We start from the raw sequence: 118794 nt of genomic DNA on the forward strand, positions 1-118794 counted from the left end.
TAAAAATATATAGTAGTAAAATATATAGTAATAAAATATAGTTAAAAAATAGAAATATATTAAAAATATTAATATTAATACTATGTTTTATAAAAATAAAATAAAATACTTCTTTGTACTTTCTATAACTATAAATGAAGCAAAAAAAAATTAAATAATATATATATATATAGGAAAAAATAAAAATTATATTTTAACAAAAAAAATCTTTAAAAACTAAGAATTGATACTTAGAGAAGATCAACTATGAACCAAGGTCAAAATTAGAACTTGAGGCACAAAACCGCACACTTATAGTTATTCAAAAATGCAATTGTAAGTATTGGCAAAAGGCACATTCAAACATTTATCTAACCTTATTACCTTGAATATTATTAAATGGCTGCAATTACATCAAACAGAGTTTCAATGTCACTTTGATCTAAATAATATCACTAATGAACTCATGAACATAGATAATAGAATTGAAAACTTTCAAAAAAATATTAAAAATTTAGAAATTAATTCTTATTAAGAATACTATAAGTAATGCAATTGATGGAAAAGACAATAAAAGCATATATAATTCACATTTAAATTCAAAAAATTTGGTTCTCCAAGGCTAAATTCAATATTTAAATTCAACAAATATAAATATTAGACAGCTCTAACAACTCTAATTGCTTCTTAAATGAGGTAGAAGTAGTAAAATACTTATGCATGTATATTGCATGAAGTTCCTTAAGTAAATCTATGCAAATAATATATTTTGAAGTAGCACCAATAAAAATGTGATATAAAAATATCAATTTTTCTATACTGATTATGTTTTTTTTTATCTTTTTTATAACATACCATATATTTTAAAGGATTTTATTTCTATTCTACTTGATTCATAAATTTTTGGTAGATTATTATATATATATATATATATATATATATATATATATATATATAATATCTAAATTTATTTATATAAAAAGATTATACATTAAGATATTTTTATTCTAAATTTATTACCTTTTAAGGTAGCTTAGACTTCTTTACTAAGCCTCCACTATATGTATTTTTAAAATTTTATTTTATGGTCTTTTTATTTCTTTCTATTTTTTTATTGTCCCTATATTATAGTATTTGGTCTTTACATAATATGTTGAAATTAAAATAAAAGATACTATTAATGCCAAGTAATTTAACATTTTACAAAGAACTAATATCTAAATTATTACCTTGATGGTTTTCTTGCATGAGTTATATGGCATGTGCATTCAATTGTCTAATTATTGCATATTTTTTTCTTCTCTTCTTAATTTAAAATAAAATTTTATTATATAAAAATAATTTTTTATTACTATAAATATTATTATTATTATTTTAAAATCAATACCACTTTGTTATAAGTATAGCCTTGTAAGCAATAATTTATTGCTCATGTCCAACTTTCTAGCCTAAGTAAATATATTTAATAATGATTTACATCATTTGGACCTATTGATTCTTTCTTTAGTTTATTTTAATTCTTTGATACTTGCCTAAAATAAAATTATATTTATTTGTCTGCTTTCATTTAAATTGACTATCTTTATTTCAAATTCTTTCTTATTGCTATTATTCATTATCTTTATATTTGTGATTATAATGGTATTATGCATAATATATAACTTTTATAGATCAAAATTTAATAAATTATATAAGATTATAAATCAAGCAAGATTAACTACAAAAGTTGATAAGTAATGGAAGGAATTTATTTATTTGTTGAAATATCTATGATGTGTATTATTGTAGTAAGTGTTGCAACCATATCTCTTCATGCAATCAATTGCAATGTTCCATTCATTGACTTTATATAAAGTATGCACTATATGGATAATAACTTATCAAGATTGCCATTGATTCTTTGTTGCATGGTCTTTTTATCTACAGAAAAGCAACATTGTGTATAACTTTGTCAATTTAAAAAAATATTTATGAATCTTACAAATACTCCTAGAAATGCAACATATATAAATGAGATTTTAAAACTCTACAATGTAATTATAGATTATAAAAAATGCTATTATTTTTAGAACTTGTTGTTTCAACATGGTCTCTTATATTGTATAATTTACCACTTCATCAATTTTTTCTTCATGTACTTATAATTAGCCATATTCATGCTCCTACTTTGACAATAAGATGTAGAAGTAGTTAGATGTAAGAGATCTAGTAACTTTAACATGACTAATTTGAGAGTGTAGATGTTGAAAAATGTAAGAGCAACATCTATAATAAGATAACATTTTGAAGAACATAGTAACAATAAACTACAAATCTTAAATGCACAAAGAAATAATTTTTATTTTTATTGGATTTACACTCTTTTATTTGTTGCAAAAAGAATCATCACTTAACTTATAAAAATGTATACTAAATTCTTTGCTTAATTTATAAAAATTCATATCTTTTATTAATTATGTAAAAAAAAGATTTAAGTTTATGATCTAAATATAACCTAAATTTTAGAAAATATTATCAATTAAGCAAGGAATATTAGTTAAAAAATATAAATTTTTTAATATTCTATTTTATTATTACAATATTTCTATTATTATATTAGATTTCTAATATAATTGGTACATGTTTGGCTTTGTATCTTAAAATTTATATACACATTTTATTTATATTTGGTACATTTTTTTTACTTTTTTTGTTGTTATTTTTATCATTGATTATTTAATATTTATATATTTTATATAAAAGATCAATTTTTTTAATATAATTCATTTGCAATGTTTTTATTACTACTTCTTTTAATGTTATCCTTGGTGGTTGCCAAGTCCATTAATTGCATCTTTATTTGTGTGTATCAAGCATTATATGAAATTATATTATCAACTATGGAAAATAAGAATTTAATTCTTAAGCCAAATTAATTTACAATTTTATTGATAATTTTTGTTTATCTTTTATTATATGTCATTTAGGATTGTTAATTAATTTAGCTAGTCTAATATATGTGCAAAAAAGGTTTTAGAAGAATAATTAGTATATATTGAATTTCAACTATATATTAACAAATCATTTGACTACTTTGGCTTGTTGGCTAATTATATTTGTGTGAAATAACTTGTAATATTAGATCAAATCTTAGATGATTGTTATTATTGATGATGTTGTATTTGATATCTATTTTATCCTAGAGTATTCATAAATCATTTGGCACTATCCTATAGAAATAGATATGATATGAATATTAATGTCTTTAAATAATTAATAAATTATTTTTTATTATTTTTTGCCTTATTTTTTATTGCCTCTAGATGTATTGCCTCTATATCTTCAAATATATTAATATTTTATGCCATCTACTACTAGTTTTGTTGTATAAGAAGGTATATCAACTATGTCCTCAATTTTGTTTTTTTAGATCAAATGTATATTCTTTGTTTCTAAACTATTAGTCTATTATATCTTCTTATATATTGTTTACAATTCTTTGTTATGCATCTAATTTGTAATCTATGAAGCATTGTATATCAACTTATTTTTTATTTTTTTTAGCTTCTATCATTTTTTATTTTTTTATTTATAATTAAAATTTGGTAGTACAAAACAAATTCTATTAGTTTTAACTTATGAATTATTTTTCTTCTCTTGTGTTATAAGAGGTGTTTGTTTGATTTAGAATGATGTTAGACAATTCTTAATTCCTTGTTTGTTGTCCATGAAAATTTTATAATTTATTAATAACTTACCATAGTCTTTAAATATTAACTTTTTTTATTTAAGTTACTAATATTTTTACATGTATTTCTAGTTTCTATCATATTTCAAGATTTAATAAAATAGGAAATTTCAAATATGTGGTTTTGTAATGATTTGGTCCATCTTTCAAAATTTAGCATATGCTACTACTGAGAAGATATTCTATTGAGTATATACTACTACTTTAAAGATTATTTTTCCAAAAACATTTAAATATACTCTTGAAAGTGCAAATAAGGATACTGATTTCTTCTAATGTATTTTAAAGTTAAACCTTAAATAGCTTTAGAATCAAAGTAAAATTCTAAATTATAAATTGTAAAAGTTATTACTTGTATTTCATAGATTGACAATAATAATATATTTCTTAATACATCTTTTGATGATGCTCAAAAGTAAAAGAAAGTCTTGCTTAAGTGCCTTGAAAGTGTAATTTGATAGATTCTTGGTTATAGCATGCACCATTGCATTCTCTACCTCAATTGATTTTGACATTGTCCAAACAAAGAAGTCCAAATAACTATAGACATATCCTTCCTATCACTTTTTACAAAGCATCCTCTTTATCAAGTGTTGTTTTTTGTTCTACTTATAGTCTTTTATTGCCAAAATCAACTCATATTTTTGTCTTTTATTAAGTCTCTTGTAAAATTCCAACATTTTTAATCTTTCTTGATCTTATCCAGCATACCTTTTATCTTGCACTACTATTCCGTTACATATCATGTTTGCAAAAAAGTCTAAGTTGTTCTAATTTAAAGTCTATATTTTTTTTTTGTATCAACTTTGCCTATATTTATTTTACATATATTATTTTTTGTTATGTTCACATTAAAAATTACATGCTGATAGTTCATACTTTCTTCTGTTTTTTGTATTTGCACTAATTTAAAGATCTACTCATTATTTTGACAACATGGCATTAGTTGCAACTCTACAAATCCACACTCCAACAAAATTCAATGCTTACTTTTAAGTCCATTAAGTAATCTGATTATAATAAATTTAAAAATATATGTATAATTAAATTATTAATTGATTATTTTTATTTGAATAATAAACTAATATTTAAGCAAGAAAAAAAAATCTAAAAATTTTAAAATTATTTATAATCAATTATAATAATAAAAATCTCTACTATTACAATTAATATTTTTTTGAATTGTATAAAAATTATTATATATATATAATAAAATAGATAAATAAGTATTTAAAAAATCAAAAAATACTAGTATTTAGACATTAAGATATAATAAGAATATATTAAGAATATAAATACTAAAGACAAAAAGGATTTTTTTGTGCTCTTAATAATATTTATAAGTTTAACAACTAAATTTAAAACCAAGTTTTTATTATATAATAAATATCTTGTATAATCTTATATTTTTATTTACTATAATTTAATTTAATTTTTAGATTAATATTTTGGGGAAAAAAATCAACACAAATTGCATTAAAATAACATGAAATAAAATTTATTATTGAATAATAAAATATCAGTAAATATAGCTTAAATTAAATTTTAAATTTATATTAATTTTATATTTAGATACCTATTAATGTATCACTTCATGAAAAAGAATTTTATTGAATGAATATAAAATGAGTATACAATAGTCAAAAGATATAAATATATATATATATATATATATATATGCGTTTCTGAAATAAATACAACAATCATGCCAAAGTACCTCATTTATCTTTTTTATAAGAATAAGTGCCAATGTGACATCTATAATAATTTTCAATGTGTGCATTTATAATTAAAATTATTTTTTAATTTATTTAATTTAAACAGATCTATTTAGATATCATTGTAAAAAAGTACTATATCCTAGTTGGTTCGTATAAATTTGAATTAAATGTATATTAAGTAAATTTTGGCAACCATTATATTAAAATAGTTTATAAAAATATTAGTTTAATAAAATAATATTTATAAAAATATTTATTTATTAAATTTACTTTAAAATATTAGTAGATCTATCAATCTTTGCTTATTTTATAGTTTTAAAAAATAATTTATTTTATAAAAAATTTATGTAAAAAATATATATATATATTTTAATAAGTCTTTAAAAACTTGATTTATCATAAATTGGTATAAACATAAAATATGTTATGTACCAAAAAAATGTTATAATTCATGTAAATTTAAAGAAACATTAAATAGATCCAAATTTTTACTAAATTTATCCATCCATTCTAACCATTATGAAAACAATAATCTTTTTTTGATTTATTTTTCTATTATTAGATTTTTAACAAATAAAAACCAGCCACATTCATTGTGAGTACCATGTTCTTCATCAAAGATGAATCTATTTAGTAAAAACATAGATCTATTAAATTTATCTTATTTTTTGATTAATACTAGTTTTTTAAGTAAAAAGATCAAGCTTTGATGTTAATAAAAAAAAATTATGAAGAAAAAAAAATTATACATAAGAATTTTATTTATTTTATTTTTTGTACATATATAAGATTATTTTAAATAAAATAAAATAAAAATATAAGTTAATTTTATTATAATATAAAATATATTTTAAATATCTATATATATATATATATATATATATAAGAATGCTAAATAAACTCTATCAACCATTAATTTGATCCAATAATTATAACCAATATTATATCTCTTGTTTTCTATTATGATCCCTCCCTTCTCCATCTCAACTCTTCCAAATTGCAAACAAAGGCTAAGATTGGAGGCCCATCCATATAAGTATGTGTGTTTTCTTTTCTTTCATTTTTTTGAAGTAAGTTGAATTCTTCTTTCTATTAAAGATAAGAACTTGAAGAATGTAAATAAACAAGAGAGACATTTTTTTAAAGAAAAATTACAAAAAAAAAAGTAAGTAAACATGTATATTCAAGAAGAAACTAAAATGTCTATTGCCAAAAGATAAAAAATATAGAGACTCTTGAAACTTGACTAGAAGCAAGAAAGGAATTGATAAGAATAAAAAAGGCCTCAATCATGCTTCTATATATATTATCTAACTAAGAGCGACATGACAATGTTTTATAGGACCTCTAATACATGTCTAACTTAGTAGACAAGCTTCTTATATGTGCACCACATGTCAAAATTGTACTACAAGTCACTAATATGTGTAACAAGTTGTCAAATTTTTGGCCAAGTTTTTAATCTACCAATTACCTATGAATACATATAAAGACAAAGCCATGTTTATAGTGCTTTTAGGAAGCTTATCTACAAGATATTATTAAATTTATCTACTTTTATCTATTTCTATCTACTCATATTATTTAGGTAATTATTAAAATAAATATGGATGTCCATGACACCTCTTTCTTTTTATGCCATCATCAATATTAGTCCTTAAATTTTAGTAGATCTAAATGTTCTTTCTAAATTATTAATGCATGCAAAATTATGAAGGTAAAAAAGTGTGCATGGGCAAAAGAATGAATTACAAAAATGTAAAATATCCACCTCCAAGCTTAGTATAATTCATCATCAGTCATAGCCATTAGACCAAAAAAAAGCTATACATGCTAATCAGGTCATAAAGTCTTCTAGGCTCTACTATATAATCTATAGTAATATGATTCACATGAAACTTTGTTAAATGAATATACTATTGATCTTTTCACCTCAAATTTTATTAAATGTATATCACTTAAATATTTTCAAAATTAAGAAAAGCCTAAAAAAGAAAATAATTATTTTAAATTGGTAGAAACAATGATAGTAGTGGATCAAATTTCGAAAGTTGGTACAATCAAGATTGTTTAGTTTTAAGTGCCTAAAGTACCATTGTTGAAAAGAATGGTAGACCCAGATTAAAAAAACCAAAAGTTTTACTTCCAACTCACTTAAAAGCTAATAAAGCTATTTGTGCAAAACATATTGTGGTAATCTATCTTCTTCATCTAAAGAGACTGCAAGTAACTAAAAGTAGGATGTTAATTATTTTAGGTAATATTAAGATCCCAATGGAAATTCCTACCAACCACATTGCCATACAAACATATGGAACATGGATTGAAAATAGTCATGGATACAAGAAAGTCAGGATAGAAGACTGGAATAGAAAACAGGCAACAAAGATGAGAAGGTTGAGATGGAAGACATGGACTAAGAACAAGCACAAGAAATAAGGAACATGGACTAAGAATAAAAACAAAGGATGGAATATACAATGCCAATTTTGATAAGTAGATTAAAAATTATATCATATATTTGTTGTAATCAATTCTTTTTTTTTTTTCTTTCTTTTTTTTATCATTCTAAAGATATGCATATCAAATTAATATTTGATAGAATTGATTATATATATATATATATATACATATATATATACATATATATATATATAATAAATAATTTATATTAATTAAATAAATAATATTTTTGTATAATACTTAAGCTTAATTGAGAATTTTTTAATAATATACTCAATAAATCAAATGTATTGTTAAATTATATTTGATTTGATATTTTGCCAAATAAAGATATTATCATTTAATAACATAATTATATGGTAAAAATAAAAATATGAATGTTATTATAAAAGAGTCTAATATAAGATAAAGTAGCAAAACAAGAATAAATGATAGGAAGGTAGTAAAAAATGTAGTCATAATATTGTCTCTTATAGAAATGACTTCTATTTACTTGTAGATGCATAAATGCCTCAAATCAAGATAAATGAGATAAGTAAATAATATAGACATCTTTAATAGAAAGTTAAAAGTAGATTTAAACAAAAATTACCTCAAATTACTAAAAATTGATATCCAAAGAGGACCAATTGTGAACATAGATCAAAATCAGATCCTGAGGCACAAAACCATGTGTCTACAATGACTCCAAGATTCTTTTGTCAATTAGAAAGTATTATTAGAGAAAAAACTTAATAAAAGATTCTTAAGAGTTTGTTTCATGTCATTTAGAGGGATATTGAGGTTTTGAGGGCTTTTTGAAGTTAGAAATGTACTTAGTGGATTTAGATTTTTAGAAATAAAAACAAGTTTACAAATTTTAGGATTCGGTAAGTTTTGTAGCTTATTGATGGGTGAAAATTTGTTAAGATGTCATTGTGCTAGTTGTGAATACATGTAAGAAGTTTTATATCAATTGAATAGTTAAATTGAAAGTAATCAAAGTTTTTGCGGGTTATGGTCTTCAATAATTGAAATTTAGGATTACTGAGGGATTTTACAATTTGGCAATACCTGCAAGTTCAATTGAAGGAAAAAAAATTGAGCATAATTCAGACTTAAATATTTTTACACAAATTAATTTTTTAAAAAAATAAATAATTCAGAAAAGAGAAATCTTTGTTGAAAAATCAATATTTAAAAAAGAAGGCAATCAACAACTTAAAGGTTTTGGAAGCTTTTCTTGTAATTGGTAAATTTGATTCTTCTCAAATTTTGTGTGCTTGATAATTTCTTGCTGATTGAAGTTGGAATCAAATTTTAGTTAGGATCAATAATTTGAACAATACTTATTGAGGTTTCAAACACCTATAGTAATCAATTAAGATTTATTTAGGACTTTTTTGAAATTTGATTAGGTTTTATTTAGGATTAGGATTTTATTAGGATTTCAATTAGGGTTTCAATTAGAATTTAATTAAATTTTGATTAAGATTCATTAAATTTTTAATTAAGATTTAATTAGGATTTGACTAGGATTTAATTAAAATTTATTTAAGATTTTTATTTTTAATATTTTTTAGGAGTCTTTGTTATTTTTTTAAATATATTTTTAGTATTTTTAAAGATTATTATTATTTCTTTAAGGTTTTCTTTTTTATATTTATTTAGGATTTTTTTATTAACTTTATTTGAAATTAATTTAAGAATTTTTTATATTTCTTTTGTTATTTCTTTCAAATTCACTTTGGATTAGTTAAAGTTTTATTAGGATTATTAAGGATTATTTAAATCATATTTAAGACTCTATTATATATATTTATCTATACATATATATATATATATATATATATATTGAGATGTTTAAGATATATATATATATATATATATATATATATATTTACATATATTGATACTAAAACTTAAGTATATTTTTATTATAAATTAATCATTATTATTTAAACATAAATATTAATTTATTATAAATTACTTATAATTTGTAAGAACATTCAACAAGTTTTTTCAATGATCCAAGTTTAACTTAAGAATTAAGTTTTTCATTTATAATAATGATATTAAAGCTTCTTTTAGAAAATTTTCAAAATTGACCCAATTATTTACAAAATCAATCCACCCATCCTGACCATCATCAAAAAATTCTCCAATGTCGGATCTATATTGGTTGAAAACCAATGAAAAAATGGTTGGATCCTCAACTAATGATGATGGATAGATCAATTTAGTAAATGCTTGGATAAAATTTTAAATGCTTTGATAAAATATCTTATTTCAATATATATATATATATATATATATATATATATATTGAACTATGTATGTCATATTTATATTTTAAGATTTTTTTTAACAATAATTTTAAATTATATTATTTTTAAGGTTTATGATATATTTGCTATTTGAAAGAAATGTCTTTTAGTTAATTCCATAGAATGTGTTTTCTCTTTTATTGCCCCTTGTGTTATTCCAAGTTTTATTTTCTTTCATATTTCTGGAATTTATATGCAATTTTTTTTCTTATATTTGTAATTTTAAATTAATTCCAATTTTATACCCTTTATTTTTAATTAGCTCTAATTTTATTCTTTTTTATCACTTTTGTATCTAATATTAATTTTCTACTTTATTCAACCTTGTATTTTTTATTTCTTATTCTTTATTCCCCTCTTTTATGGCAAGGACTAATCTAATAGTAAATTATTAGTAATTTTTAATTTTTATCCAACTAAAAATTTGGGCTTCTAAATTAGAAGATGAGGATCTCGAAAAAATCAAACTTATTTCTATTTAAAAAACCCATGGCTTTTAGAACTCCCATCAAAAGAAAGACTTAAGTTGGATTTTGAAAAAAAATCAAACTTCCCACATCATTGCTTTATCCAACCTACCAATCTTGTGTCTGTTGAAAAAGAGATTGAACACTTATTCTAGTCTCTATAATTTTTCTAAAGCCAATTAAAATTTATGACATTTATTAAAGAAAAAAATATTTAATATGTTTTCATATTAAATAAATGCAACATTTATCTGTACTACCAGATTGAGAGTATTTTTGCCCAACTACTCTTTTCTTTTTGTTATACTTGATAAAAACATAATCATTATCTACTAGATTATTGTGTTTCTAAAACACCTAGTTTGCATTGTGCTTGTTTTTATATGAAAAAGTAATGAGATTACTACCATTTCTTTTTAAGGGATTCCAATGCTCCCACCTCCTTTACATAAATCAATTCTGATTGTTGATATTATTTCAAATTAAAACCTATTAAACAGCTCACCAACCAAGACCACAAATGACACCAAAGTTACAGCCCTATTCTTCTTTACTATATTTATCATTTATAAAAACACTTGTGTTTTGCAATTTTGTTAAAATTAGTTCTCAAAAAATAAAAATTATAATAATCAAACAATGAATGGTCAATTTGACGGAACATGAAAAGAGCTGCACAAGCTATATTTTTAGTTGAAAGACCTGAAATTGTTTCTAGACTTCTATGCAACAATTCACAACTTTGGATTATTAATGTTCAATTTTATATTTTCACATCCTCCATATAAAAAGTACCTTGCAAGTGAAAGCGTATTTTACCAACACTTTTATTGATTTATTCTGGTGTTTATCAGCTTGAACTACCTCATAGGTCTAAATGGTCCACGTATTAAACCAATACATGAAACCCTACGAATGAGTAACATTGATTCAAATTACAGTTCGCTTGACATCTTTCCATCCTGAAACCCTTCTCCGATTAAATCATCACTTTGTTGATAAAAATAAAATGAAATGGAATATAATGTTACACGCAACTGAGGCAAGTAGATGGATTGGTGGGTGCCCTGAAGAAGTTGAGAGTACCACACACATCTTAGCAAATGAATACCCTACGTTCTGGTGGCGAAATGTCGAGGTTGAGATAGTTGATATCCGCAACATGATCTCCAAATTCGTCTAAAAAAACACACGAGTTGGTTAGCACAAGAGAGCAAAATGATATGAGTTATTTCTTTCGAACGAGACATTACTTGAGTTGTGAACACTAGCACAATACAAAGTATCTAGCGTTGTGTTCACTTTAGAGAATGTTCTTAATGCTGAGATGAGGAAACAAAAAGCTAAAAATAATTAGACGCCTCAAAATCTCTAACACAACATGTCTTTTCCTAGTCAACAACCTATATTCCCAATGTTGGATTGAAAGTCTAGGAAACGAGATATTTTTCCTTCACTAAGACAAATTTCTACGATGTCTAAATTTCAGATTCATAACCTAATGGCGAAGAGTGGGTACCAGTCCAGCTGCACAACAGAATGTCAGCACTGCTTACCCTCTGATATTGTTCGTACGTAGTCAAGATATTCAGGAACTAGCTCTCGATACACAACACCACCTTCTCTTGCGTCCAGGATCAGGAGTGCACCTGATTCACCAATCACAATATGATTTAGAAGAAGCGGTGATTGTCGAAAAGCAAGCTGGACCATACTACAAACGAATTTGGATATTCACGTCGTTATCCAGAGGTATATACGTCAGATTCGTTGTTTAGAAACCGTACTACAACCTTCAGATCGCCCTGAAAAATCATGATTTTGGCGTACAATGCTCAAACTGTTTTTTTTACACCTACAGGATTACGCGGCGATTGAAGATTTAACAAGGATTTGAGAACGAAACCTCTGGTGATGATTTGAGCTTTATCAGAAATTACCTGAGGCGAGCCAGTCATCAGCAATTCCTTGCTTTGTGCACCTTACTAGTGGAGCTAACCACAAAATGTTTCGCAGGTCCATACTTTTGTCATACGGTATCGAAGAACCTGCCACAACCAGATCACTCTTAGCTAGTTAAAAACATTTCGACGACAATGCTTTTGTAGTAAGAGGAAAAAGAGCAGAACACCGTCTGTAAAACCAAATCATTCGTCTACAAAAACAACTGGCTTACCCTTCTGGCAGAATCCCAGATTAAGAGGAAATGTCTTTTCGTCATATGCAGGGTACTCCCGTGAATGAAACCTATGCAAGTAAGAGTTCTCACAACATCGACAGAGGCGTAAGCTTCTGTGGCAATGACCATTCTTGCAAAGACCTACTTTCAGAAGATCAGATGCAGGCCAGTAGTAGTGTCTGAATGGCACCTCCAAGGCAGGAGTGGTAGATACATAGTGGAGGAAAGGACTCTTCATCTGATCAGAACTTACAAAATGCCAAGCCGACTTGTGTCGTACGAAGTGAACATATGGCCATGGAAAAGGTCAAAGCGGCTGAGTGACACGTTTAACCCAACAAAAGGCGATAGCATGCTGATGGCGTGATACAGAAAGACAATGTACGAATTGATCACCTGCATCACAACCGACAGAAAAGCAATAATTTCAATGTGTTTTGAAAAGCTACTCAATATTAAATGCTGGTAGGGAAACACTACAAAGAGCTGAAGTTGCAAAGTTTATAATGATATGACCTACGTCGTCGTCAAATCTGTTCCCGTAGTCGTACTTCGTTAGAGAGCAACGCTCCGCAGTGGAGTTTTCCACGTCAGGGACCTGTTGCAAAAAACATCACCCCCTTCAAACTTCATACGATAACAGATATAATTATATCTTCATACCTACATTCGAATACATTTTGGATAACACAGAAAAAAGTTACGCCCCTGAGTCAGAGTCCAACTAAAACACAATGCAGGTTTTGAAAAGTGAGTGAGCCAACCGAGTGTCTGATCGGAGAGAGCTCGGTTAAGACCGCGGACGGATCACCTCCAAATTCTACTGCTCTCTTAGCCAATTGAAGGATTTCAGGAGGGGGCCACTGAGCAAGCCTCTCCATTTTCTCACGCGCATCGCCATCGATATCGCCTCCATTCACCAACATTGCATTCACCTCAAACAAGTCATCCACAGAGCTGAACTGCGGCATTGCAAACTGGCTCTCTTGTAGCCTTCTTCGTCGCCGCCGAGTGGACGGCACCGCATAGGACTCGTCATCGAGAACGCACCCAGACGAGGGCGAAATCTCATGGTAGGGCACCAACGGTCGAACACAGGACCGCAGCTCACCTGCTCGGGCAGCAGTCAAATTGCCGGCTCGAACGGGGCCCGAGAACAAAGCCATCAACTGCTCCGCGCACGTAGCAGCGGCACCGCTGCTGCAGAGGCTCTTCCCATTGAATTGTGGGTCCCTAGCCGAAACAGAAATGAAGGAAGCATAATGGAATCCCAACACAGCAATCATGGGCACAATCAGCAATCTGAGCACAAGGGAAAACGGCGATCGACCTCTCCACACACCCATCCCCCCTGTCAATCGATTTCTAACCCTACCCGCAACATCTCCCTGCTCCCTTCAAATCCTTCAACTGCAGCGTCACTCGCCCCCTCCCCCCGTCTCTCCCGCTGCATTCATCCCCACGTTTGCTTCATGGGCACGTGAAATTCGTGCCCGCGATCTCACTTCTGCGCAATTTTCTTCTCTCGCTCTCACTCTCTCCGATTGCTTTCGGATTCACAGGCCACACGAGGATTAGATTCTTCCCTCCCATCGACGTGTTTTGTTCCGTCTCAGCCGCGACTTTGCTTGTCCGCTGCTGCCTCACACGGTGGAAGGGCCGACCACAGTCGGAGACGATGCCGAGACCTGTATCCGCCTTGGGAGCCTGTGCCCGCGGTGCTATTGTGTTCGATGTTGCTTGACAAGGAGAGTTGGGCATTGGTGGACAACTCACGTTGTTGTTGTTTTCATGTTATTGTGAGAATATGATTCTATGCTTCTTGTTTTTTTATGCGGTAATATTTATTTTTTTATAATTAAAATGTGATTATAAGTCTTTTTTTATTTTTATATGGTGAGTGTTTAGGTTTATTTTTAGACTGTTAAATAGATGCATGCTTTTACTAAATCAACCCATCCTTGATGAAGAATATGGTAATCATGATGAATATGGTTGGTTTTTTATTGGTTGCAAATCCAATAATATAGAAATGAATATAGATTTATTATTATTATTATTATTATTTCCCTTCATGATAGCTATGATGGGTTGATTGATGTAGTAAAAACTTGGGTTTATTTAATATTTTATGCAATATATATATATATATATATACATAACTTTTTTCAAGTTCATTAGTTATGTGGATATGGTGTTTGTGAAAGAGAAATGTCAATTTGTAATAAGACGAATTAACAATAGAAGAAATATGTGGGAATAATGTTCATTCAACTATTGGATGGCTTGAATCTTTAAAGGATAATGAATAAGATGGTGGTCTTTTTTTTCACAAGTTAGTTTTGATCACAAGAGTGAGTGGCATGAAAAATCAAAATAAAAAAAGATAGAAAGAAAGAAAAATAGATAGAATATAATAATAGAACAATATACATGATTGATCAAAAAGATTTAAAAATTTCTTGAAATTTTAAAGCACGTGAAACTAAAAATAAACCACATGTAATGAAAAAAATAAATGGAAATTTTCCAAATTAAATTATATTAACCACTAGCACATTTAAATTATGCTTTTTTTTTTTTTTTTATGGAATTCCAGAATTTGATAAATCATAAATAAACTTATTTCATCCTTTTAATTTTTAACTTTCCTAATTGATGATTTCGGGTAAAATTTTGAAAATAACTTTACACAAAAAAAGATTGTTATTATAAAACAACATTATTATATGAATACATTCTTTTATTCATTACAAAACTATAAGAAAAAAAAAATATATATATATATATATATATATATACATAATCAATTTAATTTTATAGCATTCTTATAATGTAATTTTATAGTATATATAAGAATGCTATAATAAATTTAATTTTATAGCATTCTTATAATGTAATTTTATAGTATATATAAGAATGCTATAATATACATAATCAATTTATAATATTTATTCTAATAAAAAATCATTTATGATTAATGGATTTACATGGAATTCAAAAAATATATACACTAATCACATTATGACATAAAATAAATTTAGTAAGATTTTAAGTAATCAAATTGAATAACTTAACATATTTACATTAAAATATATAATAATATTATTATTACTATTATTGACGTCATGAATATAATAGAATTTTAATTTCCATCTTCAGCATTTCATTTTAAATGATATTTTTATTTTTTTAATTATTTGTCTTAATATCATTTCAACAAATTCAATAAGTACATGTATTACAATTTATATATTGTCTGATATTTTGTAACCATGACAAATTTAGATTTCATTTTATTCTATTTTTTAACTTTCTATCTTTAAATTACAAAATAATAAATAACACTAAAGATTTTAACTATCAATGATGTTTAGATTGCCAACTCTAATCTAGTTTTAAAAAGTAAACAGAATGTGCCAGATGTGTTTTATATAACAAAAACACAAGTTTATGTGTTAATGTAAGAAAAAGAATACAAAAAAAATATATTAAATTAAATAAACCAGACAAACATGTGTGTGTGTATATATATATATATATATATATATATGTGAAAATGTATGTATGTATTTATGTAATAAGGTTGCTTGTAAATCCTGTTTTCTTATTTTGATTAATGTCATATTATTCTGTATAAAACTATAAAAAAATAACCACTTAAAACTGTAAATCAATACAATATATATAATGAAATAAATACATTATGATAACATAATTTTAAAACTAATTATGAAGTATTTTTAAATAATATATGATATTATATATATTTGTACATATAATCAATTCAAAATGACATTCTCAAAAATACTTGTTCATACAGGCGCACCCTTATAGTCTGAACGCATAATAATTTTATCATAATACAAACAAGCTAGTGAAAATTACAAGCATACAATTTACATTATTTTTTTTCACTCGAATTTAAAATTTCAAACTTTCTAAATTCCTTCTATATATGTTTTAAAATTTAGGTAAGTAAAGAACAATGCAGTGACCTTGAACGTAAATAAGTATAATTCATGCAAGCAACATAAAACCATGGAATACATGTTTTTCAACATTAACAAGAATTTAACAAATAACAATAGAAATAGTTAGCATACAATGAACCGGAACGATCAGTTTTAATAGGAGGTATGTCAAAGCTTCTGGTTATTGTCTGATATAATATTAAGTACAAAAGCCTGGGTTTGAATCACAATATCAACAGAGAATTGTGGTACAATGCAGGCAAATGGTCATGATCGTTTAACAATAATTGCAATAACAGAGCTCTTCCAAGAACAATATTTGCACTGTACATTTTATGAACATTGGAGTCTCTAAATCTTTGGTACATACCAATGTCAAGGCGAGCATGCTTTAATCTTCATCAAGCAGGCTGTTTTAAATACCAACGTATCTTTCAATAAAGTTGGTAATCTTGCGTGATCATCCAATTGCTGGAGGATTGCTAAACGGAAGAGATTACGAATGTGTGAAAGCATATATATATCTGTACCGAACCTCATCCTTAGGGGGCTGGCAGTACTTCGGGATGGTGCTTAACAAGTAGGAAAGAAATGCTCCCACCACAATGTCAGCACACGACGACATGGTCATCTTTAACACATGAAAACACGCATGAACCGTAGCATGCAGCATGAAACATAAAAGCGGCGCACATCACAATTATCTCACGCCACCTTAAGATAGATAACTCCTCCAGGTTATCCAACTTCTCAGCATGATCAGGCATGACAAGACTTTAAACTTCCAACTCGTGCCTTCTCCACTCGTGCCAGGTGAAACATGGAATCCAACGTCTTCTACGCTTCATGCGAAATATTCAAACAACGTCTAGCGTTCTCAACGGGCACTTTACATGTCTCTAAATTCCTCTTCTCTGTCTCTGTCGGTCGGGATTCTATCACATAGACACTTAACCACTCTTTACATCACACTCGTTTAACTGTAAACCGCGGACAAGTATCACTCTCGGCCCACTGCAAGTGCCTCTACTCCGAGTCATGCCAGCTACCACGGATAATCTCGAAATGACACACCTTGTGACAATTAGCACATTGCATCCATACACCACATTCAAGTTCCAGTACCAACAGCAGACCAATAACATCAATTGCTCCGTTTCAGTCCTTCACAGATGACAAGCACCATTGTCCACCTTCGTCCGCAACGAAATCACGTAAGGCAATCGCCATCCATTCCCACTACCTTCGTCTACAAACCACTCCTCACGTATACGAGCTCGTAAAAGTCCAATAATACAAGATTCGAATACACAAGACCACGGCTGCCAGCCAACTCACCTACATAATTTCAGGAAACCGGAGCCTAACCATCTCGGAATCGGACAGCGAGTGGTCCCATGAGAGTACCATGAAATGAAAGGGACGATGCAGCTTGCCGGCTTCAATCACAGCGAGACGGTATACCCTGAAACTCCTCACTCTACTACTACACACAGAAATGGACCTTTTCTAAAGCAAATTTCCACGAAAAATTTCGGGATCCAAATTTGGCAATGAAAGAGCACTCGTCACACGATACCTACAGCTGATTGCGCACGGCGCGTGCAACACGAAGCACTCGCTAAAACACTTCAACACCAACGCATCGCAGAAGAGAGAACAATTGTCCATGTCTCCTTTGTTTCTCCTCACAACGAAGGAGGAGGAGGATGATCAATACTTGTCAGTAACCAGGGTTTATACCAGGGTATAACAGCGATACTTCACCAGAGTATCAACCAGGTTACCCGCCGCAAGTTTGTCCTGAATACAGGGTGACAGCCTGTGTGGTGCCATGTTCGAGCATCTCTTGGAAGATAAGCCCCTTCCGACCGAAATTTGGATGACAGACATCGAACGAATGATGATCTGTCTGAATGGAGCTTCTCTTGTTTTCATCCACTCTTGATGAATAATCTACACGGGACGGATGACTTGAGTGGCTCATCTTCTAAAGAATACGTCGTAGGTGCTAAAAATACACACGTAGCCTTCAGTTTTGACGCGGAATATGTCGTCTCCTCGTCTTGTCCATTTGCTACTTGGGCCATTTTCATCACCAACCATCCATTCCAATGTGGTGGTGGAATAGAAGAGTTCCCATGGCCGCGAGAACATGGGCACGAGTGTCCGTGGAAAGCAGCACGGAGCGGTGGAATTTAAGTGAAGCACCAGGGACGAGAGCCGGAATCCAAGGCGGCTGTCGAAACCGAGGAAGCTTCCGTCTACTTGGTCCGCACATGGACAGGACTGTTCTGCGCAGAATGTCGGAGAGACGACTCTAGCAATTCCACTTCCTCGCTTCCTTTTTTGGCTCCTAGTGGCCCAAACCTTGGACCCAGCCACGGCCCCAACTTTTCTGCTCATCGCACGCCGGAATTCAAGCCAAGGGGATGTTAATTTAATCTTCACCTGTTCTTAGCCCCCCTTCCCCACCAATTTATAAAGAGGGCCCACATCCTTTTTTTTTTCTATGTGTGGCAAAGCCTTGTTTCTTTCCAGTGACGGTGCGTTGCATCTAACTCATCCAGGTTCTTTCCAGATATAGCAAGCTACCCTCACCAAGAGACACTTTTCTTTTTCATACTTTAAAATCATTATTAAAAACGTCTATTATTAAAAAAAAACTACAACCGTTATATATTGAACAAAATGACCTCTCATCAGAGTGCATATGATTTTGAATATTCTCTGCATTAGCTTAATTCAATTTTGTATATTCTTGTTCCTGTTTAGACTACTACACAACGTGAAAGTAGTGGCGAGTCTAATGTTTTGTACTCTTTTGAGCTTTGAATGCGGGTATCGTGTCTTGGACCGTGATTGTCAACCTTTAGATCGAGATAACCGATTTTGATTACTATTCGATTAGTTTAGTGGAGTTGTGAATGATGAACCACTTTTATGCGAATTTGGATCAAAATACGAGAAGAACATGGATTATACAACTTTGAAATAACCCACTTGAATTCATAAACATGTGAAGTGAAAACACGCATGCACACACCGATGATTCTACAAGTGGGAAACTATTTTGATAATTTCTAATGTTGTTTAGAAAAACCATGATTTATTTTTTTGTGTACAAGAATTTCTATTGAATATATAACTATGCAAAATTCTAAAAGTTTTGAAACTAATGTACCAACTATATATCGATGTGTAGTAACACTCCAGATCTTTGCAAAGATACTATCTCGGTACTAATATTTAAATTGTATGAATCCCGTCTCTTTGTGGTTTCGTCAAAAAGGGTTAAAATATGTAAATGAAAAACTACACTAAATTGTGTAACTCGAATTTATTATACAAGTAGTAATTACGCGGAGACATTAAGTTACTTCACCAAAAATCATTATACATTTGAAGAATTAAAAATATTGTGAAAGTGAGGCGCACTGCTTCCTGAGGATGACGGCACCGAGAGCCTGTCAGGAGCGACATCATACATCCATCCGACAATGATTATTCATCCATCCGTTTGCAGGGAACGGGTGATCACTATGAAACAGGTGCCACGTGTGCATATGCTTGCATGCCCAAATGCTTTTAAAAATATCGTCATGATGTTTCCATATTTTCACTGACTATTTTTAAAAGTGCAAACCAAAGCAATTTGATCATAACTACGACTCGGCACATTAGTTGTTGTTTATATTTTTTTATTTTTATTATAAAAAGTAATATGTATCCTTTGCAATTCTTAACAAGGATTTCATGTTATACCCATGTATGGGACACACTAATGCATTGTGAGCTTCCATATTGCACACAAAGTGTGGAATAATTCCACAATTTTTTTTATTTTGTCTATTGCTGGTTTGTTTTGTTTTGTTTGTTTGTTTGTTTTTTCAACATTGAACTATGTTTCATTTCTAATAAGATGATTTAGGTTTAAAGGAGAACAAAGATGAAAAGTAATCATATATTGTTTCATACTTGTAAGGGGAAACAAGCAAACAATGATCATGGCATGAAACATGGCTAGCTGTTTCAAATATTTGTATGAATCTTATCAAAAAATTTATATATACTGTTTAATCACCGTTATTGAACAATAAAACCTGAGTCCTGTGTGCTTGTTTTATAGTCCTTTTTCGGATGATAAACTGCAGGAGTAGTGGAAGCCATGAATTATAATCAATCCCACTACCAAAACACATGCAAAAAATTTATGTTTGAATAAAATCAACTTGGTGTTACGGCTTACAAAAGTTTTGGACAAAGTTTATAGTCTCTTACACAAGAACTTAAGTCTTACCCCGTTCGCAGGGGAAAGAAAAATTATACATTCTCAGGAATCTCATCCCTTCACAAATTTTTGCAAAATTTCAACTACCAACAACTACCGACACCCCTCATCCAAACGTCAGTTATTCTAATTAGATGTTGATTGACAACATTTTATTATTATTGTTAATGTTATTGAGCACATAGTTATTGTCATTCATGTTTTTAATTACCAGCAAAAGTGACTCGGAAAACTGTTCTACACATGCAACCTGATGTTTATGAAGATGCATGAATGTACACTGATGTCTACCATTTAATGCCATGCTTTGAGATTGCAATTCAAGCAAATGGTTGTGTCATTGTTGTTGGATCAATCAATGAGTAATTCAAAACAATTGGTTGTTGACATTGTGGTATGCACACTTTCATATCATTCTTTTAACTTTATATAGTATGATTGTGATATTTTCATCCTCTTTTCTCTACAACATGCTCCAAGAAAATAAAACTGCAACCACTTCTGTATACAACACTCCATATTGGTTCCAACATAGCATGCAAGCATCATCTTACCAATATTGACTTTTAACTTGTTTTTAGCTTCAATTATTTTAATGTTTTAGGGACATCATAGCAAGAAAAAAGAAGAATTGAAGAAGAGTCGTTAACATGAAAAATACACTGAAACATATTAATGAAAGAAAGAAAAAGAGAGTACATGAAGGACGTAGGTTTTGGCCGAAACCCAAATTCTGAAACCCAAACAGGCTATAAACAAGAGAGGACGTTGTAGAGAGCGCCGCAGTTCGCAGACCTCAACACGAAATTTGCAAAAACTAAAGAGAAGTCGCATTGAAACGATCATGATCGAGGCACCGAAAACAACACCGACCATGCAACGGGCAGCGGCTTCGGAACGTCATAGCATGCTTGACGAGAAGCGGTTGTCTGCGGAAGCAGCGTCCAGAAACGCATCGCGGAGATGGAATGGTCAAACCATGGGCAGGGGCACGAGACGCGAGGTGGGGAAAGGCAGGGATGAGGTTGGGTTGAATCCTAATGACGGAGCGACACATGCCTTCCGGACAAAGCCTGAATGGAAGATGCGTCGATGGCACACAGCTGAAAGCTAAGGGAAAAAAAAACAGAAAAAAAAAAAAGAAAAAAAGAAAAAAGAAAAAAAAAAAAAAGGAAGGATGTGGATGTTGTTGTTGTGGTTGGTGTCGTTGATGTTGTTGTTTCCTTGCTTTACCTTGTGGAAAACTTCCGGCAAATGGTTAGTAGGAGCGGGACAGTGCAAACTAGAGATGGGCGACCAGGCTGAGGCGAGAAGTTTCTCGATGACTTAAAAAAGGATAGTGAGCTCGCAAAAATCACGTCAGGCCAGAAAACGACAATAGAAATGGAGACTTTTTCCTGGGTGGAACGACCCTCACTTGAGGCCCATGTTTCCCTCACGCGCCTCCACCAATGCCATGGCTGCTGCCACGGATGTTTCTCCGCTTGGTCACATAACGCACAGCAGATGATGGACAGGATTCTCGTGCTTTTCTTCTTGTAGGAATCTCGCGCACTGGAACAACCCTAAACTTGGTCCACTTGCACCAAGTTTTTTTTTTTTCCCCCTTGGTTACACAGCACAGTTGACTGGATCTGATTTTGCTCACTGGTGCTCAGTTTTGAAAGTCGTCGATTTCTTCGGGGCACCCACGTGTCCATATGGATGTCATGCCCCGTTCGCTGTATCAATCCTGGATCCCACAATTCCCTGCCATAGAACAATCTTCGGAGCGCATGAAGCGATTATTATTCATCCATCTCGGCAACCGCACGATACAGAAATAATAGTCTAATCGAGGCACGGCTCGCAGGCTGTGGACGGACAAGTCCACTGGTTTCCGGGTTGGTAATTTGGATGGGCGTGGCGTGTGAAGTCATTTAAATTGCACTCGCCTGCTGACAAGACAATCGACATCGTTAATGAGCTGACTCGCACTGTGCAAGATCTTATCGGCAGAGACTGGAGCAGCTGATGTATCAAGTTTTGTACAAGGTGTACATGCATGGCACATGCAGGCAATTGAATTTTGGGGTAGTACTAGTGTCCGGGGAGAACCGGCCTCTCAACTTACAGGCCAGCCGATCGGAATGCCCAAGCGCTGTATTTAAAATCAAATCTCTTGTAGGAAAGGAAAAAAGAAGCAAGAAATAGAAATAGAAATAATAAAGTAGAAGAAGATGAAGAAAAGTATAATCGACGTCGGGGAAGAGAAGCCAGAGACAACATTCAGGATAGAACAGCAAGCTACTAGTTGAATATGAAAGCTTGGGGATCTCAGCCGGTGCTTCTCGAAATGCTCCCAGGAAGCAGTGTGCAGAGCAAGGACCTGCTTCTGGTGAGTCTGCAAATTGAAGTTTGAAAAAATCGACAGCAATGGAGGACTGGATTCGCCAGGGTTAGCCAGCGATAAATGGTGTCTAAGTGGAAAGGAGGATAGGAAGCGTGGCTTTTGGGTGTCCTGCGTGACCTTTCCTTATTATTTCCACACATGTCGAGGTTGTGAGGCTAATATAATGCTTGCCAAGTCACAGCGGTCCAAACAGGATAACTGATCGCCCGCACAGTGCGCAGCCTCATGGTCTTGCCCCTTCCACAGGACCACCACCACCGATGAAAATCATTATGTCCTCCGATTATGCAGTGGGTGTGGACTTGTGGTTTCTGCATCGACCGCGACTGGCGTTGCCTCCCTGAATTCCTGCGAGGCGACTGTCATGTCATGTCCCCGAAAAGATGGTCCGAATCCTGCACTTATCGCTGTCTTGCACAATATGGATATGCCACACTCATCTCTACCAATTCCGAAATGAAGTCCTAGATCCTTGAATCTGCAAAATTCAGGCAGCACACGCCCAGAGGGCCAGGGCATCGCTCGCTAGGATCTACAGATGGAGAGATGTAAGAGAGGCTTTGAGGATACGTGAGAGAGCTCAACGTGGCAGGAGTTGAGGGCCAGGCGGGCAAGTGGTCGGAGGTGGGGACCAGGCCGGCGTGAAAAGCGACGACGAGAGAGGAAGGGCGATGGACTTGGAGGTGGTCAAGGCTGAGGGCGGGGTGTTGTGGGGGCGATGGCGAGGGCGAAGATGGCGGGCTGTGTGTGAAAGTTCCTATTTCCTGCACACTCGTGACACTGTTGCTCCTGCCCTGGCCTGGCATCGCTTGCCTTGAGATTGATTCCTGTTATTTTAATGGGGTAGGGAGGAAGGGGCGGTCCTGTCTGTCTGTGTCGGAACCTGTGTGAGGAAGGTGAAGAGAGAAAGAGAGAGTGGCCGTGTTTTTAAGAAGGTAAAGATACACACACCTACTTTAGTAATGACGATGACGATAGTGGCGATAATGATGATCATGCAGGTGTTTCCGCTCTCTTCTTCCTCCTCGCTATGTGTAAATTTTTCCACATGCTGGGAGTGACTGCTATGGGTCAGCTTCCTCTGCCTGCTTTTTTCATGGCGATGATGACGACGACGATGCCTGTCCGAATGAAATTTCATTAGGGCTCGCGTCTCCTCTCTCCTGCGTTGTCTTGGCCCCTCACAGCTTGCTTGCTCAGCGGGAAGAGACGGGATGGGAAGGGGAAGGGAAGGGAAGTTATAGATAGGTACGTCGTCAGTCTGGGTATCCCCGTCATCGGACTGTCCGGCAGTGCTCAGGCATGTCAGAGTGCAGACTTCAGTTCTTGCTGCGTCGTTGTGGTAATTGTTGCTGCTCCTCGGTGAAGTACAAATGCATGATGGAGGGCGGCTTATCCCACACCTGTTCTCCCCTAGACTTCCCTGGGGAATAGGGAGTCCGTTTGTTTTGCGCAAACAGAGAGGAAGACGAGAAGATGATGAGCTGATGCGATCGGTCGTTTTCTAAGTAATCGATCAAGCGCTTCCCGTAGTGTGATATACAGGACAATTTCTCTGTGTGCTGTGGTTGTGAGAGTTGAAGTTATTAGGGTTTTATCGCAGTCTTACAGGGGATCGATCTCCCAGTGTTGGATTTTCCCGTTCGCCATTTCCCGCTTTATCGCCATTCCCGCTTCATCGCGAATTTGTTGAATTGGTGATTACTTGCTTGCGACGAGCTTGAAGCCGAGCTTCGACTTATGAGCTCAAACGCTGCGATAATGGCGGAAATTTGACATTGATATCCTCTTTGGAATTTTTTATTACAAATGCATCCTTAGAGTATCTGATCGTTTCTTATTCTCTTAATTCCTGACTCTTTATCTCTAAAAAGGGTCGTGGTCTGCCATTTGCCCTCTTCGTTCAGGACAAAAGGCTTGTTTCATAGTTTGGATCGTCCGAAGACCTGTCTGCAGCAATTTTGGCTCTGGTTTCTGTCCTTAAATTTTCCAAGTAGTATCTGTTACGCCACGTGGTTATGTTCGTTCTAGAATTAAATTCTTACCCAAACTGTAGATCCTGGTGGTAGGAAGCTGAAGTTGTATTTGGTTGTGTTCTCGCAACTCGTCTTCTTTTTTGTTTTGGTTGTAGAATTACCATGTAGAGAATATTAGGAGCAATAACTAGTTTGCGTTTAATCCACAAGTTCTATTGATTTGGGAAAGAAAGAAACCTCCTAATCTCTGAAAGGGACGCATCATTTTCAACTCGTTAGTAGGCATCATGACTTGTCTAATTGTTCTTGCAGTCTGCTTTCTGAGAAGCAAGTTGCCGTAGATAGGAACCTTGCAGATGTGACTTAGAAAACGGCTGGTAACTAAGTGCTGCTAGTTTTACCATTATCTTCTCTAAAGAGCAGCTAATCCAAGGCCCGAAGCTTCTATTAGTTGTGATGTTTTGATGGCACGAAGATTCCTCACTTAAATTCTGTTTTGCATGAATTTGCAGGTTGTCAGGACTGAGTATGCCGTTCGTGAAGAGGTTATTATCCGTGCCTTAGTGTACTTTGCGTTGCACTGTGTTCATTCATGAAGTTTCTGCCACGTGAACTTGAACGTATCGCAAGAGTGTTATTCTTGAATGTTTTCTGCTAAGATTTGTGTTCATCAATTACGGCTTGTGTATGCAGAATCGCCAAGCAGGAGTTCATCAGTGTCAGGATCCCTTCTGTATGAGGAGGTACTTTGCATGCGATCATTGTGCATTAGATTGTCTACATTGATTGACCATTACATGTGTCTTACCATCGAATGACTTATGGCCTGATGCTGTGATGATAAGGTTTGGTGTTTTGACGCGCATTAATTGGGTGAATTGGTACGTGTTTGTAGTTTTGTATGCTCGATTCAGAAGTTGTCACCATTTCGCGCATTTTGATGTGAGAATCCTACTTGTAAACTGCTCGGGTTTTCGCTCTCATGCCAGACATTGAGAGACAGGAGTGGTTTGTGATGCGAAGCTGGGAGGGTGACAGAAAGGACATCAGTGGATCTATGCTCTTATTAGTCCTAGTATGGATTAGTATTCATTGATTATAGAGGCTGCGCGGGAGAAAATGGAGAGACTAAGAAGATGAATTCTTCGTAGTTGTGACGAGATGGAAGGTTATTCAATTTATATTAGGGTACAATGGAAGGAATGCACTTAATTTTTGAAAGTTTTTCGCACGCCAGGATGGAACTCTTGATAATTGCGTATTATCTACGTATTGTTGAGTTTTCAATTTTCCCATACTGTCTGTCTGGATTTGCTTCTCATGATACAGGAGTTGTCTGTGAATCTCATTGGATATTTCCGGATGGTTATTAACCGGGTCCAGTTGATCGTCCAAGCTCCCTTGGCATTTGTGAGGGGTTCTACTAGTTGTGTGAACTCAGCACACGTAAATTTATAGATTTCCTCTCAAGGCTCAAAGTACCAGACTTTTTATGCTAGGACAATCTTTGGATATGTGCCAGCGTATCTTGTGATCGTGGTTCTTAAGGGTCGAGTGCTTAGCTCCTCATCCTCATGCTTAGGTCTGGAAATATGTAAAAGGGGACGTAATGACAACACGAAGCTTATAAAAACTCAAAGCTATATGATCATAGGGCTTTCACGATGAGCGAGATATTTTCTCTCAAGCCTGTGAAGCATTTTGAACGTCTTTATTCTAGGAAGACGAGTTTGATGTTTATTGGTATTGAGTTTCGCTCTTTCAGAAGTATTTTCAGAAGTTAGCAACGATTTCCTATGTTAGGTTCTGTTATTGGTTTTTTGCGTATGATTCGTGTCCTTCTGGTTGTAACCAAGCTGTACAAAAAAACGTGCAATTGATATCATTTGGTGGCGATTAGACATTTTGGTGTCATTGACAAGTTCCAATGTACACTTCTCTTTAAGGTTTTTATTTAATTCCTAAGTATTGATATTTTATTTATTTATTTGTTGTGGTCAGGTATCGATCTGGAGCCCGTTGCAAACTCAATGGTGTATTTTATAGGGCAAAAGTCTGATCTATATGGAATGCATCCTCTCAGAGTTGCAAATCATGGACTGCATGTCACTCTGGGCTATTCTCGATCACCTAGCTTTGCTGGAGTTCAAATTGGTGAATACGAGTATTATGAGTGATCTCGAGTTTATGGTCCCCTTCTTTCATGATCAAGGGTAATTTATATCAAGGGTGTATATGAGAGATACGCACTTATTGAGTGGACCTTTTCTCATACTGCATTTACACCCCTGTCAGTTGCAGCATCCTGGTTTGGAATGCCGGGTCCAGTCCCTCTATTATCCATGAGTGTAAAATCGGAGAGTCTCGATGACATTGGAGGTCACGAGAAAAAATCTGTAACTGGGTCGGAAGTGGGTGGCCTCGATGCTCAGCTGTGGCATGCCTGTGCTGGGGGTATGGTTCAACTGCCTCATGTGGGTGCTAAGGTTGTCTATTTTCCCCAAGGCCATGGCGAACAAGCTGCTTCAACTCCCGAGTTCCCCCGCACTTTGGTTCCAAATGGAAGTGTTCCCTGCCGAGTTGTGTCAGTTAACTTTCTGGCTGATACAGAAACAGACGAGGTATTTGCTCGTATTTGCCTGCAGCCTGAGATTGGCTCCTCCGCTCAGGATTTAACAGATGATTCTCTTGCGTCTCCGCCTCTAGAGAAACCAGCTTCATTTGCCAAAACGCTCACTCAAAGTGATGCAAACAACGGTGGAGGCTTTTCAATACCTCGTTATTGTGCTGAAACTATTTTCCCACCTCTCGATTACTGTATCGATCCTCCTGTTCAAACTGTTCTTGCAAAAGATGTCCATGGAGAGGTGTGGAAATTTCGTCACATTTACAGGTATGGAATTCTAAGCTTTTGGTAGTGTGTGTCTGGTCTATTCTGATGGATTTTTATAGCATTCTGTCATGGTGAATATCATATTTTCGCTGCTCCAAAGTGGCAAATCCTAATCTTGTAAGATGGAGTATTAGCTAGCATTTGTTGTTGAAATTAGAAGATAAGCATACGATCTCTTGAACTTATGTCAGCGCATACAATACAATTTTGCAGGGGGACTCCACGTCGACATTTGTTAACCACAGGATGGAGCACATTTGTCAATCAAAAGAAGTTAGTTGCGGGTGATGCTATTGTATTTCTTCGCATCGCATCTGGCGAACTTTGTGTCGGCGTGCGCCGTTCAATGAGGGGTGTCAGCAACGGAGAATCCTCATCTTGGCACTCCTCAATCAGTAATGCTTCAACGATTCGGCCATCTCGATGGGAGGTGAAGGGCACAGAAAGTTTCTCGGACTTTTTAGGTGGCGTTGGTGATAATGGGTACGCACTGAATAGCTCAATTCGGTCTGAAAACCAGGGCTCTCCAACAACGAGTAGCTTTGCACGGGACCGTGCTCGTGTTACTGCGAAGTCCGTTCTAGAAGCTGCTGCACTCGCCGTCTCCGGTGAACGTTTTGAGGTTGTGTATTATCCTCGTGCTAGCACAGCTGAGTTCTGTGTCAAAGCTGGGCTTGTTAAACGTGCGCTAGAGCAATCGTGGTACGCTGGAATGCGCTTCAAAATGGCATTTGAAACTGAAGACTCCTCGAGGATAAGCTGGTTTATGGGAACTATTGCTGCTGTTCAAGCAGCAGATCCAGTACTTTGGCCTAGTTCTCCATGGCGGGTTCTGCAGGTTAGCTTTTTGTTTGTCTAATCAAAGCAATCAATGTGCTAATGAACGTGCTGCCTGCATTGTCTGCAATGACTATGTACTGCGTAGTCAGTGGAAATAGGTGGTTGATTATGAGATTTTGGTTGTGCAGGTCACTTGGGATGAGCCGGACCTATTGCAGGGAGTGAATCGTGTAAGCCCATGGCAGTTAGAGCTTGTGGCGACACTTCCTATGCAGCTGCCCCCTGTCTCTCTTCCCAAAAAGAAACTGCGCACTGTCCAGCCTCAAGAGCTTCCACTTCAGCCCCCTGGACTGCTAAGCCTGCCGTTGGCAGGGACTAGCAACTTTGGTGGGCACTTGGCCACCCCCTGGGGCAGCTCTGTTCTTTTGGATGACGCCTCTGTTGGCATGCAGGGGGCCAGGCATGATCAATTCAACGGGCTTCCAACTGTGGATTTCCGAAATAGTAACTACAAACGTCCTCGGGAGTTTTCTAGGGACAATCAGTACCAGATTCAAGATCATCAAGTCTTCCATCCTAGACCTGTATTAAATGAGCCCCCTGCGACAAATACTGGCAACTACTTCTCTCTTTTACCTAGTCTCCAGCGACGGCCAGATATCTCTCCTAGTATTCAGCCCTTAGCCTTCATGTCTGCTTCTGGAAGCTCACAGCTGGAGACTTCTTCAACTAAGACAGCGGCCACCTCTTTTTTCCTATTTGGCCAATTCATTGACCCTTCTTGCACCTCCAAACCTCAGCAGCGTTCCACAGTTATTAATAACGCTTCCGTTGCTGGGGATGGTAAGCATCCTGGCACTAATAACTCATCCTCGGATAACAAATCAGAGGACAAGGACAATTGTAGGGATGTTCAACCCATTCTGAATGGGATTGCTGTAAGATCTGGATTTCGAGCAGATATAGCCGCGAAGAAGTTTCAACAGAGCGACTCTGCACATCCCACGGAAGCATCACGTGGAAGCCAAGTTAGCAGCTTACCGTGGTGGCAAACACAGGACGCTCACAAGGATCAGGTTTGTATCAACAAATCTCTAGTTCGTTTTGGCATGGAGTTCACAATGTGCTCTTCAAGCTTCGTTGTATGCTAAACTCTACTGCAATACTGCTACGGCGTGCCTTTTCTTTTTTCGAAGTATGATATGATGACCTAATGGTCTTTTTGAATACGACAGGAATTCCATGGAGACAGTCAGACGCCTCATACTCCTGCATCTGGTAGCCAATGAGGCTAAAGCTTGATCATAGCTCATAACCCTCTCACAGGACGTAATGGGGGTGACAACATGCTAACAGAATTGCACGGTAAAGGAAAACTGTACTAGGCATGTTATATGGGAATTCGGATCGCTTCTTGCAATTAAACACGCTAGCGCCGTTTGGTGCCAATGTTATTCTGGCATTTGTTTTGTTTCCTTTGGAAACAAATTGCTATATTTCAAAGTCCTTTGGAGGAATTTTACTTGAAAATTTCGGATGTGAGAGAAATTATTGCCACCTTCTCTGAGTATATCCTTTCTTTGCATCCCTTTCACTGCAGTTGTGATCAGATTTCTCTTACTTCAAATATTCTACGTCTCTTTATGCTCTTTATTCTCATTATTACATTTAAATCAACCTATCAAGTAAACACATTAAGTGGTTCAACACTTTTGGACATATGCTTTTATTGCCCAACTGCAGATTTACTCGTACACTCAGTGACACATTCGGTATCATTGATGCCTAATGTGAAATGTGACAAGCTGGATATAATTTATTGAATTTCATCTTGTTTCAATGGTATTAAAAGATTTGTACATCCTCATTTTACGTCATTGATGTTTCGTAAGTTCTGTGGACGTACACAACACTATTTTTTTTAAGATGATTCAATGCAATGTTTATCGGCCATTTCAATTCACAGTACAAATCCAACACTCCATTTCTGCCATTACTTCCAACATCTGAAGTCACGAATGTTTATGAAGAGATTCTACTTCGACTTGAGGTGTTGATCCACTGAACTGTCAATACTTGTTGACGTTATCATGTTTCTGGCGGTTGAAACTTCAACACTAAAGGGGAAATTTCCTTGTAAGTTGACAAGGCGGCTAACACCGGTGCGGCATTGAAATTGCTTATATACACAGTGTTATTTTGAAAAGTGGTGTTTAGATCAGAGGTCTTTCCATCGACATGATGCAACTTCAGGTGTGACTTCAACAGCATCGTTCTCCAGTTGTCCATGTATGCTCTAACCGCAGCTTGTCATGTGGAAAGACTTGCAAAAGGTTCTAACCCCTAAATATTTAGTGACAATTCCCAATTTATTGATATTCTCATGTGCTGTGCCTTTGACGAGAACTGTGTTTTTCAATCCTTTTTCGCGGTGATGTCTCGTTTGTAGTCGAAGGATTTGATAGTTTTACTGTTCCTTCTAGTTGCTTGTCACGATGGTGATGCAAAACTTCGTTTTGTCGATGATGATGGTGGTGGTGGTGGCGGTGATGGTGTTCTTTCTGATGATGGTTTTCTCTGAGGAGATGCTCCAGAGCTCGATTGACAGCACTGGATCCTTCCAGGAAGGGGAGGTTTGCGGCGCTGTGAGTGTGTTTGTAACGATGATGATTCCTTGGAGGGTTCTGACTCGTGCTTAAGCCATGGTCGAGCAAGCGTTTGGACTGCGGCGAGAAGCTATTGGCCTGCGATGTCGCCTCTGTTTTGTCTTTCTGCTGTTGAACGCTGCAAGTGGCCGGGCAACACGCAGTCGGATCCTCCAGCACTGCTTCCATTCTGCTCTGCTTGTTGATCCGCTCCTGGCGAGAAATGATATTTTGTAACTCCTTCATGCGCTTGATGCGTTGCTGAATCTGATCCCTGAGCTTCGTATTGGACAATTGCTCTTGCCCTTCTGCTCGCATTACCTTCAAGACTGTTTCCCTTTCCACCACTTCGTTTGCGAGAACATCTAACCACCTCTTCGCCTTCTGCACCCCTCCTCGCACTTTCTTTCTGATGAGCTGCTCTTCTTCAGTGCCCGCCTCGTCATCCCTTCGTCGATTTGGCTCCGGTGTCCCGACGCCTCGGTTGCTCCACTCCATTATCCTTTGCAACCTGGATTTCTCGCTCTCACCGGCGATGCCCATCGGCAAACTACTCCCAAAAGCCGCAAACTCAACGGCGCGAAGCGATTGGCTCCGCGCCAACAATCACTCCAAGAGATCAATCTTCTCCATGGATCCTTCTACGCTTAACCGTCGACTATTCTTTTTGATAGAGTTTACTTCCAGCGAATATGTTCAGAATCCATGGCAGTGAGAACAGCGTCGTGTTGTGTGGTTCTTCCATGAGGCGGAATGCGACGCAGCGTCGACTCGATTCTGGCGTAGCAGACAACAGTCCCATTCATATCTCGCATCAATTTTACAAACGCTGTAAATTGCAAGAATAGAAGTGAAGTGGGATAAACCATATCATCAGGCTTATGCTAATTATGCCAAAGCATTTAAAAATTAAAATTATAGACATATAACATATACTTTCTATGAACTGCAAGAACCCATAAACAGTAATTTAGAGTTAAAGATGATACCTATCCAAGGCTGCAGAACAGGTGGCGCTCACGGGTTGGAGACGACATACATCCTTTCACACCGGAAATTAGGGTTTGAGATTTTGTTGACTCGCTGTCGCACAGCCTCTATCCGCAAATGATGAGCACCGAACTGCATTCTATCTTGAGACTCGCTGTCAAGGAATTGTTGTATGGTTACGAAAAACCTCGCAGTGGGTCGGGAGAGAGAGCATGAGATTCTCAGCCCAGCCAAGCTTCCTTGTCATCTTTCTGGATCCTCTCGCTTTTCTCTTCTCATCTCTAACTTGAAACTATTTGTCGTAGCATTTCGGAAATTAGCACCGGAGCAGCATGATGTCGTCATTATAGCAGGATTTGAACGAGTGTCGTGATTTCAAGCCATCATGCGCGAGTGCACCCTGCATTGTGTAGTTTTGCAGAATTTGTGACGGTTGAGGTTTATGGGAGGAGGCTGTGTTAGAGGTCTCGGTCTCGGTTACGGTTTCTGAGCGTCACAGTCGATGATTGCCGAATTTGGAACCTGGCATTGGTACTTTGTGACTCCTGACTGTGGGCGCGAATTATTCTGCGACCAATTTTTCGAGGAACCTGCTCCTTGAAGCGATTCATTCAGGATACCCGGTGCATTGGAAGGATTTGCGACTACTGGGGGTGTTTTTTCAGGTGGTTGAAGGCATTCGGAGGGTTTCTCGAAGTAGTTACTACACAGTAGCTGATGTTAGCCCTCAGAGGTTGATTTTGAATAAGGTGAATTCAATTTGGTTGGAAGATTGATAGCCATGGCTGGTTTGCCGGTGGCTTCTTCACTGGTTGCTCCCCACATAGACTGCAGTAGCACTGCCTCCCTATCATCTAAAGATGTGAAGTGCACCGGACTGGCCTGGGCTGCAATGGAGCCCTGTGCTGGGTCCCTGCTGCCAGTTCGCTCATCAGCAGCTTCTCCTGGTATACGGACTCCAGTAGGTTTGGGCAGGACAGCGGGCCTGAATGATATAATTTTTAGGAGGTCTAACTACGGGAGGAATGAGGAGAAGAGCGGACGAGTTACTGAAATCGTGCAGCAGTTCACTCCATCACCGTCAAGTTTACCGGAGGGAAATCCTAAACCCTGCCAAAACCCACTTAGGTCGTGGGGGTCGAGGGCTGCCTTCACCATTGTTCAAGCGACGTCCTCATCTGATTATCTGGAGGACGACAGCCAATTGAACTCGGTTAAAGATTATAATTCTGCTCTCTTGAATTGCGTAAAGTATGCCAATTTCTGTCAATTCTACAATTGTGATGAGGATTTATGGATAGAAATGTGTATGCGTCTTTTGCTACTTTTTTCTTAGCTATCACATCCTCAGCCGTTTCCTCATTTTGCGATGGACATTATGAATTTGTGACATGTTGACTGACTGCATTCTAAGTTGGGAATGAAGAGAGCATGGCGGAAATTTACTCTGATCTTTTGAACATGAAGTAAAATTGTTGTATGGTCTTGTAGAGACGGTCGCATGAGAGACGCAATGACTATTTTTAAACGCTTCGAAGGGGCTGGCTTGAAACCTGACGTAGTTTCATACACAGCTCTTATCCAAGGCTTTGGAAAACTCAAATCTTACAATAAGGTCACGGACGTATTCAGCCGAATGCAACGCAACAGGTATATTAGTGCAACCACTGGGTAATCTCTGTTAAAACGATCGAATTTCAAAAAAATTCTTCGTTCTTGTAACGCAATATCTTTTGTTTCTTAACTTCTGTTTTTTCAACTTCTCTGCTTTGCTGTTGGATTGAAAAGTCATAGTCATCTTTATCCGCGTATAATGTGCAGGTCCGTGGCATAACTCTGTGTTCGCACAGGATTTGTTGGTTGTCATTAGGGGGTGTTATAGCCGTGTGAGGATTCGAAAGTTTTGCTGTGTAGTTAGTTACGTTCAGTTTCCCTTCTGTTTGCAGGTTATATTTCCCTCTGCACTTATGTTTGATCGGTGATGTGCTTTTCGGGCAGGTGTCCACCCGATCTCAAGTTATGTACAGTTTTGATAAGCACATATGGTAACGGAGGACTACCAGTTCTTGCAGAGAGCGCGATGCAATATGCTCAAGCTCAAGGCTTGCAGCCTGACGCTATAGCCTACACAGCTCTAGTCCATGCATATGCACAAGAAGGTTTGTGGGAAGAAGCGGAGAAGACCTTGAGGTGACTTTAAAATGAATCAACCTTCTGTAATATTTGCTAATGCCATCTGTTAACAGAAGTGTTTTTTCCTTAAACGGTTAGTGGCTTTTAAACTATATTTATTTCCCAATGCTCGACAGACGAAGCTAACATCCTAGGCCCTACACCTTTTTACGCGCATCTAAAACTACCAGAATGTAGGGATTTTCATGGTTTTGGACTTTGAACTGGAGCAGTTACTTGCTATTTCGGGGAGATTTAGGTCCGAATATATTCCTAACGTCAACAAAAACGTAGAGAAATCATCTTGTCAGCACATGGTGCACAACTGTTGGTCTTACTGATTTAAACATTCCAAATACTAAATTATTATTGTTACTTTTTAAAATTGTGTTTTTCAGTGATATGCTCGATGTTGGAATAGTGGATGACCGACCTTACGCAGCTCTTGTTGCAGCATATGGGAAGGCTGGCCTTACTGACAATGTCAACAAGATCTTAGAAACGATGAAGGCTTCAGGAGTGGAAGCAAGCACAACACTCTATAATACTCTTATTAACATTCATAGTAAGGCTGAAGCTCCAGAGAAAGCTCGTGCAGTGTTGCAGCTTATGCAGGCTGATGGTAAGTCCGATTTGTTGTTTATTATCTTACTGTATAACCTACTGTCTAAAATGGTGAAGATGCAGAATTGTGGTGCTAAGAATTTCTTTTTTTTTATTTGCCGATGAAGCCTCAATGATCTAGTTTCATGTGATTACGTGGAAGCTTTTGCTTCTGAGCCTGACTAATTGAGTTTGAATTCATTTCAACCGAAGGTCTTTCTGAAACGCACGCACTTACTTCTGTCTGTGTACTATTAAGTTGACTGGTTTCTTCTCTGAATTCGTTTTTTTGTGATCTTGATACAAATGTGATTTATTTGCAAATTCACAGGTTGCCAATGTGATGAGATCACTTATACATCTGTCATGGAGGCCTATTCACGCAACAAGCAGCCTTTAATGGCAGAGAGTATGATGGGGGAAATGAAACGGGCTGGTATCCAACCAGGTCCTGTGAGTTATGGAGTTCTTATTAGTGCTTATTGTCGAGCTGGCCGCCTAGGAGACGCAGAAAGGATATTACGGTATGCATAGCTTACTATCATTAACCCAAGCTCCTGAACTTTGTCCATTGACGCTTTTAGTTGCTCTAGACATTTGATATGGTATCAATCTCTTCTGTGCATGACTTGCTAGCCTCCTTATAGCTAATTCTGGATGATAGAGGTTGTTTCACTGCAGGGCTATGCAAAATGCCAAGTGCAAACCGACGGTGGAGATCTACAATATGATGATAAGCGGTTATGCTTCTGCCAAGATGCGTAGTCAGGCCGAAAGAATGTTTCAAACGATGCAAGACTGTGGACTGCGGCCTGACGCGGTCACGTTCAACACCCTCATTTCCATGTACATCAAAAGTAGGAAACGAAAGCAGGTAGATTCCAAATCACTCAAATAGAAATTCAGAGATGAACGTCTCATGCATGGTTTTCAGGTATTAATTGAATTGTGGACGTCATCATCCTCACATGTTATTTAAACATGCCTAAGTGGTTACTGATGAGTGACATCTATTGTGAACTTTGATCGGTAATTTGACGTTGCATTGTTGATAATGGGTTTCTCGTGCGGTGCCAGTTTTCTTCAATCCTAGTATCAACATCTAATCATTCTCTGTTTTTTTTAACTGCAGGCAGAGGATTGCTACATTCGTATGCAGCAGCTTGGCTGCAAACCCAACGCGGTTACGTATAAAATACTATTGAAAGCATATACCGATTACAATAACTCAATTGACGCCGAAAGGATACGACTTGACATGCGGAAAGCAGGAATCAGCCTAGAAACTTTATCTTAAGTGTGTGGACTTTTGTTAATTTGGAAAATTCGAGAAATTCCTTGGCGTGTCACTGCAGCGTGGGTTATGTACTCTGCTTACATCTGGAACGTTGGCATGAAGGTTTTCAGCCTCAATCTTCGATATCTTTGTAGGGCAGCTCGAATAACACTAATTTCTGTAGTTGCTAGTGACCTGTTTCTATTCAGCCCCAATTGATTCAACAGTGCGGTTATGCTGTAAAATCTAGAACGGCAGTTTGTTCCAAGTGATCCTATCTTACTACTCGAGGTGATGACACTTAACAAGTGATTCAAATTATAATAGTCAGGATTGTGTGAAAGTAAGCCATTTTCCATCTTTAAGTTTCAACGGGGAGGAACGACCCTTTGATCATCAAAAGCAGCCACAGCACCTCAACTTTCCTCTTATGAAGGGCACGCAACAGAGCTGTTCGAATTACAAACCAAGCCCAGGAATTGCATGTGTCAGTACCTGGCGTAAGTTGCTGTCATATAAATGCGTCTTTCATTTTACCATTGTTGTTGTGTCATTGAAAAATTTATCAAGTGCTTCTTAACGTCACTTCCAAACTTGTGAGAGAAATTTTGGTCTCACGGAGTTTCTGGGGGTAACGCATTACGAAACTATCTTAGGATATCCTAAGAATCAGTAATACTGTTGATCGCAATCAGAATCAAGCTCATCACAACAACACAGAACCCAACCCAAATCACTAAATAAATAGGTTTGGGATCCTGCACTGTAAGCATCTGCCCCAAGTGAGTACCTCAGATCTGTTTAGTACAGTTGGAAGTGACAAGCAACGTCTCCATGGAACCGCATCTGACATCTGGCGCTCTGCTGACAAAATCCACAGCAGATTCGCATTCCCACAAACCATTCGTGAGTAGCAATTACGAAGACAAACGGTTGCATCTCTACGACGAAGAGTCTCAACTGTCACATTCTAAGCCCAAGTTGAAGCCACCTACAGTACATCAAAATAACTAACACTACATTCAACAGTACCTCAGTGATTCGTTCACCTGATCCGGATTCGTCGCATCAATTGACTTACAAACTCTTCAGGTACTCGGACTGAATACGGAGGGGGGAAATTGAACAAACGCATGAAAACGTCGCGTAACGTTCTTTTCAACTGGTGTCTGACTGCCATGGTAGTGGAAAGCTCCGGACGTCCGAACAAGAAACAGAAAATAATAGGCGGAGAATGAAGAGGGGAAGAGACCTTGTTGGGTCAGCTCAGCGTTACACCGAATTTTGGGGCATGGCAGCTGCATTCTCGCCCCCATCGCAACAATTTGCCACTCTGTGCCGTGTCTGGTGCTGCTCTGCTGCTGCAATGTCTATCTTCGCTTCCGCGCTCGTGGGCTAAGTTCACCTCTTCTATCACAACAAGAGACATTCTCCTCTTCACTTCTCCTAGAACTGCTGCTCATCGCCTGCTCTCGGAGTCTTTGGGCTGGTGGGTGGTTGCTGCAACTCATGCACTTCAATATGCAGTTAACAGTGTAGGACCTTCTCAGATTTATTGGTGATGACGATCGACTGTAGTTGTGGTGTGGTGTTGGCGTGTTATGAGATCCAGCAATTTATACATTTTGAATTTGAATTGGTGGTTTGGGTTGTTTGGTTGGTTGAGTGTGCGAAAGTGCAACAGTCAACAAGTTCATGGAGGATTCAAAGAGGAGTGTAGATGTTCCGAGATGTGATTGTTGCACTGCATAGAGATCTGGACCCTGAATTCGTGTTAGTGTTTTGATATGTTCAACTGGCGTGTGGAGTGTGTATTTCACGTGTGGCATTTTTCTGGTTAAATTCAGGCCTCAGGTTTAGAACCTCCGGTATTTTGGTAGTGGTGTGAAGCTGTCGGGGGGGTCTGTCTGAGGCCCGGTGAGGAGCCTGACGCAGTTTTTGGGCCATATCAGTGGTGTTCCGAGACGAGAAGCGATTCTGAGAGTCCCGATGATGATGAGAGGGAGGGGAGTTAGAATGGCAAGAGTATCTGCAGCTATCTTTTTGTGGACATTGGCGATTTCATGTGTTTCTTTGGTCCACGGAGCTACCGATCCGAGCGATGGTATGGTCCCTTGTCCTGCTTTGTTTCTTCGTATGCTACAGCGTTATGAGAAGTGCAGGGAAACGGTTATTCTTGATGAGTTCTTGCGAGTATTCGAGTTTCAGCTCGTCCATTAGTGCGACATGAGCACATGGATTCAAAGTTCTCCTCATATAAAAATGATCATGAATCTGACCTTTTAAGCTCATCCGCTTACGAGCAATTCGGACGACTCTGCAGAAATACTATCTTAAGCATATCCATAGAGACTTTGGGAAAGACAATGTGGTATATGATATCGGCGTGGTGGAAAATTTGGTGGCATCCAAAATTTGCCGGGAGGATGAACGTATGATGTATTCAGTTTTCAAAATGGCATGTGCTCCACGGGAAGAGCATCTCTTAGCACATCAGGGGCCGAGAACTGTATCTAACAGTGTCAGTGATCATTAATACTTATGATTTTAAGCATTGTTCTCAGATTTGAAGCGACCAACCATACTCTTCAAGAACTAAAGCTCTGGATTCCGATTCTGTAAACTAAGGATTAACCTGTGCACAGTTTGAGCTATTTGAGTGGTGCCCATTACATTCGTCAAGGTCTTTTGGTCAGTATAATCAGCAGGTTTGAGGATCTGACTCGGTGCATCGGTGCTTGTGCTTGCAGTATCTTCTTTGAACACCATGTTCACTGGCCTCAATAATGACCCGAAGCTTACAAACTGGGTGCAAAGCGCGGGTGATCCCTGCAGTAACAACTGGCTAGGCATTACTTGTGAGTTCACTTTTGTCACCTCAATGTGAGTTTGCAGATCTCCTTGTTAACTTCCGATTCAGAGGCACGTACTCGTTTTGGCAGTATATATAAATGATGAGAGTTTTTATTTTTATTTTTTATTTATTTTTATTTTTATAATTTACTCACTTTACTGTAATTTTTTCAACCCGTTTCAGCAAACTATCAAACATGGGATTGAATGGGAAGGTGGAGGGATGGGTTTTACAGAAGCTTCAACTCCTTTCTGTGCTGTAAGTACAATACTTGGTTTCATGTTTGGTTGTCTATTTCAGTAGTGAATATGACCAGGCCGCATCGCGTTACATTCATTATGTTGTTTCATTTCTCCAATTTGATGGATTGTTTCTGGCGACCATTTCTTTTGAGGGGTGGTGTATTCTATCTCAGTGACCTCAGCCACAACAAACTCAACAGCGAGATTATCGGAATGCATCCTCGGAATATGACTGCATTGTGAGTGAATTTTATGCTTAAAAACCGCTTCAAGCTTCTAATTCTGCCCAACGCATAGTCAGGAATGGAGAATTCATTAGCCTGATTAGCCATTGTGAATGTCAATTGTCGGACCACCGCCGTTGGCGCGATTCAATTTTATGATTCAATAACAATTACATGCATGACACGCTCTGACAATGTGACTGATCGATTGGTATGAGGATTTGATAAAGTCATAACTAGCTCAATGCTTCTAATTTCTTGTGGAAATTAGTACTCATTAGTTGCGTGCTAGTGCAGGGACCTGTCCTACAACCAGCTTACAGGCAGCTTCCCCTACTTGCTTATTAATGTTCCTACTTTGATAAGCATGTAAGTGCACAACATTCTCAAAACATCAAGGACTTTGCTGATATTTTGACAGGATAGAAGGGTGGTCAGTGATGGTCACCTGTGTAGTTAGGCATTAGAAGTCAACTGCATATTGAATTACACTCTTAATTATTTTTACAAATTTATTTATTGATTCATTTTCGTTGAAACATTCCCGTGTGTATAACTCCGAACTGGGTTGTTGCAGAAAATTGAATAACAACAAGCTGACTGGTACACTAAACGGTCTAATTTTCAGTAAACTTGTCAACTTAGTCACCCTGTAAGTCTATGTAATGGCTGCCATTTTCTTCACTTGTGAGAATTTTTTTTTGCTCTTAAGTACGAACGGTTTTAAATAATGAAATTCGTTGCCATCTTGTTTTGAAATTACTGCGAAGTTTAGTACTCGGTGGTTCTTTTCCGTAAAATTCTTTGTGCGATTATTGTCTTTCCAGAGATAATTTCAACAGCGCGATTACAGGAGGAATTCCTAAGGAAATGGGTGATTTAGCCAGCTTGCAATTTTTGTAAGTACCACGTTAATTCTGTAGCTACAAGGATTCCCTATCATCACATTTGGAGGGATATTTCCTAGAGTCTAGTGGATGTAGTTGGTATGAACTACGTTATGAGGTTTGTGAGCTGAACATAATATCGTCTTGTGTACAGAAACATGCAAAACAATAAGCTGACTGGCTCAATCCCAGCATCTTTGGCTGGACTTCAGTTCTTGGATACCTTGTGAGATTTCTACCTGAAAGACTCTTTATCTTCAGCAAATTACTGACAAATTGTTCTGTTTGGTGCACTAAGATTGACCTTAATTGGGTAATTCTGATTGCTTGCAACAGGGATGTCTCTAATAACATGCTTACTGGCTATCTTCCACCGGATTTAAATCCAAAGAATTTTCGGTATATCTCTTCTGTGCTGATTTTGTTTCGGAATGAATACCAATCCCATGTTTACTTGTAGTATCTATACAGTTTTGATGCAGAGTATTAGACGGGATGGTTCTTTAACGTTGTTCGAATCGTGGACCAGTCTCTGGGCATTTGGAGGAGGTTATATTTGGCTGGATTTAAGTTTTATATCAAGGTAGGGTCAGCTGAAGTGGTTGGATTTTTGAACACCTCAACTTCAACTGCGGTAGGACTTAGCTGTTTTCTTAATAAAAATTTAGTTTATAATTTCCCTTCATTTTGTTTGCAAACATCTCAGTTATCTTCGCTCACCATTATTCGTCTGATTTTAGTTGGTGTAGGGAATTACATGTTCTTCATGTAGCGTTTCAGCAGATAAAAGGAATTTGTTAACTGTCCATGCAGGTATGGAGGCAATCAATTGAACAACCAAGCCCCTCCTCCACCACCATATACAGCACCTCCTCCTCCGCCAAAGCCAGTTTCTACATTTCCAGCTCATCCTTCACAGGCTGAATCAAGTTTTCTTACAGTTCCGACAATTGTTGGAATCGTGGTGGAAGCTATTTTAGTGCTTGCCGCCATTGGTATATCGGTGTGGTTCTTCGCCATCCGTAAAAGATCCGAACGGACCAAGCCTTTGGATATAGAGTCTAATCAGAGCAGTCGTCGTACGTGGTTTTTGCCCCTAATACCACCTGGAACAGGTTAGTGTTCATCCGACTCTAATCTCAAGTTTCTATCAACGTACAGATTGACAATTTCCTGGCTGCTTCGAATAATGGTACCATCGTGAAATGCGTCTAATTTCTAGTCTACCAGTCTATTTTGCAACCTAGGTTTCGAGTATGGTTTTCTCTTCATATATTGAGGTTCTTTTGACAACCTTTTAATCGATTGTCTTTCTCCCCTCGACTAAGTGGCAGCTAGAGATTTTTAAAAGCCGTTTTTAAAAAATGCATCATGGTTTGGTAACCTGACTGGGTTTACTATTATGTCATGTGGTATAGAGAAAACTCCCAAAAAGAAAGTTTTTGAGCCAGGTGAGCGCTGCTACCAGATTTACGCTCTGTCAAATGTTTCTAGTTGTTGCTTTTGACGAGTTTCTCAGCTCCGAAATAGTTCTGTGAACTCTGTATGGATTATATGCAGCAGTCAATTTGTGTCCTCATTTTAGTTTCTAATAGGAGTGCAATTACTGAGGCTATATTATGGACAGTTGTCTAAATTTACTTATTTACCGACTTGGTCTTGTAGACACCCTCCAGATGGGAATGGAAGATCCGATGATCAAGGTCTCACCGCCATTAAAGCACTCAAAGTTCCTCCAGCATTCAATACTGAAGAAGCTAAGTTCAAGATTGAAGTTGGAGGGGAGGTGATTAAGAGCAGAATTAATGTCACAGAATTCTCCGTAGCTGAACTTCAGACGGCGACGAATAGTTTCTCAGACGAATAACTTCCTCGACGAAGGTCCTCTTGGCTGTGTATACCCCGCCAATTTTCCGAACAGCCAGGTCCTAGCTGTCAAGAAACTTGACACAAAAGCCTCCATGGTTAAGAATAAGGATGATTTCTTAAGTGTCGTCGACGGCTTGGCCTGGCTACAACTTACAAATTGTGCGGAATTGGTGGGCTATTGTGTCGAGCATGGGCAACGACTATTGGTGTACAAGTACATTAGTCGAGGACACTCCACGATCTGCTATGTGGTTCAGCAGATAATTCTATGGGACTATCCTGGAATATGCGTGTGAAGATTGCTCTGGGCTGCGCCCGGACCCTAGAGTATGTATTCGCTCTAAAAATCCCTGATCACATCATGGGCGGATGTTTGGAGCTAATGACTGTGGCCTTCTTTCACCCTTCAAAACAGAGTTATATTAGCTTTTGACTGTTAACCTATTTACCTACAGGTATATGCATGAAATTGTTTCACCACCAGTTGTGCACCGCAACTTCAAGTCGGCTAACATTTTTTTGGATGATGAGCTTAACCCACATGTCACCGATTGTGGTTTGGCAGCTCTTGCTCCATCTAGTGCTGAACGACAGGTCTGTATCTCATTAATTTTAACATGTTTCTGCAATAATATATGCCACAAACTGGAGCATTCGAATGCTAACTATGCAATACACCTAGTGTTACATTGCTGAAAATCAGTAGGCAGCAAGTATCTTGTCCCCGCTTTTGTCACTGGTGCAGTCAGTGTTTTGAATTTTTAAAACGCTTGTTACCTTTCAGATATCAGTATTAACAAAGACTGTATTGGTCGGTGGCAGGTATCTGCACAATTGCTGGCTCCTTTGGGTACAGCCCTCCGGAATACACCATGTCTGGAACATACGATGTGAAGGGTGATGTTTACAGCTTTGGAGTTGTCATGTTCGAGCTCATTACTGGGCGCAAGCCTCTGGACAGGGGACACGAGCCTTTTGTTTGAAGAGGGGTTCATCATTTCTTAGAATCTGCTGTATTTGTACTCGTTTCATTTGATGCTTGCTGGTAAGTGCATGAGACGCGCATAGCCTGCCCGGGCATCTTTCCTCGTCACATGCAAGAAACTTATTCTGGTGTGCTTGAACCTTACCATATCAGCCATCGTTTCGTACTGAACTAGGTTGATTTTGATACTCGCAGCTCAAGACCAAGGAAGGAGCAAAACCTGGTGCGCTGGGCAACACCCCAGCTGCATGACATTGGTGCGCTCGAAAGAATGGTAGATCCAGTATTAGAGGGTGCATACCCGGCAAAGTCTCTCTCCCGGCTTGCCGACGTTGTTGCCTCGTGTGTACAGGTCCGACACTGTCTATCATCTAGCATCGCTAACCAATCTGCTTTTTGGGGCTGTGATTTTATTATGGGGTCGAGATGCGCAATCAGACTACAGGGAATAACGACCTGTGGAACTAATCAATAGCTACTAAACAATTGAGGTTTCTGAGATGAAATGCAAACTAATTTTTAATGCACCGTCCATTTCGCGTTTGTGTGCCAGCCCGAACCCGAATTCGGACCTCCTGTTTCTGAAGTGGTGCAGTCACTGGTACGACTCATGCAGCGTGCTGCGTTGAGTTAACGCCGACATCAGTACCACAGACTGATATGGACGTCCCTAGTGATTACTTGTAAGTTGTAATTACATACCCGAAGTTGACACTTCCCAATTCAAGTGTATACAACCTTTCCTAGCGCATCTTCATCAACTTGGATTCATAAGCTGATGGTAAGTGGGCCGAAACGGAAAAAAAAATCAGCTTCGTACCTGCAATCTACAAGCGCATTGAATGTAGGAAGCCAATCCAACACGAAGATTTTACCTCATGCCAAATGAGATTATTGCTTCTATCGACACAAGTACTGAGTATGCTCGGCGACAACGTCGGAAGGCAAACGAGAGGAGAGGTTTAAGCTTGGGGAGGTATCAAGCATCATCTACAACCGATAATTTAGTTGTGCACTTCCATGGCTCAAGACTGTTTTGTACCTCCATTTTCAAGCTTTTATGAGAGCGTTGGTATGGGCCCCAGCCTAGTAATTCTGAGATGAGCGTTCCTCAGGATCAGTGCAGGATTCCTGCAACCCTGCTCACCTGAGAAATCGAAACTTTCGCTCGTAGACCTTCAGTGAGTTCTAATCTTTGCTGAGCAGACAGGCTCATACTGGAGGAAAGACAAGCGGGATGCATCCAGTTGACTGTAAATATGTTAACTACTGTCCAACGCATCTTGCTTGCTTCTTGAGTTGTGCATGATTTTGCAGAGATTCTAGGATTCTGAACTGTGGAATGCATCACTGTTCCACCACTTGGGTTGGAAAATCAGGCTGTGCTGCTTTTGAGCTAAATGAGTCGGCATTTGACTGCATATTCGGTGATGACTAGTCCATATCTTTCAATCCCATCTAAGCATCACTTGACTGCATATTTTCTTTCCTTTTTTCCCGCCCATTTATGTTTTTTGTTATTTTTTAAAATTCTTGACACAACTGGAGTCTATTTGTTCGCTGAAACGAAAAAGTAGCACTAATTATTGAATCACCCCACAATCAGGGTGGATTTTGGAGCGAATTAAAGTATTATAAAATGTGGTTGGTATTATTATATATATGAATGTGGTTGGTTTTTATTGGTTGCAGATCCAATAGTGGAGAAATAAATATAAAGGTCATTTTTGCTTCTGATGATGGTTAAGAGGGTGGGTTGATTTAGTATAAAATTGGGTCTGTTTAACCTTCCCCTATTTATATATATAAACATATATGTGCAAGGAATCAAACGAATTTGGATGAATTATGAAAACTGAAATGTTTGAAAACCTTGAAGTCTTATAAATGGACAATTTAGAATAAAAGTATTAAAACAGTAGATAAATGGAAGTGGTAACGCTTCCCAGTTCAGGTGTGAACCGCAGTCCCCCTCCAGTGTGAACGAAGCAGTTTTAACGCGGGTAGCCCCTTCCATATCGGGATTCCTATCGGGACGCCCTGCTTTCCAAGCTGAAACTCGCGACCTCTAGCAGTCAGCACCGACACATTGCGACCATTGGCTCCTCCTCACCTTACTCCCCCTATTTCCGTCTCAGCCCTGTTCACACTCCGCTCTCTCACCTGTCACCACGCTTCGAGTTCCCCCTTCCTTCCACTGTGAAGCTACTGAACGCATTCAGTCCTTTCTTCTTTGTGGTTATGGATTCTCATTTTCTGAAAAAGTAAAAGGTGAAAGTTTGGTGAGTATACAAATTGTACACACTACTAGGAAATCTAACAATTGGAATAAGGCTCTAGTAGAACTTGGCGATGTACTAAGAAGTGAAACGTGTAGTTTTTTGTATTCAAACCACTTGATTTTACTAAGCTTGAAGCACTGACTATTGCAAGTGTAAATTCATTATTATTGGTAAGATTCCAAACATTCACTTTATAACAATTAGTTTGAGCTGAAGTGATGCCTTGGGATGTTCACTAGGGTTTGGTTTGTGTGGTCCCAAAAGCTAAAGTATGAGGATTTGCAACAAGAAAAAGTAGAATTGATGGTAACATGATCCGTTCACAATTATTGTTGTTGTTACATCAAAAGCAGTAGTTCAGTACATTTGGAGTTGATATATTTTCAACATTAAAGTTTATTTGTGACATTTCATATCTTGGTATTGAAATTCAATTGTGGCTGTTCAGTCTGAAGAAAGCGAATTTTGTCAGTAAATGATAGTTGAACTTTTCATTCAGATAATATTGATACAATCCCTGTACAATTTTTGGTGGGGAAATTTTTACTCCACATATATATATATATATATAATAAATGTAAAAATATAAAATATAAATTTCTTGGTTACTAGTAATTTGAACAATTCAAGTATAAATTTTTTATACTATTGTGGTAATAGGTCGTACACCCAAACAACCATGCGCTCTCCTCAAAAAATGCCACCCAAATTCAGAACTCCAAATCCAGCAAAGTTCAACTCCAAAGGCAATTAGGGTTTTTAGATGGAAACGGATGAAAAAGCAAACGAGTCAGGCCCCCAAAGTCGACCACACGAGGTATCTATCGAATCAGATCGCGTGCCACCAGAATTAGAAAGTTCTGTTGGGGACTGACGATAAAAGTAGACGAATAGTTCACATCCAGAACGAGGAGAAGACGACGAGACCTCAGCGGGCCCGGTCGTCGTCATGGCGATTCCTGCGCCGACCAGCCTTTTGGCACTGGAAGGATATAGTTGCATTTATTCACGCGTCCCAGTGTGTGCCGAGCCTGATCCTTCGCAAAGGCGCTGTCCCATTGTCACTTGCTCACTCGCAATTCGAAATTGGAAACGACCATCGCCATAGCCATCGCCATCCTTGTCGCATGCACAGCTCAGCACTCGTCGTTACCGTCCCACATTCGTCTCAAACCCGCCGGAAGTCCAGCTGCAACATTGTGTCCATCTCAACCCTTTACTTAGGACCGTGAGATTGCTTGACTCGCTCTGTCTGGTTCACAGAGCATTTCTGGCGCCTTCGTCTCACAGCTGACGCGTTTCAGTGAATAATGTGACCTGGTATTGTGCCGTTCTCTTTCCACTTTGGTTGGTAAGAGCGGCACGGTGTGCGAGGAGATCGAGGGGCTCGTTAGTAACTAATTCGGGTTTTGCATTTTCGCGCATGTCGTTGAGGGTTCGGTTTGAGACGTTGTACTCGCGGGACGGACTCGGATGTCGTAGGTTAAAAGCCGTTTGCAATGTGCGTTGTGGAGTTGGAAGTTAGGAGGCGTTGTTGCGTGTGGATTGTGGCTGGAATCGTATCCTGAATAATGTAGGGAGAGGTTGGAAGAGTGTCCCGGGAGCCGCTGATGATTGTGAGCCGGTGGTGGGAATCAGGGCATGGTATAGAAGGCTTGGAGAATCAAAAGATAAATGGAAAGTTATGCGTCTAATGTAATGAATGTAGAGGTAAGCCGGGAATCGCCAAGGCAGGATAAATGGGCTTAACAGGCGGTATAATTTGATCGAACCTTCAGAGTTTTTCTTTGTTTTTTTCCAGTGGAGTACTGGCAGGGGAGGGAGTCTTGGGGAGACCACAGATCTGGTAGAAAGAAGGGTCAAGATTGTCGATTGCAGTGTAAATTTTGGGAAATCCTCTCACAAATCAGAGAAGTCTCAATCAGGAGAAACAGATTTTTCGAAGCACAGGTATTCCGTGGAAGTAGGCGTCACAACTATGGGGTCTGGAAGACAGAGTGATGGTAGGGAAGTTCCTAACTACGCTGGGTGGGTGTTTCACGTCGGGACAAGCTCATTAGGATACCAATTCTGCCGACCCCGTTATTTGGTCATCAAGGGCAAGAATGTGACGATGTATAAGACCGACCCCGGCGACAATCCGCGATCTGTACGTTGGCTTGGCTGAATCCTCTTTGCCCTTTAGCCGGTTTGCCTTGAACTTAATGGCAAAGCCCATATCTTTGGATTACATATGTACGCGCTGATTTCTTCTAGCAATCATTGGGCGATTGCTGAGTTATTGTATTAAATTCTCAAAATTTACTCAATTGCAAATTAAATCGAGAGCTCAGTTAGGATGAACATGACTTTGTTCTTGCAAATTCAGATTATGCTTCTGCACAGTTCTGTGCTCTTTATCTGAATGTTTGCTGAGCACGTCTTGGAATTACGACTCGAGCTACTCTTTGCGCAGTCTGCTTCCAACGACTGTTGAGCTGAACGTACCTTGCGCAATCTCTTAATTTTGGTATTTTTTTTCGTGAATCGTCCATGCTTGCGTTGATTGCAAGCTTAAATTTTGGGGCTACTACTCTTTTCTTTCAGATTCCCATGAGGAGCGGACTCGTTGGGACTCATCTGATGGTGGAGGAAGTTGGCCGCCGAGTCTTTCACAGTGGGGTAGGCACTCAAAGGCTAGTTCGTGGAGCATGCAGTCGATCTTAACTTGGATACCGTCGTGTTCAACAGTGAATGCTCACAGTCCTGTTTAATATTTTTCAACTACCTTGTATTTGCAGTGAATGTGTTCCTGCCATTCTGGCCGCGTTATGCTGCAGTAGAATGGTCTCTGACAACCTAACGTCGTCCCGGCCTTTGCCTTTACTGATGCACTATTGGTCTATGTACAGCCTCTCTATGTTCTGAAGATCTACAGCAAGCTGGATGATAGCCGGAATGGAGAGGTACCGACTATTTCCACAAATGTCTATTTTAGATGAAGTTCCTGCAGAGAATATAAGATAGAATCCTTGAGATATCACAAACATGAGAAGAAAAAAATAAAATAATAAAAAGAATGCAGTTTTAAGAACTGATGTCTGCTTGCTAACTACATTGCTTGCTTTGTCACCAGTTCGCATGTACCAATTGCGAGGAAGTGGAGAAGTGGATATCTGCTTTCAGGCATGCGAAGGAAGAGGTAAGTGTTTTGTTCCGAAACCTATCTGGAGGTAGTGTGCTTATTGATTCAGATAACATGTCTGATGCTTTGCAGATTCTGATCCAACTGGGGTAGAATGTTCCGCTCGAAATTCTTCTACTATTTGCTAAAAGTGTACATATCATCCTTTACCTGTGCATCAGGCGGAGACGATTATTGACAGAACCGGAAGTGGTAACCGGATCATGCACAGTGATGACGAGTAAGTTCTGTTTTCCCGAATTTTATGGGTTTGGTTGTTATTTCTATTAAAACCAGTACTAAGAACACCAAATCTTGCAAAAATATCTAACCTTTACACATATTCAATGAGTTTGGTGAACGTATCCCTTCATCTGTAATATAATTGTTCATCTTACCATTAGTACGCAACATACAGGTTCGATATCAACGGTCCTCGAAAAGGCTCCCGAGGCATTGCGAACATTGGCAGATTGATAACCATAGGAAAAGGTATATGTTAATCGTAAGGAATACACGCTTTTCTAAAACCTTGTGGCCTTCGTTTCTGCTTTTTGCATGATATATTATTTCAGATATATTGGGCAACAAGGGGGCCTCAAGCGGTGGTGACCTTCATATGTTCTCGTATGATTGTTCAAGCTGAAAAGTGACTTACTGCAGTTTCTTCCTGATTTTGAGCAGGTCCGGAAGCACTTCTGAGACGGCCATCGATGGTGGCCCAAGATCCTGAATCAGACGGTTTCTACAATTATCCTCAGGGGGACACATTTGAACTAGCAGATTGGAGATGTGTTTACATAGTCAATGGTAGGTATCCCTATGTACACATACTGCTTATTTCACGTAGCTAATGACAAATGGCTTGTGAGATCGCCTTGTCACACACTCTACTGGTGCAAATGAAGTCATTAGGGAAGTATCGGGATTGAAGGGATCTTATGATGAAGATCTCAAGACATTGTGCGTACTTGATGTATACTCTTACTTTACCCTTGAGTTCGCAATATTTTCTTTTTCATCTGTTCGCATCACCTAAATGGTCTGCTCACGATTTAGTTTTGAAAATCTAGGTCTCCGAATCTTTGAAGACGCTACAGCTTCGAAGGTACTAAAAATTTTGGTTAAAGTTTTGCCCAATATATGTGCTGATTACATCATTTATAATGTCAGCGGGTTTCAAATTTCTTCCATAAGATCGAAGTTTTAGATAATGTTAAGGTGGTTGAGATTTTAGTAATTACCTATTTACTGCGTTGGATATGCAGGCAGAGAAGGGTCACATAATGAAGTCTGTTGGAGTTATCGATGCAGCAGCAGAGACAATTTTTGAGCACATCATGAGCTTTAATACCAAGATGCGATACCAGTGAGAAACTTGCAGTAGTAGCTGGATATCACAGCGCTTCTTGTTATCCGGAATTTTCAGTTGATGTAAATGTTTTTAAATTAGATCACTGATCGCATGTAATGTGGTTTTTTGGAGGCGTGTCTGTTTACTGGATTGCTGTAAATGTAAGTTGCGACGATCGTGAAGACGTTGATATGCAAACATTCCTATTGTAACAAAACTGGAGTAGAGACTCTTACGTTAATCGGTTTTCATTTTATGGTGTGGTTTATATAGGATCCACACTACTGCAAGTACTAGTGACTGTTTCGAAGGGAGCAAGATATACCTGAGTAATGAAAAGCTTGCAGTTAGGATTTGATGAAAACTGCTGGTAGATCTTTATGTTTTATTGTGCTTTGGATATCTTTCAGATGGGATATGTATATGGGCAACTTAGAGCTTGTTGAGGAAATCGACGGGCACACCGACATTGTGTACGGTTCGTTTGACCCGAAATTTTTCAAGAGGTAAGATTGTAACCTATTCAGACGATCCATGTTCGGACAATTATGTCTATTCCTTCAAGATTTCATCGGCAGAGCGCTCTTTTGGACATTTGCAGTTCGTAGTAGCACTATGGCAGCGAAGCTTGAATGGCTTGAATGACTGATCGTAGAAATTTATTGCTTTGTCCAGGTTCCAGAAAAAAACCGACTTTCTGTTTTCACGAGTTTGGCGCCGCGACCAAGATGGATCTTATTGTGAGCTCCTTTTTCAGTTAATGGAGTAAATGCAATGTATTTCCCGGAAGGGATGCGTATTTTTGCAGTAACATATTTCATGGTCTGCTATGCTTATGACAGCGAAAGACAATAGAAATGATATTGTAGCGAGTCGATGTAGTGTCTGCATAGAATACAATGCTCTGAAGTGTTGTTCAGTCTCAAGTATGTCGTAGGATCTTGTTCTGAGACCCGTGATGTTTCGATGATTGCAGCTATAACACAAATCTTTACCACCCACAAAAAGTGCCCTCCGAAGCGTGGATTCAATCGTATAAATATCAGTCGTAAGTTTCATTCCCTGTGCAAGGTCATGTACATGTGCTGGCTGATGCAGTGTACAGTGTGGGTACTTTGTCGTTTACTGCTTACTTGGTTGCTGGATTTGGATTTTGTGGATTTCATTCAATCAACGGTGATCGATGCTCGTGATAGATGTGATGGGATGTTTTATCAACCTCTCTTTAGGTATCAATTCCGTTGAAGTTTTTGACTTATTCTAAATTTCACAGCGGGGATATGGGAGATTATGCCATTACCACCAAAGCCTGGTTTCGGTTCGCCTCGATGTCTTGTGACGCAAATGATAGAGGTGAAGTCAACAGGGTGGGGACGATGGAAACATAGTTCTTTCTCCAAGTTCCTGACGACAATTCCTTACATCTTACTTTGTCGTACTGCTGGTGAGAATGATTTCAGCACTTCTGACATCATTTCTTGATGAGAAAATTGAGAATGGCTTAGGATGATTCGAGTAGACATTTGCACATCTCAATCACTTACAAATCAAACTTGGGGCGAATTTGTATAGGTTTACGAGAATTGGTTGCAGCGAATCCTGATAATACTCACTTAGAAACTCAAGTCAAGACCAAGGAAGTGAAGAAGTCAGTGGATGAGCAGGGACTGAGTGGGTTAAACTCACTCTTAACGCGACCTCCTGATTCTCTGCATGCAGAGCCGCAGGAAGAGTTTTATGATGCACTAATGGTCGAATATCCTGATGAAGACGAGGACGATGCCGCTCGATCAATGCTTTCCAAGCAAAGGGTAGGTGACAAGCTCCCTGAGTATTTTTTTTATATCACACCGATTAAATTGTTCATCAAACTTATCATCGTTAATGAGTCATATTCTACCAGACGCTTCTGATGGACAATATTCAATTTTTGCCGAGGACCTGCGCTTCCCAAAGGCTTGTTAAAAATGATGGTGGAATTTAATTTTCTTGATTTATTATTGATCTTGGAAGCTCAATTAAGCAGGGCTGCTTGTATCTAGTCTTCTTGCTTCAGCAGCTCTGGTTATTGGCTACTGGTTATGACCCACAAGACTAGGGTTCTACTATTTCAAGGACATGGCATGGAACTGACGTTCTGTACAACGGTCCGAGTTCTAAACGACGGAACAATGAGGATTGACATCAAGAGGTTAATATCATGTCATGGATAAAGTACCGGAATGAGTTATGAGGCGAAGTGCACTAAGTCGCACAATCTTGCGTTTGAATGAATTGAAGAATGTTTTGTAGTGAAGTCCTAGACCACTCACTGTCATACTAGAATAAATTTAGCATTGCGAAGAATTAGATTCATTACAAATGATCATAGTGGCGCTCACCAGCTTCTTTGAATCGTTCTCAGGTACTTGTTGAGCTAACGACGAAGTCGTGTGATATTCTCCCGTTTCTTAAGTCTCCTTGTTTCGTTAGTCTACCTCGATACGTTTGGTATATTTACAAGTGACCAAGTGTAGGTGTGTTTGAACAGACCGCTAGTCAGAAGTTTAAGGGAATATCTTGGGGCGTTGTAGTTGGCCTTTCAAAAAGTAAAAAAGCTCCAGGTATATCACCTCTCACCTTCATGTAATTTTAGAATAGTAAAGAACTTCCTCAAGTAGTGCAATTATTGCTATTTAAATAGAAAGAGTTGAAATTGAAGAAGGTTTCACTGTTTAAGTGCCTTCGACTATAGTTGCTTAACAGTTATTTGAGTTTAACGTGCTTGGCTCTTCGGTGTACATGAAAGTGATTAAATGCGTCTTTATTGTTAATTGTGTCCAATCTTAATTTTACCGATGCACTTTGTCTGTCCGCAAAGCTCAGATTTGCTTGCTAATTGTGCAGCAACTCGAGCAGAAAAAGAGCTAGATTGGAATTTTCCAGCCGTGCATTTTGAGGACGGCGTGTTTCAGTCAGGATTGAGGAGGTGTGATGGCCGAAGTGACCATGGATGGTCTGATCCTGGTGGTAAGGGCTTTATGGTTCGAAGTGTTACTTACAATAATGACGGTCTTAAGGTTTGTGTCTCAACCTTACCTCACATTTAGTTGTGCCGCCATTTCCACTTGGTTGCCTACTACGTCGACGTGTTCGTAAGAGCTCAAAGTAACTCTTAATCGATGTGCTCATAGTTATCGTATTCGTCCGTTCGTTTGCAAACAGTACTCAGCTAGTTTGTCTTATTTCGGAAACTGGTATAGTAGATTAGCTGACGTTGAAGTCTCTTGCTAATCAGACCACTGGAGGAGACCCGCTTTTAAAACTATTAGCTGTGGATTGGCTGAAATCCGATAAGAGGATTGACAACGTTGCCAAACGACCTAGCTGCTGCGTTCAAGTGAGGCATCGGTTCTCATCTTTGTGATTTCTTCGACGTTCTCCTTTTCAAGGATTTCTTGATGTCTCCATTCGACATGTGATGCAGAGCTAGTAGAACTAGATTTAAACTATAGATCACAAGGTTCTACGATTTGTTCATACTGCTCGGCCACCACAATCGATTGTTAATTATTTTGTGTGTTATGCTGTATTAGTCTGATGCAGGCAAGAAAGCGCCATTCATTCTTATCATAAACCTACAGGTAATTAGTATTCCTTGATTAGGATGATGTATAATATGACACTCGTTTGCTAGCAGTAGGTTATGATGCTATGCTGAGCACTGATATCGTGATGGTTTGTATATAGTTTCTAGAAAAGCTCAATCAATGGCAGTTGCATTTTACTAGGGGAGTACCTCTGTTGATTAAGTCTTTAGAACCTTGGTTAGATCGCAGTTGCCCTTGTATACCATGGGACATGGACTTGATAGTTAGTAATGATCTTTGGTCTTATTTTTCCAACACACTTTTGTAAATCCTGAAAACATTTTGAATATTGTCACTGGAGGTTCTGCGTGATGATGTAATGGGTCCATTCTTGCGGACAGGTACCAGCCTCTCCCAACTACAGCCTAGTCATGTACTTCGTATCTGAGAGGCCAATTCGACAAGGGTCACTGCTAGATCGATTTGCCAATGGTGATAATGCTTTCCGTAATTCACGGTTTAAGCTTATTCCTAGCATTGTGGAGGTAAGATAATTTGTCATTGGGGTGATTCCTCTTCTCACTCTTCTGAATAAGAAACAACTCCTGCAAGAAGTTTTTTGTCACTTCAATACGCACAAGAACATGATAATCTTGTGAGGACTTTTTGTACAACCTTGGCCGTGTATGTGAAACGTTTGCGATTGCAATTGTGCAGGGTTACTGGGTTGTGAAGCGTGCTGTTGGCACTAAAGCGTGCCTTTTAGGCAAAGCTGTTACTTGTAATTACTTTAGGGAAGATAATTTTCTCGAGGTTCGTTCCCAACTTTGCTCACTTATCTAATTGCTATTGGATGCAACTTCAAGCCATCAGGCTGTTTTATACCCCTCCCCATGTTGAGTCTTGCTCATACCTCGACGCCTCTTGATTGATATCCTTGAATGTCTTTTTTCAGATTGATGTGGACATTGGTTCCTCTTCTGTTGCACGCAATGTTGTGGGTCTGGTTTTGGGTTACGTAACCAGCATCGTCGTTGACCTGGCTGTTTTGATCGAGGTAATCTCCCATTCCATTTATTATTTTCATTTTGTCATACGTCCTCTGAAAACTATCAGCTACCTCACGTTTATGGTGTGATATGAGGTGATGGCGTATCGTGATTGCAGTGGTGTTCACATATGCACGTACTAGAACTTCGTTCGATCACTCGAGTTACGGTGCTCTAATCCTCCTGAATTTAGCAACTCATATGAGCCCTACATGAAATCTTAACTTTTGGTTGTTATTGTTTCTTTGTGTGTGTGATAGGCCACCAATTCGGAGGAACTACCGGAGTATATCCTGGGTACAACGAGGATAAACCGTTTCACATTAGAGTCCGCAGTCCAAGTTTGATAGGATTTACCTTCTACTTAAATTATTACAGGAAGCCATCCCAAGTCCAGAGTTAGCCAATCTCCATAAATTCTGTGTTTGTAATCCATAAACAATAATCCACTTCGGAGCTCTGTAACATATGAAGGTACCCTCTTAAGAGAGTAGCAATTGCTGCCCCAACCAAGGGTTTCATTCAGGCCGATATTCCTTGCCGTGCAAATTTATTTAGTGTGTTGCCATATGAAAGCCTTAAGCAGTGCGCATTCAAATCTTTCTGTTATTTATCTTCCTACAACGGTAATCCATTGTAAAGTGATAGCTGGAAAGGCGTCTAGAGTGTATTAAGTATTCACAGTAGTCAATTAAATTTTAACTATTTAGAAACATAAACCATCCTACTGATCATCATACTAACAAACATGTGCCAACATTTTTTTCCTTCCAAAACCTTCCCTGAATAATTACATAAAAGTGAAATATAAACTTTCACTGCCACCAGTTTGAGGTACAGCTATTATCCAATTTGGGATCTTTACAGATGACATAGGGGCAGGCGAGCGGCAACATATATAAGCGCACTTGAAAGAATCCTCCATGCACCCAACGCCGAAATCTAAACCAACTTCACAAGAATGATGTAACAGGTGCTGTTCTCTGCAACTAGCAGAGCAATTGAGAATCTGATGAAGCGACTTTCTGTTAAGGGAATGAGAAATGATTGAAAATAAGTGCTTCGGGATATAATACAAGGTGGTCTTTCAACAATGAGTTGAATGGATATCAAGGAACGTCACCCAGGCACTCCATTTATACACAACTCCACCAAAGGCCTCTGCTGTCGATAGCTCATAATACCATCCGCGGTCAGCTTTGCCCTGCCCAAATCCACGAATCGAAGAGAGGGAGCCGCGAGCAAGTGCTGGAACACATTATCGGACAGCTTGACACAATACTGCAAGCTCAAATGGCGTAGCTTAGGGCAGTTTTGACAGAGGGCACGTACTGAAGGATTTGAGAGGAGACGGCATCCGTCAAGGCGCACCTTCAGAAGGCGGGGGCAACCCAGCGCCAATGACATGACTCCCGAGTCGGAGACGTGGTCGCAGTAGCTGAGCGATATAAAGCGCAAGTGTACGCAGCCAGTGGCAATAAGAGCCAGACCAGAATTTGAGATACGAGAGCAACCATGCAGTGCTAGTTCCTCCATATGATTGCACATGGCAACGGACTGCAGGGACATGTCAGACAGATTTCCGTGGCTAAGTACCAAAGCTTTCAAACCCGGATTACCCGTGCAAATGGCAACCACTGCAGCGTCAGTAACACCTGAGGCTTGACCGGCATTTACAGACTCCAGGGTGTCACACTGCCCTAATGCTTTCAGCCCCGCTTCGCTTAGCTTCTTGCACCCTTTGATGGAGACGCAACGGAGGAATCTGGAGTGTGAAGCCAATAGGTCTAGTGACGCGTCAGTTATTGGAGTGCCATCCAAGGTCAAGTCTACCAACTTCGGACACCTTTGAATAAGCTCGTAAACCGGCGGGTCACTCAATCTTTTGAAATTGCTAAGCTCCACGTGCGTCAGATGTTTACAACTACTAGCCAACTCCATGACAGCTACTTCTGAACAATGCTCAGAGGAGCTTGAGGATGCCAACTTCAATTTCAAGGTACGAAGGGTTGAGGACCTCTCGGTTAGAGCCAGAAGACCAATGTCAGTTACACCCCCTGAATCATCCACATCGGACTTGTCCACAAGATGAAGCTCCTCCAGCATGGGGCTCATGCTGATGAGCAAGAACAGGGTAAAGTTCGTAACGGGTAATGCCCAGCCAACCCGACGCTTGTGCCGTAACCTCTTCAGCCTCACTCTGCAACTACTTATGTGGGAAAAAGTCTTCGTGGTAAGATCGTAGGCACTCAGCTCGGAGAGCGCAGGACAATTGCTAGCAACAGCGCAGACCACAGAATTAACATCCATACCAGACCCGCTATCAATCATAAACGACGTGATGTTCCTGCACTTGAGAGCAATGTCTTGGAACCCTGCAGCGGTCACATTCCCTCCGAATCCGGACCACGCGAATCGCCATAAAGTCTTGTGCGTCAGTTGGGCAACATTTGCGAGCATCTCATCACTGTGATGGTCGCAACCACACAGGGCCAATTCCTCCAGTCCATCGGGCAAGTTCGCGAGTGATCCATCACTCAAATGCCAACAATCCAACTCCAAACGCCGCAGCCTATCCCCTAACCTAGTAGACAACAATCGAAAGCATTCATCATCCAACCACGCGCCCGCATTTTTAAGATCCAGAGAGGTAACTGTACCGAGCACGCTGATACACGCGGCTCGCAGCACCGTGCATGCCTGCGCCGCGCGTGCCCAGTCTTGTCGATGCAGCGGCGCCAGCACTCTCACCAGTATCTCCAGCGGCAAGCTAGCCAAGCCACTACCCGCATTGAAACTCGCGGCTGCCCTATTCTCTACTTCCATGTCTCCTCCACTCCCACCAACCACCACCGCTCTTTCCTCAATTCCCTCCCCTCTCACAACCTTTCCGCCATCCCTCTTCTATCTCTCGCATCTCTACACAGAGACTAGAAGCGACGACGAGACTATCTCGCGCCATAGCACACAAGGGTTCGAACCAACACCGCGTCCATCGTCCTCCACCAGTTTCAACCAAAATTGGCTCAAAAAACCATGACCGACTCCGCTTCCTTCCAATTGTGTCCTGGAAAGACAATGCAAAGAAAAAAGAAAAAAGAAATATACAAGCTGTTGAACTGTACAATCTGTTTATCGATCAAAGGGTAGTCAGTAGGGATACAGAGCGACGACCGATAATTGCCGCGCACGCTACGTCGGGAACTGTGTTTGCGTGGAGCTTCATCCCCGAATCGCGAGACGCTACACGAGGAGGGCCCTGTTCCCTCGGAGGAAGGCCATCCTACCTTCCTTCCTTCTCACCCCCATCGTAACCCTAATTAGGATTTCCATCGCACCACTTTCACATATATATATATATATATATATATGCCTCCGGATAGCTTGCTCATGTTACTTCGAGCTTTGCCTCCCGTTTTAAGATCCCAAGGGATGCTTCGTTCACTAAGCTGTGTCACAAAACAGATGTTGAATTATTATTTATTTATCATTGTTATTATTATGTTGTTTGGTCTTGTAACCGATTGAAATCAGTTAAAATAAGGTATTTATTGGACTGGTATGATTGTATATATATTGAGAGAGGAATGTTAAATAGACTTATGTTTTTAGCAAATGAACTTACCCATGATGAAGAATATGATAATCATGATGAATGTGGTTTGTTTTCATTGATTTTGGATCCAATTGTGGAGAAATGAATTTAGAGATCATTTTTTTTTTCCATGATGAGCGGTTTGATTTAGTAAAAGTGTGGGTCTATTTTAACATTCCCCTATATATTTATATATCTATATAATAAAAATATTTGGGTATAACACAAAGAGACAAAGAAACCTTTTCAATGGCCAAACATGAAAATGAGGGAATACATGAATAAGGGACACATAAAAACAAGGGAATGTTGAGTGAGAGAATACAAGTTTTTGTATCCAATGATATGGATTTCTGCTAGTATATAAATATGTACTTGTATATATATATATATATATATATATCCCATCACTCTTATGACTTACTATAAGGTATTAGAATAATATGGTAAGTCATTGTAATAATAATAAGGTAGTGATTCTATTTTTCAACTAACACAAGATGGCTAGCCTTATAGCTATTAAAGATAATAAAAGATAATGTGGTATTTTAATTAAGTATTATTATATTAAAAAATAAAACAATATCAATTTGATTCTAAATATTAAAAAATTTTATATATAATTTAAAATAAGTCAATTAATGGTAAAAAAAATAATATAAAATAAATAAGATTATTGAATAAAATAAATTTATTATTAAATTATTATATTTATTAAATAAAATTTAGAAAATAATTTTATTTAATTACTTAAAAATTATCATAAGATCATAATTTTATAATTATTATATGTATTTAATCAAATATTAACATTCATTTTTTAGTAATATATTTATATAGATATATGATTGGAATACATAAAAACAATAATATAAAAATTATTTTAAAATTAATAATTTTATAATACATTTAAAAATATAATTCATATTTTATAAAATTAATTGCATAAGAAATAAAATTAAAATCACAAAAAAGCTTATCACACAAAAATAATAATAATAATAATAATTTGATAGTCATATTAAAATATATTTTATTTTTTTAGGAACTTGGTGTTAAAGCCATCAATCAACTCAAATTATTTTTATATTAATTTTTAGATATTATAAAATTTTAAAAATTAGAAACAAACTTAGGTGATATTATTTTAATAAAAACTAAGAAGTATTATTATAATGTTTATTGGGTATTGTTAATGCAACATCCTTAAGTTGTTAAATTAATAGCTTCTTTTGATCTTTGAATAAGATATGACTTAGGATGCAACTTTGTTCTTTTTCATAAGAGAACAATTGGATATTTAATGGATATGTTCATAATACAGTGTCGTATTATGGTTCAGCTACCATGTGTAAATAATATGTTTATATATTTAATCTACAATTTACTTAGCAACATAGTGAGAGCCATGTTACTGGATTTTAATTGGTTGTAGAGTGTGGTTAAATTACTACTTTAAAAGGATGTTGTTTAAAAAGATTACTGTTAATATTTGTATAACTTTATTTTCTTTTGATAGTGACTTTTGAAGTTGGTTTTATTGGTAGTAACTTTATGCATTTAGAGTCACCTTTGTTAGACATTGGTGACCCTTGAAATTTTATTTTGGTTCTTTAATTTGGTGTTTAAGGCATATAATATGAAAATCTTATATGAAAAGGAATTGAAGAGGGATTGTGGTAGCAAGAAAGGTAGTTAGGATATCCATATGAATGAATGGAGATGGATGATATAAATCTCCATTCCTATTGGTCAAAAATCATGACCAATGGGCTTCAAGGAGGGTGCTTGAGGCCATATTAGAGATTGGGGTTAGTCTTTCAGAGGGATTTGAACATTGCATGCTAGGATTAGCAAGTTCAAGTTTTTGGCTATGATTTTGGTGCAAATTTTGAATCATTTGGAGTTTTTATGAAGGAGATATAGGCGCTCAAAGTCAAGGTGTTGGTTTTGTACCTATTGTCACTCTTTTGGATATAACACATACATCCAAAAAGCAATAGAGGATCGGCGACTCGGTTTGGAGAAAGCATTTTTTTGGCTACACTTTACATGTACTACTTGATGAATTCTAAGCTATGATGAGGGAGATATTGGAAGTTGAAGTCAGTGCATGGAATCTAAGAAGTAGTAAGTGACTTGAATTGCTAGTGGTTGTGTAATGAATTATATCTTGTGCAATTTGACAAGATTTTGGTTAAAACTTTCTAAGAATGTGTATATTTATGTTAATAAACTTTATACACAAGTTTTGTGATATTTGGGTTTTGGATTTGTGAGATATGAAGAAAATAGTACTCAAGTGCTTGTGAATTAGGGTTTGAAGCACCTACTAGGATTTTTAAGATGCCAAATAATTGGTAGTAAATTTACAATCGAATTTTTTAATAATAATTCTTAAGGGTGAATTCTATATTATCTGTAAATTTGACAAAAATTGAACGGTTGGACCAAGAGATATGAATTTCTAAAGTTCAAGAAGAAGATATCTTTTGTGGGAAAAATATGTTTTGAAGGGGTTTTATTACAATTTGAGCATTTTATACAAAGTAAAGGGGTTTTTTGGAAGTCAAGACTTTATATATATGTTGAAGATGGATATATGGAGCTATGGTTAAATTTTGATATAAAGATGAGCTTTTGAGAGGAGATTATGGATTTTCTTTGGAATTATTAAAAATCGAACTTACTAGCAAATGGTTAGTTATGATTTGGTATAGTCAAGAATATTAGGAAATTTCTAGATATTTTAGAAAGCCTTATGTAAAAAACTTCTTAAATATAAAAGGTTTTACTAGTATGATATCTTTTTTATATTGTAGTATTTATTTGATTTTTTTTTAAAGGTTAAATAATTTATTGGAGCTTGGCCAATAAATTAAAACTAAATTCTCTACAGCTAGGTACCCAGTGTATTCCTAGATAGAAAACTACACAATACAACAAGGACATGTGTGTGTTTTAGCAAGCAATAATGTAGAATAAAATTTGATACTTTTATTCTAAACGATAGGAGCAACAATGGAGCATGAAGAGAAGTGGGATTTTTGCAAGTACAATATATGGAAGTAAAGAAGATTGGATTTTTTTAGAAGAGAGAAGAGAGGAGGGATGTCAATTAAATAATTTAAAAGTGTTGCATTAATAATATTTTATTTTTTTATTATTTCTTTTATAAAACTCATAAATATTTTAATATGTATAAAAAATCAATATTAAATTATTACCATGGTGAAATTATTGTTTCTATTTTTAAACAAAAAAATAATTAATTATTGACTTTATAAATTGAATAATATACTTTATGCTTGCAATTTAAAGAAGAAATATTTTTTTAAAAAATAATTTTGAGATATCTTTATAAAAGTACACAAGGTACCTTGATTTTTTTTCTTTAAGGCTAGATATTGACAAGTTCAAAAGTATCTTTTTTTGATACAAGAATAGACTATTTGAAGTTTGTGTTAATTTCAAATGTATTTTAAATTTTATGTTGTTATTATTTTTATTATTTTTATTTTTGATTTTTTTTATTATTTTATTTCATTTCTTTCATGCTATTTATTGGTTGCTTCTTTGATTTATTTATTTAAAAAATCTAAAATACTTTGCAAACAAATCAATCTTTTTGGCACATTTGATTTAAATTACTTTCTATTTTTATATTAATTTTTTAATTAAATATTTAATATTAGAATTTAAAATTTTATCATTTTCAATTCTTTTTAGATTTATTAATTTTTTCCAGCAATAATAAAATAAAGAATTTATTTTAATCACATTAGAGTGGAAAAAGTATAAAAATCTATCAAACTTAGACTTATATATAATTAGAGGTTGATATGTATGCTTATAACATATTTTTAAAATACATATGAATATTTTTTAAAATATTTATAAAATAGAGTTGCTTAAAATATTTATGATAATATTAATTTTGTTCAATTTTTATAAAATATAATCATGATTCTTGAAAGCATAATTAATAGGTTATGTCTTCTTAGAATTTGATAAATAAATTTATTTTATCATTGACATGGAGATTCATAATATTCTATAGGATGAAGAAGTTTCATTTGACTTCTTCATTCTAAATTAAGAGAGAAGTGGTTTAAAAATAGATATGTCTTTTGATTATCATTAAAAAAGAATGATATAAAATCTATTTTAGAACATATTTTTTAGAATAAGATTTATTATATACAAAAAGTGCATATAATACCAAAATAATTGATCAATAAAAAATTAATATAGAACATATATATATATATGTATGACAAAAAACTAACAAGAAGATAATTAATTGTGCAATGGCATAGCATAAGAATTGGCTTGTGCAAAAGAAGATTGCAAAAAAAAATTTAATATATACATGATCATGAAGTATATAAGTTGCATAAAGATAGGACTTGCAAAGAAGAGAAAGAAGAATATTATTTTTAATTAGAGTAAATTTATTATAATAATATATATTTTATATTTTAAAAAACTGCTAAAAGATTTAAGTGTTTTGATTTTAATGATGCATGCATAAAATCAATAACAACATTACAACTCAAATTAAAAAAAAATTGTTTTGTTATTCATAATTTTTGCTACGATTTTTTTATTTTTATTTTTTTGATGCTATTATAGAATCTCTGCATGTGCTAAACATAGAAAATAAAGTTATTTCAATCCAACAACATAGAAGTCTAAAAGTATCAATTTATGTTGTTATATGGTCAACATTAAATTGATACATTCACCACCTCCAACTTTATGTATTTGACTATTGCTTAATACTACCAATACTAACAAATATAATATATTATTTATATCTAATTATATATATTAAAAAAATGATCAATTTTGGTTATTTTGACTTTGATTGAACTAATAAATTACAAATTATTTTTACAAATAATAACTACATATCTTAATAATGGATCAAATTTGAAAAACATAAGAAGAAGAAAGATATTTTCCTTCTTATTTTGCAAAAATTAGTAGAATAATATTGGTATATACACCAATATTATGAAGATGCTATGAGTATAATTTAAATTATAGCAAGAAAAGTGTTTTTGTTACTTTTACTTACAATCTCCTATTGGCAATACACGTGGTAATTTTGTTGAAAGATTAATTTTCCAAAATTTTTCTAATATTTTTTGCATTGTTAAAATATTTATTTAATAATTAAAAAAATATTTAAAATGTGATTTATCAAAAAAATTATTTTTTGATTGTCTCACATTTTAATAATAAAGTAAGAAATCCAATTGAATTTAACATGATGGTTTTAATAAAGATTCCAAACCTTGAAACTCAATTCCAATTTTATATTGTAGTATAAAATTGCATGATTTACTACCTTGTGGAAATCTTAAGGTAAATCTTCTATACACGATTGATAGCAATTATCAAAAAAAGTAACAAAAATATAGAAAGAAAAAGAAAAGAAAATAAAAGAAAATAAAAATAAAAAAAATTACAAAGATAATAGTAGTTATTTTTACTATTTCAAAAAAGTATCATAAGGATTATACAAGCTAAAATAATAATAATTATTTAAAAATAAATAGTCTTATATAATTCTATATTTAAATATATTTTAAATATTTTTAAATAATTACTATTAAAAGATGTCTATACAAGCACGTCTACAATAGGTACAATCAAAAAATAAGAACAAATTGAAAATTTTTAAACAAGATGAGAAAAAAAGTAGAATCTTCTTATATATCTTTTTTTATATTTTGGTATTTCTTATGTTTTTTTGTCCAAAATATGTTAAAAAAAATGTTTTGTTTTAAATCCTAAGATAGAAGCTAAAATATTAAATAGTTTTAAGTTTGTCTTTTGGTTCAATATGTAATTTATTAGAATCCTTATTGGATAACTATTTAACAAGATGAAAGATCAAATTTAAAATATATATATATATATATATATATATATATATATATATATATTTGTAGCATATTTCAAAATCATTTCTCTTAGAGAAGAAAGCATTGTTGCATATGAAAGCATGGTAACAATATATATTTTAGAAAAATATTTAGCTGTAATTTTGTGTAGAAATGGCCTTGTTATTATTTAATATATTTTTATATTTTAAAAAAAAATTATTTAAAATTTCTTATAATATATAAGAGAGTGCTCTTGTTTTTATTTCAAGATGCAATTTGTCTCTTTGGATCCTCAAAACATGACATACGATAGCTTTGGGCAATGTAAGTGGTTAGTATTAAAATAAGACAAAATACCATAAGATTTTTGTATATACAAATATTAGTTTTTAGAAATACAAAAAATATTATAAATTTATAAAAATATAAATATAATGGTCAAGAAGAAAGACTTTATTTTTTAAGTTTCCTTGCAAGAGAAATTCTTTGCAACTAATATTTAATTTGTTATTTTTAAACTATTTACTTAGTAAAGAATAAGATACTACAAACACTCTAATTATTTTCCTTGAAAAGAATAAGTATATCAGAGGATGGAGTTTGTCTTATTGGTAAATTTAATAGTACCAAGGATAGTTATCTTTTATAAGGTTTTGTTATCATATTTTTAGCAAAAAGACCCAATAGTAATTGTTTTCATCGGAAGTTTTACTCGATTTTTTTAAATAGAAGTATAGGACATTATTTTTTCAAAAATATTTTTAGCTTAATTAATTATCAGATAATTAAAAATAATTAAAATTATTGAAATGTATTGAAGAAGAATCCAAATTATTAATTTTATATTAAGATTTGCATACATATAATCATTTATTGGAAAATAAGATTGCATCATATTCATGAACTAAAGTGTAAAATAAATTAGGACTTTGGAATTTTTTTTCTATGTATTAGAAAAAGATCAAATTTTGTTTGTAATGATAAAGATAAAATTTATATTTAATTGTAGAAGAATTTCTAAGTTCAGGTCAATTAAGTTAATTAGGTGAGGAAGTTTACAATTATATTGTTGATTATAAAAATGACATTATACGTTAAGTACTTTCATATTGGTAATGCCATTTATTTTTCTTGTTTTTCCCATAAACTCAATTCCTACTGATAACCAATAAAATTATGGAATACACACAATTGAATTCTTCAACACAATTTCAATGAACAAAATATTGCCTTATTATTAATTTTAGAGAGTTGAGCTTTGAAGACTTTAATACGATTTTTTTTTTTTAGAAAGATCTATACTCTGTTTAATTAAAATTTAACTATGACAAAGGAAAAAACATGAAAAAAATAACATGAATAAAACCATCTTGGAATCCACAAATAAAATAGTTTTATTTAACCACAAGAATAAAAAGTAATCATATTTTATTTTTATTTATCTTTATTAAAAAAACTATTTCCAAAAAAAAAAAGATTGCATGATATAGATCAATCTACTAAAACCCATTTGTTTTTTTTTTCTTGCTTTTCTTTTCTTTTTCTATATAAATATTTATAATGATATTTTTGGATATTTTTCAATTTTTTTTTTCTAAATTTCCATATTTTTCCAGATGCATTTTACTAATCAATATCATTGGACACACACACACACACACATATATATATATATATATATATATAGATTTCTTCAGCAAGATTATTCAACCATAAAACATGCTTAGGATGGAAATAATGGGATCCTAATTAAAATTAAAATTATAACAATAAAAATAAAAATAAAACACTTGCATTTCTTTCCTCTTCGCTTTCTCGTCATCCTTTTTCAATTTCCTTCCTTTTTTCCCCCTTTCTCCCGGGCAGACCGTTTCCTGCCCGGCGACTCCCGGAGGCACAATCGCCGCTAAATTTGGTCCCCCGTTTGACCTGCCAATTTAGTGAGTTCTAAATTTATAATACGGTTCGTTGCAGAATAGACGATGCCGTGTTTCGGGATACTCATGGCATTGGCGTCGCAGGAAACACTAACAGGAACGCAGAAGAAGCTTGTTGCTGCTTCTCGGGGTTGCTAAGAGGGTGGAACATTGTTGAAGGTTTATTAGCGAGGAGGAGGAGAATGGGAGTGGTGTCTTATGCTGCTGCAGGTTGATTGACTGGTTGATTGAGTGCACCACTTGACTGTGTTTTTATTTAGGGTTTTGATGAATTTTCAAATTGCGGACCAGTTTGGTTGTGAGCGTAAGTGACGAGGATTTTTCTGTTTCGTGAAGAGAATGCACGACTTTGTATAGGCTTGAGGTGCTACTGCAGCGATCACTGAGGAGATGAGTCGATTGATCAGAGTCGTCGTGTAGTTTGTTTTGAAATTTTGTGTTGAAGTGTTCTCGTTTTTGTTTGTTTGTTTGTTTGTTTGCTTATAATGCATTTTTCAGTCGCGATGTATTATAACCTGCGAGGTGCGCGCGTAGGTGAAGGGTGTCGAGTACAGTCTTTATGGAAGAAGCCAAGGTAGGGTGGTGCAACGCATTGACGAAGACACTTTGAAATGACGCAGGGGGGACTCTGCCACTAAGTTTTGCGCTGGAAAAGGTGCATCTCATAATTGGACATGAAGTTGGGAGAGTTTGGGAGCGTCGTGGCTCCTTAGGGTCTTGGCGCATATTGGAGCATAAATGGGAAGTCCTGAGGGAAGTGGCAGGGACAAATACTTGTTCAAGAGACGGAAGAGCGAGAGCTCACATTATTTGAAATCTTGCGACTGGGATGACGGAGAGGGCCACGAGGAGGACCTCAAGAAGTCAAAGAAGAGTAGCAAGGGCGATCGGGAAAGAGACAATGCATGGGTGAAAGACAGGGAGAACGAGAGGGACAGGGATAGGAGAGGGAGCAAGACCGGGTTGTTAGAGAAGGGAGGAGCAAGGACGAGTACTACGACGAATGCGAAAATCGGTTGCGGTCTTTTAGGGGGGACAGACACGAGGAGAGAGCGGAGAGAGCGGAGAGAGACGATCGGGAACTCGTGGAATCCCGAGCAGTGGGCAATAAGAGACAGAATCCGTCGGAGAGGGTAAGCAAGGAAAACGAAGTTGTTCTTATTCAAGAAGCGAAGATGAGTGGAGGAGCTGATCATGGCGCCGACTTCGCTAAGAGAATAGTTCGGAAGCATGACAGGTTCCATGAGTTGGACGACGAGAACTTGCGGAAATGTGACCCGCGTATGGCAAAATCACGGGATAAGGAAAGAAGCAGCAGAAGAGAAACTCCGGCCGACAAAGGTGACGACGGTGAAGATGAGAAATACGGCAGGAGTGACTCTAGGACGACAAGAGCTGCTGCGCGCATCAACTCGCAAGAAGACGAGAAAAGAACTCCGGATTGGGGAATCGCAAGGAGAGAGACGGGAGCGATATGTTGAAAGTTCTGGGATGGAAAAATATTCTCGAAGTTCAAGTCGACATGAAAAGAGCAGGGAGCATTTTGGTAGGGACAAAGATACATGTGAAAGAGCTGTTCAGTGTCGTCGACAGCGAAGAAAGTGCTCCTGGTTTTTTGAGTTCAGAAGTGGTGCATAAATGGGATCGTAAGCGCAATGGTAGCGCAAAGGTGGGCGAGAAAGGAATCAAGAGGCAAGAAACCCGAAAGGACTGGTCCAGTGGAATCGTGCAGATTGTAGAAGAGATCGTTGTGGCAAGATTGGAACATCAAGAAAAATTGAGGAGCTCTCCTGGGTCTCACGAGGATGTTTCGGGGATCACAAATGAGAAAGCAAATCCAGGTCATGGCCGTCGAAAAGAGAAACTTCTTTCCCGATGGGATTATCCTGAACCCAAATTGGAAGTGGTAATTGAAGCGAGTTCACAGGCAGGAACTGGAATGGAGAGGATAGAGAGGAAGTGGGGCGAACCTGAGCAGGATATTTTCAACAGCAGGGCGTTGGAGGTTGAACCCCGAGAATTTGCTTCGAGGGAGTGACAATGCGGATGAGATTGAGAGTGGAGAAATGGAAGGAGGATGCAAATCTCTACTTAGCGAGAAAGTAAAGTGTAGTTCGCAGGTAGCCCATGACGAGGATTCTCAGGATTTTAAGAAACTGGTAGCTCGTGGAGAAGCGGAACCAGGAGAAGGAGAAGGAGAAGGAGGTGGTGATAATGAGCTAAAGAAACCTGAACGGAATCGCAGGGAGAAAGAGAGACTGGAAAAGGAGGAATTGGATGAGTGGGAGAAAAGTACACATTACAGAGAAAAAAGGAGTGGAAACTGGTCGAAGGAAAAATGCCATTTTGATCACACTCAGAGCAGAGACAAGTCAGAGTGGCGAGATCTTAAAGTTGGAAACAATCTTGAAGGTGAAAGGGAAGAGTCAGGCAACAAGATACCTAGTTTAGGACGGCGACGTGGGAGAGATACACTGGAAAGAGAAGATTGTGATTTAGGGGGCAGATTTTTGGGAGGGGATGACAGAGAGGGGGAACGGGAAAGAGAACAGAAAAAGGGGAGAGGAATGGAATGGCAGAGAGAGAGGGACAAAGGGAAAGAGAGAGAAAGAGAGCGGAAGAGGAGGGATGAGCTTTATTGGAATGATCAGCAACACATAGGTTCTGAACGTTATGACGACAGGTATTGCGACCTAAACGGTGGGGGAAGGTCTACCGTTAAGGGAAGAGAAAATAGAGGATATCGTGTGAAGGAAAAGTATAGATCACGAGGAACAGGTCGAGAGGAGCTGGATGATAGACACAGAAGGGTGAGTTGGGACAGAAGGGAAGATGAAAGAACAGGGAAGTTGGCTTCCAAGGAGTCTACGCATGGCTTCATGCGGGATAGTGCTGTGGCTAGAGAGAAGGTAGACGAAGATGGCAGTAGGAGACCAAGGTGGGATGAAGAGAAAGGGAAGAAATCACTTTCGAGGGATTCAATTGAAGAGGCAAAGTTGAGTAGAAGTAAAGTTGAGGATCTCGTAGATAAGGTCCATGCAACTGAAAAGGATAGTGGTTCAGATTTGCCCGATGACCGGTGCAGGTTGAAAGGAAAGCATGGAAGACCTGTGACGTCCCCTCAGAGCCCCGATGATAGAAGAGAGCTTTACAAAGGCGGGACGTGTGCGATATCATCTCGAAGTCCTGATGATCGGAGAGATCATAGAAGTAGCAAAGCTATCGCAAATTCTCGTAGTCCTCATGATCGAAGAGTAGAGCGATCAGATTGGGAGGACGTAGAGCGGGACTGGTCAGATGGTAGAGAAGAGTATGACAGAGCGAAGAGCTGCAAAAAACGCGGGACTCATAATAGGGATTACGACAGCAGCGAGAGAGAGCATGACAGGTATAGAAGTAGAGAAGGGACTTATGATCGGAGCTGGGAAAGAAGAAAAGAAATAGATAAGGTGGATAATGCAGGCCGATCCTATGAACGGCATCAGAATCACAGGAAAGGTAATAGGGATGCTGTAAGGGGCAGAGATTCAAATTTCCAAGTGGAGCAAGATATTTGCGAGTCGAAAAAGAGACATGATATTGCTGATAGAGAGAAGCCGGATGGGCGGATGTCGGAACGAGAGAGCAGCGAACGGAACCGGATGGACCGGGACCTAGTGGAGAGATTGAGAAATACGCAGGGATTTGCTTCGATGAGTGATAGCACTGGGCCAGGCCGCCAATTGCCTCTCAATTATGCAGAGCCTGGACGTGGATTCTGCTCCCATGGAGGTCCTTACATGCCATCAGGTGGAGATCCAAGATCTTTTTTAAGAAGAGGGCATCATATCAGACCATATAAAAGTCTTAACATTAAATGTATAAATTTGTTAAGATGGGCAAGCATAAACAAAAACTAGTCTCTTTCTGTAAAAGCCTTTTACTTCGTTGACTTCAGTTTGTCTGAATGTTTATTTCAAACACTTAAAAGAAAATAACACATTCTTGAAACATTACGAAGTTATAAATTACGAACTTCATTGTTTAGAATGTTCTGATCGTCATGTTTCCAAGTATGATTGTCAACTGCAGGTGATTACTTTGGCGGTGTGGGGATGATTGATTGGGATGGCCCGACGAAAGACGATAGAATACCACCAAGAGAAGGTATCTTTCTGAGAGGCGACGATCGGTTTATGGACAATGATTATCCAGTAGGCCATGATCCAGATTATGGTCCCGGGAGAGGAGCTGCAGGCGACGGAGGGATGAGCTGCAATCCCCATCCCGGTAGAGGCCGGGGTTCAAAAGTCTTACCGAACAATAGAGGTCGGGGAGGCATGTTGGGCCACGAAGGAAGACTTCTTTTCAATAACAATCATTCTGGTCCCATGCTCAGAGGGATGCAACATCAGCAGCAACTACAATGTGGTAAGATGCGAGGTCCTAGAGGTGGACCAAAAGGTGCGAGAGGTCATTGCCGGGAATTGCAGCGGCCGAGCGTCAATCCTCTTCTCATGGGTCCAGGAATTAGCCCTCGCTACGGTCCAATGGGTCCTCAAGGATTAATGCCTGGTATGAAAATGGGACCAGGATCAGGGCCGGGTCCAACTCCTGGTCCCAACCTGAGCCAAATTCCTTTGCTTCCATTTGGAGGGCCCATGTTTTGGGGGATCGGTCCTGGAAGTATCGATGTGGGAATGATGGGGTGCCCACCAGGCCATGCTCCAGTGATAGGTCCTGGTCCTGGTGGCCTGGGTCCAAGATTTGGGCCAGGTATAGTTCCAGGCCCAGGATCTAAGATGTTTTTCAATCCGCCTGGGCCAGGGAGAGGAAGTCATGGAGTTATGTCTATTGTTTCATTTGGTGGAAGCGCACCACCTTTCAGTGGACAAAGTGGTGGAGGAGGACGAGGCCAAATTAGTGACAGAGGTCCACCTGGGGGTGGAAGGGGATTAGTTGGAAGGGCAAGTGGGCTACCAGGAAGAGGTCCTTCCAGAGGAGAACAAAACGATTACTCTCAGCATTTTGTTGATACAGGTTTGCAACCTCAGAACTTCATTCGAGATGTGGAACTTGCCGATCGATTCGAAGAGTTCCCAAAGCTGAAAGAGCTGATAACTAGGAAGGATCAACTCATCGCAAAGAGAGCAACACCCCCAATGTACATGCAGTATGATCTTCGAACAACAGATTTGTCCCCCGACGTATTTGGGATCAAGTTTGATTTGATACTTGTGGATCCTCCTTGGGAGGAGTATGTTCGTCGAGCTCCAGGCATTGGACATTCAATGGAATGGTGGTCAGCTGAAGAGATTCAAAATCTTCGTATTGAGGTGAAGTCATGAATTTTCAGTTTTTGCAGCTGCCGCAGGCGTAAACTTCTCACCATCAATTGAAGTTCAGTGTTCAACGGTTTTTTGTGTTGCGAGGTTTGTAGACGAGATAATTCCTAGAAACGGTACATTAGACCACAATATGCTGAACAGTTATCGAGAATAAGAATCACTCTTGATAGGTAAGGAGATGTCCACATTGTATTATAGAAACTTGCAGATTTAAGGGCCATGGATGTCTTCGGGACGACTGGTAGGTAGTGATTTTAATCTGTTATTTATTTTGTGGTTCGCCTGGTTACGACAGGCTATTGCGGATACACCTGCATTCATTTTCTTATGGGTTGGGGATGCTGAAGGTCTCGAGCAAGGGCGTTTGTGTCTTAAGAAGGTTATATTCTTGTTACGTTCCTCTTATTCATAATTTCTCCGCAAATAAGTTTAGGGCAGATGCTGTTCTTATTTCCAGGTTTTTTGGAAAGCAAACCGAGAAGAAAGATGCCGATGACACCGTTGATTCCTGTGTTCTTAAGATCTTATCGTTTCTTTCTCCTGCAAATTTTTTCCTCCCCCTTCACATAATTATACTTTTCACTATTATATTGTGGCTAACATTGTCTTGTTTGTGATGAATTGTTAGTGGGGGTTCCGGAGATGTGAGGACATATGCTGGGTAAAAACTAACCGGGAAAATCCTACTCCAGCCCTGCGTCACGACTCCAACACTCTATTTCAACACTCTAAAGTATGGAAATTGAATTCGTGTGGGTTTTGTTTTCTAAGCATCCAATTGCTAATTGATAGTCATTTCTTTGTGCTTTTGCTAGTTCTTCTATCTCAAGACTGTCCAGTCCACTGCTTAACATGGTAAGTTATCCTCCGTACGTGTCGCGGCTTAGACACAATTTTAATTTATATGAGGTTGGATACATATTGAGACAAGATTATACCTGTTGTGCAGGAGCATTGCTTGATGGGGATAAAAGGGACAGTGAGGCGCAGCACCGATGGTCATATTATACATGCGAATGTGGACACGGACATCATAATTTCGGAAGACCCAGAATATGGTACTTTTCTGCGCAACTTCCGACTATTTACTACTTATGCACCAAAAAGCACTGGAGGCACAGTGGATCTGGGTCCAACTATACTTTTTGTTCTCATCACAGATTTTTGTGCTTGAATTCCACTAGCACTAGAGGGTGGTCTTTGCTATAAGAATTGTGTGGTCTAATCTACTATGGGAAAAACGTGAGATCAGCATGTCTAAACATGCTTCGAAGGTTTAATAGGATCTTGAAACAAAGAAGTATGGTTCAAGAAGAAAGGGGATAGACCTGAGAGCCACGATTAGCTATTGCCACTATTGACTCCTTGTCAATTGTCTTCCATGTCTAGGGTCTACACAGAAGCCCGAGGAGCTATATCATATCATCGAACACTTCGCACAAGGGATACGGCGCATCGAATTATTTGGAGAAGACCATAACATCCGATCTGGATGGGTCACCGTAGGGAAGGGCCTCACTTCATCTAATTACAATCCTCAGGTATAACTCGTGGAACCGCATCACATCTGCTTATCTTGTGTGTATTTTTAAACCAAGAGAGGCTGACAGTTCTTTATGCTTGCCCTTGCAGACATATGCTAAAAATTTCACTGATTTAGAGGAAAAAGTTTGGCAAGGTGCCCGTGGCAATCCTGTGATTGACGCTCCTCATCTAGTTGGAACTACTCCAGAAATTGAAGCTTTACGCCCCAAGTCTCCACCTCCAAGACCTCAAGCTCAGCCATTCGGACAGGGTTATGGTGGGAATTCTCTCTCACAGCCTTCTGCGGGGAACTCCGTTTCGAAAAAGACCTCCACAGAACAGGCAGGTGGTATTCAGAATGGACACCCTGTCGCGCTAATACCTGGTGCTGGACATGGTTCTGTCAATCCACCAGGAACAGGATCTGTTGTGATTGGACAGTCTCCTCATGCGGGTGGTCGTGGAGGAGGACACGGTCAAATTCCCAAAATTTGCCCCATCCTTCCTGGGCCCTTGACAAAGGCACAAGGAGCTGCCCCAGGTATAGTTAGATCGGGGGGAGACGTGCAGGAAGCAACCTCAGCGGAGGACGTTCTTCACTGTCACCACATAAATGATTGAGGCCTTCAGAGGTCCGGCCATTCAAGGTTGGATTAAATCGTGAATCTTCTTTTAACAGAACAATTTTTTTATGAAATTTTGTCTCTGAACAATTTCACATCCGGTGGTTATGCCAATGTATAAACACTTGATTTTAAATCGTAGACTTGCATAGAACTTATTCGTCAATGTAGACACTTTTTAACTCTCAAGGCAAGCAATTGATAGGATTTATCTGGGTTGCAAACTGCGATCCTGTCTTTTGGCTTGTTATTCGTCAGGCCTTTGACTGAGAATGTTTTCGTGAAATGAACGAGTTATATCAATCAAAATAATGGCAGTGACTTCCGTTAAAAGTAAGGTAAATCCAGTGTCAGATGCTGCCCACTTTTTTAATTTGAAGATAATTTTTCCGAATGTGATACAATGTTCTTCATTGTCTCTATCTAGGTCACTTTGTCGATTCAACTTGTACTCTTTCTATAGTCTACAGACACAGAGTGCGCACTTGCTTCACTCGCTTCACATGTTCCTGAAACATAAAACATGTGAAGTAAGATCCCGAGAAAGTATGTTTGTTCGTTTTGTATTTTTTTGCGTGGTTTTTTGTGGGTCAATTTACATCACTAGATTTTATTTTATTTTATTTCCTGATTGAACTTATTTAACTTCATAGTAAGTATGATTGGACGTCAAAAAAAAAATATGTATGTATATATATATATATATATATATTGAAGGTTTTTAAAAACCATATATATACTGTTTTTTTTTTTATCACTGTAAATTTTATAAAAAATTCATTTATGTAATAATTTTTACAATTTCAGGTACTTTAGGTGAAAGGTTTAAGGTAGTATATTGGTGTTTAAGGTAAAAACAGTGTGTTCATTATCAAAATTTGACATGTGCATTTGTATCATTATCTAAATAATTACCTACAATTTAAAGTCAACGACCATTTGTCAAAATACAATATTTATTTAGTTACCACCACATGAGTAATGTCAAATTTAAGGTTATGATTCCACAAATATTGAGAATTTTATTAGGGTTAAAAACCAGTTAAAATTTTATTTATTTTTAATTTTTTTGAATGCATTTCTTATATATATAAGTTTAAAAACTTAAATAATTGATATGAAAATTTATCAAATAAATGTATTGATTAATATTGCGCTATTTTTAAATCTTCTAATTTATGACAGATATGCCTTAAAAATAACAAGTTTTTATAAATATAAATATAAATATAAATATATATACATACACATATAACAATGTTGGTAATTCTAAATTATTGACTATTTATTGGTTCTCATAAAAAAAATATTGATTTATTATAGATGTAATATCTTTTTACTTAAATAACAATAAATGATTTGTATGTTTCATCAATAATCTACATATTATATATTTTTTACAACACATATTTTTTTCTTTGAAAGATTAATTGATATTTCATTTATTTATTCTAACCTAATTTGATTAATGTATCAATAATTGCATTTAGAATTTTTTTATAAAAGTTCTTAGCATTGGTCTATTAACATTAAACAAAAACATATTCAATCTATAACAAAATTTGTAGTTTAAATTATAAAATGTTTATTGCATAGAAGTACATCTAATACTATTAGAAAAAAAAACTGAAAAAATAAAATTTTATATAATTATAATATTATATAAACTAAAAAAATATTAATAATAACCACTATTATTCTATTAGTTCAATTTATTTCATTATAATAGCGATAAAAATAGTAATCAATTTCAGACACAAAAATAGTTCTTCAAATCAAAACTCAATAATAGATTTTAATTTGATATAGTAGTATTTAGCAAACCAAAAAATATATATATGTATATATATATATATATATATATATATATAAAGATTACTTTTTTTTTATTACAAACAAGATATCAAGAAATCCTAATATCAACACAATTCAAATAAAGTACATTCAAATATATATATTTCCAAAAATTTACATCTTCATATTTATTTTTAAAGTATAATTTATAAGCAAATAAAGGTATAAACATAAAAGATAAGATAATTAGATTGATAATAACGTAAAAAAATAAATCATAATCATCATAATTATTTCTTAAGAAATTAATTCAAAAAAATAGCACTAACATCTATTATTTATTTATTTATATATATATATATATATATATATATATGAATATGATGATGAATATTATGATGATTATGATGATTTATAAATATGAGACTATTGAATTATATATATATATATATATATATATAAGTACTTATAAAAAGAAAAATTCATCATGATACTTTCTAATTTCTAAGCTTATATAAATTAATAATATAAATATAAATATAAATATATATACATCAAATGAAGTAAAAAATTTAAGATTTAAAATGTTACAAAATCTAGTTGTATAATTTCTACAATAGTTAGATGGTGTTATTAAAATAGAACAAATTTATCTCTAAAAAATATAATATGTTATATATATATATATATATATATATATTTATAGATCTTTTATTATATGATATAATATTTCTCACTAAATAATATATAATGAAAATTCTTTCTTAACTTTAATTTCATGTTCTGAACTTACATAAGTTTGTTTATGAGATTTATGTAAAAGATGGAATAATGAAAGAAAGCAAAATATTCTAATAATGTTTTAAGAATATGTTTATATATCATGTTAAACTATCACAAATTTGACTTTAAAGTATGAGTAGATACTTCTATGCATAAAATATTATGAAATATTAGAAACATATTATTGTGAAAGAAGACAATAAATTAACTTGCACAATTACAACAAATTGAAAAATAATTCTCCAACCAAAAGATAGATAAAATCAATAAAATATTTTATAAAATATAAAGACAATCTCTTTCTTACATCTAATTCTAGTTTGAGCAAAGCTAGAAGTGTGTTGTCTAAACTTTTAGTGATTTGCTGCTTAAGGTAGTAAGAGAAGCTTTGTTATAAAACTTGTTTATTTATTTTTATTCTTGATATTAAACTCGATATTTATTTAGAAAATTTAAAGTAAAAATTTATCTATTCATAAAAAAAAAAAAAAAATAAAAAAAATAAAAAAAACTATATTTTTTTTAATAAACACATATGTATACACATATGCATGTATACATACATAGAGATTACTTTACTTACTTTAATTCTTTTATAAAAATTATAAGTAGTTCATAAGCAATAAATAATATATATATATATATATATATATATATTAGTATAAGTGAAGATGTCCTTTTTGTTTTTGTTTCTTTTATTTTTTATAAAATTGATTTCCAGATTAAAAAAAATGAAACTTATTAATGTTAAATGGTTTAAAAAACAATCAAACTTAATTATTACAACATGTTTGCACTGAAAAAACACATATTAAAAAATTTGATTTTTTTGGTATGCTTAGGAACCTTCTCAATGATAGTTAACACATTATACTAATCTTGCAATTCAAAACAAGGTGCTTAGAAACTAAAGTGAAGAATAAAGAATAAAAAACCCATACTTGATGCTTTTATGTGGAATAACGTATAAATCCCATTTAAAACACAACTACCTTTTTTACTTTGTTTTTTTTTAACATACATGTATACTTCATTGCTTCATTTCCATCACTTGGTAGAGCTACACCATTTACAATCCCCTTCCTTTTAAAATATACCCTAGGATTTTATAATTTTTTTTTTCTTAATTCGTTTCCAATCTTCAAAAAACATTGAAAATAAAATTTTAAAAAATAATATATGCATATATATAATTTTTTCCTATCTATCTCTCTATATATACACACACATGTTTTTCACCATTGTTACAAAATAAATTCTACTTCCTCTGCCTTAGGATGCATTGATAATTTTCACAAGTTATTGTTATTGTTATCATTCTAATTATTCTTATTATCATTATTTTGTAATTACTGGGTATCTCTGCAGTCTTCGCAGTGGGGGCGATCAAACCCTAATTTACATACGAGGAGGCTGAGGTCATCCATCACATGTGTGCAGCAATGATTGGGACCAGGCGCCCATTCTGGATCGGAATCCAGCCAGGAATAGAGAAACGGGCGCCACCTCGCTCTCGAACGCTGGGGAACGAACCCAGAACGGGTGGCAGATGAGACACATCCATCTTTACACATATCCATCCCACGAGGACAAATGGATTTAGACAATGGAAAAGAACTCATCCATCCACCCATCCGTCCATCCATCCATCCGTCATCTCACGCCGCCGATGTGCACCCACTGAGATGACGCTGAAGATGGTCGAATGACAAAGTCACAGGCGGCACCCCACGAAATGGCGGGCGCTCAGCCTGGTCAGCCTCGCAGCCGCCTGAGAGAATTCCGGGCGACCAGTGGAAGGGACGTTGGCGCGGGCCAGGACTGCCCGCGGAAACAGCGGGGTGAGGAACGTCGCGGGCTGGGCTGGGTCGAGCCGGGCCGGGTCGGGTCGGGACGGGCACGGAAAAGGGGGAAGGCAAAAGAAAGGAAGGAAGGAAAGGAAATGAAAAGAAAGTAAAAAGAAAGGAATGGAAGGAAGGAAGCTTTAAGAACACGGCTATGGCGATGGGTGCCCTGGTCCCACGGCCAAGCCCTCGGTCCCCTGCTTGCTCGCTAACTCGCTCGCTGTACACACACAACGCAGTTATCATCAATACATGTGACAATCTATCGCATCCCGTCATTGCTGTCGCATCGCGGTGCCACAGAATCAATCGCTCGCAATTCATGTGTCATTGGGCCAGCCAGGTTTGAGATGCTTTTCTTTTTTGCCAGCCTCCGAGTAGTAGCGTTTTGCGGTTAGGCGGAAATCCATTGACATTCGGTGTGCTACGGCGGCACGCGGCCGCTATTTCTGAACCCGGCTCTTCTTCTTCCATCTTAAAGCAATTCTCAACTCTCGTGGGTTGAGGAAATCCGGGATTTGAGTTGGCGTGACGAGCTTTTGCAGCAGCTGCAAGTGTTATGTTCCAAGTTGGTGTCAAACCTCCAACCCTAATTTCACTCGCAGTTCGTTCCTAGGGGGACAGTAGTTTCCCAGCCTGATACTTAAGTTGGTGTGGTTTGAATGCAAGGACCTTTATTGGGTCTAGTTTCAATTTATTTTACATTTTCTTATTTTTATTTTTTATGATTCTGTTTTTGTGGGGTAAAATGTTACGTCTTCCTTCTGGTAGAGTGACGGTCTTAGGCTACTCTTGGAACCTTTCTGCGATTCGTGTCGATCATGATTAACGGTGTTGTTCATCTGCCTCTTTTACTGGATCATTGAGGCTCCGTTGGCGGCTAGATTTGCATCGTTTTAGGTGTGTGTCAGTGCTCGAAGGATCCTCGGAGTTCATTGAAGCTCAGGTGTGATGACCTACAATCCCTTGCGTGCTCGAGTGTGTCGTGATCTTGTTGACAGCTTTACTCGGGCACCCGTGCGAAGATGTATTATGGGGACTGATTCGGAATGGGTGCATAGGTGCAGGAACTGTTAGCGCTGGACTTTGTTTAGGTTTGTAGACGTTAGCTTGCGAAGAGAGGCAATAAAGCTTCGTGAGCGAAAAGGATTAGTATCTGGATTGAGTTTGGTGAGGGTTAGCGAGTTAAGGGTAATATAATGCAAGGAGAAGTTGAAACTAGACACAAACGGCGAGGTTGAGAGGAGTACGCGCGAGTACACGTCCATCTTCGACGCAAGGTCCGTATGCCGGGTGTGTCTCAGGTCAGACCTGGCTGTTGAAGTCTGAGTTATCGAGCTATTTGTTGTCATCAGTTACTACGGGATGAGGTTGGGCAAGTGTGGCGAGAGCTTTGAACAGGGGTTCTAGTAGAGAGATTGATTGGTCTGGAGCGGGATTGGGGTTACTGTTGGTCTCAGGCATATACACAGCGGTTGGCCAGCAACGATTTCAAGCTGTCATATTGGGTTTGCTGTGAAGGCTCCTCGAAGCAGGAGAAGCATGCCTGCTCACATTTTTATTTTATTTTAGTGTGCGTATCAAAAGTTTGTATGATTAGTCAAGGGTATAGTGAACTTTCTTATGTGACAGAAGAATCGCAAGGGTGGATATTGGAGTTATCAAGTTTGCAGCCAAATAGTACGTGTCCTTCGAGTTACGATTGAGTGATGTATTTGCCCAAAGAACGATGATGTTTGCGCACCTGCAGATAATGTCGTTTTTCCAAGAACGAGAGGGAAGGGCCTACTGTAGCTTACCCAAGGTGCTAGTTAGGATTAATTCCTTCTTGTTTGCGAGGGACTGATTGAATCAGTGGAGGGCTCATCACTGTGTCCCGTAGCCAACCAGGCCGCTTCTATGCTCCCCCGTGCGTTAGCCCGCTCTTTGTATTAGAGTTAGTGGGTAATACTGCAGATGTGCCGCTGCCTTACTGTCAATCCCACTCAAACTGTTTCCATGTCGTTTTGTAAAAGATCGATTCCAAACTGTTTTGAATCGGTTTAGCTTGACAATGTTGGTGCTAGATTGCGTCCTTTTCGTGCAACCACGTGTGTTTGAATAGAAAGTTTTTCTGGCGCCGTGTTTCGTGACTTTATCCTAGAACTAGCGAAAGCACATAGTGCAGGCACAATGAACGTTTCCGAGGAGGTGGAAACTTAAGTGTGCTCAGAACGAATTTGGCATCCTTCTTGTCGAGAGTTGGGTGTCGTTCATTTCTTGGACTGACCTTATGCTTGTTAAATGGTGGTGTTGCAGATTTGTGGCAGACAAGTGAACACCCTTATGTGGAAACCTTGAGACGTACAATGGTGTCCTCTATACATACGTGATTTCAGTATCTTTGAGGCGTTTTCTGGGGACGAATTAAGGCACTTTTAATGCGTATATACATGTATATATATACATAAATATTTATGTATATATATGTATAAGAAATTTTGGAATCGTGCAGCATCTCCTTATTGTGTACACTCTAGCTCCGACAGTTGCAGAGGTGACTCTGGGTTATTCAGGCAAGTTGTTGCCAACAATTTGCGATAATGATGGATGCTTCGTTTTGAGCTGTATGAGCATCAAGGTCTTTACACTCGCGAGTTGGAATGGAGGGGTTGGTGGGCTAGTTCGGTTCGCAAAAAGTTTACAGGAATAGAGATGAGGAGATGGACAATTTGTGGAGACAACAGGAAGACTACTTTCAGAGATTCTCGGCGTTGAGATGCATGCCTTCAACCCTGTATGTTTGTCAAAGAAATTTCACAAGACAGAGATTAGGTGGTGGGACTGAATGTTCGAACCGAGTTTGGTTGATGAGGCCACGAGATAGTGTAGTTTAAGTTATTTCAGGCAGGTGTGGTTGTAGAGCGTGAGTTGACTTCCCTGATTGGCGCTCATATTTGCGGAAATTGTACGTTTCCTCGTGTAATGGAAAGACTAGAGCAGAAAATCTTCTTGAATCGTTTTATGGCTGAGATCAAGCCCCGAAGCTGAGATTTCAGGAAGTAGGAGTAATGCCATAAATATTGGACCTTGATTGGAAAGAATGGCCAGGTACAATGGGCCATCGGCTATGGACTTGCGTGGGCAACATGTAGGTGTATCTCATTCTCCGCATCCTTTACAGCAGTACGGTACTCAGGTGAACAACAATAGCGAGAATCTCCTTTCTCCGCTCTCTCACCCTAGTCCATCAGCATCCATCGATTTGAGAAATTTAAACTCTTCTTTCTCTTCAAACATAACTTCCGAGTTTTCATCCTCTCTTTTTGATTCAAATTCTCAGAACTCGTTTGGCCGTAATGTGGGTTCGGCCACCCTCATCCCCCCGTCACAGTCGCAATCTTTGCCACCAAGAGCAATGATGAATGGTGGCCTAATTCCAGCCGATGAGTGGTCGGGCACAACTATCGTGGGACCTGGGACACCAAGTACCCAGCAGGCACAAGTCTTGCAAAGTTCACAAGGTCAAGGCCCTTCTGGACAGGCAGCACACCAGCCCAAGCAACAGGTTGCTTACGACGGAAGAGTAGCTGCCAATTCACATGTCCTGCAGGCAATGAGTGGCAATCAGTACCAGGCGGTGATGAGTACAAGTCAACATTCTGGAGGCTCTCAGGGGGGCAGCCGAGATCCGTTGCAATCATATTCTAGTGAGGTAGGTCAAGGCATCACCCCTAGATCACCTCAGGTGCCAATACGTAGTCCTCAGCACCCATTGGATATCACTGCCGTGAAGTCAGAATATCCTGATATGAAACGCGTGAAGACGGAGTATGGCATGGAGGGAGTGAAAGCAGAGTATCCGCAGGACTCATTAGCCCAAGCAACACTTATTAGGTCCTCTCAAGATTTGGCTTATCAAGAAGGCAGTTTTCATGGGCCGACATCCTCTAATCAGTTATCAGGTTTTGATGGGGGCCCAACAAGCAGCCAGCAGTCTGGGCTTGAAGGAGATACTAAAGTTAACCGTAGTGTCACCCACCAACTCGTGGGAATGACGCAGTCAGGGAACTATCAGGCTGGAGAGATGAGCAGTCCACAGTCGGCCTACAGCAGTGGTACACTCTCTCGCTAATGTGCCATCGATTAAGTGGTAGATTGTTCTCGAACAGGTTACCTTTTGGTGCTAACAATGGTATTGTACAATGTTTTGGCCCAGGACAAGGTAATGTATCACAATCTAGTCAAGAGCGTGGGCAACAAGGTCAGAGTCGTGCACTCGCAAATTTTCAAGGAGCTCAACTGCTCACGCAACAGAATAGTTTCCAAGGCCAGCAATCTCTTCGAAACTTGAACATGATGCAAGGAGGGAATTTTCAAGGTAATCTTCAGTCCTTGGGTGGAGTACCACAGCAGACCAATTTTGCAGGACAGAGCCATGCGAACCATTTAGCACATTTTCAGGTCTCGCCTTCTCAACAGTCCCTCATGCAAATGGCATCATCAAATCAACTTTCATCTTACCAAGCTCAGGTTTGCATCCTTCCGATGTATTCGATGATGTCCTGCCGAAACTCACAGGCACTAGTTGTGTTGGTTATACAGAAACGATCAAGTGGTTGTATTGCTTATTTAAGAATTTTTTAGAATATCAACGTTAGAGTGCATTTGCGCTTAGCTTTGTTGTGTCAAATTCCCTTACTCTCCGAGTGTCTTGTTACACTTTCAAAGCTGTTTATTTTCTTTTTTTGCTCTTATTTTAAAAAATTACATGGATGTGTATGGTTTTGACCATACACTAGTTGTGACTGAGCTCAGAAAGATATTTCATGTGCGCAGCAAGTTCAAGCCCATGTTCAGGCTCAGGCCCAAGCTCAAGCTCAGGCTCAGGTTCAGGCTCACGCACAAGCACAAGCACAGGCGCAAGCTCAGGCACAAGCTCAAGCCCAAGCTCAGGCACAGGCACAGGCCCAAGCAATGTCACAGGCACATGCACAGGCGCAAGCAGCTAACCAGCAAGCGGCTCTGCATCAAGCGGCAGCTAATCAAGCAGCTATACTTCAAGCCCGACAAGCACAACAAGGAGTTAGTTCTCAGCATCAGCTCTTGTTGCAGCAACAACAGTTTCAGTCAGGTCAAGCACAGGCATTCCAGGTGAGCAGCATGTTGTTATACAGTCCATGATTAGGATGATTTTTTGGCACCAAGTGGGGGCGAAAGATTGCACATGGTGCTTATCAGCTGCTTTTCCTTGAGTATCCTTGCTTTTTGCTTACTCATCTTTGTGTGGAAGCCTAGCACATGCTTTTATTTATTTGTCTATTTATTTAATTTGTGATGATAAATCATCCCCAATGTCCAGTTTCGCTCTCCAGCGTCATGGTTCTCTCTAGCTTTCAGGTCTCCTATACTCTCAAATATTGAAAGGGTCATCCTGTTGATCACAGTCCATTGTATCTTTGTCTTAGGTGGCAAATGGCTTACCATCAACCGGAGCTGCACAACAAATGATCGCTCGTTTGCAGCCTGGAATGCAAAATCAGTTTTTACAGGGTCTTAAGCTTAACAACCGGCATCTTGTTCAAGGTTCAATGTTGAAAGGCGGAAGCATGGAAAATGGTTACAGAAGTCGTATGCTACCAGCAGTTGTTGCAGAATGTAATCATAGAATCATGCTATACATTCAAGAGCAAAGGAAACGTCCTGCAGTAAGTGTTCAACTTTGGTTAGTTAAAGAATAGTTCACTTCAATGTTGGTTGGATTCCGATCGCGCTCTCTTTTGCTTGTCATCTTGATGCGCAGAAAAAGACGGTGTTCCTTTCTTTATATGTTTATTTTATCTGTACTACGTCTGTTGTCTTTGGACTGCGATGTGTGATGCAATGTCTTACTCTACTGTCACCCATCTGACACTTTATACGTTGCTATGCAGGATAACAATATCGCTTTTTGGCAGAGACTTGTACACACATTTTTTGAACCTGGAGCTTTAAAGCGCTGGTGCTTAAGCAGTTACAATACTTCTCCTGTTGGTCGGCATGCTCAGGGTCTCTTCCCTATGGTAATAAATTATCACCCAGATCATTGAGTGGAAGATTACCTACCACATGGATTTTATGCGTGTTTCTATAGCGTCTATCGTCTTATGGCAATTGATATCATAGTTCGGTTGCATTCATTACTGTTGGTTGAGCTGGTATAGGTTTGACTAACCATATTTGTGGATGTTGTGCAGGAGTTTTGGTTCTGTAACCTGTGTGGTGTGCAACCAGGACGAGGTTTTGGTATGTTCTTTCAATATTTACTTCATCTGTTTTACCAAGTTTTATATTTAGTCCATGATAGAGATAATTGAAATGCAGTGGAACACGTAAGGTTGGTATCTATGAGGATCTGAACTATTGAGCTCTTGATGTGAACAGAATCCTGCACGGATGTTCTGCCTCGGCTATTTAAGATCAAGTATGACAGTGGTCTGCAAGACGAGCTCCTATTCCTGGATCGGGCTGAAGAGTATGTTCATTTCTATCTGTCTATCTGTTTGAATTCGATCATGTTCATCACTCTGATTAAAGCCTCACTAAACAGCAAACATAACCAGCTTTGGAACCAAAACTATATGATAACAGGGTGATAATAATTTAACCTGATAATTTGGAACCTCGCCTACTCGCAGTGCTTATTGATCAGATACTTGACTTTTGTAAAATTGCTTTTATCCATGAAAGGAACTTGACCTCAGCTCGTCTTCTGGATTAGCCCACTGTTCTCGAAAGTAATGTCTAGTAATGTGATTGATTGGGTGTACTCCGATACTTATTTCAAGCATCACCTTTTTTTTTTTTTCTTTTTTTTTCTTTTTTTAATTACTGATGGACGAATTTATCTTGGTGATCAGGTATGTTTTGCCCTCTGGGAAAATGATCCTGGAGTACTCCGGGGCAGTGCACGAATCAATATTTGCTGAATTGAGGGTATGTAGCGTCTCTCTTGAAATGCTATTTAAATGCTCACAATTTATATCCTTGATTCTGGACATGCACTGAAGGCAACTGCAATACATTTCTTTGGGTGTTGGGAGGGTGGTGGCAAAGAAACCCCTCACGTTCTGCGTATGTTTTCATTTTCATATTTGTATTTCTTAATAACTATGATGGTTTAATATTAAAGTTTTACCATCATTACGATTCTTAACGCGGGTTTTCTTGTCGTTTAGTTCAGTTGTAAAATTGTATATGCGTAATAGGAATTGTAATACTTAACCAGTTTTCGCGATTGCTTCGCAGGTGATCAGATATGGAACGCTCCGAGTGACTATTAGTCCTTCGTATAAGGTGTTTTTATCTCTCTCTCTCTCTCTCTCTCTCTCTCTCTCTCTCTCTCTCTCTCTCTCTCTCTCTCTCATTGAATGTTTACTACCAGTGCTAGAAAAGGGTAATGTTCTGACTTTATAATATTCTTGTACTGTCATCAGATTCAAGCTTGGGAGTTCTGTACAAAAAGCCATGATGAAGTAGTGCCAATCAAAAACCTGCAAGACCAGGTAGAGCGTCCTGTGAACTTTTTAATTCGGTTGCATTGTACAGCCTTGTGGAAACAAACTGCTCACCAGCCATTTGTGGTTTCTTGGTAATGTGTTGGGATTTATATGTTCTTAATACTTAAGACTCTGTGAATAGGCTCAACAGCTAGACAACCTAGTCATGGAGGCTGAACAGGAGGGATTCAACAAAAGTGTGGAGAATTTGAGTAAACACTGCAACGCGTGCGTACCTTCTGTTTTATTTCTTTTGAAAATAGATAAAATACCTTTTGATTGATTTATTATTCCTTTCGCCCTTCCTAACTATGGTCAATATCAATGTAAAATATAATCACACGAGGATATGTAGGTTTCAGTAATTTTCTTTGTTCAAGCATACCTCGTGTCTTTTGCTATATTGAGCAAGCCAGATAATGAATGGTGTTAGTTTACCTGTCTTGTTCCTTATATTCTATGAAATAACTAAATGCAAAGAGAACTGTAATTGATACCCTATGATGTGGGTGCAGGTTTATGACTACAGCAAGGCAGCTCGCTGTAAAGCTAGACGCACCCATGGTCAATGACCTTGGCTTCTCAAAACGATATGTGCGATGTTTGCAGGTGCTGTCAACAGTTCCAATGTTTAAATTTTTTTTTTTATGTCATAAACATCTACACCAGTGAATGTACTAGCACATTCTTTGTATGATTTAGTATGAAAAATTTATTGATATGGGAGATTGCTAGACATTACTTCGCGAATGTGCCTGTGCATGAATAAGTAACTTGACTTCCCGTTGCAGATATCTGAAGTTGTGAACAGCATGAAAGACTTAATTTCATTTGAGAAGAAGACTCACCGTGGACCTATTCGTATGATTCTTTTGCCAACTGTTTTTTTTTGTTCTCAAGTAGCATGTTTTTTTGTAGGCAGTAAGTTTAAGGTTGCCATTGAAATTGTGGTGCCTCATAAACAGTGGTTACTAACTCGTCATTGGTATGCAACAGAGAGTTTAATAGATTTTCCAAGTGCTCGAAAATTGCAGCAACAAGGCTTGCTTACGAATCTTCCCAATCAACCGTCACTTACGGTTTTAATAAACCGTTTCACTCAAGGTACCCCTCGTCAGTCGATACCTTACTTGCAACAACAGCAAGGACAAGTTTCAAGACATCCAGGTGGACAGGTTATGACGGCAAATGGACAGCAAGGAGTTTCTCAATTACAAGGTCACCTCCTCGGTCAGATACAACCTGGTACTGTGGCTCAAGTTCACAGAGATCCGAATACGTCAAAAATGGCCCAGTTTTCAAACCTTTACCAGTCACAGCTACGCGGTCAAATGGACGCTCGAAACTTGGGCTTAGTGCAAGCAGGACAACCATATAACAACCAGATGCAGCCACCGGGACCTTTGCACTTGTCTGGAAGTTCGCAGGCTCACTCCGGGAATTCTAATCACAGCAATGGGTTGCCTGGGCAGTTGCAGGCTCAAACGGTTTCTCAGGGACTTACTCAGTCACAAGGTCCGGTTTCTGCGCAACGTGCTCACTCGGGGGGTGCTGGTGGTAATTCTCAGTCTTTTCCTGGGAATCAGGTACATCTCCAACTCAACCACGCGCAAGCACTTTCTCAACTTCAAGGGCAGTCAACAATGAGCCAAATTCCATCGTCTGCTCTGAGCGGCGACCATGCTGCGTCACCTATCTTCAATCAGCTGTCGCAACAAACGTCATTTCCAACACTTTCTAAACAGCTTACTCCACAACCTGCGGGTCAGGTTCATTCACAGTCACATAATTCCCTTAACCAGCCAATGGTTAACGGGGGGCAGCAGAGCCTACCAGGCACTCCTCAGAGCGAAATCAGTGACCTAAGGTCAAATGCATAGAAATTCTCTCATCGGGTTGGGCGAAGGTTTTATATTTGGTTGCTCCTTCCATTTGCGCGCTGTGTATAGTAAGAGGGATATCTGGGCTTTTGACGGAAGCTTTATGTTTCTCAGATTTCCTCAGACCATGTTCTTCAGGTAGATTGAGGGAGAGTAGTCTCCTTGTGGGACCAGCAGCTTATTGGGTTGATGAAGGACTTCCAAGAATTTGAAGTTGGTCCAATGTATTTTGTATTACGAACTGTTTTAGAGACATCACTTGAGATTAAGGTTTACTTGACAAGGTGAAGGTTAAAATTTGAGTACTATCTTCAATAGTATAGGGTTCAAATCGAAGCTAGGAGCGAGAAATAAGTAGCTTTTGGGACAGCAACCCTGGAGGAGGGCTTCCACTGATGTTGATTACAACTTGAAGAGAGTTGAATACTGTTGTGTTGAGCAATGGGGGTCTTTTGTTAGACTCCGTGTATAATATTTGAACAATGTTCTTTCATAACACTCATATTCTCACTCTGCAGTTCCATTACAATATGGCGTGGACTACATATTCGGGGTAGAAACCTGTGAAACTCGTTATTATTAAACAGAATAACTCTCACCGGCTCTTTCAATTGCCAAGTCATGATCTCTCAAACTAGATACCTAGTTCATGCAAAGTCGAATGGAAAGTTCAGTCATGTCCATTACAATTGTTTCAGCTTGTGGATGCGAAGGTTGTAAATTATCCCGAGCCTTTCAAATGTGATCTATTCAGCTAATCCCTGCAATCAAAGGATATCATCACATGACCTTCTGTGAATATTTACAAAATGAGGGAGCAGATACATTCTTCAATTAGATCCTCCGACGCCTGCCCGTTTAGAAAACAGTCATAGAGCTGCGTGTGGACCGTCAAGGGATGGGAAAGGATTTGCCATGACAGAGGCACAAGTAGCCCAACGGACAAGCTTCCGCGTGCGATCCAAAATCTTCCTCGCATTCATAGCTCACAATTTGGATTTTGCAAGGCGAGCATGCCCCACATGTGTGGCCGCACTCCGGGGCTGAAGAGCCAATTAATAGCCGTTTCTCATTGCTGGGCTTGGGAGCCTTCACAGGTGAAATCCCCTCAGTCTCTATCTGCAACCAAAACAAAATGCAAACTTTTGCATATGGTTAAAACTGCTCTGGTGGCATAATCTTAGTGTCATCTTTCTAACAACTGTACAGATAGATAGATAGATACACACACACACTGTGAAACCAGAGTATGCGCTGAGAGAAGGTTAAGTGTTAGCCAGAGAATAATCAATAGTTGGTGAAAAACACGGGTTCAAATTGCTGAAAATATAATTGGTTGTTCGGTTACATCTACTGCTTAAATTTGGTGAATCCCACACACCGTAGAACAATACGTGACTTCGTGTTCTCGTGTTGGGAAAACAACATCGTTGACTTGAATACGAGATGGGTGTGGCAGTCTCGGCTGAAAATTGTGGTACCTTGGAATTGGACTTTGATATGAACAACGATTGATCAATATCTGTGTAGTCTGTCGCAGGTAGACGTGATTCGGAATCCAAGACTGCTTCAGTTCCTACACAAAAATAAATAAATAAATAAAAAATGAATGATCTATTATATTTCTAGAGAGTAAGCTAGAATCCAATTCCACAATGCGTTACCCTTCTCAGCTTTTAAACCCGGAACAATCGCTTTTCCACAGAATAACTTAACAATCCACTTATCACAGTAGCAATGACCATCGATGTGCCCAGGGGCTCTTCTTGAGAGTTATAATGGAGAAAACAAATTCACCAAGTATGACGCGGGAGGTGGCATTTGCGGTGTCGACATGGAAAAGTAGGGGCAGAAGCAGCAGCAGCAGCAGCAGCCATGTCAATAAGGCCATTGCAATCAATTCTCCTCAAATCCCCACACCAATCTGGTTTCAGCAGAACATAGTGAAAGCTGCTCTAGTTTTCCTCAACACCGACGAATTCATCACACTCCCCTAATCTGGCTTCCGCATCCATATCACACTCCGACATAAACCATGCACTACCCAATTCCTCCTAGAACCTCGTACACTCTTTCGCCGGGGCTGGATACGAAAACCTTTGCCTCGCGAGTTTGGCTTCCAGATGGGGTTTTCGTCCAAGTGATGCCTCCCTCGAGCTCACAAAAACAGTGAAGAAAATCCCACCCCACCGCCCCCTGTTTAAACTCATGTCGTGAGTTAAGGAGCAGTCCCTTCAGCACAAATTCGGCAAGTTGTGGATCCGTGACGGAGGGAGGATCTTCACGGGCTCCATCGTCCCAGGCCATCACAGGCCGCGCTGCTGGTGGTGCCACATCTCGCGGCAAGCTTCCGGCGGCGCTCTTAAATGAGACTGCAGGCGGATGCAGCGCCACGGAGCCTATTCGCATGGAGGAGCGTCCTGAGCTTTGGCAGCTGCTTGATGGAGCTCATTGTGGAGAAGTGACAGGCCGGCATGGAGCTGCCATCCTTTGCTGTCGTCGCCTTCAATGGCGTCTCTCCTGGTACTCCTCTTGTACCCCCCCAACCCCTGTGAGCTAAATCTGAGACTCATACGATCCCATAAACACTCCTCCTCGTACCCCCACCAGTTTTAGCCCGCGAGCAAGCGGTCACGCGGCCACATCTTCTCTTTCGACACTCTCTAGAGATGCAGTAAAGCTTGTGCAAAGTGCGATTGAATCCGTGATTGAAGCTCTGGAAAGCAAAGCGTCTACCAGCAAAGTACCCACCAAGTATGAGCTCCGCAATGCTGCGGCGAAACTGAAGGTCTATCTATCAATGAGTTCAGATCCCTTCTCACATGGGGTTAGTTTCGTATGTGGATTGCGCTATTTTACTGTACAAGTCTAAATACATATATATAGATATAGATACATAAATAAATGGATAGATAATTTTACTTGTGTGTGTGTGTGTGTATGTTTGTTGTCTGCACATGAATGTGGGCTATATGGTTCACGTGTATTGAGGAGTGAGAGTAAACTTTCTCAGGTTTCCTGCTCACATGTGGTAAAAAAAACTGGGTTCTGTAAGGTACATTCTACGAATATAATTTGGCTGATTGTTAGTGTTTAATGATATATCATCGATTGTTGTTTAATAAATGGCGCTTGCTTCGGAAGATAAGTGAAATACTGGAAAGAATTATCATTATACTTAATGATGGTATGATAGAGATTAGTAATGGTTAATCGATATTGATGGTAAACCATTAGTATGACTGTAAACACTTGTACAAATTACTGCAATTAGAACATGCTTTTGACATCGACAGTACGATAAAATCCGAACATTTAGCTACTCTTCAACTACGAGTATTACCCAGAGCTGGTCCAATGAAGCGCTAGTTATTACAGATGTGTCCAAATTATTTGATGGCGTGAGGAAATGATAAGCGCGAAATAATCTCAGGCTCTTTCTGATGTGGCAATAAAGACTTGTACGTTGCAATGTACGTGGCTTGAACTGGCAATACGTAACATCACATGATTTTACTTTCTTCTTGGACTTGAATCTTGAATGATCATCCTTCGCATATAATAAGACTCCTTTCAAGGCTGTACGCACTTACCGATAAATAGAAGATCTATGAAGATACATGAAGCCATAATGTTCTGTACTTATTAAAACGATGTGACTTGAATGTCGCTGCTGTAGCTGTATTTTATCGCGTAAAAAACTTTACAAAACAATAATACATGGACGAACGGAGCGGCCTCTCTGGAGGGGAGTATATCATAACAACCACGGCGAGTAACTTAATGAATGTGTACAAGGAAAAGGACCCTGTTTCGCCAAATGGCTTCTGAGGCATTGCATACAAAGTCAACACCCACAAATACAAGCAGAACTGAATTGTAATCACATAGAACTGAGCGTAAGATAAGGTCTAGTGCGCAATTAATATGCTTGGAGACATCAGACTCCTGTTTCGTCTCATTAAAATACTAAACATCAGCCATCAAAATACTAGTAATGCAGTAAAACCATGCATCCTAGTATTCCGGTTGCATACAGTAAGATCAGGCTAGGAAACCGCTAGTTTCGGGTTTTTCACCGAAGCCTCCTTGCCTCTCTCTCAGACTCTAGAAGAGTCAGGATATCACCTGCAAACACAAAAATAGGAACCAAATTCTTAATTTCTACTATTCATGAATAAGCTACAAAATAAGGCACGAGTGAAAATGTGGAAATTAACTAACTAAAAAACTACCACAATCTTTCCAAGCTTAGATGATATTCACACCAAGCACACATAGATACCAAGTGAATCAGCAGGCAAAAGAGCAATGTATTTCTTAAGAGAAAGTTACACTTTCCTCAGAAACACGGACCAATGCATTCATCACATTCATCCAAGACACCTATACTGTACCACAGATTCTCAGGCCGGTTACACTCCAAAATTTAAATCAGAATAATCTACAGAGCAGGCTAATCCCGAACCTATGCAATAGGCACACAAACAGAGGTGAAAGAGAAACATGATTTTCGACCTGGGACAAATGATTACCTTAATCTTACCGTAATTAATTTATGGTTCACAATCGCACCTAAAATTATTCCTTAAAGAAACCCTGAAAACCGACGACCCTGAAAGGTATTGCAAGGACGGAGACCACAACATGAGATATTCCACAAGAGTAGAACAGGACAGACAAGGTTTGTACCTTCACGCACTGGCCCCTTCACGTTGCGCATGATAAGTCGGTTTTGATCATCCAGAAACTTCACACGCACTTGGGTCACCTGACCTCGGGACCCGGTGCGGCCAATCACCTTCATGACAATAGCAAGCTTCACGGCGGAATCCTGCACAGATTTACACAAATATATTCAATACATACTCTTGTCGGGGATACTTCTCCCAAAGAGATGTACGATCCAAATAGGTATAGAAACAGTATAGAACAATCATCGACAACGCATGAGCCCAATCAAATCTCTAATTACTATCTTGACGAAATCTGACACACGCATCCACAGACACAGAAAAAGTAGTCTAAAGAGATATCGAGTTACAGAACCCCAACAGAGTTCTTCCTCATACTAAAAAAACTAGACACAAACATAAACTGCACAATTACCAACGCATTTCCTCTCTAAAAAGATGCAGAAAATGATTTAAGAGACGACCAACAAGATATATATATATATATATATATATATATATATATGTGAGTGGCGAATCACCCTCAGATCTGCAGTCACTGTCAAGTCTAGAACCGAGCCAACCAGTCTGTTAACATTTTCAGAAAAGGGAAATGCAGGTATAAAAGCACCAACGAGATACTCCATAGCTACTGTAGCCGTGAACTTACAGAACAACCGAGAAGAGCAGGCCGACAAACGACCTTAAACCTCGAAAACGAACGAAAAGGGCAAATTGCACAAGACAAAAAAAGGCGGCTAAGACAACAACAACAATACCGCAAGTGAAATTGGAACAAGACCAGCAAAAGGGGGGGAACAGAGAGCAATTGAGATCCACATACCATGGCGGCAGGACGACGAAGAGAGGGCAGACGTCAAGCGCAAGGGGGGAGCTCCGAGGGAAGCGACGACGCTGCGAGGACGACGAAAGAGGACTTCGAGCTCGAGCTTCGCTTGCCTTGTTCGAAACCCTAATGCTCTCTATCTCTCTTTTTAATTTTAAAGTCCATCTTTCTCTTACTTTTACTTTAAAGTCTCTTTCCCCCCAAAACCGGGCAGCTATGGAGAATCGATGACGATGGCGGTGTGAACACCGCAATTTAGAGGTTTTTTAATGTATAAATTTCGGGTCTAGCTGATTTCTTATCTTATTCTCTCATATTATATTTTAATAACTAATTTCTAATAGAATAGTATATTTATTTTTCTTGCTTGTGGAAAGGGGTGGATGGAATAATTATGAATTAGAATTTTTCCAAAAAAAAATAAAATTAATAAAATTTACAATTAAAATAGATTCAATTAGTTTAATAATATTGAACACTATTTGGATAATAGTAATCTTTTTTTCCTTCCTAGTTTACTGTTTTTAGTTTTTTCCAAGTTTTGGAATTAATGTATTATTAAGAATTTAAGTGTTTATGAGAAAATCTAACACATACATAACTATTTAGAAAATATTTTTTCTTTATATTATTTCCTTTCTTTCAAATCAAAAAATTACTTGTAAAAAAAAGAAAAAAAATTATAAATAACATAATTTAATTTGGCTTAACAAGTCCAATCTTAAACATTACAATCAACTATATAGACAATATTGATAATATATATGAAAGTAGAATGTACATTTTGATTATTTTATTAATTTATTTTATATATAAATGTAAATTATGGAGTGCTCTACTTTAAATTGCTGTAGAATATGAAATGATTTTTTAAAAAAACTCTACAAAAAAAAGTTCTACTAAATTCAAGATATTATAAGGTTGTTTTTCTAATAACTTGTAAATTGATATAGTTGGTTATTTGAATAGAAGCAAAAGAAGGAAAAAGATGTGGAAATTAAAATGTTATTAAGCATTTTTTTGAGAAAAACATTTTGGTTGTTGTAAAAACATAATCTAATTAGAAAGAGACTTGAGGTGGCATAATTAATTATTAATCTTATTTTTTCTTTTTTCTTCTTAGAAGAACATATTAGATGAATTAAAATTAATTCGTAAATCAGATTATTTATAGATTACTACCATTCACATCTAAAAACCAACAATTTTCTACTAATCAATTAGAAGCAATAGTAGGTTTTATAATTATTATTGATTCAACTTAGTTTAAATTTATTTAAGAATTTTTGCATCTTTGTTATGTACAAAAAAATGAATTGATTTTTTGTAGTTTCTTTTTGTAAAGCCACTATGTTAAATCTATTATTTTATTTATTTTATTTCCACCACATACAATTCTGTATAAAAGATCTACTTCAAAATCAAATCTATTAAAACTTTGTGTTACCACAATACAAGTAGGTAAGGAAATGTTAAAATAAATCACCTATTTATTAAATTGACTCACCTATTTATTGAATTGATCCACCTTATTGTCACGAATTTAGAATACTGACTGGAAATCTAAACAAGAAGCTCAAGAAAAATCAGCAAGAACTAGATTAATCAGATGAGTACAAGAACAATACTAGAGAGGTGAGATAGAGCTCCAAGAGATGTGTTGTCGAGATTGAGGATCTCCTCAATCTCGGCTCCTATATATACTACAAGTTAGGAAGCTTCTCAAGTAGCTTCCACAAACTAGGAAGCTTCTAAAGCAACTTTCACAAGCTAGGAAGCTTCTCTAGAACCTTTTAGAATCTTCTACAACTTCCTAATGTATGTCCTTGACATCACCCCCCTCCTTTAGCTTCGAGGTCTCCAAAAAGCACTCCTATTGCGAGTCAGTACCAATGTAAGAAGTTGAAAATTTGTGGCATAGTGTCTATAATATACTCCAATTGTTATTCGCGCGACAAGTAGTTCATTGGTCCTTGTAACCAATGATAGTATCCTACGCCTTCGATTTTCTACCAAGCATGAACTTCTGTGTCTTCATTGTAAAAATACCCTACAAACATCCCTTCGAGAAGATCACTATAGGCAAATTCTACCTCAAACACAATCACTAGCGACCTATTACTTAGTATCCTCTGTTGTCTTTGTAATATAGGCAGTACTTCATCTTGGGGTCGTCTTCGTGACATACTCAGTTGAGAAGACATGACTGATATGGTATCTATCTCTTAGCTATCCATATCAAAGCAAAAAATACAAGTACTAAACATGGAAGAATGGACTCAGGTTACAGATTTATAGTCTCTAACTATGTCTTTTAGAGGTTCCTTCTTCCTCTTCTTTGTAAGGCCGAGGATTAAGAGACTTCAAGGAGAAGGAACTTCACTAAAAAACTTTCATTGAAAGGGCTTAGGTTTTTGAAGATAGTGTCGATGAAACTCCTATACCTTTTGTGACGCATTGATAAGATTTTTTCCCAGTTTCCATGTACGCTCATTGATATCATAGCCGCTCCAATACACTAAGTACTCCAATTTCTCGTACTTACACCGCAAATCTAGTATCTTTTCCACCTTGTATTCCTCGTGGTTCTCAATTTCAATATTAGGTGGCAGACATTATACTCTTCTAGGAAAAGACGACTCTCGATAAGGCTCCAACAAAGAAACATGAAAGACTGGGTGTACCTTCATATCAGCCGGTAATCCCAGATGGTATGCCATTGGATTGATTTGCTTTTGGATGACAAATGGCCCCAATCTTTAGTAGTCCAATTTATCACATGGCCGCTTGGTTTTGTTATTCCGTTGAAGCAACCATATTTTATCTCCAATTTTAAAAGTAGGTGCCTGATTCTGAAATTTGTCTACGGACACTTTGTAAGCTTCTTGGGCAATTTGCAATTGAAGCTTCAACATAGTTTGAAGCTTCGATAGATGTTTCAAAAATCCTTCAGCTATCGGATTGTTATTAGTTGACGGATTCAACAAATTAAGCTTTGGATGATACCCATAGTTGGAAAAGAATGGTGTTTGTTGAGTCGAGGCATGAAGGATGTCATTATATGTAAACTCCGCTAACGATAGATATGCAGTCCAATCATCTTGCTGATAGTTGATGTTGCATCGTAAATACTACTCCAAAGTTTAATTCACCGTTTTCGTTTGGCCATCAATTTGAAGATAGAAAGCCGAAGAAAGCTTGATATCTACCTTCAATATTTCAAAGAGAGATCTCTAGAACTTTGATACGAATTGGGTTCCTCGATTCAACACAATATCATCTGATAAACTATGATATCGATACACACTATCAAAGAAGAGCCTTATTGTGTCTTTGCTTGATGATGTTTTCTTACAAGGGACAAAGTGTGCCATCTTTGTAAGCCGATCTACCACAACAAAGATATTGTCAAATGAATTTGATGGCAGCAGGTCTGTAATGAAGTCCATGGAAACTGAAGACCATGGCTGACGTGGAATAGGCAATGGCTGAAGAAGGCCATAAGGACGATGCCGAGGGTTCTTAGATCTTAAAAAAATATCACAAGAGAGGACGAAATTCTTGACATCCTTCCACATTTGGAGCCACCAAAAATCTCGAGAAATAAGTTCCAAGGTCTTATTGAATCCAAAATGTCCTGCAGCTGGAAAGTCGTGTCAAGATTGAAGAACTCGGAGTCGTGCTGGTCCCTTTGGAATATACAACTGCTCCTCAAAGTATAAAAGATCTCCTTCCACCTTGAACTTGTCATTATTGACACGTTGAATAATATCGAGGGCTATAGAATCTCCAATAGCCGCAGTACGTATCTAGTTGAGGAAGTCAGCATCAATTGATACTATAGCAGAGCAAAACCTGAATTGTTCTGACTTCAACAATGTTATACACTGTTGATCAAACATTGTTTCTCCAACCTTTGGCGCTAGATATGATCTCCTTGATAATACATCGGATAGTCCTTATTGCTTCCCATACCAATAAGTAATAACAAAGTCAAACCTGAATAGCAACATATTCCATTGAGCTTGATGATAATTTAGAACCCAAGCTGACATGAAGTACTCCAAATTCTTGTGATCTGTGTATACGGTCACTGAATGCGCAGCTCCTTCAAGAAAGTGACGCCACTCTTTGAAAGAATCTACTATCGCAAGAAGTTCTTTATCATGGATCTCATAGTTGATCTTGGCAGCAGAAAACTTTCGAGAGTAGAATGCAACTGGATGAAGCTTCTCGTCTATGCTTATCTACAAAAGTAAAACTCCCATAGCAAAATCTGAAGCATCAATCTCCAAATAGAAGGCCTTTGCAAAGTCCAAATGTACCAAGATTGGAGCCATAGTAAATGTCGTCTTAAGACTTGAAATATTTTTTTTGCTAGAGATTCTTATTCAAGCTTATCTTTACATGTCAACCGAGTGAACAGAGCAGCAAGTTGAGAATAATTCTTGATGAAGATCTGATAGAAGTTAGCAAAGTCAAGAAAGCATTGTACATCTCTAATTGTCTTTGGAACTTTCCATGATATAATTGCTTCTACCTTCTTAGGGTCCATCTTTAAACCTTCTGTAGTTGCAATGAATCTAAAAATTCTATCTCGGTTTGGTTAAACAAGCACTTCTCCAATTTGGCGTAAAGTCCTTGCTCGCGGAGTTTTTCAAGGACTAGACAAATCTGTTTCTCATACTCTTCTATGTTCTTAGAAAATATCAGAATATCATCTAGATAGATGACAACAAAATCATCAAGGTGCTCCCAAAGATGTCATTCATCATATGTTGAAAAACCGTTGGAGCATTGGTAAGACCGAAAGGCATGACATTATATTCAAAATAGCCATGCCTTGTACGAAAAGTTATCTTCCATTCGTCTTCTTCTTTGATCAATCTTTGTAAAGATCCTTGCAAGCCCAAGTTGCTTTAGAAGACCTGATATCAAAGGTAATAAATAACGATTCTTCTTTGTCTCCTTCTTGAGACCTTGATAATCCATGCACATCCGCAACGAGCCATCTTTCTTGTTCACAAATAAGATTGGTGCCTTAGTTGGCAACTTCGAATGACGAATGTAATTCTTGGCTAGATTCTTGTCAATGTACTTTTACAACTCCGCTAACTCCATCTGTGAAAAATTGTAGATTGAGCCAAAAGGTGGTTGTGTTCCTTCCTCCAAGTCTATGGCACAATCGTATGGTTGATGCTCCAGTAGCATGTCGGCATTCTTCTTTTGAAATATATCTTCAAAATCTTTATATTGCTCTGGTATACTTGCTATCGAAATCTTCTCTCTGCTAGTTGGAGTTGCATAAATGACAAATGATGTGCCTTCCTTGGACGATGTTACAAACACTCTTGCTCCAATAAATAAGGATTTTTTGATTTGGATTCTTCTAACAGGCTTACTCTCGAAATGTTCTATAGGAAATGTCATCTTTCGTAACCTCCAATCTATGTATGGATTATGCATTTCTAACCAAGAAAGACCAAGAATAATAGGGTTTGATGGGGTTCTAATAATATTAAAAATAATATAACTACTATGGTCTTTAAACGTCACCTCTATAGATTCTCATTTATGGGTGACACTATCATAAAATAAAGGTCGTCCATCTATTACTTCTACGTGAACGGGTTTAGGTTTTTGTACTAGAGGAATCTCGTGATACTTAGCAAATTCTTCATCTAAAAAACAAGCAGATGCTCTTGAATCTAATAATGCTAAGGTTTTTAATTTTTGAGGGCCAAAAGATAGAGGAATGGTAAAGCAATGGACAGGCTGAGCAAAAAGAGAGGAACTTGATTGTTGTTGTGGTATTGAATTGTCCAGCCACACAGTCCCTATTTTAGCTGGGCATCCTCGTTTTCCTGAACAAACGCATCTCTTGTCCTGACAATGCGTCAGTTTTGCTTCTTGGGATAGTTTCTAGCTCTGTGGCCTTCTTCACCACAATACAAGCATAGTCCTTCTTTGATACACCGCTTTTTTTCTTCTAGGGTTAGGAATTTGACACGTGGTGTGTCAATTTGCATATCTTCCACCTATGAATGTGAATTCATGCTGCTTGCTAACGTAGTTGGAGCGTGGTGAGTCGTATGTTGTCTTGAGCATTGGACTTGGTGACGTTGGAATATGCGATTATCTCACTTCACAACTGGACTAATGGCTTTGTTGAGCGTTTGCAGATCGAGAAGACATAATAACAAATCCTTCACGTCATTCTTCAAGTCCTAATAAAATTGACTCATCAATGCTTCCTCGTTCCAGTTGATGTCGCATACTAATTGTCTGAAATCTAATGCGTAGACTGACACGGAGCGTACTCCTTCTCATAGTGATCGAATCTTTTTTGTAATCCATCGTGCCTTGTCACGTTTGCTAAATGATTCTGCAAATGAATCCAAAAAAGTTTTCAAGTTGTTCAAAATTGACAATCCTTTCTCAAACAAAGGAGCAAACTATGATAGAGTTTGCTCCATGAGCAAAGTTCCAACCAGTCCAACACGTGACTCCTCCGTCAAGTAGCATTTGGGTTGTAAAGCTATTATCAATCTAATTTGATTAACAAAACTTCGAAACCTGGAATATATACCATCGAACTTGTCTGGAAGGCTAATTTGGGGCTCTTTTTGTTGTAAGACCAATGGTCCTTGTTGAACTAGAGGCAAAGTTGCTTCTCTTAGTTCTGAAGCTTGAGGCTAATGAATCCTTGATTGTGCCATCCCGGATGCTCCATCATTATGAATTCTTGCAATGATTTCTTCAATCTCTGCAGTTCTTTGTAATAATGTAGCAAGAGCATTCATAATGGCGTTCAACTTGGACTCCGAACTTTCAGTCATATTAATATCTTGACCTCCGGCCATTCTAAAAGAAAGAAAGAAATGATTCTACAAGAAGGCAATATTGGTTTTAAGGAAGGTACTTTGTAACTTCTAAAATGCCTTAAAACCTTCAAGAAGATGGATAATCTATTCTCTCCAAGAAAAATAAGACTCCAATATTATAATAGAAGAAATATCAGTTTAGAGGAGGGTAATTCGCAACTTCTAAAATGCTAGCACCTTCAAGCAGAGAAATAATCCACATTCTAACAAGAAGGAAATAGCTTTGATACGAAAGATGAGTGTAGTCTCGACAAACTGTCACGAATTTAGAATAGTGACTAGAAATCTAAACAAGAAGCTCAAGAAAAATCAACAAGAACTAGATTAATCAGATGAGTACAAGAATAACACAAGAGAGGTGAGCTAGAGCTCCAAGAGATGTATTGTCGAGATTGAGGATCCCCTTAGTCTCGGCTCCTATATATACTACAAGCTAAGAAGCTTCTCAAGCAACTTCTATGAATTAAAAAGCTTCTCAAGTAGCTTCCACAAGCTAGGAAGCTTCTCTAGAACCTTTTAGAATCTTCTACAACTTCCTAGTGTATGTCCTTGACACATATTGTGGAAAACAAGGGGATTTTAGAGAGCTAGGAATGGGGGAGGGAGAGGGGGGGGTTGTCATGAAGAAGGTTGGATAAAGAGGGAGCAGGGATTGGAAAGAAGAGAGGTTAAGATGAGGGCCATAATTGTAATGATAGTTTCTAGAGATGATCCATTTTTCTAATGATGGTTATAATAGGGTAGGTCAATTTAATATATAGATAGGTCATTTTAACATTTTCTTGTATATATATATATATATATATATTCCAGTTTAATCTCTATTTCCTACTACAATTGAAATGTAATTTTTTTACTCTCATCTTATGTAGTAGTCTTTTCATTTTAGTATAGTAGAATAAAAAAACAATATAATATATAATAAGGATCAAGTATATCAATCATATTTCAAACACAATTATCTCAAAGTAAAGTAGATATTTTAAAGTTTAATTTATTTAAATATGAAGCCATCATTTTATTCCTTTTAAATTTATCTTATGTACCTTTTTTTTAAATGGTTAAAGTTAAAATTTCCAATATTAAAATAATCATCTTTATTGACTAAATTGGCATATTTACCAACTTATTGTATATATTACTTGAACACATAAAAAAAAGCATCAAATTAGGCTTTTAGTTATAAAGAATAATACGTTTAATAATAAATAACCACTCTATCTTCATAATGTTCAATTGAATCAAATTTTAATTGCAATTCTTACAAAGAGATAACACTCTAATCAAACTTCTTAACCTCTTTTAAATTAATTAAATTGTTATGTTGTATTTTGAACTTGCATTTATAGTTTATAGCATATTGTGACAAATTAAGATTACAAAAGCTAACAAAACTAACTATTTATTACGTACTTTCAAATTATTACATTTCAATCTTTTCAACAACTCCATAACAATATCTTTAAGTACTATTATGCATAGTTGAAGAAGATACAATAAGACCCTATTCCAACTCCATTACCATCAATCAAAAATAATAAAGAAGTATTTTTTCAACCACTCATATTTTTAATTAAAAAATCTTATTAAACAAGATCTAATATGAGATGGATTTCATTTTAATTTGGCTTCTTTGTAAAAAAAAAAAAAAAAAAAGAAAAAAAAAAAACATTCAAATTTTTAAAAATTCAAAATGACTTTCTTTCAATCAATTTTAATATGTTTAATGTATGCATTTTTTAATAAAAAATTTAAAAACCATCCTTTATAGATTTTGACATTATTATTTAATGGGCATCGTACTAATAGATTTCTCTTCCAAGTAGGTTAAAAAATAAAAAATAAAAATCTATTGTTATCCATATTCAGTAATATAATCAAAGACATGATGTGATATAATAAATACAATTGTCGTCCAACATCATTATTACAATGTGGTTTATCTTAATAGGATACAATAAAAAACAACAAAAAACAAGTTCTTAATAAAAAAAAAAAAAAAAACAAAAAAAACAAAACAAAACAAAAAAAAACAAAAAAAAAAAGGAATTAAAAAATAATAAAAATGCACAAACAAGCAAAACCCACAAGCACTTTAAAGATTGAAGGAGCAAGTACAATTCAAGCTACCCCAGAAAGCATGAAATAATTTCACTAGTCTTTCAAATGTATCAGATTTAGAGACGAACTCCTCGGCATACAAAAGACATTAAAATTGTCACATACATATTAGGTTCAAAAACCAATTTCGGTTGTAAGACTAAGTCAAAACCGTGGTAAGTCACCCATACTCACAGATTGCAGAAATTTTCGAATAGAAACAGTGACTACTATAAATAGCAAGAGGACCTAAGGCTGATCCAGAAAATTTGTCTGAGAGAGAACTCGCTCCATTAACCACTACAGAAAGTTGGCCAAAAACAGGCAACTAGATAAATTCATCATTCATTTTCACTGATCTTCAAATCCTTCATATTCGTGGTTTCAACTCTGCACATCAAACACAGAATTCAAATCAAATCAGCTCATCACACCAATCTCATCTATCAAAGTGCTTTAACTTCCTGCTCCGTTCTTTCACAATAAGAAGCATTTCTTCATTACGTGTGTTCTCGTGAGGTGTCTGCTATCCAAAAGCTTAAGTTATACCAAAACAAATACCTCTACAAGACTGGAGAATTTACTGAGAGGGATATACTCCCCCCTTGGACACTGCTAGAACAAGAGTAAAGAGAGCACTTACGTGCTACCAATAATAGAAAGTTTCTAAAGCTGAGTGACTTCGCCGCCTCCTTAGTTGTCTTCAACGAATACTGTCAAACTGCAAAATTAACGGCGCGCAGGTCCAAGCAGAAATTATTTCTGATAGTATTTGCAACATATCGCGCCTCGAGTCCATGCTTGTTAAAATCCTAGAGCACGAACTAAAATGGAAAAACAAATAAGTGCGGCCCTCAGCAGCGACAAATAAATTGGTACAAAATTATTAGGAGGACGATGGATCAGTTGGGCACTCACTGTCGCACACTTTGAAACTTGACGTATTTAAGCGGCATTGGCCTCTCCTGTAATCGTAGGAAGTCAGGGACCGACAACCGGTCAAAGCTTTCAGCATTAAAATATCATTCGATCAATGATCTGCTAAAATAGAATTCCAAAGAACACACACTTACATCGATAAATTTGGGATATTAGATACCTCGAGGTCCTCAAGTGACGCAATAACAGTGTCGTTCGGAGGATAGTCGGTAACATTGCTGCCAACAGAACATGTCTATTAAGCCACCGTAAATATCTAAACCTTCTAGACTCTGCAATGAGCATATTTGATGTATTGAAGTGGATTGAAGAATTCCATGCATTGCAAATCACTGACAAGCCATTTTAAACCCACATGCAAACTTCTAGCTACACGAAAGAAGAGAATGATGACAGGTTTCAACATCATCAGTTTTAACGAGGGCAAGTGGATTCAAGGTTATCTCGACAGTGCAATCTCACCTGAAGCCCATATTTGGCCTATTGGCAAAGAGCTTCAATGTCCTTGGACCTGCAGCGACGCATATTCTTTAGAAAACTCTGACAAATACCAAAAAAGAAAAATACACGATACCGTGACCACTGGTATGATGAAACAATAGTTAATCTAACAACTTCAAATTTTGAACACGTAATTTAGATCATTGATTAACTCGGCCAGTTTGGACATGAACAAAAATCTGTTTCTGAAAAGAGCAGTTAAATACTTCTGGTTTCAACCATTCACAGTGATTGCCTTCAAAACGCAGTTTCGTTCTTGACGGGCACAATGAGTGCCAGCAACACCTTAGTCGGCCACGGACTTACCAATTCAAAACCTTAAGAGGAGAAGGCTATCATATCCCAGCTTCAGACGTGAATCTAGTGCAAGGTGGAAATATTAACCTTCTTCTGGAGGTCCTCGGATAATCAAAGAATGGAGCTTAACTTGGTTAAAGGGGATAAACAGAAGTAGCTGTTCATCAGCATCACTTTCTAAATGCAAACCATTGTCCTCCCTGTACCCCTATACACAAATATTCTTCTCAGCATTTCCAGTTTAACATTTATCAAGACTATCTAAGTTGTACGGATGATAGGCATCGCCATCCGACGAACCCCTAAGATGTTTATCACTGCCATTAAGAAACAGAAATTGACTGAACTTTCTTGATGATACTGAAACTCATTTCTAAACAGAATGTACACGAATAAATATATGAATGCGTTTCTGAGAAAACAATTGTGATTAGAAATAGGCTCAATTCAGCTGCTTCCAAATAAAACGTACATATTAACCCTTAATCAGAGTAAAAAAGGAGACAAACAATGCTAAGATATGAGCGTGAAAGTATTTCTTGCAATCAGCAGCCTGGCAGCACAGATGCGCAATACAACGAATCCAGGTACTGTGAGGCGCAATAATCTGCTTAAGAGCGTTGACGAATGTATGCGCTGTATTTTCGTTCAAGCACTCCACAGACTGCCACTCGATGCAGTCCGCCAAATCAATCTGCACAATTCCATTGCTCGTCTCAGGTCCTACATACCATCGTGTATCCGACTAGTACCAATGCAGTACCCCCACTACTTGCTCCTTCTCTCCTGAATCCTACGCAACCTCATGCAACACAAGCTGCCCATCACGCCACGCATTCCATACTCCCGGCAACTGTGCCACTAGCGCTCATATTTCACTTAACTCATCCCATTACTTGCACTTACGAATCACGATTCCGGCTCGAAACACAGCCCGACATTCATCACAATAGCACAACACGAGCCATCACGCCTACTAACCACACAATTGCACACACAAACGAATTCTCAACGCCATAACAACACAAGTTTCTGTCCCAGCAATTCTACTGCCTACCATCAACCGCACCTCTGCTAATTGCAACGGATCTAGTACCATCCTACTGCTCACCACTGCAAACACTCAGCACGAACAAGCCCTAGAAAAATAAAATAATAAAACAAATAAAATAACCTTCCTGCCACCGTGTCCATATCAAGACGAACGTCACACACATGCTCCATACCTTGATTGTCCCGACGACGACTGCCACAATTACATCCCCCCTGCTATCGAACAACCAATCTGCTCACAATCCTACTGCTCAATCCACAGCTCCTCTCAACCTCCACGCTCCTCCTATTCAACGCCTGAAAATCCTCGAAAGCTATAATGTCCTTTTTTTTTTTCCAATCTCATGCATCTCAGAATTACGTCGCATACCTGGCCCAACGGCAGCTGCACTGATGTAGTAGCGGTAGCGGGAGTGATAGCCGTGGTGGCCATGAATCCTGGTTCGATTGCCCACGGCTTCAATCGAACACGACGACGACGACGGCATGAAAGCAGAGTGACTCGTAAATGGGACACAGACAGTAATGGGTATTCCACCCGCATTTGATTCTAGCAAAAAATCACAAGTACTTGTACTTGAGAGCATATTGCTGAAATAAACAAAATATGAACAGTTGATAAAATATAGTAAAAAATCTTAGGTTGTAGGAATTCTTTTAAAATTAGGAACCTATGGTTTTTGTAAGATTTTCCGTACCCATGTTTCCTGAAGCAACACTTTGTTTTATTCCTTTCATTTATACTCTATGCGTTATTGCTATTATATATACTTCCTTGACTACAATAAGACAAATCAATTTGAAGAAAATTATTGCCTATGAAGCTCATATGAATTTTGTGACTATTGGAATGTTTAGTTTAAACATACAAGGATTTGAAGGTATTAGTTTACTTTCTTTTTATTTTTTTTATTTTTGATTTATGTGTTGGTGTTTTATATGACCAACATATGACTCAACTTGTTAAATATTATGAAGGTTTAGTCAGCACCATGCCATTGTTCTCTACGATTTTTCTTACTCTTTGCCTTAGCTAATATGAGTTTATGAGAGTACTAGCAGCTTTATTGGATAATTTCTTATTTTAGTATGAGCTTTCTAAGAAAATAGAATGATTTTAGGCTCAACTTTTTCTCTTTGGTTATATAATCATGTGATTTTTGGGAATTTCAAATCCAAATTCTTCCAAAAAAATTTCAATTTAAATAGAAGAGAAGTTCTAATACTTTTCCTTTTTATTGTTGGAGTTATTTGGATGGGTGTTTATCCCAAAGTTTTCTTAGAATATATGCATACTTTCATATGTAATGTAGTGCAATATGGAAAATTTGATTAAAAAACATAAAAAGGAAATTTGAAGAAATGTTTGAACATGATTTTTTAGCACTTTTTTCAAAGTTCTTTCTTATTAATGCAACTATCATTTTGCTTATTTATGGAATTATATTTAGTACTTGTAAAAAAATATGATTATCCACCATCAATGTATAATACTAATTGGCTTGGTTTACTTAGTGTTGTGCACTTAGAAGGGCTCGTTTGGAATAATGTAACCAATAAGCCTTCTTCTTTCTCTTATTGGAATAATGAAGGCTTATCTCATCTTGTGAACATGATTAAGCTCTGAATGAGGGAAAACTCCTCCAATTCATTACTCTGAATAAGACCTAATCTTATATGAAGCCTAAAGTAAAGAGTTAGAGCTGCTTCCAAACACTTATTGTCCTACCATATGAGCCTACACACAACCAACATGGCCAAATATAATAGCATAGAGTGTGTGCAGCTCTTTACTATAGCGAGTTGTTTTTACCTCTATTTGGACTATATGAATTAAATTCTAACAAGAAGCCTTTGCATAGAGAGGCATAGTATTAACATGCTGATGTAGTATAAAAGTTCAAGTTTGCAAAATATTATGATCATGCTAATCTATTTAGTTGAATGATTATAATGTTTATAATTTAATAATTTTTATATAAATGACTCTTTTTAAGTATAATACGAAACTATAGTTAGATTATTAATTTTTTTAATTAGAGATTTAAGCAAGAGTGGTAAAAGAAGTACAAAAAGAATGTTTTTAAAAATACATGAATGAAAATCACATAATGCATTAAACACATTAATTTTTTTTTACAAAAAATGGATATAAATAAATATGTCAGATTTATAAAATTGTAAAACATTATTTTTTTTAATATTGATCTTTAATTATTAAAAAAATTAAACTACTAATTAAATAAAAATAAAATATGATATTAAAAATAAAATAAAACAATTACACATATATATTTATTTAATGTATAATATAGAATATATATATATATATATATATATATATATATATATATGGGTCTTATTAAAAAAAATCATAATCAAGCTTGAAATGTAGTGCTAATCATTTATTTTTTCTATTTAAAATTCTATATGATAATTATGAATAAATTACTCTATATGTATTTTTTTTATTTTATTTTTTTATTGTAAGATATACATTGATTGTAATTTATTAATGAAACACCTTCATAAAATCAAACACATTATTGTATTTCTAAGAACCTACATATTTTTTTTGTATTTCTGTTGTTAGGTTAAAACTGCTTTTTTAATTCTTTCATTTATTTTGTATATGTACTTTATTAAAACATACATTCAATAATTTATTCACTTCCATTGTGTGAAATTGTCTGTTTTGTGCCATTTATGATATAACGTATGTAATTTTCTTTTGTTGGGGTAGTTTTACATTGTTGAAATGGTTTACTTTTATAATAATTATAATAGAGATAATGATTATGTTTTAAATACAATAATGTATTTTTTTATCATTCAGAAGAAAAATAAACAAATAAAAATCAAATCTACATATAGGTACACCTTTCATGAATGAAATGATTTTTTGTTTGCAAAGTGGATTTTTTATTTCATAAGTATTTGAGAAAACTACAAGATTTTAGTAAATTTATTGGATTCAATATATATATATATATATATATATATATCAGAGAAAACACGTTTAAATATGGTAGATATCAAAAAAAATATCAATAAGCAGAAAATTGTGTAAATTAAAGTGTATGTATGTATATATATATATCCTTAATTGAATGAAATTATTTCCACAATTTTTGACGTTTTGAAATTTTTTTTATTCAGAAAAAAAAAGAAAAGAAAAAAAAAAGTGAGTGATTTTCTACTTCTATTCATCTAATTGCAACATTTTATGTGAATAAACTGCATTGAAATTGTCTGTATTATATAATCACTACCAATGATTGAAAGAGAAGTAATTAAGTATTTTTAAAACTTTAGTGCAAAGGAGTTTAATTCCTTGTTTCAACCTGGTATTTGGATGAAAACAACATAATACATCTACCCATCCATCCATCCATCAACCCATCCATTCATCCATCCATCCATCAACCCATCCATTCATCCATCCATCCATCCATCAACCCATCCATCCATCAATCCATCCATCCATGGCTTTTCTGTCCATCCTGTATGGAGACATCAATGTATTGCAAAGGATTGGGATCCATTCCTTTCATACACAAATTAGAGTTCAATACTGTACAGGAAAGGGACATTGCAACTCCCAAAAATAAATCAAAAATAAATCAAAAATCAAAAAATCAAAATCAAAATAAACATAGAAGTGTAAAAGTGTTTATGGGTAGGGGATAGAGGAAATGATTCATTACACTAAATTGCAAGTAATGTCATGCCTGAAAACTATTATGAGAGGAGGCCAACATTAGATAAGATAGAAGGAAAATATAAGGCAACATTTGGGAATAGTTTAGATTGGTCCAATATGGTATTAAGACAAAAAGAAGGTTTTTACTTTAGAATTAGGATATAATTATAATGGTGGCATATCCCAAAAGTATCAAGCACCATATCTTCAATAGAATAGAAGAGAGGTTTCTATGGTGAAGGAAGCCACTTACAAGGAAGCACTAATAACAACATGCAAAACTATATATGCATGGAAAAATGAAAATAATGGTTGCTTTTTGTAAATGTCAAAAAAGTAGAAAGTATACCTAATTAAGAAACTCTTTAGTGAGAATTTACATCTTTGTTCTTCACAAAAAGTTGTAATAGGTTCTTACTTAAAATAAAACCTTATGGAGTTGAAATTAATAATAACATAATTCGTGATAAAATATAGATTTTTTCTTTTTGTATGGCTATTACATACTTTGTAGAAAAGATGAAAAATAAAGAAAAATAATTTTCCAATTTTTTAAATTTAAATTAATCAAAATTGGTCCCATTAATATTTTTAAAGTATATTTTCAAATAAAATATTATTATCTACAAATATTTTTAAAATAATGTGCTTATGTTATCTTATTGATATTTTAATACATCATAATTACTAAAAAAATTACATTTTAAAGATGAAAATCTAAATTTTATCTTAAAATTTCAAAAGAATTATTTTAAATATTAAACATAAAATTTATCAAAAAAAATAATTTTAAAAATATTTAAATAATATTAAAAATATTGAACATAAAAGTATTTAAAATAATCTTTAAGATTGTAAAAAACTTTAGAAAAGACTTAGAATAAAGTTAAGATTATATTTAATTTATTTAATTTATAATTTTAATCTAATCTAAAACTTTAAAAAAATCTTAAAAGTTAAAACTACAAATTAAAGATATAAATTACAAACAATCAAAGAGACAATATATTCTTGTATCACTAAAAAAAATAGATATTCATTTAAAGATAATATAATATTAAAATCATAATGGCTATTACCAAAGATAATAAGACTATGGATTCTTGAAATAAGACTAATTATAAGAAAGGCATTGATAAGAGTAAAAAAAGCTTCACTTTTGTCTTTATATATACTATTTAGCTAAAAACTACGTGGTAAAATTCTATAAGATTTTCAATACATGTCTAAATTGCAAAACACATGTTTAATATATAAGATAAGTTTCTATATGTATGCTACATAGCCAACTTGTACCACAAATAGCCAACATGTGTAATACATGACTAACTTGTTTATCAAGTTTTTAACCTATCAATCATCTATGAATATGTATAAAGTCAAATGTATGTTTGTATAAAGTGAAGATTTGTGTCTACAAAATATTATAGAAATTATTTATTTTTAATCCATTTTTATTTATTCAAATAATTATTACTATTAAATATGTCCATGATATAATCCCTCTTTTTAAGGACAAATTCCACAAGAAATAGTAATTACATGTTGAAGAAGTCCAAAATTTGATAAATTGTATTTACAAGATATTTTTATTTTTTTCTTTTGAAGGTAGTTAATAGGTCTTTTCAACCATTAATAGTATCCTATATCAAGGTGGAAAGAGTACCTTCTTGTTAAATTATTGTTGAGATCTATATAACTGCCTTTAAATAAAATATTTTAAACATCATCAAGAATAATATTTATTTCTAATAATATCACCAAACATTGAAAGTTTCTTCAAAGATCATGATATCAAATGCATTATGTCTTGTTATTTATTTAATAAAAAACATATTGTTCTTAAAAGTCTTCATCTTTGTTACATCTTCTCAAAGGTTGTGACAATCTCAATGCTTTGTCTAATAATTCAAAAAATAATAGCTCTTGAATTAAATCTGCTAATTATTGATTCTTCAACTTTTTACCACTACAAATATATAAAAACCAAAAAAAAGAATAAAGATAAGATGCAATTTGCATTGAATTTGTCTTTTTTTATAGCAAAGGTTTTTTTGACTCTTTATTTTGATTTTTATTCTTCATCTTAATATCGACAATAAAAAATATTAATCTTTTTTGTTGCATTAATAAGATTCCTTAGTGGCTTTCAAGTGCATTCACTAATGTTATATCTATGCTAATGTATAAGATATTTTAATATATTTTGGCACTACTATGAGTTAAATACTTTTTAAACTTTACATTTTTTGATTGTTGTCTATTTCTATAGAAAGAAGTTATATTTGTCTTTTTTTTTTATACATCTATTGTCTCATGTGGCTCAAAAAAATATACAAAACATGAGATGGATTTTCATAGAATTTCATGAATATAATCAATGTAAAATTAGATTGATATTTTTACAATTAAAAAATGGTCTAGATCTATAATAATCTAACTTTATTTAAAAATAAATAATCTTAATATTAAGATAAAATAATCATACTTTATTGCCAAAGTAGAGTTAAAATTATACTTTACAATAGGCTTTTTTGTTGATCTTTTGTTGTTCATGAACTTCTTTTAATTGTGCCTTTATTATTGTATATAGCTTTGATAAAAAAATTGATAAATCTTCCACTACAAAATTATAATTTTTAAAAAACTCAAATGGATAATAATCATAATTATAATATATATATATATATATATATATATATATATATATATATATATATTTTGTTGAATTGAAGAATATATTATGTTATTATAGGTAAAATTTACTAATGACAAAAAAATTATTTATTTATCTTAATGATACTTGATGGTACATCTCAAATATAACTTCAAAACTTAGATTCATCCATTTTTTTTGTTTATTGGTTTGAGAATGAAAAACCAAAGATAGTTTTGTATCTATCTTTAATGTATTAAAATATATTTTTTAAATATTTTATATAAATTAGATTCTTCTATTCAATATAATATTCTTTGATATCCCATGATAGCAATAAATATTATCAAGAAAAAATGTAGCTATTTTTTTATATGTGATAGTTTTTGTACATAATATAAAATAAACTATTTTGATAAAATCATTTTCTATCACAAATTTAGATTCATAATAACTTGAGATTAAAAGATTTGTGGTAAAGTCCATAGAAACAAAAGATTAGTTGTTTTGACATAGATAATGGCTGAAAAAGTCTATAAGATCAATAATAAGGAGTTTTTGATTTTGAACAAACATTACATGATTGTACAAAATTTTCAACTATTTTTTATATTTGAAGATACCAAAAATATATAGATATTAATTCTAAAATCTTATTATATCCAAAATGTCTTACAACTAAAAAATTATGATAAGCTTAAAGAACATGTAATTGTGCTTTATCTTTTGGAAAATATAAACATCCATTAAAATAGATAAGATTTCTTTTAAACTCAAACTTAGAAGTATCATGAGATTTGAATAGATTATTATTGATATTGTAAACAAGAAAATCTAAGAATATACTTGATTGAACTTCATCAAAAAATATTAAATCAATAATAAATATTGATTTTATTTCTTGAAGATGAAATTATTTAGGCTTCAAAAGAATTGTTTTTTGTTGATCAAAAGATGTATCTTCTTCTTTTGGTAAAAGATGAAAATATCTAAAAAGAGAGTCTATTAAGCTTTATTTTTTTCTAAATCAATAAATGATTTTGAATTTAAATCTTAATAAAAACATGCTCCAACTACTTTAGCAAAGATATAAAAGACATGTTAATATAAAATACTAAAGGTTCTTGTGATATGTATAAATAATCACTAAATTAGAATTATCTTCTAAATAATAGCACTATTCTTGAAATTAACCTACAATTGCAAGAAGTTTTGTTATAGATCTTAAATTTGAACTTTGCTATTAAAAATTTTCTTGAATAAAAAATTATAAGGTGGATTTTGTCATCTACTCTTCTTAGTAAAAATATCATTGTTAATTTCAAGTCCAATATATTTATTTCTATAAAACATATCTTAAAAAAATTAATATGATATAAAATTAGGCTTGTAGTTATTTTTTTTAAAGCTTTAAATATTAATTCGGTTTCTTTATTCTACTTAAGTTTTCTTTATAAGTCAAATACATAAGTGAAGCTACAAATTGAAAAAAAATCTTGATAAAAATAAATAATAATAAACAAAACTTCAAAAATATTAGATATTTTTTATTATTTTAAAAATCTTCTAATCTATATTAGTCTAAATTTTCTCAACATTCATCATAAAACCTTCATTTCAAATGATATATGCTAAAAAATTGACTTGAGTTGTATAAATTAGATACTTTTTTTTTTATCTTTGTATGTAGTTTTACACCTTAGAATTTTTATAACATATAATAAACATGAAGTTTATATTTTTTTTTATTCTTGGAATAAATTAAAATATTACCTAGATAATAGATAATAAAATCATTTAGAAATACTTAAAAGACATTATTCATTAGATGTTGAAAAGTAATGGCACATTTGTGAGTGCAAAAAGTATGATATTATATTCAAAATAGACATATTTGGTTCAAAATATGATCTTCCATTTATATCTTTTTAAAATATGTATTATATTATATGCTTATTATAAATCTATTTTTATATAAATATTTATTTCATTTAATTCATGAAAATATTTTTATATCAAAGATAGAAGAAACTTATTTTTAATGGTGATCTTCTTGAGTTGTTGATAGTATACATACATTTGTAGTAGTTTGTTGTTTTTCCTCACAATTTTTATTTATTTATTTTAATTTTTTTTGAGATTTCGAATGGCTTTTGAAACTCTTGGCCAAATTTTCATAAATATATTCTTTAAGTATAACCAACTTGTTTTGTAATAAGACATAAATTGGTTCAAATGGTTGTTGAATTTTTTTTTGAAGATAAATTAAATAATTATATGAAAGATGCTTTGTAGGAATATCTAAATTTTTCTTTTCAAAGACGTCTTAACAATTTTTATACTGGTTCGAAATTTTGTTTGAAGTCTTTCCACCATGAAAAATGAATGTGGCATAAATAATAAAAAGTGATCTTTCTTTTGTAGCATGTATAAAAGCTTTTTCACCTATCAATAATAATTTGATTGTATTAGACTTATAATTATCTACTTGGATAATAGAGGTCTAGATTTTGTAATAGAAAAAATCAAGATTATGAAAAATTTAATGTATTTGAATATTATAATTCTTTAGCAATATTCAATCTAAAATAACTATGTTTAATATTATATATTATAAAACTATTATAAAAATTAATGGCTATATTTATAAAAATATTTTTATAGATAATATTTCTAAAAAAAACAAATTACTACCTATGGCTTTTACATGCACAAACTTAGTTTCTTTTCTAAGGATATTTCTTCTTTTTTACTAAAGATTTTATCTATGAAATAAATTGAGGCTTTTAAATCTAAAAATAAAAGAATTTGTTATTTTTTGATCATAAAAAAATATTTATGATAAAGCAAAATAAAAAAAATTAATGAAAAAATATGATATTTATTAGATGTTATATAAGATTCCAACCATAAAATCTATATTGTAGCTAAACAAACTTGTTTTTCAACATATTGTCATTTTTAGTAATCATTTTTTTCATCTTGTGACCATGTTGTTTCTTTTGATAATATTCAATCATGTATTTAGAATCTCTACAATATAAGCACAATTATCTTTGATAAAGTCAAGTCTTTATTTTCTTAGTAAGTAGTTTAAAATGCACCAAATTAATTTGTATATATTCTAGCCTTGATGAATAAGTTTAAAAAAATTTAGAAGTTGTCATGACTTGAATTGTTCCTCTTTAATCAAATCTTTGTTCTTAATGTCTTTCAAAGAATCAATAAATATTACAAAGCATGATTATATTAATAAAGAAGGATAGTCCACTTTTGATAAGAAAAGAATTAATGTTAGAAAATAAATAATTTTAGTTTAAAGTTGAATAATCTGCAATCTTTTAAAGCATAATAACAAAATAAATAAATAAATAAATAAATAAATAAATCACTCACTTCTAACACAAAACAAGAATAATAAATTTGCACTCTTTTCAAATTATTAAGAAAATAAATTACAAACAACTAAATAATAAATACACTCTTATATCACTATAAAAAAATAAATATTCACTCAAATACAATATAATACTAAAATCATAATGAATATTGCTAAAGACAAAAAGACTATGGACTCTTGAAGTAAGACAAACTATATACTATCTAGCTAAGAGTTGTATGGAAAAATTCTATAAGATTTCTAATACATGTCTAAATTGAAAAATACACATTTAATATGTAATACAAGCTTCTATGTGTGTGTCACATAGCCAACTTGTACCACAAGTAGTCAACATGTGCAATATGTGGCCAACTTGTTTGCCAAGCTTTTAGCCTATCAATCATCTATGAATATATATAAAGTCAAATTTCCATCTATATAAAGTAAAGAATTGTGTCTAAAAAATATTATAGAATTTATTTATTTTTATTAATTTCTATCTAATTCAATTTATATAAATCATTACTATTATCAAGTATGTCTCTGATAAGTTTTATATGCAATTCAACTTGCATAGTTAAGAATAAATATACAAAATGGTCACAAAATTATTTTTTGAAAAACTAAATGAAAAAATTGATTTATGTAAAATACCATAATAAATATTACAAAGCATGATTATATTATATTATAAAAAAATCACTTAAAAGTTTTTATATTATTATAGAAAAATAATTTTTAAATTAAAAAAAATAGATTAAATATATAATATCTTTTTTGGGCACATTAAAGATTTTTTTAAATATATTTTGGATCTTTATTCAATTCATATGATTGTAGACATTTTTTTGAAAACATTTCTAATTCTAAGAAATATGCATAGAAGCACTAAATTACTTTGATCAGCCAACAAGTCTTGTAGTCATCTAAAAAATTTTAATGGTATTTTTTAGTTAATTTATATCAGTAGAAGAGTCTGATTATCTTCAATCTAATCGAAATGTAATTTTATTTTTGATTTTTTGTATCCCTACTCTTCATTGAAAATTTTATAATTTCTTTTTATTTAATAAAAGATATTATAATATCTTTATTAATTTATTATATATATATATATATATCACCTTTGGTTTTTAAAAGAAATCATTGTTAAAAAAAATTATTTATACATGAACTTATGGCTCTTTGGTAATTTATTTACAATTTGAAAACATTTGACAATACTTAATACATATGATGTAAAAAATATTTTTTTTTATGATAAATAGTAGGCCAAATTTGGTCATAAAAACATCAAGGTAATTTAGGTAATTAAGATTATCTTCTTCTAAGTTTAATTTTTATTTATATAATAATAATAATTCAAATTTATTAAATAAATTATTTTAGATCATATTCATCAAATTAATATTTTAAAAAATTATTCTATAAATTTATTTATATATTTTTAAGTGATAAGATGAAATAAAAAATTAAATATATATTAGTATACATACACACACACACACACACATATATATATATATATATATATATATAGATGGAATTTTCATAACATATATTAAAATTTGGATTTGAATTCAAATAATAATTTTATTTCTATTTATATTTTATAAGATTGATAATTAGCATGTAATGTCTATATGTCATATTTGATTTGTGCTGAAGAAAAAATTTAAGCAATCTTTGAGGGATTTTGATATTATGAGTGCTTAATCTATTAAAGTTGCAATTATATACATATTCATTCAATTTGTAATAATTAAGCTCTGTTTAGTGTTAATTTCTTTGTGCATGCATGTTGAATAATTTAGATACGCATTAACTTTTATTTATGAATTGATTGGATAATTTAACAATTAGTACATGAGATTTAAATTAATTTCTTTTTATAACCAATTTTAATTTTAAAAAGTATTTATTTGAGATATATATATATATATATATATATATATATATATAAGAAAATATCAAAATGATTAACCTATTTACTAAATCAATCCATCTTATTGTAACAATTATTAAAAATAATTAAATAAATGAAAATCTCTAAGAACCATTATTGCAATCATGGTCTTCATTCTTCCGTCCTTTGTTCTCAGCCTTCTTTATTTCAACCCTTCCCTTGTCTTGTTTCCCTTAATTCAAATTCTGTAAGTTTCAACTAAGAGTCCTCTTTAGCAATATTCTTCTTTTGTAATTGATGTGGCATTGTCTTTCTTGTATCAAATTCCTTATCAAGGCAATAAAACTTTTATATTCTTCAATCAACTATGTATGTCAATGTTAAGAATATAGATATAGATATATATATATATATATATCTTTTATATTTGTATATGGAATATCAATGCATGAAACTACAATCTGAACACGACTTCATTGTATCAATCATATCCATAGAACTTTGTAATACTTCTAACTAAAGATGCTTTTGGACTGTTGGTTGCCAAAACAAGGTAATGTGAAGTGAGTTTTGCAGCTTATTCTTATTTTGCCACGACTCTCAACTTAGATTCATATAGTTGGGAATGAAAGGTTTAAATGAAGGAAATTTAGATGAGAGCTAAGAACAAAAGAAGAGGGGGGGGGGGGGGGGTTGAGATGAGAGCTCAAAACAAAGAAGAATCATGATGAGAGTTGAGAACAAAGATGGCTGAGAACAAAGGAAGTGGGGGTTAGGAACAAGAGAAGTGAAACTAATGACCATGATTGTACTGATGGTTTTTTAAAATGATTCATTTTTCTAATAATAGTTATATTGAGGTAGATCAATTTAATAAATATATAGATCATTTTAACATCTCTCTATATCTCTTTTTTTCTATATATACATATAATATTTTATAGTCTTATTATTGTTAAAATAGCATATTTTTATATTATGAAAAGAAATACTTATAAATTTGGTAATAAATCAAATTATAAATACTTAGTTTATAAAGCTACAAAAGCATTGATTTTAAAAGATTGATATATTAAGAATATTGTTTGATTGGCATAGATAGGTTGTTTTAGATACAAATTTTAAATGATTTATTCAATCTATTTTAAATATTAATAGATCATTGAATTAAGTTTTTTTTTTTTAAAAAAAAATGTATCTTTTTAAAATTATGAATAAGATAAATAGTTCAAATATAATATATTATTAAAGAAATAAATCTAAATAAAACTCAAAAGATAACATATTAGTATATAATAAAAATAAAAGAAAAAATAAAGTTATTTTTTTCATATAAGCATAAAAAGAATTAGAATTACTAGTGCTAAATATAAAGAAGTTAAATATTCTTTAATCAAGATTAAGATGTAGGAAATTTATTGACAAGATTAAAGAAGGCATCATTTTTATCTCTATATATACTAGTTATCGAAAAGACTTTATAGAAGCTTATTATAAATCATAATACTTGTGGCTTAATTTTCAAGTTGCACTTTGCTTCTAATGCAACTTTTCAAAAGAAAGAAGTTTGTAGGATAACTTTCAATAGTAAAATGACATATCTATAAAAATTTCACGAACTAATTTGCATTTGTGAATTTTTTTTCAAAGTTTTTGAATAAAGATATTATCTATCAAATGTATTTTATATAAATTTACTTAATTTTATTTATTTTTATTTTTAAAAATAATATAGGCATCTATTTCATTAATTCTCTTTTAAAAATAAGTTTAATTAAGTTTTTAAAAATTTAATAAAGTCTACAATTTGTTAAATGGTA

General features: G+C 35.8%; 13 protein-coding genes across 25 annotated transcripts; 8 read left to right on the top strand and 5 right to left on the bottom strand.

Moving 5' to 3' along the window:
* Positions 1-11459: 11459 nt before the first annotated feature.
* Positions 11460-14203, bottom strand: LOC112283088 (uncharacterized). Its single transcript, XM_024521386.3, has 7 exons — positions 13607-14203; positions 13363-13440; positions 13096-13238; positions 12840-12910; positions 12604-12711; positions 12220-12312; positions 11460-11842 (listed from the first exon to the last, which is right to left on the bottom strand). Exons 1-7 carry the CDS (start codon positions 14186-14188, stop codon positions 11760-11762), a joined length of 1158 nt encoding a protein of 385 aa, XP_024377154.1. The 5' UTR covers positions 14189-14203; the 3' UTR covers positions 11460-11759.
* Positions 14204-27476: 13273 nt separating this feature from the next.
* LOC112283493 (auxin response factor 18) lies at positions 27477-30678 on the top strand. Its single transcript, XM_024522220.3, has 4 exons — positions 27477-28368; positions 28582-29206; positions 29337-30224; positions 30384-30678. The coding sequence occupies exons 1-4, from the start codon at positions 27791-27793 to the stop codon at positions 30435-30437; spliced, it is 2145 nt and encodes a 714-aa protein (XP_024377988.1). The 5' UTR covers positions 27477-27790; the 3' UTR covers positions 30438-30678.
* A 1805-nt stretch (positions 30679-32483) lies between these two features.
* On the top strand, positions 32484-37370 carry LOC112283494 (uncharacterized). 2 transcript variants are annotated; one of them, XM_024522221.3, is made up of 7 exons: positions 32484-34034; positions 34275-34433; positions 34782-34973; positions 35354-35577; positions 35890-36082; positions 36240-36432; positions 36691-37370. In XM_024522221.3, the coding sequence occupies exons 1-7, from the start codon at positions 33565-33567 to the stop codon at positions 36853-36855; spliced, it is 1596 nt and encodes a 531-aa protein (XP_024377989.1). In that variant the 5' UTR covers positions 32484-33564; the 3' UTR covers positions 36856-37370. The 2 variants fall into 2 exon arrangements, 1 of the variants encoding a protein (XP_024377989.1); XR_016503476.1 differs by having other exon boundaries at positions 32969-34034; positions 36223-36432; positions 36691-37236.
* A 1311-nt stretch (positions 37371-38681) lies between these two features.
* On the top strand, positions 38682-42979 carry LOC112283718 (uncharacterized). 3 transcript variants are annotated; one of them, XM_073534811.2, is made up of 13 exons: positions 38682-38938; positions 39585-39692; positions 39872-39946; positions 40104-40169; positions 40452-40523; positions 40732-40806; positions 40982-41053; positions 41196-41267; positions 41378-41440; positions 41571-41624; positions 41855-42156; positions 42460-42492; positions 42707-42979. In XM_073534811.2, the coding sequence occupies exons 3-13, from the start codon at positions 39885-39887 to the stop codon at positions 42829-42831; spliced, it is 996 nt and encodes a 331-aa protein (XP_073390912.1). In that variant the 5' UTR covers positions 38682-38938; positions 39585-39692; positions 39872-39884; the 3' UTR covers positions 42832-42979. The 3 variants fall into 3 exon arrangements, with proteins under 3 accessions (XP_073390912.1, XP_073390910.1, XP_073390911.1); XM_073534809.1 differs by having other exon boundaries at positions 38689-38938; positions 39585-39717; XM_073534810.1 differs by lacking the exon at positions 41571-41624 and having other exon boundaries at positions 38689-38938; positions 39585-39717.
* Positions 42980-43230: 251 nt separating this feature from the next.
* On the top strand, positions 43231-43943 carry LOC141044456 (protein STRUBBELIG-RECEPTOR FAMILY 8-like). The gene is made up of 2 exons (XM_073534812.1): positions 43231-43504; positions 43733-43943. Exons 1-2 carry the CDS (start codon positions 43370-43372, stop codon positions 43802-43804), a joined length of 207 nt encoding a protein of 68 aa, XP_073390913.1. The 5' UTR covers positions 43231-43369; the 3' UTR covers positions 43805-43943.
* On the top strand, positions 43834-44677 carry LOC141044444 (protein STRUBBELIG-RECEPTOR FAMILY 8-like). The gene is made up of 3 exons (XM_090251579.1): positions 43834-43887; positions 44071-44247; positions 44449-44677. The coding sequence occupies exons 1-3, from the start codon at positions 43834-43836 to the stop codon at positions 44527-44529; spliced, it is 312 nt and encodes a 103-aa protein (XP_090107705.1). The 3' UTR covers positions 44530-44677.
* Positions 44678-47209: 2532 nt separating this feature from the next.
* LOC112283387 (protein ENHANCED DISEASE RESISTANCE 2) lies at positions 47210-55843 on the top strand. 2 transcript variants are annotated; one of them, XM_024522006.3, is made up of 22 exons: positions 47210-48326; positions 48764-48838; positions 49069-49122; positions 49293-49358; positions 49523-49581; positions 49759-49832; positions 50025-50150; positions 50414-50448; positions 50609-50709; positions 51105-51200; positions 51370-51434; positions 51671-51742; positions 51968-52138; positions 52267-52505; positions 53225-53297; positions 53581-53753; positions 53972-54073; positions 54270-54317; positions 54665-54808; positions 54981-55076; positions 55219-55320; positions 55573-55843. In XM_024522006.3, the coding sequence occupies exons 1-22, from the start codon at positions 48156-48158 to the stop codon at positions 55657-55659; spliced, it is 2229 nt and encodes a 742-aa protein (XP_024377774.1). In that variant the 5' UTR covers positions 47210-48155; the 3' UTR covers positions 55660-55843. The 2 variants fall into 2 exon arrangements, with proteins under 2 accessions (XP_024377774.1, XP_073390726.1); XM_073534625.2 differs by having other exon boundaries at positions 47451-48412.
* Positions 55844-55957: 114 nt separating this feature from the next.
* Positions 55958-58625, bottom strand: LOC112283388 (uncharacterized). The gene has a single exon (XM_024522008.3). The coding sequence runs from the start codon at positions 58136-58138 to the stop codon at positions 56432-56434; it is 1707 nt and encodes a 568-aa protein (XP_024377776.1). The 5' UTR covers positions 58139-58625; the 3' UTR covers positions 55958-56431.
* An 8140-nt stretch (positions 58626-66765) lies between these two features.
* LOC112283558 (uncharacterized) lies at positions 66766-74558 on the top strand. Of its 2 annotated transcripts, none has more exons than XM_090251496.1 (8): positions 66766-66951; positions 67276-70530; positions 70813-72056; positions 72364-72447; positions 72697-72801; positions 73018-73126; positions 73458-73609; positions 73701-74558. In XM_090251496.1, the coding sequence occupies exons 2-8, from the start codon at positions 68808-68810 to the stop codon at positions 74211-74213; spliced, it is 3930 nt and encodes a 1309-aa protein (XP_090107622.1). In that variant the 5' UTR covers positions 66766-66951; positions 67276-68807; the 3' UTR covers positions 74214-74558. The 2 variants fall into 2 exon arrangements, with proteins under 2 accessions (XP_090107622.1, XP_024378156.1); XM_024522388.3 differs by having other exon boundaries at positions 67362-70530.
* Positions 74559-78819: 4261 nt separating this feature from the next.
* LOC112283559 (uncharacterized) lies at positions 78820-88531 on the top strand. 6 transcript variants are annotated; one of them, XM_024522398.3, is made up of 16 exons: positions 79054-79204; positions 80935-81814; positions 82010-82733; positions 82835-83148; positions 83455-83769; positions 84084-84323; positions 84549-84677; positions 84852-84900; positions 85039-85129; positions 85515-85590; positions 85903-85950; positions 86091-86159; positions 86296-86381; positions 86669-86762; positions 86945-87014; positions 87150-88531. In XM_024522398.3, exons 2-16 carry the CDS (start codon positions 81719-81721, stop codon positions 88031-88033), a joined length of 3285 nt encoding a protein of 1094 aa, XP_024378166.1. In that variant the 5' UTR covers positions 79054-79204; positions 80935-81718; the 3' UTR covers positions 88034-88531. The 6 variants fall into 6 exon arrangements, with proteins under 6 accessions (XP_024378162.1, XP_090107624.1, XP_024378166.1 ...); XM_024522396.3 differs by having other exon boundaries at positions 79064-79204; positions 81959-82733; XM_024522394.3 differs by having other exon boundaries at positions 78820-79204; positions 80935-82733.
* A 49-nt stretch (positions 88532-88580) lies between these two features.
* On the bottom strand, positions 88581-89975 carry LOC112283560 (uncharacterized). Of its 2 annotated transcripts, none has more exons than XM_024522400.3 (3): positions 89831-89975; positions 89515-89609; positions 88581-89152 (listed from the first exon to the last, which is right to left on the bottom strand). In XM_024522400.3, the coding sequence occupies exons 1-3, from the start codon at positions 89922-89924 to the stop codon at positions 88925-88927; spliced, it is 417 nt and encodes a 138-aa protein (XP_024378168.1). In that variant the 5' UTR covers positions 89925-89975; the 3' UTR covers positions 88581-88924. The 2 variants fall into 2 exon arrangements, with proteins under 2 accessions (XP_024378168.1, XP_024378167.1); XM_024522399.3 differs by having other exon boundaries at positions 89415-89609.
* Positions 89976-91945: 1970 nt separating this feature from the next.
* On the bottom strand, positions 91946-93629 carry LOC112283561 (small ribosomal subunit protein eS28). The gene is made up of 3 exons (XM_024522401.3): positions 93551-93629; positions 92726-92867; positions 91946-92161 (listed from the first exon to the last, which is right to left on the bottom strand). Exons 1-3 carry the CDS (start codon positions 93551-93553, stop codon positions 92109-92111), a joined length of 198 nt encoding a protein of 65 aa, XP_024378169.1. The 5' UTR covers positions 93554-93629; the 3' UTR covers positions 91946-92108.
* Positions 93630-102578: 8949 nt separating this feature from the next.
* Positions 102579-105886, bottom strand: LOC112284133 (PITH domain-containing protein At3g04780). Of its 2 annotated transcripts, XM_073534861.2 has the most exons (9): positions 105698-105829; positions 105501-105559; positions 104784-104968; positions 104362-104474; positions 103939-103987; positions 103637-103694; positions 103456-103502; positions 103181-103258; positions 102579-102927 (listed from the first exon to the last, which is right to left on the bottom strand). In XM_073534861.2, exons 1-8 carry the CDS (start codon positions 105813-105815, stop codon positions 103231-103233), a joined length of 657 nt encoding a protein of 218 aa, XP_073390962.1. In that variant the 5' UTR covers positions 105816-105829; the 3' UTR covers positions 102579-102927; positions 103181-103230. The 2 variants fall into 2 exon arrangements, with proteins under 2 accessions (XP_073390962.1, XP_090107626.1); XM_090251500.1 differs by lacking the exon at positions 105501-105559 and having other exon boundaries at positions 103611-103694; positions 105698-105886.
* Between the last annotated feature and the right edge of the window lie 12908 nt (positions 105887-118794).

The sequence above is a fragment of the Physcomitrium patens genome, chromosome 6 (assembly GCF_059467195.1).
Source record: "Physcomitrium patens ecotype Gransden chromosome 6, ASM5946719v1, whole genome shotgun sequence".
Lineage (NCBI taxonomy): Eukaryota > Viridiplantae > Streptophyta > Bryopsida > Funariales > Funariaceae > Physcomitrium > Physcomitrium patens.

Excerpts from the sequence above, each read along its gene's own strand:
- LOC112283088 (XM_024521386.3), bottom strand. The coding sequence starts at position 14,188 with ATGGGTGTGTGGAGAGGTCGATCGCCGTTTTCCCTTGTGCTCAGATTG. Across the intron at positions 12,911-13,095 it reads ACAAGTCGGCTTGGCATTTT|GTTTCATTCACGGGAGTACC; the intron begins GTAAGTTCTGAT and ends TTACTTGCATAG. Across the intron at positions 12,313-12,603 it reads TGATGACTGGCTCGCCTCAG|GTGCACTCCTGATCCTGGAC; the intron begins GTAATTTCTGAT and ends TTGGTGAATCAG.
- LOC112283493 (XM_024522220.3), top strand. The coding sequence starts at position 27,791 with ATGCCGGGTCCAGTCCCTCTATTATCCATGAGTGTAAAATCGGAGAGT. Across the intron at positions 28,369-28,581 it reads AAATTTCGTCACATTTACAG|GGGGACTCCACGTCGACATT; the intron begins GTATGGAATTCT and ends ACAATTTTGCAG. Across the intron at positions 30,225-30,383 it reads AGGACGCTCACAAGGATCAG|GAATTCCATGGAGACAGTCA; the intron begins GTTTGTATCAAC and ends TGAATACGACAG.
- LOC112283494 (XM_024522221.3), top strand. The coding sequence starts at position 33,565 with ATGGCTGGTTTGCCGGTGGCTTCTTCACTGGTTGCTCCCCACATAGAC. Across the intron at positions 36,083-36,239 it reads GACGCAGAAAGGATATTACG|GGCTATGCAAAATGCCAAGT; the intron begins GTATGCATAGCT and ends GTTTCACTGCAG. Across the intron at positions 36,433-36,690 it reads AAAGTAGGAAACGAAAGCAG|GCAGAGGATTGCTACATTCG; the intron begins GTAGATTCCAAA and ends TTTTAACTGCAG.
- LOC112283718 (XM_073534809.1), top strand. The coding sequence starts at position 38,824 with ATGATGATGAGAGGGAGGGGAGTTAGAATGGCAAGAGTATCTGCAGCT. Across the intron at positions 38,939-39,584 it reads AGCTACCGATCCGAGCGATG|TATCTTCTTTGAACACCATG; the intron begins GTATGGTCCCTT and ends TTGTGCTTGCAG. Across the intron at positions 41,625-41,854 it reads GATTTAAGTTTTATATCAAG|GTATGGAGGCAATCAATTGA; the intron begins GTAGGGTCAGCT and ends CTGTCCATGCAG.
- LOC141044456 (XM_073534812.1), top strand. The coding sequence starts at position 43,370 with ATGCATGAAATTGTTTCACCACCAGTTGTGCACCGCAACTTCAAGTCG. Across the intron at positions 43,505-43,732 it reads CATCTAGTGCTGAACGACAG|GTATCTGCACAATTGCTGGC; the intron begins GTCTGTATCTCA and ends GGTCGGTGGCAG.
- LOC141044444 (XM_090251579.1), top strand. The coding sequence starts at position 43,834 with ATGTTCGAGCTCATTACTGGGCGCAAGCCTCTGGACAGGGGACACGAG. Across the intron at positions 43,888-44,070 it reads ACAGGGGACACGAGCCTTTT|GTTGATTTTGATACTCGCAG; the intron begins GTTTGAAGAGGG and ends GTACTGAACTAG. Across the intron at positions 44,248-44,448 it reads TTGTTGCCTCGTGTGTACAG|CCCGAACCCGAATTCGGACC; the intron begins GTCCGACACTGT and ends TTTGTGTGCCAG.
- LOC112283387 (XM_024522006.3), top strand. The coding sequence starts at position 48,156 with ATGGGGTCTGGAAGACAGAGTGATGGTAGGGAAGTTCCTAACTACGCT. Across the intron at positions 49,833-50,024 it reads ATTGATAACCATAGGAAAAG|GTCCGGAAGCACTTCTGAGA; the intron begins GTATATGTTAAT and ends GATTTTGAGCAG. Across the intron at positions 54,318-54,664 it reads TTCTTATCATAAACCTACAG|GTACCAGCCTCTCCCAACTA; the intron begins GTAATTAGTATT and ends TCTTGCGGACAG.
- LOC112283388 (XM_024522008.3), bottom strand. The coding sequence starts at position 58,138 with ATGGAAGTAGAGAATAGGGCAGCCGCGAGTTTCAATGCGGGTAGTGGC.
- LOC112283558 (XM_090251496.1), top strand. The coding sequence starts at position 68,808 with ATGGAAGGAGGATGCAAATCTCTACTTAGCGAGAAAGTAAAGTGTAGT. Across the intron at positions 72,448-72,696 it reads GGCGTTTGTGTCTTAAGAAG|TGGGGGTTCCGGAGATGTGA; the intron begins GTTATATTCTTG and ends ATGAATTGTTAG. Across the intron at positions 72,802-73,017 it reads CTCTATTTCAACACTCTAAA|GAGCATTGCTTGATGGGGAT; the intron begins GTATGGAAATTG and ends CCTGTTGTGCAG.
- LOC112283559 (XM_024522394.3), top strand. The coding sequence starts at position 81,719 with ATGGCCAGGTACAATGGGCCATCGGCTATGGACTTGCGTGGGCAACAT. Across the intron at positions 84,901-85,038 it reads GCAACCAGGACGAGGTTTTG|AATCCTGCACGGATGTTCTG; the intron begins GTATGTTCTTTC and ends TGATGTGAACAG. Across the intron at positions 86,763-86,944 it reads GATATGTGCGATGTTTGCAG|ATATCTGAAGTTGTGAACAG; the intron begins GTGCTGTCAACA and ends TTCCCGTTGCAG.
- LOC112283560 (XM_024522399.3), bottom strand. The coding sequence starts at position 89,869 with ATGTCGACACCGCAAATGCCACCTCCCGCGTCATACTTG. Across the intron at positions 89,610-89,830 it reads CACCTCCCGCGTCATACTTG|GAACTGAAGCAGTCTTGGAT; the intron begins GTGAATTTGTTT and ends ATTTTTGTGTAG. Across the intron at positions 89,153-89,414 it reads AAGTCACGTATTGTTCTACG|ATAGAGACTGAGGGGATTTC; the intron begins GTGTGTGGGATT and ends TTTTGGTTGCAG.
- LOC112283561 (XM_024522401.3), bottom strand. Across the intron at positions 92,162-92,725 it reads GAAGGGGCCAGTGCGTGAAG|GTGATATCCTGACTCTTCTA; the intron begins GTACAAACCTTG and ends TTGTGTTTGCAG.
- LOC112284133 (XM_090251500.1), bottom strand. The coding sequence starts at position 105,871 with ATGCGGGTGGAATACCCATTACTGTCTGTGTCCCATTTACGAGTCACT. Across the intron at positions 104,475-104,783 it reads CACGCTCATATCTTAGCATT|GGAGGACAATGGTTTGCATT; the intron begins GTTTGTCTCCTT and ends ATAGGGGTACAG. Across the intron at positions 103,503-103,610 it reads AATATCCCAAATTTATCGAT|GAGAGGCCAATGCCGCTTAA; the intron begins GTAAGTGTGTGT and ends CTACGATTACAG.